The sequence below is a fragment of the Chenopodium album genome, chromosome 10 (genome assembly GCF_948465745.1).
Source record: "Chenopodium album chromosome 10, dcCheAlbu1.1, whole genome shotgun sequence".
NCBI classification, from domain to species: Eukaryota; Viridiplantae; Streptophyta; class Magnoliopsida; order Caryophyllales; family Amaranthaceae; genus Chenopodium; species Chenopodium album.
Genome location: NC_137843.1, coordinates 14,803,690 through 14,946,818, shown reverse-complemented (window position 1 = coordinate 14,946,818; position 143,129 = coordinate 14,803,690). Strand labels below are relative to the sequence as shown.

Genomic DNA, 143,129 nt, shown 5'->3' with positions numbered 1-143,129 from the left:
GTTTATCGTTTTTGTAAGTCTTGTGGTTGTGTTGGACATAGTACTGGAAGATGTACTTTGAGAGCTGAAGTGGAGGCTAGGCGTCTTACTAAGCGTCTAGAGGCAGTCGAAAGGGATGGGCTAAGGGTGTTGCATGGCCCCTTATATTATCCCTATTATACTAATTTCATTCGAGGTTTGCCAGACATTTTTAGGTATCGGAACTTGGCGGTGAATGTCACTAGACCAGAAGAGCCAAAGGATATTCCATTGGGGGAGAGAGCCCTTTTTAATGCTAACTCGGACTCGGATTTCAACTCCGATGACAGCAATGAAACTGTGTACTTTTTGGGTTCGGGAAGTTCAAGTGATTCAGAGGTTGACCATGATAATGTCATGGAGGAGAGGATCAACCTAGGGGCAGTGCGTCTATCTCCAGCGAGAAGATTGGGTCTAGGATGGGAACCGTATGCGGAGTTCACTCCTCCAAATCTGAATAATAGCCCCTCTCCGATGCATCAAGGAGTGCCAACACTCTCAAATCAGGCACTTTTCCATTAGGTTTCTTCTGTTTAAGCAACTCGTTTTTCGGAGGGATTCTCAAATTTTCTCTCCCCGAATCAGTTTAGGGCAAACGGGATCAATCCTTCACCTCCTGTATCATCATCTTTCCCACAACCCCCTTTGCCGAATTTTTGGGGAAATTCAACCTTTGAGGTGGGTAAGTCTTCAAATGCAGCGCAGCAAAGGGGGAGGGAAGAGCAGAGGAATAATCCTGAGACTATGTTTCAAGCCCTGGGGATCACTGATTGGGCGTTTCCCCCGCCGACACCAGTGCGATTCCATGATGATTCGAGTGACAATGTTGTTCTTCCAGATAGGTTTGATCCGTCTCTACATCGACAACATGTGGATCAATTATTTTCAAGCCCTGCTTTGCTTGAGGGATCGAATGAACAGTAGCTCTAGGACCCTGTTTCTCAAATTAATACTGAGAATACTGAGATTGGGGTAATTTTAAATTCCTATGACAATTTTTTAGAATCTAACCATTTAAATCTTGTGGAGGCAGGAAGACAGTTTCTACGATCCATGACTCTTTACAGGGCAACAACAAGGAGGGTGTATCCAAGCTCTGCGAGAGCACCTTTCCTTCCTTATTCCCCCAACACCTTTGGGGGTGATTTACCAAACTTGCCAATGAAAGAATTCGACCCACCAAACTCACCAGCTTCCCCTATTGAATCTATTGATGTTACTGCTTTGTTTCAGGATGAAGAGGATGTAGGGCGTACCAAAAGGCCACGAACCATTGACAGAGTTCCTTTGAAGTCGTGTGATGATGATTCGGTCAGGGAAAGCTCTTATGATCTAGGCTGGGTGGAAAGGAAGCGCCTAAAAATGCTTGATTGATGGGCGGATAAATGCGGCTTTAGCATTTTGAAGAGGGACAAATCTGGCCATTTATAGTTCAAATCGAAGGCAATTACCGACGTGGATATGGCTAGGCAATGGGGGGTTCGTATCAAAGACCCTTTATTCGGGAATTTGGGAAAGAAAAGGCAGAAATCGGGTTCCTCTTCGTTCTCGGGCTCACTAAAGAAACAACGAAGTGAGGAAGTCACTTCAAAATTTTATGCTTTTGATAGTGATATGGAGCTGGATGTGGAACAATCTGAGAAAGAGGTTTTGAAAACTCAAGTTGGTGAGGAGGCTACGCCGAAACAGCCCCCCCATGGACCCATGAAAATTATTACTTGGAATTGTAGGGGGCTAAATGACACACTATCCCCTACACATCCATACTTAGTGTGGTTGCTAACTTCTAAGATGCCTACTTTTATGTTTATTTCGGAAACAAAAATGTTTTTTTAATGATGTTAGTAGTTTAGTTGCAAAGTTTACTCCTAACTTTTCTTATGGAGTAGACTCGATCGGTTTCAAAGGTGGTCTAGCTTTGTTCAGTTGGTATTTGGGGAATGTTTCTTGTGTTGCTTCTTCCCCAAATTTTATCTTTTGTAAAATAGTTGATGTTAATGGAAGTAGTAAGCATATTATGTTTTTGTACGGTGCGTCGAAAGTGGAAGATAGGCCTAAGTTGTGGGATGATATTTCCTTGCTTATTTTGAATACCCCAAATGTATTGATTATGGGTGACATAAATCAACTCTAATTTTATAGTGACAAATTAGGGGGTTCACCGGTGATTCGAGGATTGGATGTGTTCTTAGATTGGAGGTTTCAAACCAATTTACTAGAAGTTCCTTTTACCGGTCCGCGTTATACTTGAACTAATAAGAGGATGGGGTCGGAGTTGATTATGGAAAGACTTGACAGGAATTATACTTCTTCACAATGGTTTAATGATTTTCCGAATGGAAGAATTACTCATGAACCGATCACAATATCAGATCATGAGGCTATTATTTATGACACAAACTCTCAAGTTTTGAAGTCTAACGGCCGTACCAAATTGAGGCTCGGTGTTTGGCTTTTTCGGAAATTAAGACCTTCATCAAGAAAGCTTGGGAGGTGGAGTGTAATGGGTCTTCTATGTACAATAAGCTTTTAACGGTCGAAATGGCTTAGAATTAGGATCAAGAAATAGTGCTTGGATAATAAAAAAGTTTGGGGCATTAACTGGAGGGAGCATTCGAATGTTTTGCAGGAACAGGGTAAAATTATTTCTACCGTGCAAGAAGGAAGTAGTTATATGCAGGCTATTAATGACACTTATTCTCAGAGTTCTCTTGAGTTTAAGTATTGGCAGCAACGAATGAAGGATAGATGGATTAAGGAGGGAGATATTCCTTCAACTTTGATGTATAGTAGGGTTAAACAACGTTAGAAAAGACGAGAGATTGTTACCCTTAGAATGGATGAAGATACTTGGATTACGAGACAAAAAGATCTGGAGGCTTTAATTCGTGAGTCGCTTATGGAAGTGTATAATCCGCCTTTGGTGGATTCGATTGCTGATTTTGAAAGAATTGATTTAGTCCTAAGGGAGTTAGACTTGCATGTTCTACCAATCTTGGATGCACAGTCTCTGATTCGGCCTTTCTCTTATCAAAAAATTAGGAAGACAATGTTTTCTATTCACAATTTGAAAGCTCCTGGACCAGACGGGTTCATTGCGGGAAAAGGTGGGATCTTCAATGGTTGATTCGGTACAATCCTTTTTCTCTACTGGTTATTTATTGAAGGAGCTAAATGCGTCTCTTTTAGTTATGATTCCGAAAGTGGATATTCCTGAATTTGCAATGCAGTTTAGACTTATTAGTTTATGCAATACAATCTATAAATGCATAGCTAAATGTTTGGTGAATAGGATGAAGTCCTTTATACCAGATCTTATTTCGGAGTATCAACATGCTTTCGTGCCGGGAAGGTATGTTGAGGAAAATGTGTTGCTAAGCCATGAACTGCTGCATTTAATTAATACGAGTAATGGTTCAAATACGAAAGTTGTGATAAAATTGGATATGTCAAAGGCTTATGATCGTGTGAACTGGAATTTCCTTTTACGTATCCTTAGTGCGTATGGTTTCTCGACAATCTGGATACAGTGGGTTTCTCAGTGTATCACTACCGTCTCCTACAAAACTCTAATTAATGGACAGGTTTCGGAGGCTTTTAAGCCAGTTTGCGGGCTTCGCCAAGGGGATCCTTTATCTCCTTACCTCTTCTTGTTTTGTATGGACATCTTGTCTAGGATGTTTTCAATGGAGGAAAATATTAATCAGATTAAGGGTCTTCGAGTGACGAGGAGATCACCTTCGATCTCACACTTATTTTTTGCGGATGATGCAATGGTTTTCTTCCAAGCAAACCAAAGCTCTTGTCAAAATGTTGTGGATATTTTAAAGCGTTTCGGTTATATTTTAGGGCAACAGCTGAATTTGAATAAATCCCATGTCAAGTTTAGTAAGTTGACTAATCCAGAGGAAATAAAGGAGCTGAAAGGGATCCTTAATATTGGGGAGGTTCCCATCCTGGATAAGCATTTGGGGGCGCCAATTGACTTTGTTACAAGGATTCAGTTTTTAGTGGATAAGGTCTCGCGACGGATCTTGTCGTGGGGATCGTTAAATCTGTTATAGGCGGCAAAATTAGTTTTGATTAATACAGTCTTAATTAGTATTTCTTCTCATGTGATGAAATGTTTTAATTTTCCTGTTTTAGTTACAAACAAGATTGACCCGCTGATTACCTGTTTTTGGTAGGGCAATAAAGGAGAAAAGGGTATGCATTGGGTAAAGCGGGAGGTTATCCAAATGCCAAAAGGTATGGGTGGGTTGGGTATTAGGTTAATGGATGTTATGAATGATGCTCTACTTTTTAAACTGGTTACGAGGATGCATTGTAACCCACAGTTGTTGGTGGCTCGTACTTTGGAGCCAAATCATTCCTGTGCTTTATGTGTAGGGGATGTTGTGACAGGGAGTCGAGGCAATCCCTCTTGGGGAAGGCGTGGTTTGTCTAATGTGGCAAATAAGATGATTCGAGTTACAACTGGAAGATAGGTTCTAGAGATAGGGTTAAGATTGCTAATACGAGGTGGGTGCAGGGTGAGGTTCCAGAGTTTAAATCCAACCAGATCCTTAGTGGAGTTAGCTTGGGTAGAGTTTCGGATCTGATCTTACATGGATCCGGGATTTGGAATGCGGCTATAATTAAGGAACGTTTCGAATGGGATACAACACAGAAAATTTTGGCCATGGAATTACCGTTTAATGGGGAGCAAGATGTTCTTTATTGGGGAGGCCACTCCTCGGGTTTTTACACAATCAAGATAGGGTATGCTTTTCTAATGAGTGATTTTTGTTTGCAACAGGGTACCAGAGGTGACTTAGCTTTTCATAAACTCATTTGGAAGCTAGATATTCCGCCAAAGTGGAGCCTTTTTCTCTGGAAGCTAATAATGAACGGTTTGGCTGTAAAGTCAAACTTAGCTCGTAGAGGTTTGGAGGTTGACGTCCTATGCGATTCTTGTGGTATGGAGCCGAAAGATGCTCAACATTTATTTAGGGGGTGCTCTTTTGCAAGGTATGCTTGGGAGAATTGCTCTTTGCATATTTTCTCTGAACTTGATGAATCTACTCTACTGCGACACTGGATTCAAAACTATATCCTGCTGTTTCATAGCGAGGATGGCCGACATAATGAATGAATTAGTATTTTTGTGGGTGTTCTTTGGAGCCTTTGGCTGACAAGGAACGGAAGGGTGTTTAATAACAACGGTGGTTATTTGGCGGACTTATTCAGAAATTATACAATTACTAGGGAATATTTAGCTGTTTGGAAAAGGGTGGACTCAAGGAGCTCGATTAGTACTCGAGATGTCAGTGTCTTTGATGCACCCCCGGGATTTGCAAGGATGGATATTGGTAATGAAGGGGATATCATTTTACATGATCCACAAGAATTTCGTTTGGATATGATTGTAATGGTGGATGGCTCTTAGACAGAAGAGTACGGGAAATGCGGGAATGGGATGGGCATACTCTGTGGATCATTCTACTTTTTTAGATGGTGGAGGCACCTTTGGAAAAGCACTTTCACCATTACATGCGGAACTTTTAGCATGTTTAAAAGCAGTTCAGTGGGTGAGGATTTAAAAGGTTATGACCGAGTTTTGATCTACACAGACTCTCTAGCTATCGTCCAATTGCTCCAAAACCACAAATGAAGAGAGCATAAACTTCTTTGGACGATAGGGGCCCTGATTAACGTAGGACAACTCTTAAAGAACTGCATTTTCTGGAAAGTTGGAAGGGAACAAGTTGCAAAGGCTCATGATATTGCCAATATGTGTAGGATTTGTTTGCATAAATTTTCTACCTAGTTCTGTTTGTTTAGTTGCTGTTGTCAAAAAATAAATAAATAAATAAATAAATAAATAAAATAAAAAATAGAAATTGCCAACACAAGTTTACCTAAATTTTACTCATAAAACTAGTGTCGATCAATACCTTCCTTTTTTTTTTTGACGGGAATATAACACACAACCATTCACCAGAATTTGATCACCACATGCTGAAGATCAACGTCAACAAATTTTATTATTATTATTATTATTATTATTATTATTTATTTATTTTTTTTAAACAAAAGCCAGCAAAAAATGGATCATAAAAAAGTATTTGACATTTTCGAAACCAGATCAACGTACAAATCATCATTAATTCCAAATTCAACACGTAAATTAATTTCAAATTATACTCTAAAGTTTGACAATCCACTTATTATATCATATAATACTCCATATTATAATAATTACTTGTATAACCATATTGTAATACCTTAGATTCTAAGGCATGATTTTATTGGGAAAAGATGCTTATTTACACCGCCCTTCCTCTTCTTTCTCCCCTTGTTCCAATGTCCCACAAATTAAGCCTCAAATTTAAGCAATTATACATACACTCCCAATTATATAAATTAAATTCATTCTTATTATATATTTATATTTCTTGCATATTTCAACCATTATTCAAGCTGTCAAAAGTACTACACATAACTTCAACATTTCTCAATCTTACAAACACTAACATTATTTTTGTTCAAACCATATAATAATTTTTTTGTTGTATTATTATTGCCTCATGCCTCTTCTCAAACTACCCCTCATCATCCTCACTAATAATTTCCACCATGGTGATCTCCAAGACGTATTTCTCATGCATATTCGCGGTCGTACTTACGCTCTTAGCCCTCATCGTTTTTTCTCATAATCATCTTCATTATAACCATCATTTACATTTGGTAAATAGGAAAGTCGGTCCATCCAAGGAATTATTTGATTTTACACCATTTTATAAGCATGATTATAATCGATTTCAGCATCATCATCATCATCATCAAGGTTCAAATCCAAGTGGTGAAGAAGGGATCGATCATAGATTTGGTGTTCAAAAGAGATTAGTTCCTACTGGTCCAAACCCTTTGCATCATTGAAGATTATTCAAGAAATATGCATGCAAAACAAATTGATATACAGTCAATTCAGTCATATTAATTGCTTTGTGTAAGTTTATTTTTATTTTTCTCCCTTATTATTATTTTGTTGGGTGTAGTGAAAACAAGTTTTTTTTTTTTTTCTTTTGTCTCTACTTTTAATTTTATTTTCCCCTCAGATTCATAGGAATAGAGTGTATGATATGTGTATATGTATACTTTTGATTGATCGTGTGTAAATTTTTTGTGCATCAATACCCTTTTTTTTTTAATAGAATTGTTTTTATAATTTTTTATTTAAGAAAATTATTAATAATTGAATGTTATCGACAAATATTATTAGTATAGGATATATGCGTTGATGATAAATGGATATGGTATAATAATACAACCGTTGTATACAATGATGATAAATAATCAAAGTTGATTGTATGTTTATTTTCCGTTGTATACAAGATATACAAGCGTTGAATGATAAATAATTGATCCTTTGCTATCATTTGATTTACTTTTACTTTATTTTGTGGGGGTGAATGTCATTGATTAGAGAATTTCATATCAAGGGAGACATGAGTAATGGTGACGGCACGGCAAATGAATGAAAATCGAGCAAGATTTTAGGGTAGCATAAATTATAGAGTACCAAGTATTAATCATGCTTTACTCTATGTATGTATGTATGTTAATATGGAAGTTGGCTTCAACTTTTTTTACACTTTACGTGATAGTAACCCACCTGGCAGTCTACTTCAAAACGATGACCCCTAAGAACCTAACAAGACTATATTCTGGTATAAGAGTATTTTATTTTGTAGTAATAGTAATCATGTTTTTTATTTTTATTTTTTTTGGGACAGAGTAGTAATCTTAATCTATACTAATTACTATGCATGGCCATTGAATGTAATATTGTGAAATGCGACGCACATGTAAATATGTAATATATATCCTTAAATTTAGACGTAATTTCATGATCAAGTGTAGATTGTGTTCAATTTATATACTTCATATTTGCCAATGTTTTGCTCCTTTGGGGATCTTGGTGGGGATCCCATAGAGGATCTCACTTGTTTTGGGTGAGAATGGAATATGTCATAAAGGTGGATGGAGGACATCCAACCACCAACCCAACCTTTATTCTCGCCATTACCCTCATAACTATATGATAGATCATATAAATTGATCATGGGCTTTAACTATCAACTTAAATTTTTTGTTAATTTGGTTCTTTAACATGATATGGTATCAAGAACCAACGTAACACAAATGTCACAGATTTAGATCTCATCCATTCCCCACTTTTCGATGGAATATTTCGCGCCAGGTATGAGAAGGCACAAGCGGCTCTCACATGAGGGGCGTGATAGATCAGAGTATATAAATTGATCATGAACTTCAACCATCAACTTAATTTTTTAGTTGAGTTGGTCCTTTAACACTACATAATTATTATTAATTTTTTTTTTTTTTGAAAGGTAAGATACTGGGAAAGAGATTAGGAACGTCTTCTCACAAGACCGTGCCCTAATCTATCTTGTAGTAAAAAATAAGAAAACTTGTTATCCATGAACGGATCGATATCTTGGTGGGTCGGAGTAGCAGAGTAACCCAAAGAGGCCACATAATCTGCTGCCCTATTTCCTTCACGAAAGATATGCTGGGATTTGAAGGCCGAAAAGGAATTCAAGATAGTCTTGATGTCTTCCATTAGGAGTTGAAGCTTTCATGGGCAGTTATAATGACCCTGCAAAATATTAATAATAGTCAAATTATCTCCTTCAATAAAAATATGGGAAATATTGTGATCATTTGCTAGGAGAAGACCGTATGAAGGGCGAATGCCTCAGCAAGAAAAGCTGTGCATGAACCCAAGTTATAAGTACAATTGGCAATATGATTACCGAGGGAGTCCCTAATAACAACACCTGCTGTAGAAGTGTTATGAGTCGCAGACCCATCAAAATTTAACTTACAGTAATTTGTTGGGGGAGGGGACCACTACTAGAATTCGGTCAAATTGCGACCGTTTTTCAACAACCGTCAGTAAAATGGTCGCAAAACTAGAAATCTCCGACTGGTATTTTTGCAGTCGCAATTTTGCGACCGTTTTTTACCATTTACACCGTCGCAAGTATATTTAAATAATTCTTTTTTAATAAATACAAGTGAAAAAAAATTAAAAAAAAAAAAAATAAAGTAGTTGATTGCGATCGCCTAAAACGGTCGCAGATTACGACCGTTACACACAATCGCTAGTTGCGACCGTTTTCAGCATTCGTAAGTAGTAGTTTTTTTTTTCTTTTTTTTCTTTCTTTCCTTTTTTAATATGGGGTATAAAATGGGTTCCCCACTAACCCTAGCCTCAATTCCTTTTCACTCAGCCGCCCTTTCTCTCTCCTCCTTCTCTTCACCACTCAACCGTTCCTTCATCTTCCGTTCTTTCCTTCTCTCCATTCCTCCTCTCCTCCCTTCATTATCTGTTTATCGCCGGAAATCTGACACCGTTCAAAGAAATAGATCGAAAATCGCCCAAACATTCTACCGACACCAACCGTCACCACCATGACCTCCACCGTCACAAGCATGAGCCCACCACCACGATCTCCACCGTCACAATCTTATGTCTAAACAAATTGATGGTTTTTAAGGTCAAATTCGACCATGAAAAGTCTAGATCTAGACTTTTCGTAGTCGAATTTGGCCTTATTAAACCAAATTTGAGGTGAAATTCGAAGTCAAATTGAGGTTTGAGGTATGTTATCGTGTTTATACTTGTTTATTTATTTTTTGATTCGAATTTGTTTTGAGTTTTTGTTCGAATTTCATTATTCGTACGTTGATTTTTTTTATTTGATTTTTGTTCATTTTGGGATTGATTTTGGTTTTATTTTTTTGTTAATTTTTGGGTTTGATTATTGTTATTCTTGAGTTTGATTTTCGTTTTGAATTTGGGTTTGATTTTTGTGGTTTGTTTTTGGTGGGTAATTTAGGTTATATTTTTATGGGTTTTTTTTATTTATTTTGCTGGTTTTTTTGTTAATTTTGATTTTCGTTTTAAATTTTGCTTTAATTTATGGGTTTAATTTTTTGGTTATTTAGGGTGGAGTTGGCGGTGGTGGGGGTAGTAGTGATATAGGGTGGGAGGTTGGCGGTGGTGGGGATAGAGGTGGTTTAGGGACTGCAGTTGGTGGTGGGGTGCAGGGTGTGAACTGTCAATGGGTGGTACAGGTGGAGGGTGTTGCTGGCCTGGGTTTTGTTTATTTCTAGTTTTTTTTATTTTTTTAAAAATATTCAGCGACCGCCTATAGCCGTCGCAAATGGTTAATTTTGCGACCGCTATTACACCGGTCGTAATTAATTATATTTGCGACCATTATTAAAACGGTCGTTGAAATTAAAGGAAACAGTCGTAAATTATTGCGACCGTCAACCGGTCGCAATTTTGACTTTTTGAGACAAAGTGAATAACGACCACCACATTACGACCGTTGACGGTCATAATTATATTTAGCGACCGTTTTTGTTATTTTCAGCGACCGTTTGCGACGGTCGCAAAAACATTAATTTTTAGTAGTGAACCATGAGACAGTCGTTGTAGTTGCCTCCTTTTGGTTGGTAGGAGGGAGATTAGTATTGGATTTTTGAAAAGGAATCCAAAAAATTCCTAGCCTGCCATTCCTAGGAGAGCGAAAAAGCACGGAAGAAAACAGTAGTAATAGAGGGGGTCGAGTGTTTGAAAATGGTAGCATTTCTACATTTCCAAATACTCCAAAATGATATAGCAAAATTAGGGAGAAGACGAGGAGACATAACTTTCATAGAAGATAAGAGATCAGGGAGGGACGAGGAAGGAGGGAGAATTCCTAACCACTTTCTAACGGAGGACGAGGACCAAAAATCAAAAGAAAAAGAACAATGGAGGAACAGGTGATCTTGAGTTTCATGAAAGTTATTACAAATGGCACAGTGAGGAGGAATATTTATATTCCGTAATGCTAAAGTTTGGCGGGTAGGGAGACTATTATGAAGAACTTGCCATAAGAAAAGTTGTATTTTAGGGGGGATATCTAATTTCCATATCCAATGAAATTCCCATTTGGGAGAACTAGCAGAGTAGTTGTGAGCTAACCATGTAGCAGATTTCACCGTAAATTGACCATCTTTTGATAAACCCCAACAAGGTTCATCCGGCATTGCAGAGGAGGGTAGGGGGATACCTCGAATCTTTTGAACCAAATCAACTGGGAGGATGGACAGAAGTAAGGGAACATCCCAAGAGTTTTCATCTGCAATAAAGATATCAACAATAAGATCAAGATTGGAAATAAGATTTGGGTCCAAATCTAATATGCCTATGATATTAGTATCAGCACACCAAATATCAACCCAAAACAGGATAGAGGAACCATTTCCTACTTTCCAACGAAGGCCTTGAATAAGAAGAGGACAAATATGAAGCAATTTCTTCCATATCCAAGAATCCTTAGATTGGGGGTGGTAACTAAGAAAGTGGGAATGACGGAGATATTTTGCTGAAACTGATTGTACCCACAGATTATTCGGATTAGTGAGAAGTTTCCAACCTAACTTAGCTAAGAAAGCAAAATTTACAGCCTCAGATTTACGTAAACCCAGACCACCTTGACTCTTTGGCTGACAAATAGTATCCCAGGTAACCATGGGCAATCCTTTCTTTTGAGGAGACTGTTTCCATAAAAAAATCTCTATTTATTCTATCAAGGGATGAAGTAATAGATACAGGCAATCTAGCTGTGGACATAGCATAGGAAGGAATAGCCTCAAGGTGGCTCTGGATTAAAACAACCTTACCAGCTTTTGAAACTAGATTAGAAGACCAAGTATTCATCTTTTGATTACTTTTGTAATCAAATGGTGAAAATTGTCTTTATTATAAGTATTGGAATTAAAAAAAAAAAAACTCCTAAATAACGACCAAGACATGACTTAGGGGTCATTTTAAAGTAACTAGCTAAAATAGATTTATTTTGATGGGAAACATATTTAGAGAAAACAACTAACGATTTATGAAAATTAACAAGTTGGCCAGAAAGGGTGGAAAACTCGGCCAAAGTATTTCGAAGGGTACCACAAGCTGTAGAAGTTGCTTTACAAAACAACAAGCTATCATCTGCAAAGAGTAAGCAAGGAATAATCGAAGCAGAGGGGGCAATATTTAGGCCAATCCCAAGCTTCTTTGATTGGCTAAGATGGAGAAGTTTTTTAGATAAAACTTTCATACAAATAACAAATAAAGCTGGGGATAAGGGGTCACCCTAACGCAGACCTCGAGAAGGGCATATAAGCTGAGTAGTAGAGTAGTTAACAGTAGGAGAGTAAGAGACCGTAGTAATACAAGCTTTAATCCACTATATCCAAATTTGGTTAAAACCAAAAGAAGATAGGGTAGTCCATAAAAAAATCCCATTCAATTCGATCATAGGCTTTTTCCATATCTAATTTTAAAGCCAACCATCCTTTTTTACTTTTAGATTTGTTAAAAAGGTTGAGAATTTCATGTACTAAGAGAATATTATCCTGAATAGCATGATCAAGAGCAAAAGCATTTTGATAAGGACCAATAATTTTATTCAAGAAGGGTTTTAACCGATTAACTAAGATTTTAGAAATAGCTTTATAAATAGTAGTACAAAGATTAATAGGTCTGTAAAGACTAGCTTTTGAAAGAGTAGCTAATTTAGGGATCAAAGTTATAATCATATGATTAAGTTCTTTTAAAAGAATACTAGTAAAAAAGAAGCTTTTAATAGCTTTGCATATTTCTGAACCAATTATGTTCCAATAATGTTGAAAGAATTTGGGGCCATAACCATCCAAACGCGGGGCTTTATAAGGAGATATTTCAAAGAAAGAAGCCCTAATTCCCAAATCAGTAAAAGGTTGAGTTAATATATTGTTATCTTCTAAAGAGATAACAGGATGAATCCAAGGTAGGGAGAAAGTCCTCAGTTCAGTATGATCAGATTTAAAGCGTTTAGAAAACTCAGTAAAAAATAAATTAGTAATATCAGTAGGATTATCAACCCACTGGTTATCATCATTCTAAAGGCGAAATTTTTTTTTTTTACTATACCGAAATTTCATATATTCATGAAAAAAATGAGAGTTTCGATCCCCTTTGGTAAGCCACAATTTACGAGCATATTTGCCCCAAAGTTTTTGACCAAATAAGAGAAGTTTTTCGCGTTGCCTAATTAAACGTAGAAGATGTTACCGTATATGAACATTATCTGGAAATAATAGGAGTTGATCTTCAACAGAGATCAACTTAGTTTGGTTTAATTTTAACTTAATTTTGGATATTCCCATATTTGGCATGATGCCAATGTTTAAGATCTGTTTTAGCATGTTTCAATTTTTGTAAAATGCAAAAAAATCTGAACCTGTTATAACGAAGGTTCCAGTTACACTATATAATTAATGTATAAAACTAAAATTTGTCAAAATGGTGTACGACATATGTACGTACGTAAGTAGAAGTCGTAAGAAGTCAAAATTAGGTATTTATATTGAAATAAAGGAAGTGGTCATTTGCCCATTCTTTTGCTTTCAATGCCCATGAAATAAGTCATTTTAATAACTAATAAGCATCTTAAAGTTATTTGACACTCTGTAGTACTTTCAATTTGGTTGATAAGATGTTTAAACTAGGGCTGGCAATCCCTGACCTGACCCAATAAACCAACCCGATCCGAAGTTACTGAGAGAAACCCGACCCGACTCGAACCCGAACAACTCGAATTCGACCCGACATGAACCAAATTTCATATTTTGTAAAAATATTAAGTTTTACACTATTTTTGATAATTTTTAAGCATAACCCAAAATCGACCATAAATCTGACCCGAACCCGACCTGCTGACCCGAATTGCCACCCCTAGTTTAAACTATTATCCCTAATTTTTAAAAAGTCTAAAATGGCTATTATGAATATTGTTTGGATAATTATACCATTTAAAATGTTTAATTCCTTATTTACCTTTGTCTCGTTTTTTTTAAATATCTCTTAAGAAAAGTATTTTTTTTTTGAGGGAATATCTCTTAAGAATAGTATGTGACATTTATACCTCAAAAAATTTGTTTACATATTTTCTTAAGATCACTTGTCCGTCTAGGACTTAGCGCACCTGTATCTATGTTTTGGACTACAGGACTTTGCTTATGTTTTTCTTAGGGTTGACCTAAGGTTTGTTGTGCTTGACTTTATGATTGCTTTGACTTGAGGTTGACTCAAGGTTTAGTGTTTGACTCTTGTGTGACTTAATGTGTTTTGACATATGTATGTAGACTCAACTCGATGTGATATGACACGACATGACTCAATGTGCATGACTCGTGTGTCCATTGTATTGTGATCTGCTTAACTCAAAATGCAGAAAAAGCAAAAAATTTCCATCATTTTTGTGGAGGGTATTGACTTTCTCCGGAAAAAGAAAGACGTGAAAAAGAAGAAATGAAGTGTTTGAATGTTTGATGGTGCATGTTGAATGAGATTAGTCAATGTATGCGTCGATGTTGTATCTCATGGTGCAAGGATTGTAGCATCCTAGACTATCTCAATTGTTGACTCGATGATGAAAGTATTTAGGTAACTTAGGCACGGAAGCTAAGCACTTCATACTTTGTGATGCAATGATGATGAGCAATTTTGATATGACAAGGCGTGCTTCATCGTTGTGTTAAGATTTCATGACAAAGGGTTCTTAAAGGAAGGATTATTTGGTCATGTATCTGTGATGTGTGTGAAAGTGACACTAAGTTAGGTCGCAAAGGCTAAGTGTGTGGAAATATATTTTGTGAAGAGCCAAATAATGGTGACTCTTAGGCTGGGTAGGCTAATGATGTAGGGATCAAGCCCCCAAGTCTAGCTCTAAGTGGATAGGGATGAGCATTAGAGATCCCTTAATATGATCATGCATGAATGCGAATGTAAATGCATTTTTATTACGGCCACACCCCAATGTGAGGTTGCCTACGTATCCATTAGGAATCAGGCCGAATGTAGCTCTAGCCGAACCTCGCACAAGTGTGTGTATACCTTAAAGATGTCTTTTAAGGGTTGTAACGTGGTTAGGCTAAAGGTTGAAGAAAAAGGGGATAAAGGCTTAAGACCCTAGATAAGCCCCCAAGGTGTGCAACCTTGCTTTTGAATCTTTGTATTTGTATGCTTGAGATTTCTCACTTTTGAATTCTCTTTTATTTATATTTTTGCTCTTTTTTTTTTTTTTTTGCTTCATCATCATTTTTTTTTTATTTTGATAAGTGTGGGCAATCCGATCATGCGGTCTATCACTCACTTGGTATTCATGTTTCTCAGGCACGGTACCGAGCACTCGATAAGAGACGTAATCTGAGACGTGTTCTTATCAATGATATATTCATATCAAAGACATTGGAACACTTGCCCTTTTGCACACTTTTGTATTGTTATTTTTTTTTTTGCTATTTTAATCTTTTGAAATCCCTTAAGCTTTTGAAATTTTATAACTTGCACACCATCCCATCCTAAGATTAGGTAGATGTGGGTTGAAGAAAGGAAGTTTTATCGTTAGATAAAGCTTAAAGTGTTTTATCAAGAAAGGATTGTATATTTGAAAAGGTGAAGGTGATATGATGTGGCTACAAGAGGTGCCTCAAATCATTAGTATACCTTGTGCTTAGTCCGATAATGATTTTTTTTTTTTTTTGATGCAATGCAATGATCATATGCAAGAAAAAAAAATGTTCATTTTATTAAAATGGAAAAGGATAAACAACAAACTCTTAATAAATCTAATGAGGGAGATGAGGAATGCCTATTCTAGACTTATTAGGGAAATGAGGAATATAATAAAAAAATAGAAAAAGAGGTCACGAAATCTTGTCATTGAAGCTCGCCTCGTGTCTTGTGCTCTATCATCATTCGACCTTCTTGCCAACTGGAGGTATGGGAAGCTTGTTATTATCGATCAAATATTGGATGGCCTCCTTTAGCTTCCAACAACTCTCGGTAGTATTCCCTCTACCTTGATGGTACTTGCAATGAGCATTAGAATCCCAGTTGGGTGACCTGTTCTCGGGTGCTAGATCTTAAAGAGGTCCAAGAGGAGTGATGAGTCCTTTGGCATAGAGTCGATCGAAAGCGGTATCATAGTTCATCCCAATAGGGGTGAACTCTTTCCTTAGTTGCTTCTTAGGTCTTTGGTTATCCATGGCTAAGACTTCGTTAAGGTCAAAGGTACTGACATTGTTACTAGAGTAGGTGTTTTCGGAAGTAGAAGGATTATCGTTCTTCTTTCCTTTCCAGCCACTGTTGTAACTATGGTTAGTAGCTTTCTGTTTTGTAAGATCATCTTCAATATCAATACCTATGTCATAGACAGCTTTGAAAGTGTTTAAATTGCATTGATATTTCAGGTGCCTTTGGTACTTGTCCTGGAGGTTCTTGATGAACATCCTCATGGATTCCTTTTCAGTGTGAACTTCTACCATCCTAGCAGAAGTTTCCCTCCACTTGTTGAAGAAGGAAGTGAAGCCTTCGTTCTCTTTTTGTTTCAACATCTCAAGTTCCCTATGGTCTGTCTCAACTTGAATGTTAAATTTGTATCTATCAATGAAAGCGTTTGTTAAAGAATCCCAAGAGGAGATTTTCTCCTTATTAAGGGTGAAAAACCATTGTTGACAAACGGTTTCTAAAGATAATGAGAACAACAAATGGAAAGCTTTTTTTTATCAATCTCCCTTAATATTCATTATAGTTTCGAAAGCTCTCAAATGGAAGTAAGGGTTATCTGTTGGCTTGAATTTAGGGATGTCATTGGCATTGAACTTCTACGGAAAAAGTTCCTTGTCCACCGAGACCCGTTATGAGATAATCCCCTGGAACTTATAGTCATTGGAGAGCTTGCTCAAGCTTTCTTCCATTCGCTCCATCTGTTGTTGTTTCGCAAGGTCATTGACTTGAAGAGCAATAGTCTTCATCATCTCTGTTAAACTAGCAAGGTTTTACCTAAGTTCATTGACTTCTTCCTGAGTTGCCATTTTCTTCTTAGCTTTTCTCTTTTGTCGAATAGGTTTATCAAATAGTAATATTTGAATGAAAGTGTTGTCCTTGATTAAACGCCCTTCTCTCCTTGACCAAGTGTTGTGGAAAGGGAAGTCATGGATGTTTATTATTAATTATTTGACTCAAACTCAATTCAACATGTAATAGATGGGAAGAGATAATGGAAGAATGTGGGAGTGGTATGCATGGAGAAAGCATGTAGAGAGTGGAAAGATGATGTAGATAAAGAGATATGGAAAAATTAGGAATAGAGTGGACCCCCAACTCAAATGACGGAAATAGTGACTCATGTATGAACCTAAGACATGGTCATAGTGTGAAAAGAGTATGTACAAAGTGTGTGAATACTTGTGAGTGTAAGTGATAAATTCAAGACTCGTGTCATGACCATGTGACTAGACTATGTGACTAGACTCAAACAAAGACTAATTTAGGACTTCACGTATGTGACTAAACTGGAGAGGCTGTAGTATTTTAGTCATAAATTTTTATCTGTGACTCCGAATTGGACGAAACCAACGCCAAATGAAAGATAAAACTTGGGGCTACATATTCATAGGTTTTAAGACTCGTAATTCTTCCTAGAACTCTGGTTATGGCCAAAACAAGTTGATGCTTGTGCAGTATACGGGAATAAAAAATCCGGGTTGACTCAAAGGAACTATGACTCGATTTTAGACATATTTATTAGTTCACATTAATTAATCAATTAATTAAGCAAAGTCCTTTATTCATTGGTTAGTTTATCTAAGCATATTTATAATCACAAGTAAAACCAAACGGTTAGTTTAATCACATATAAGTATGCACAAGCAAGTAATGCAGAAGTAGTCAAATAGTCACAATATGATGCAATGAGTTTGCAACCTAACCATGGCTCTAGTTCTCTAAATTTCAAGGATAAGGGTTAGTCAAAGAGGGTCCATGGTTATGATTCCGGATGTATCGCGCGGAAGCCTTACCTTTGGAAGGGTTGGCGCGTATGGATGGGACCCCGCAAGTTATACTTGCTTCCATGGTTTGGTGAATTCACAAACTTGGATGTACCCTTCGTTGCAATGAGCGTTCAATTAGGTAGATGGAGTGTGAATTACCAGAGGGTTATAGCCATATGTAGAACACATATAGGTTCAGAAAAGTGAGAAAAACTCAATCAGGAAGTAAAACCGAGCAAATAGTACTAAAACCGGTCAAAACAAGAATGCAGATTTCTGGCTCGGTATTGGAAGAACGTAGCGCGAGACAACAGGGACCATCGCGAGACGATAGCCCCGTCGCGCCGCGATATTGCCATCGTGTCGCGACAGAGCCATCACATTGCGATGGGCATTGTTTTCTCAGCCCCAGTTCCTACATGCCTCAGCAGCTCTCTTTTGTTCTTAAAATTTTTCAGTTATCGCAGCGTTTTTTTTATTCTAGTTGTGAAAGATATTTCCCAAATTTCCTACATGTAAAAATCCTATGTTTTTGACGCATTATGGATGGTCTATCCAATGCGGACCTTTTTTATGCTTATGCCAATAATGTCAATCAAAATTACGCACATGAATACTTAGAACTTTTCGAGTCTCATCCACTCATTCTAATTATTGACAAAATAAATTTTAGGAATTAAAATAAAAATCCTCCCCAGTGGAGTCGCCAAAAACTGTAGGGAATATTTCAAGCATCCTACACTTGAGCCCCATTGTGATCATACACTTAAGCATGGTGGCGTCTAAAGGGAAGGAAGCTAGAGCAAAAGAGTCGCCAACAAGTTTTAGGAACTTCTAAACCGTTCACATGGTGAAGGTTACACCCCTTCACGATCCATGAGATTGCTAACTCCATAGTGGTTTGGAACCATGACTGGATATTTGGGGATGAAGGTACAAATCCAACCTCAAAGAGATTGAACATGCCCTATAAATAGGCCTCTACTTTATTCTTCTCATATTAATGTGCGCTTTCTGACTAACATACAATTAATATATTAACCCTAAACCTGTTTAATCTATGTTGGTTGAATATTAATGCACAAACAAATCTATTATTGGCGATCACTTGAATTAAAATCACATTAGCCTAAGGGCTTGTTCTCATTGACTGAACTCAGCTGAACTGAACTGAACTGGACTGGATTCATTAATTAGTGATTTTTAACTACGGATTAGTGATCTTTGATTATTTATTATTATACATATGTGTATATACAAATATACATATTAAAATATTAAATAAAAATATACTATATAATTAAAATATTTATGGAAACTATATTAAAAACATGAAACCCCAAAACATTTTAAAAACATATACTATTTAATTAAAAAATAAAATATTATTATGACAAAAGAACACAAAACACTTTGTAAAAAATTATCACAATTAAAAAAAAAAAAAAAAAAAAGCTTTAACGAAATTAAACAGAGCCTACCCCCCCAACTGTATACCACTCTCTTTATTATTCTAATTAATACAATGTTATTATTAATTATTATTATTAATTTTTATTATTATTATTATTATTGTCGTTGTTGTAATAAGAGCTTAAAAGAATGTAATGTGGTTGTATATCATTAGCAATATCATTAAACATAAACTGAACTGAAAAGAACTGATTAGAGCTTAACTGTACTGAACTGAACTAAAAATAAATGTATGAGAACAAGCCCTAAATCAAATTATTAATTATCTTATTAAGCGTGATTTCAAGTACAAATTCCCTTTAAACCTGCAAGAGAGGGCGTGATCAAGCAATAACGGTAATATATCAAGCAACATAATAATAAATCATCATAACATCTTCATAAAAGCATAATAATATTATTAGCAAGATCCTAGGCATGATACTAAAAAGATTAATAACAAACCCTAGCATGTCACTAAACAATAAAGATCAAAGCTTTATCCCTAACATGATATTAACATAATAGAAAAAATAGGAAGCAACATAAACATGATACTAGAAAGCAATAAAAGCATCCTAACATGATACTAGGAATTAAATAACATCCTAACATGATACTAGGAATTAAAATAATATAAGCATGCTTAAAGGAATATAGCAATAAAACTACTTACTTTGTTGCCTTGTATCTCTTTCTATCAAAACAATACACACGTTAGTAACTTCAAGGAAAATATTAAAACAGTAAATCTAATCAAAGAATTGAAATAAGATTTGGGACCAAACCCTCAGAAATTATCAACCTTTCACGTCTAGGGCGAAGGCAACTTCGAACTTGGCTAGTGTGTCTAGAACTCGTGAATGCGGTATTGTGTTTGTAAAAAAGGCTAGGCTAGAAAGAGAGAGAAAGAACAAGCTTCTAGCTTAAGAGAGAGAAGAGAAAGATGATTATTGATGATTATCCTATCCACAAAAACGGGGAAATACGACCCTATTTATAAGGAAAAAAGGTCTCAAAACGATCAGAAAAAGATCGAATTCGATTCGGAGTAAAACTGCTCCCATCGCGGCACGATAGCTCCATCGCGACGCGATGGCTCTGTCGTTTCGCGATGGTTCACGCGCTAACTCAAAGCCGTATAGAGTCCTTAATCTAATTAAATTAGACTAATTAACTTCCGTACTTATCTTTTAAAATCATATTTAATTCTTTTAAAAAACACTTGTTTTATTCCAAATAAAATTCTTATATTTTCTAAAAGATATAATTACTAATCCTAATCCCACTAGAATTTAAAATAACCTTCTAGATTATTCTTGAAAATTAAAAGTCAATCCTAATGACTTTAGGAATATTAATTAATGGGCCCTCCATTTGATCATTGGGCCGTATAAAAATCATTTTGGACCCAATTTAGTATTTTGGTCATAACTTCCTCATTATTCATCGGAATTGGGCTTATAATATATCGTCGGAAAGCTCTTTACGAGCCCAATCCAACTACACTATTATTGGACCCTCATCATGGACCAGACTAAATTGGAATGGACAATTTCCATAAAAATAGAATAAGAAAAGAAATATTTTCGAAAATAGAAAGAAGTATTTCTATTAAAACAACCGCATCACAAGACTTTTCACATTTCACCTTATTCGATAATCAAATGACGTGAAAGATATTCGTCATTGGGTTTGGTTTTTGGGGAGACACAATCAGGTGTCTACACTTAATTCTACCAACAACTAAATTTGCTTGTGTCTAGAGGTGGGCATGGGCCGTGCCGGCTCAAGCCCATCACGAAACCAGCTCGAACCCGCCAGAGGCATGGCCCGGCATGGTGGCCCACTTGTGGGCTATGGGACATGTCGTGAACAAATTTTTGAAAAACAGGCACGGCATGAACCTGGCGGGCGACACAATCACTCGGCCCGTGGCACGGCCCATAGCACGGCATGCTGCCCGCCAGGCACGGCCCGTGCAAAGTTATTGTACAATTTTTGTATTATCGAACCCCGTATTTCGTATAATAAAATAAGCTATAAAATTAAGTTATTCACCAATTATTGTATGATTTTTAATTATCATTATAAATTATTGTATTATCGATTTATCGTACCGGCATATAATAAAATAAGTTATTAATTAATTTTTGAGTTATCGGCTTATCGCACTTGTAAATTTTTTAATTATATACATTGCTGCTTTTTGCTAAATAACACGGAGTAATATAATAATACATAAACATAAACATAAATTAATAAAATTATTTAAATATACTCATTTTAAAAGTTGTTCAAAAAAAATATATTGATTTTTCTAAAATTTAAACAAACAAAAAAAATGAAAAAATTATGGCGGCCCGCTTCCCCGCACGGCACGGCCCGCCAGGCACGTGGGTCGTGCCGTCCCATAGGCTGAGGTGTTCCAAAAGGTGGCACGGCACGGCCCTCCATAAAGTAGGCACGGCCCGGCCCGGCATGAGCCACCCCCAGGCACGGCCCGTGGTGGCCCGGCCCGACACAATGCCCCCCTTTACTTGTGTCATAAGGCCAAATCAAAAGAGCTTTTCGAACATGACTAGCTATATAGTGCGCATTAGCTGCCCAAGTATTATGAAAATTGTAAAATAGTCATAGTTGTTGGTCATGACCGATTATTTAAATTTCGGCTACGATTGACTACATATGTTAACATGCACATTAGAGCATCTATTGGCCAGCCAATAGCAAGCTACAATACGTTGTACTCCCTTAGTCCCATAATTAATAATTTCGTGACATTTCTCAAAAAAACAAAGCCTATAACAATACATTAGAGTTGAAGAATTGCTTGTAAACTCGATCGGAATTCAAACTCGCTCTTTCTTAAACAATTAAGAAAGTTTTCTTTAAGTACTTCTATTTAGGTACAATTATAACAATCCAGCAACACATTTTCAATAATGATATTAACTCTGATAAAATAGAAAGAACAATCAGCTTTATAGCTAAAAGTGAGCTTAATCACAGTCTCAAAAGCTGCATTCCATTCAAAAGTCAAAACCCTAAAATTGCTAAATTAACCTGATTATTCTTCATTTGACAACCATTTCCGGCAAATAAAACTATTTGTAATTAATCATATGATTAAAAAAAATATCATCTAAACAAAGATTAAGAGCCTGTTCTGATTCACTGAACTGAACTGATTGGAGATGAACTGAACTGGAACTGAAATGAATTGTTTATAAGAGAAGGAAATTAGGAATTGAACTGAACTGAAATTAAGCTGAAGAAAATAGGTCCTAAGAGCATTATACTTGAGCAACCTAAACAATCGAAATACAAGAAATTTTGAATGTGGATCAGTAGGGGCAATTAGCTAGGTATGTATCTAATGACTTAATTGGGAATGCCTGTCGTATAATGCTTGGGCTCTATTTTCGACATAAGTAGCACCCAATGCAAGGAGTACGGAATACGGAGTATAATATAAATTGTTACAGTTTTCTAAGTAATACTTCATCCATTTCAAAATAATTACAACAATTTCTTTTATATTTGTTTCATACTCTGTAATAATTGCAACACTTTCTAATTTAATAAAGACCCATTTCTCTTTCCCACTAACCCTACTTGCATAAATTTTTTACTCAATCCATCCTTTTATTATATGCCTGTATTCTTTTTTTGGGTCATCGAAATTAAGTGTCTATTTCTATCTATAGATTATATGTTATTCTCTTTTTGATTATTTGTCACCCTTTTTCTTATTCTTTTTTTGTACTTTGACATAAATTGCCAATACTTTCTCTCTCCTAATTCTCAACCACTTTTTTCTTTCTCTTTATCTCTCTCTAACCCCACATGCATATTTATACTCCCAATAATTTATTTATTTTTTTTTTGTTTTGAGGAAAAACGCATCAAGTAAATTCATTAATCAATGGACAAAGTGTCCGAGAGTACATAGGGTGTAATTTCCGGAGGACAATGATTAACCCATCGTTGTTCAACCCCAAAAGGTTTTATTTTGGCTAGATGATGAGCTACCCAATTACCCCCTCCCTTTTTACATGAGACCAAGAGAAATAAGTGAAATTACAGCTCAAAGACAGAATGTCTTTAATCAATCCATCCAAGTCCGAAAAATATATTGCTGCCTTCGAGAGACATCTAATGAGTACCTAGCAATCTGACTCCAAAACAACCTCCCCAAAGCCATGACTTTGAGCGAGCTTCACTGTTATCAGGAGAGCTTTGGCCTCGGCAATCTGTGCTGGCCACCATGCTCATACTCTCCTGACCGCAGATAGCAGAACCTTCCCCTCCTGATTACGTGCCACAGCACCCAAACCCACCCATCCATCCTCGCTCAAATTCGCATCAGCATTAATCTTTATCAGACCACTAGTTGGGGGAACCCATCTAGACGGACTTCTCTTCAAAGTAGGCTTAGAGGATCCATAAATCTTGGTAGAGTAAGCACCAAATTCAGCCACCAATCTCTTCAAGCGTTCGGTCAGGATAGTATTTGGAGTGGTCGTGCCTTCAAATACATGCTTATTACGCTCAGACCAGATAATCCAAGCTAGGAAGGTTGCGGTTTGTAACTTTTTCACACGTTTGCTCCTCCACCTTTCAAGCATATCACACATGTTCCCTGACCTGTCTTCCAAGAGATCAATGCAGCCACTATCTTCCCACAATTCCTGCACTCTTACACAATCAAAAATAGCATGGCTACTTGTTTCTACTTCATCTTTACACCATGGACAAGCAGCACACTGCACAAGATGTCTATGCATTAACAAAGACTTTGTAGGTAGCGTACTCGTATATAACCTCTAGAAAAAATGTCTCACTTTTGGGGTGACTTCCATTCCCCAAACCAACACCCAAGCTTGGTGAAAATCATCAAAATTACACCCTTTACCAAGCATGTACGATGTCTTTGTGGAATAAAGACCATCATTTGAAAAAGCCCATGTAAGAGTATCATGGGGGATCTCATACTCAAAGATATAGCCAAGATGCACCTTTGATCTCGTTCATTAAAATTAGCCGCTACAACATCATAATTCCAGGTCATAGTCTCAAAGTTTATCAAATCACTTACTTGAGAAAGGTTTTCTGTCACGGGACTGATCACAAATCTGCCCTCCGAGTCCGCCAACCATGGGTCCTTCCAGATATTCACGAACGCACCATTTCCAATGTGCCATATAACACCTTCTTTCACTAGAGATTTGCTGCTCCAAATGCTCCTCCATGAGTAGCTTCCTCCTACACCCAAATAAGCCTTTAAAAAAGAAGATTTCGGGTAATATTTCGCCTTCATAACCCGGCTCAAGAGGGAATATTCTAAATGAACAAGCCTCCATGCCTGTTTCCCGAGTAGCGCATCATTAAAGACCTCTAGGTATTTAAATCCCATTTCCCCAAAGCATTTAGGAGTGCACATCGCATCCCACGATTTCCAGTGAATCTTCCGGTGAATATTTTTCTGACCCTAATAGAACCGAGCTATAACTGATCTTATACTTTGAAAAACTACACCAGGAAACTTGTACACACCCATGAAATAAGTCGGAATAGCTTGAATTACGGATTTGAGCAGTACTTCTTTCCCTGCTCTGGACAACAATTTCTCCTTCCACCCTTAAAGCTTCTTCCATATTCTGTCAGTGAGAGCCTCAAAAATGAATTTCTTCGATCTTCCAACTACTGTCGGAATCCTCAAGTACTTCTCGTGTCTATCCACTTGTCTCATTTGTAAAACGCCCATCAATTCACTCCTTTGCTCAACGCTTACACCTTTGCTAAAAGACACCTCCGATTTCTCATAATTAATTTTTTGCCCTGATGCTACTTCATATCTGTTGAGAATATCAACTATAACTTTGCATTATCGTCGATTCGCTCTAGCAAATAACAGACTATCATCAGCAAAAAAAAAAGATGTGAAATAATAAGACCATTCCTGCTAGCCTTGGCACCATGAATTTCTTTTTCCCGTACTTTATTCTGCAACATGTGAGAAAAAGCATCTGCTACCAAAATAAACAGGTAAGGGGAAAGAGGATCCCTTTAATGGAGCCCCCGAGACGGGGACACCAAACCACAAACTCTCCCATTATATTGATGATGAAAGAGTACGAAACAGTCGTAACACAGTCCATGATCAAATTCACCCATCTACTATCGAACCCCATCGTGAGGAAAAGCTTTCTCAGGAAACCCCATTCGACCCTATCATAGGCTTTGCTTGTAGGAGATTATAGGTACTAAATGCGGAAATTACATGAATCATATTCACATAGCACCAAACCAAGGATCTCATGCATAACACATAAAGAAGTAAGAATTATACCTTTGAAGCGTGATTCCACTAGTGATCGAGCAAGAACAAGGGAGACAAAGAACCCCACGTGTGATTCCTCTACTTAGTCCACGAGCACGGATTAAATCTCCACTAATGCTAGTTAGTTGTGATCGAACGCTTCAATCAACCTTCAACGGAGATTAGAGTCACGAGCACACCACAACACCACCCACGCACCACCACACGCACCACCAATGGAGGGGAGACGCACGGATCTAGGGAGGAGAAGAGGAGGGCCGAAAGTGAGAGAGAGAATTAGGGTTTGGGATCTCTTGGTTGCTTGTCTGACAATTTCACAGTGTGTAAATTGTTGTGTCATGCAACCCTAGGTATGGTTTATATTTATAGATCATATCTAGAAATAAAACCATGTCCAAATCCTAATTGAACTCTACTTACAATCCAAGCCCAAACATAAGATGTGTCATATACTCATGAGGCCCAATAATGGGCCTCTAACTTGTTTAACCCAATACTCTAGTGTGTGACCTTGTAGGATCCATCCTATAAGGCTTTGGACCATTTGATAAGCCCAAAGTCCAATTGTCATATCTAGCAATAGACATTGGCAACCATATAGTATGAACTTATTATCTCCATAACTGTGATCCTATGATATATCTAGTAATTGCACTTATCGAAGACATAATTCCTTCAATCTCCCACTTGTCTGAGACAAGTGCGCAATATTCAAATTCCTTAAGTCAATGTGTGTCGATTTGATAATATGATCGCATCTCATGTCATGATCATATTAATCTACAAATCTTTTCTTGAAAACTGAGTTAGAATTACAAAACAAATGGTCACTATGTAACACATTTGAGCACGGCCATGCATTTTCTGAATTCTCCCTCTTCAAGGGGCCAAGACACATTCCTAATCAATAGGTAGACTCAATCCAATCTTGTGGCAACTAAAGCTCCCACTCAATTCATGAAGTGACCGGGAAACATCCTTTATAATCCCCATTTACGGCAAGACGTTTGAATGTACCACAGTCAAAACAATCATTGAATAGAATCAGTGTTCCACTCATGTCAAAGGAATCCACTAATATATCCGGAAGCTCTATACTTGAACTTCAAAGTAGGTCTATAGTTCGATCCTGCATCATTCATGCATATCCATGTGATTGACCGAGCATTATCACTATGCTCCCATAGCCCATGAAACTGCACTATCCAATCAATCTTACATGCTAGTTCTAATTTGTGAAATCATTTATGTCCAGTTTAATGATTTCGAACTAGGAACTTAAATAATGTATGAATTTTGTTCACCTGTGGGGTTTCATTCAAAAGGTCATCAACCTAGTGAGCCCATCAATTCATAATTATTTTGGACATTTTATTTAATATTAAAACCACAATTAAATAAGAGAAATAATAGAATTTCTGATTAAACATAATTCTGCAAATGAATGTATTACATATGTAATTTATTTTCTCAAAACAAATACAACTTCTAATTACATCATTCGCCTCAATCCAGCTTCATTAGCATGTTTCTCATGCTTTGGAGTTGGAAGGGGTTTAGTAAGTGGATCAGCGATATTCTCATCCGTGTGAATTTTGCACATCTTGACATCTCCTCTGTCAACGATCTCTCGAATGAGGTAATACTTCCTCTCTACATGCTTGGATTTGAAATGTGACCTAGCTTCTTTTGATTGAGCAATAGCACCATTATTGTCACAAAACAACTCGATTCCCTTTTGAGCACTTGGTACAATGTCCAGCTCAATCAGGAACTTCTTTATCCAAACTGCTTCTTTAGCTGCTTCAACAGCAGCCATATACTCTGATTCTGTCGTAGAGTCTGCGACAGTGCTTTGCTTCGAACTCTTCCAGCTCACTGCTCCTCCATTCAGACAGAAAATGTATCCAGATTGAGATCTAAAGTCATCTCTGTCTGTTTGGAAACTCGCATCCGTATAACCTGTGACAACCAATTCCTTTTCGCCACCATATACTAGAAACATCTCTTTAGTCCTTCTCAAGTACTTAAGGATGTTCTTGGCAGCTGTCCAGTGTGCTTCTCCTAGATTTTCCTGAAACCTGCTACACATGCTTAGAGCATATGCAACATCCGGCCTTGTACATATCATGGCATACATGATTGATCCTATTGCCGAAGCATAAGGTTTATCACTTACTCGTCTCATCTCCTCTGCCGTTTTAGGGCACTGAGATTTACTGAGAGTGATGTCATGAGACATGGGGAGAAATCCTCTCTTAGAGTCTTTCATGGAAAACCTATCAAGAACCTTATCAATATAAGTCTCCTGACTTAATCCAATCATCCTTCGAGACCTGTCTCGATGGATTTTGATCCCCAATATGTATTCGGCTTCTCCTAAGTCTTTCATGGAAAAACAACTTTTCAACCATTCCTTGACTGACTCAAGCATTGGTATGTCATTTCCCATGAGAAGTATGTCATCCACATACAGGACTAAGAAAACTATGCTGCTCCCACTAAACTTCTTGTATACACAAGGTTCCTCTTCACTTTTGACAAAATCAAACCTTTTGATTGCTTCATCAAAACGAAGATTCCAACTCCTGGATGCCTGCTTTAATCCATAAATGGATTTCTCAAGCTTGCATACCTTTCTAGGATTTTCTGGATCTTCAAAACCCTCAGGTTGTGTCATGTACACTTCCTCCGTCAAGAACCCATTCAAGAAGGCGGTTTTGACATCCATCTGCCAAATTTCGTAATCGTAAAATGCGGCAATCGCTAGAAGAATCCGAATGGACTTAAGCATTGCTACTGGGGAAAAAGTTTCATCATAGTCAATACCATGAATCTGTCTGTACCCTTTTGCAAATAGTCTTGCTTTATGGATGTAGGCATTTCCATCCTTGTCTGTTTTAATCTTGTAGACCCATTTGTAACCAATGGGTTTTACCCCATTAGGCAAGTCAACTAGGGTCCACACTTTATTTTCAGACATTGACTCCATTTCGGATTTCATGGCCTCAAGCCATTTATCTGAGTTGGGGCTCACCAAAGCTTGCTTGTAGGTTGTGGGTTCCTCATTCTCCAATAAGAAGATTTCAGAATCCTCAGTTAACAGAACCTCAACAAACTGTTTGTTTCTGATTCTGACAGACCTACGTGGGGTAGGAGCAACAGTAGAAATTTTCTCTCCAACTTCTTGAAGATTTTCGCATGAATTAGATTCAAGTGGGACGATAGGAGTCTCGCTGGTGGAATTAGCTTGCTCCGACGCATGATTAATCGTTTCATGCGCCCTCGCCTCTGATGTGGTGTTATCCACATCCATTTGTTGCTCGTCTCGAATTTCTTCGAGAACCACTTTACTCCCACTTGGCTTTCTAGATAGAAATTCCTTTTCTAGAAAGACACCATCGCGAGCAACAAACACTTTGTTATCTTCGCGATTGTAGAAGTAATACCCTTTTGTTTCTTTGAGGTAGCCCACAAAGAAACACTTGTCTGATTTAGGGTGTAGTTTATCGCCTTGTAAACGTTTTACATAGGCTTCACATCCCCAAATCTTGAGAAAAGACAACTTTGGAGCTCTTCCATTCCACATCTCATATGGAGTCTTTTCTACAGCTTTGGATGGGCTTCTGTTTAGTATCCTTACAGCTGCTTCTAATGCGTATCCCCAAAAGGATATGTGAAGATCAGTAAAGCTCATCATGGACCTAACCATATCTAGTAGAGTCCTATTTCTCCTTTCTGACACTCCATTTAATTGAGGTGTCCCTGGAGGGGTTAATTGTGAAAGTATTCCACAATTAATCAGATGTTCATCAAATTCTTGGGTCAAATATTCGCCACCACGATCAGATCGCAATGCCTTAATTGTTTTCCCAAGTTGGTTTTGTACTTCATTCTGGAATTCTTTGAACTTTTCAAAGGCTTCCGACTTGTTCTTCATTAAGTAAATGTAACCATATCTACTTAAATCATCAGTAAAAGTAATGAAGTAGCTAAACCCACCCCTAGCTTTTGAACTCATTGGTCCACACACATCTGTATGTATGAGTCCCAAAAGGTCGCTAGCTCTTTCACCTATACCCGTAAAGGGTGACTTAGTCATTTTCCCAAGCAAGCATGACTCACAGTTTTCAAATGATTCATAATCAAAAGAAGATAGGAGTCCATCCTTATGTAATTTCTGGACGCGCTTTTGGTTAATATGTCCAAGCCTACAATGCCATAGGTAAGTTGGGTTTGAACCATCTGTTTTCTGCTTTTTATGATCTATGTTGTAGACATGAGTTGTATATTCTAAGACATACAAGCCATTGATTAACTTAGCATTAGCATATAACATACTTTCTTTCGAAATAAAACAACGTTTGTCTCTTATTTCAAATGAAAAACCTTCAGTATCTAAAATTGGAACTGAAATAATGTTTTTAGTAATGCTGGGAACGAAATAACAGTTATTAAGTACTAAAATGAGTCCAGAAGGAAGTCTCAAGTGATAACTCCCAATAACAAGTGCAGCAACTTTTGCTCCATTTCCTACTCGAAGTGTTACTTCCCCTGGATCTAGCTTCCTACTTCCTTTCAAGCCCTGCACGTCATTGACGATATGAGCACCACAACTGGTATCGAATACCCAAGTGGAAGATGAAGTAAGATTAATCTCTACAACAAAAACATCAAGTAACTCCTTACCTTCTGTTTTCACTGGTGCGTAATGGGGACACCCTGGTGTATGGGCTTGCCATCCACCACAATAGAAGCACTGGCAATCTCTCCTTATCAGGTACTCCTCAGCATGGTTAAGTAAGATGTTGATCAAATTTGCAGATGATCCCTCATCATTATGAGAAAGTCTTACAATGTCAAAACCAGCATGGAGTGAGAACAAAATAATGTCACGTGCAGAATCATCATCGATCGGTTTCCCGAGGACATCCATTTGATTGATCATATCAACCAATTCATTGACATGGTGCCTTACTGACTGACCAGGTAAGAGTTTCTTTGCCATTATCTTACCATGAATCCTGTAAGTCTCATACCTTAAACTGTCAGCCCAGGAATAGTAAATCTGAGGGATCGAGTTAACGATCTCTCTTACATGTGGATCGTTGGCACTTCCGCTACCCAATGCCCCCATGCCACCTCTACAGATAGCACGAAGACATTGATATAAGTTGGTCACCTCATACCGTCTGAATCTATTATACCAACAGTTTGGAATAGATTCCAATATTAGGTTCTTGACCTTTATTGCATCCAAAACTAATTTTGCATGCATTTCAGGGTCCTGACCTGGAGCACACTTGTTCTCAACGGGTACATATAGGCGAGCATCAAGCTTGAAGCTTGTGAGAACATTTCTCAATTAGCCCTCCCATTGCCTGTAGTTTCTGAGATTAAGCCTTAAATTGAGTTTCATTGGTAAATCTGTGTTGTCATATAAGTTATTCATCTACAAACAAAAACAAAACGAGGCAAAATTCAATAATTATGTTTAATAAATTTAAAGTACCATAAGTTTATCTTAGAATTTATTGGTAACTTTAAAGCATTTATTCAATATTAATTGATCCCTATTGAATAAAATGATTTCAAGATCCTTTATTTGTGCAATAATTAACCGGACTGAGGCCCTGCCATCAACCATTACATTTTCAAGGTGAGTAAACTCTTTACTGATTACAACTCTTGTAATTCTTGGTTGAATAATTAACCATCACATGTTTAATTATTACTCTTAGCTTCAAGGTTCTAAACTGATCTTTAGGTAACCTTGTTGAATATAACCAATTAAAAGTGTAGAACGTGATCTACCCCCACTTCCCCAAGATATATTATGACGCTCTGCTGAGGCCGACCCATCACAAACGATCAAGGTTTTCGTCGGGTTTTTAATTGGAAAAGCTGCATCAATATTACTGGGATTTAGATTTATTATGTTGTGATTGTATAGTGAACTCTAGCGCATCATCAAGCAACATAAATAAACCTAAACATGCATAATCTACTAATGCAATAAAACATGACATAGTATGGCCCCTTAATCCTAAGAAAACTAATAAAGTAAAATGCTCCCACTTGAACCTTCATGGATCTCATCCATCTTGCTCCATTGGGCCTTCACTTCATTGGTTTTTGGATCAACTGCAACCTGTAATTCTATTCTATTCTATCTACTATAAAATAAAATAAATTACAAAATCTTAACGGTACGCAGACCGTATTTAGATTACAAAAATACATCACGATGCGCAGATCGTATTTTAGAATCTATGGGCCATACTAGTCTATATATAGCAAGAAACAATATCATATATTATAAAGTGCCATATAATAAATCACTCATCATGCTTTCCTAAACTACAACATCGAATGTTCACAATAAAGGAAACATGGCTATAAATATCTCATATTTTAATTAATTAATTACTGTAATTAGATAATATCATATATTATTCATGACCAATTATAAAATATCATATATTTTAATTTAGGTATGAGATAGAATCAAATCTTATTTGAATTATGGAAGATAAATCATATTTATTTTCCATGATTATCCTAAATAATTTAGGAAATTCTATCCTAATTACTAACCAATCACATATTTTAAATCAATTATTATCCATAAATAATTATGAGATAATCACATTATTTAATCAATTATTATCCAAATAGAATCTTTTGCTCCATAATTATCCAAACTTAACAAAAAAAACAACTTTAAATTTGTTAATTATCTTTTCAAAATTTAAACTTATCCTTATCCTTTTTTTTTTTTTTTTTTGAAATATGATTTTATCCAAAAAAAAAAATAAAAATAAAATTTTTTTTTTTTTTGAAAAAGCCGCGTCAGCCACCGTGGTGTGGCCAGCCGAAGCCAGCCACGATGGCCGCACACCTTACGGTGTGCGCTGCCCCTGCAGTGACGCAGGAACAGCAGCAGCAGCACACGCAAAGGGGTGGTGCACTGCTGCGCTGCCCCTTGCTGCCTGACCCAGCCCCGCCCCTCCCTCCAGACCACCAGCAGCGGCACCACCGTGGCAGCGCCACCCAGCCGCGGTGCTGCTGCTGTTCTTTCCCCTTTTTTTTTTTTTTGGATTTTAATTAATTAAAACAAAACATATTTTTGTAAAAATAAATTAAACTTTATGTGGTCCAATTAATTCCAAAACTAAATCATATTTAATTTTGAAATTAGGGTTTTTGATGAAATTAATCCCCAATTTAATTTAACACTTAAATTAAATAATTTGATCATGAAAAATTCATAATTTTAACATGTAATCAAATAGATTAAATTCCTTAAACATATTACCATCGAAATAAATCAAAATTAAACACAAATTTCACAAATTAGGGTTTAAAAATTTCGAAATTTTCGAAATTAGGGTTTAGGGGTTCGAATTTTTCGAGTAATTTGGGGCAAAATTCGGATCAAATTATGGCTAATTATGGAGCAAATTAAACACCTTTAATGATTCTATATTGTTAAATCACATTTAAAATAACAATTGACTCATAATTAAATATTCTCCCTCCTAATTGAATTAAAATTGTGGATTATCAAAGAATTATTACTCAATATATGTAAATGCAAGAGGCTAACTGATACCACTGTAGGAGATTATAGGTACTAAATGCGAAAATTACATGAATCATATTCACATAGCACCAAACCAAGGATCTCATGCATAACACATAAAGAAGTAAGAATTATACCTTTGAAGCGTGATTCCACTAGTGATCGAGCAAGAACAAGGGAGACAAAGAACCCCACGTGTGATTCCTCTACTTAGTCCACGAGCACGGATTAAATCTCCACTAATGCTAGTTAGTTGTGATCGAACGCTTCAATCAACCTTCAACGGAGATTAGAGTCACGAGCACACCACAACACCACCCACGCACCACCACACGCACCACTAATGGAGGGGAGACGCACGGATCTAGGGAGGAGAAGAGGAGGGCCGAAAGTGAGAGAGAGAATTAGGGTTTGGGATCTCTTGGTTGCTTGTCTGACAATTTCACAGTGTGTAAATTGTTGTGTCATGCAACCCTAGGTATGGTTTATATTTATAGATCATATCTAGAAATAAAACCATGTCCAAATCCTAATTGAACTCTACTTACAATCCAAGCCCAAACATAAGATGTGTCATATACTCATGAGGCCCAATAATGGGCCTCTAACTTGTTTAACCCAATACTCTAGTGTGTGACCTTGTAGGATCCATCCTATAAGGCTTTGGACCATTTGATAAGCCCAAAGTCCAATTGTCATATCTAGCAATAGACATTGGCAACCATATAGTATGAACTTATTATCTCCATAACTGTGATCCTATGATATATCTAGTAATTGCACTTATCGAAGACATAATTCCTTCATTGCTCATATCCACTTTTAGCGCAATTGTCCTCCTTCTACCCTTACTCCTCTTTTTCATAGTATGAAAAATCTCTAGTGCAATCAGGGCATTATAAGTAATCAATCGACCAGGCTAGGAACAAAAGCACTCTGGCTCTCTATAACAACTTTCAGAAGGATCATTTTCAATCTAAGAACCACAACCTTTGACACCAATTTATAAAGCACGTTACACAAACTAATAGGCCATAATTCAGACATCAAAGTAGGAGACTTCACTTTCGGGATCAGAGCAATATTGGTATTATTCACAGAGCACGGAGAAGAAACACCATGTAAAATACTACTCACAAAATTAAAAACATCATCACCTACTATATGCCAAAAATTTTGGTAAAAAATAGTATGCATACCATCCGGTCCCGGGGCTTTACAAGGGTGCATATGTTGCAAAGCCAAGTAAATTTCCTCCTTCATATACGGTCTTGTCAAGGCAGCATTATTCTCCTCCGAAATAACGTTTTGGACATGTTTTAGGACCTCTTGCATTTCCAGATCATTCGGGTCAGTTGAAGTGAAAAGATCAGAGTAAAAATTGCACACAATATCCTCAAGCTTGCGATCATCATTCTGCCAGGTACCATCCGCATCAAACAAACCTTTGATTCTATTGCTCTTTTTTCTTTGTGACTCTTTGTGGTGATAGTAAGAAGTGTTCCTGTCACCATCATGAACCTCAAGAACCCTCGATCTCAAATACCAATATGATTCATGCTTCGAGTGCAGATCATCTAACAATTTTTCTAACGCCACACTTTTATCACAAGACACACGAGTAACCCTCTGTCGCTGCACATCTTTGAGTTGTTGTTCTGCTTTCTTAATTTATTGACCAAGGTCATCAAATTTGGTTTTACTCCAACTCATCAATTTACCTCCTAACATGCTCAGCTTTCCAATTATATTATACGGGGCAGAATCTTTCCATGCTTGCCGAATTACTTCTTCACACGAGCTGTCCAAAAGCCAAGCAGCTTCAAAACGGAATCGCTTCTTCTGTTTTTTCTTCTTCTTTGTCCCTTCCTTCATAGTTTGGACCACAATAGGGGCATGGTCTGATTTGTATCTAAGAAGGTGTTCCACATACACTTTGGGATAAAGTTGAAGCCATGTAGGAGAAGTGAGGAAACGGTCCAAACACTCTCTAACTCGAGTTTGTAAGGTGTTTCCTACTCTCCCACGTCCACCATTGACCTTCGAAACCCAAGTCTCTAAGTTCACAAGTGTCAACTGTCTCCCTGAATTTTGCTATTTCCCTTCGTTCTCTATCATACCTACCCTCCTTTTCTTCATAGGACAAAAGTTTATTAAAATCTCCACCAAAGATAATTGGACCAATAGCCTCCTCACAAAGATGCTCAATAAGTCTCCATGTACAGTGTTTATTCCCCTCATCATGCAACCCATATATGCCAACAAATCTCCACTCCTCCTCCCCCTTCTTCACATCCCCACAAATATGGTGCTGAGAAAAAGAAACAAGGGTGAAAGAAGTAACCTCTTCATTCCAAAAAACACACAAAGTCCCAGACTTACCTTGACTAGCCACCCCAAAAGCATTAGAGAAACCAACTCTATTCTTTATATTTTCCACCGCTTCCTTACCAATCTTAGTTTCCGAGATAAAAACTAGATCGGAGACAATCAAATTACTCCATTTGCGGAGTCGACGAACTGACTTAGGGTTGCCCATTCCGCGGCAGTTCCGGCAAAGAAGACTCAAAATGATTGACGGGGTTGGTCAATGCCAACCTCCATCGAAAAAGAAATATCATCTAGAGTTTGAGAAGTGAACTTTAGTCTTTTTTCAGCACCCATGATCATGCCACCAGGTTCCACTTCACACTTCTCTATTAGTCTCTTCTTTCCTTCAAGCACCTCTTGCCTCTCTTCATCAATTTTCATCCCCACCTCCTTGTCTTTTCTCACAATTCTCTTCCAAGACTTAGCAGTAGTCTTGTTAGTTTCTGCCCCAAAAACAAAAGGAATGGGACTGCCTGCTATCTCTCTATGTAATCCACCCATTCCTTCTCTACTAAAGGAGCTCCTTGTTTCTCCGAAGACCCCGAGTTCACAGCTACAATAATGCCCCTTCCCCGCACACCCTCTCCTTCCCCTGTTCCAGCATCTTTCACCAGACTCATCTATTCATTCTCCTCCTCCAGAACTCTTAGATTCGGGTCAGCGTCCTCAAGCAAAGGTTCGTTCTCTTTAGTCACAAAAAGCTGCTTCCTGATAGCAGTAATTAACGCAACCTCCTCAGCCTCTTTCGCAAAACCTCTTCTAGGGCAAGCTCGCAAGAAGATCCCACACCCCAACTTCCTCTGTTTTTCTTCTTCCGAAACTACATCACAGTCCTTCTTGGAATGCCCCATCACTCCACAAGCAAAGAAAAAATAGGGTAAACGCTCGTATTTGAATTCGACCTTAACCTTATTTTCACTTTTGTCTTTCATCCATTGATATCTTCGAATAGGCTTTCGAATGTCAATCATAATTCTCACATGCCTGTATTGGTCAAGCCCTAATTGGTCATCCTCTCGCTCCATAAATTCACCCAAATTCGAGGTAATAGCAATTATGTCCTCGTTTGATCTGCAATTGAATGGGAGTTTGCAAACCCTAACCCAAAACGGCGAATGATTGAGGAGAACTTGTTCAGGTTGTTCATCTCCAAGCACTTCTTTGAGAACTAGCAGGTGGTTCTCCCAACACCATGGTCTGCCCTTCAAAACCTTATCCTTATCCTTCCAATGGAAAAATTGGAACGCATAAAGGTTCGATCCAATAACTCTGATCAGCATATTATTCGCCGGCGCCCACACCTTAGTCATGGTTCTCTTGAAGGCCTCAACATTATATGGTCTTTTTGTCAAAACTTTTCCCACCAATATTAAAGCCAGTTTCTCCTTGGTTTCGGAATCCTCCGTACCACCTAAGTCCACTAGGTCATTCTCGTCATCTCTTAATTGAAGCGCCAAGCACTTCGCTGCCAGATTATCGACCATAGCCGAAGATACAATCGTTCGCGACGGAGGACGTTCTTTTCTTTCTAAGGAGGAAGCCTTATCTTTCGAGCGAGTTATACTCCCAATTATTAATTGTAAGGAATCTTTAACTTTCTTAATTCATGTGCAAAATGAGAAATAGCCATATAATAAAAGGACGGACAGAGTATTATTTATTTCTCTTTATAATAGCATTATAAAATTTACCTTATAATCCCATTTCTATAAATTTCCTTGAACTCTGGTCTCGTTTAGTTGACAGGAAAATTAAATTCCCGTAGAAAATTACATTTCATGAGAATTGGGAAGTTATTTTCCAAATGTAATTCCTAGGTATTTTCATATGCTTATTTTCCAAATCCTCGTGAATTTTGATTGACCAAAGACATTTGTATGAGACTAGTATCTGACGAAAGTTGTTACCCAGCTTACGGAATTACCTAACTGCCCCTGAGATACTTCTTAGTTAAACATTAGGCTACTCCGAAATTCCTTTTCATACCATAATTACATCTCTCTCTCTCCTCTTTCTAGATCCCACCACCACCAACACCACCGAGATGCCGAAAGAATTCACAATCCCGCCGGTAAACTTCCCGTCGTCCGGCCCATCTCCGGCGACCACCACCCCAAACCCCAACATGCTGCATCAACGCCAAGTCCCCACCGCACCATTCCAACCCCAACGCCCCTCTTCCTCCATCCCTTTCATGTCCTTCGACATCGGATCCGCCACCGCCTCCTCCTCCTCCACCGCCTTTCCACCACCGCACCTCCGCCACGACATCCCCTCCTCCTCCTCCTCCGGCGGCCTCTTCTCCGACGAACCCCCTCTCCTCGAAGAACTCGAGATCAACCCCTCCTTAATCTGGCGCAAAACTCGCTCTTTACTCAACCCTTTTCGTGTCAACTCATCTCTACACTCAGACCCAGATCTTTCTGGACCTTTTTTGTACTACATCGCTTTTGGGTTGTTTCAATTACTCGCTGGGAAAGTTCAATTTGGTGTGATTCTGGGTTGGATTGCGATTTCTTCGATTTTTCTTTACATGATCTTGAATTTTCTTGCTGGGAGAAATGGGAATTTGGATCTTTATCGTTGTGTTAGTGTTGTTGGGTATTGTTTGATGCCTATTGTTATCTACTCTGCGGCTTCGTTGTTTCTTCCTCCTACTGGAACTACAGCTGGGTTTGTTGTTGCGGCGGTTTTCGTGATCTGGGCTACTAGGGTTTGCTCTCGGCTTTTATCCGTCGATGAATTGGGCGCTTCGGAACATCGTGGGTTGATTGCTTATCCTTGTTTCTTGATTTATTGTCTCTTTTCTATGCTTGTTATGTTTTGATTGACTTTACCTTTGAATATTACTATGGAAATTACTATTAGATACTGATGATATATCGAATTTTGTTATCGAATACAACAATGTATGACTTTGTAGTATCTCTTTGTTATGTAGTAAATGGATATCATCATTATAGTGTTAAATTATTATCGATTCTTTGGTTGATTATGTTTCGGATTGGTTGAGAAATGTAAAAACTTTCGTTGTACATTGATCGTTTTACGCTTTTGCTTGGGTTGCATTGTTGTTTATTTGATAAAGATGTCTGTTCAATCTGCCTTTTGTATGTGTGCGGACTGCGGAGCAGACTACTCTATCCGCAAAGTATCATGGTTTTCTCATCCGAAGAGGGAGTATTAGTTGTACATTATGCTTGTGGTAACATGAAACATATACTTGAATTATTATATGAAGGGTGTAATGTGTTCATCTCCATCCAAAGACTCGTTTCTGATCCTGAACTTTCATTTGAAAAGAGAAATTGGCTGATGAAATGAAAGTGCACTTTATCCTGTATGTGCAGAAGTGGAATTTTTGAAGTGAGTTTTGATGGGGTATGATGTTAATGACAAATCTGCTTTTTGAAGCGGTTTTTTGAGTAAATTTTTGACGGGGTGTAATGTAGTCTTAGAGTTGTAAATTGTGGTGCAGAATGGATTTTGATTCCCATTATTATCAAAGATTTTTTGTTTGCTGCCCATTGATATCCTCTTTTTGGCTTCTATATCTTTGATTGGAACTACAGTTGGGTTTGTTGCTGCTGCGTTTCTGTGTGATCTGGGCGACTAGGTTTGCTCTTAGGTTTTGGTGGTTGGGCATCTGACTGTCTTTTGGTTGATTTACCCTTGTTTCTTACTGATTGTCTCTTTTGGTTGTTGATGGTATATCGAATTTTGGTATTGGAATACAACAATATATGATTTTGCAGTATCTCTTTTGTTATCTAGTAAATGGATATCATCATACTAGTGCCAAACTATTACCGATTCTTGTGGTTGATTATGTTTCGGATTGGTTGAGAATGGAAAAACTTTCATTGTAGATTGATTGTTTTACTTTTTTGCTTGGGTTGCATTGCTGTTTATTTGGTGTGTGAATATTATCATATATTCGTACGAGTGAGCATTGTGTATAATCAAGAGTCAATCCCTCAGTTTATTTCTTCAATCTATGATCATTGGAAAGTGTTGCTGATCATCAATTTTCTGTGTATAATCAAGAAGGTTTTTGACAAATCTGCATTAAGTGTAATTTTTGAGTGAGTTATTTTTAAGGTGTATAATGTAGTCTTCAGACTTCAGAGTTATCATTTGGGGTTATGGATCTGGGTGACTAGGTTTGTTATTAGGTTTTGGTGGTAGATAGATGAGATGGGCATCTGAATTTCTTTGGTTGATTGATTACCCTTATTTCTTACTGATTGTCTCTTTTCTATTTTTAAAATTCCTACTCTACTACTTGATATTTTGTGGGAGGTGATATTGGAGAATTATGTAGAATGCTTATTTTGGTTGATTTTTTTTGGAATTTCGATATTGTGTAATAAAATGTCCGACTTAGTAGTATGGCAAGTTGTGTCTCTTTCATTAATGCTGATTTCAATCGTTTGAATGGAAATCTTTCCCGGTTTATTGTATGGCTCTATTTTGGATTTTTGATATCAATATGGCTGAGAAGCTAAGAAACTATGGGTTTTTCTTCAAAAAAGTAACTACAGGTTTGATGTTGTTAATGGTATGCAACGTAGCATTCAGTCACATATTCCTGTTTTGTTGATAAAATTTCGGAGTATGGTGCAAGTTCTGAATTCTTTGTGATACACATTCGGTCCATTGACCTATACCAATTCTTTTTCTTGTGAAGCTATGAAAAGAATATTGTTACTGTAGAGTAGGACTTCTATTTATGCTGTTTTATAAAACAGTAGAAGGTGGCTCTCTAAATACCCAAAAAAAAAAAAAAGAGAGAGAGAGAGAAAAATTTATTGCTAAATGTAACATCATGAGATGGAAAATAATCTAAAGTAGGCTAATGATTTGATGAAAAACCCTAGCCAGGCTTAGTTCTTTTGACTCGTTTTTCCTTATCCGAGTTTATTTAAGTTTATTACTTGTACGAAGTATTAATTATAGATGCGAGTAGATATTAGCCCTTGTGTAAATTTTATACAGAGTATTAGTTTACGTAATACTCCCTTCGTCCCATAAAAGTGGATAAAATACATTAATTAATAAAAGTGAAAAGTACAATTATAGACAAAAGTCAGAGAGAGAGAGAGAGAGAGAGTGGAAAAAAGTACAGGCATATGCAATATTCAAGGGTAAATTAGAATGTACAATAAATAAAATGAGGGTATAATGGTCTTTATATAGTATCCAAAAATAAAAATAGGAATAATATTCTGGTTCATCAAAATAGAAAAACAGGAACTATATTATGGAACGGAGGGATTACGTATTTTTAATACAGAGTAATGTTTAGGATAAAATTACGAATTACTTGTATTATCTTAGGAAATAGTCTGTATTTTTTTGAAGAATAGGAAATAGTCTATATTAGATTCCTTGTAGAATTAGAACTTTAGATGAGTGCCTTGCTTACCAAGTTGTTGTACCTTATAAATTCAGCCTTAGTGACCATCATTCAATTCAACTCAATTTTCTGAAGGCTTTCAAGTAAAATTAAAAAAATTTAAAGATGGTTATTTGCGAAGAAAATAACACCAGAGCTATGGACGACAACAGTCTTGCTGATAGTATAGAACCATTGAATATCAGTAAGAAGAAAAAGAAGAAGAGAGTCGCCAAATCGGAGAACGCAATGGATGGCAATGACAAGGAAGAAGTCATCAGAAGTGATGAGCAGTCGCTGCAACCTTCCCAGGAGGGGACGGACAACGGCGGAGATTATCAGTATGAAGAGCTTTTACAAAGAATTTACTCAGGCGGGTTTAGTGACAGGAAGAAGAGAGTTATGAAGCTGCCAGTCCCACTGGTGGCGCGTCAAGGTTCCAAAAAGACAGTTCATGTCAATTTCATGGATTTCTGCAAGATTATGCATAGGGATCCGAAACATCTTGCAAGTTATATGGAGATGGAACTGGCTACAACTCTGTCTTTGGATGATAAACAGCGGTTGGTGGTTAATGGAAGGTTTGCTCCGAAACACTTTGAAGTGTTACTGAGAAAATATGCCGTGGATTATGTTATCTGTCATGGTTGCAAGAGTTCTGACACAAATTTTTCCAAAGAAAATCGTATCATGTTTCTCAGATGCGAGCAGTGTGGTTCTGCGCGATCAGTTCTTCCTGTCAAATTACCGATATTTCATGCTTGCACAGGTCGTAAAAAGGTTGGGGCATGAGTTAAATTAGCCACAATAATTTCAGTTCAAATCTCATATCTATAGGAAATTTTATACAGGAGTGTTATCTTTTGAAAATAATATAAAATTTTTCTTGCATCTTTTATAAATATTTGATGGTTTTATTATTTTTTTAAAATCTCTGATATGATGTAGATTCAAACGTTTTACATATGAATTTTTGAGGATAGGTGCAAGAATCAAAAGCTATACGCCTGTTATCTAACAAAGTAGAACATTGTTACGAATTGTCAATCTAGATTAAGGGCGTGTTCTATTTACTAGGTTTTACTTGTCTAAACTAATTAGTCCTTATGAAAACTTATAGGCCTAATATGTAAGCAAAATGCTAATTCCAATCTAATTGTGATTATAGCAATCTAGTTCCAACTTGCACAAAAGAGAGAAATCAGTTAATTAGGATTGTCGCGCCATGGTTACCTTCTCTATCAATCATAAATCAAACATATATCCTATGTAATTGGCCTGCTCCACTATGCCATATGTATGCATACTTATCTAGAGTTGTTGCTACAACTTTGATGAACCTTATAATAAAGAATGTTCGCCTTTTTTCTTATCAGCACCTCCAGCCATCTTCATTCTCTCTATTTTCTTCTATTACAGAACCTTTTTGAACACTGTTTGAGGAGGTTGGGATGACAGATTGACAGGTCCTAGTTTCATGAGGCAGGTTCATGACAGGCTAATCAAACCATAAAGTGGACCCGGGTTTGCCCTTGAAATCTCAGTCACTCTAGTGAAACTAATAAGGGCTTATTGTGAATCTCACTGTGAATGGGAGGAAAATAACCGATGCCCTCTGTGACCATACTAGCATAGTTGACAACAGGCTTCATCAGAGTTGGTTCTAGCCAAGCTACATTTCACATAATCTCCCTTCTTGATACCTGTGAAATTTATCTATAATTTCTCTATAGCTTAGCCGCACATCCACCTTTTTCTTTGTATTTTTCAGTCACCATCTTTGTGTCATTTCTCAACACTTTTGAGGGGTGGAGGGAGTGAATGCTATAATTCATGCCCCAAAAGACCTCCCAGAGTTCCATGGACCTGAGTCACCTGACAAAACCAACGCTAATTTGATAACCAATATCTGGCCTTCTTGAGCTTGTTCAATGATGTCTAGTAGCATAAATAACACCTAATCCAACGACTTCTGTCTAAACATAAGGTATAAGTTAATAAGTCGTGTCTAGGACAATGTTGGAGCGTTTGTTTGTAATAAGTCATGTCTCTCAAGCAAAATTTCCAAGGCTGTGAATGGATGTAATGTTAGGCCTGATATGACAGTGAACTCTGGTATTGACTTGGGGAATGCTCATGCACTGAACAACCTATTGTTGCAAATATTCACATCCACTATGCCAAGAGCACAATAAAAAATTTGAATCAATCAAAGCCTTAAAGTAGTGATACTTCGTATTATTGAACATGTCACAACAGAAAACCTATATAATGACAAACAAAGTTGAATCATCTTCTCATTAATTTCTGTTGATCACGTTTAGGTGCAGTGTACAAACGTATACCAACCATTTGGATTTTATCATCTACAGCTAGGGGTGTTAACGAGTGCTCGCAAACTACTCGATGCTAGGCTCGGTTAAGGCTCAACTCGACACAAACTACTGTCATGATCTTATGAGCTGACATAGCTAGAACTCTAGAAGTAGAAACAGTTCGAAAGCATAGAAACATAGTATTTCTGAAATCACCAATTTTAATGTCGTTAATACCAAGCTGACTTATAATTTCTGTTTGGGGTCCAAACATAGTCCTTCTTGGACCAGCCATTAAAGGCCCAAAGATCCAAATGCCAAAGAGGTCATTAAAAACAAGTCAAGCCCAAGCATATGTGCCAGCCCAAAATTCGCCAAGTAAAGGTATCTACAAACATTTCCACATAATTACACTTGCATGTCGCAAGTATTGAATTCTCTCCTTTAACTTCAATCACATGTATTGACATAGGCATGAGAGGGATTTCCGCGGACACACCCCAGTTAACGTGTTCTTTTGTGCAGGTGATTTCAGCCCAACTAATCTTTGTTAAAACCAGTTTTTAATCCATAAATAAAGGTCAGAGTCTTAACCACATTGTGTTATCCAAAATAATTTCTATTCTCTAAGTAACATGCAAATCCAATGTTCTAAAACAACTAACTCACTACTATTATATTGTCCTAATTAGTATGACACACCTAGTTAACAGCTTACTTCATCCTTCTTCTTATCCTCCTTTCTCTTTGTGTTTCTTTAAATGTGCTACATTTTCGTCCTTTTTTATTGCCCACCGCCATACTCGATAAATTAATAATGCACAAGTTTAGGTAGGAACTTAAGAAAGTGGCAACGAAATTATATTCACGTCTTACAAATAATATTATTGATAACTAATAATAATAATAATAATAATTATAATTATTATTATTATTATTATTATTATTATTATTGCTAATGATGGGAAGTGGTCAACTATGTCATACAAAATGAGAAAAATGGGGAGGCAAAGAGTTGAAAGTGATAGGGGACTTATCATTATTTATTTTTATTCATACGAGTATTAAAATATGTTAGCACTCTTAGCATCATCTTTAACATGTCTTATAGCACACCTATTGGTTGACTCAACCAACTACAAACTGTACTCTTCCTTGAGGATGAAATTAGACAAAACGACGTGTTGACAATTTCATATGTTTTGACTGCCTTTTTTTTGTTCAAAACCTACTAAATAAATTAACTAACGTATGGATTAGTATGTAGAATTTTTCTTACTTAAGTTGTAATATGACTAAGCTCAAGATATGATGATTTATGGACTAGATCTAGTTGTTTTAGTTAAGCATGTTAGTGATGGAATAATAGACTATCAATAGAAATTTTTTAAAATAAGTCATTTTTGTAGTGGAAAAAACGAAATGTAATTGATATTGAGCTAGAAATTAAGGATTTTAATGCATAATGTTTTAAGTGCCATTGTCAAAAACATTTTGTATCTTCTTTTCTAATCCGTACTGAGTTAATATATAATTCATTGTCGTCTTACTTTTCCTTCACTCTATTTTTTACTTTTAATTTTTTTTATTTGCTATTTTATACAATATATATATTTTTTGTTTTAGAGTGGAGGACCATGTAATGATGCTTATTTGCGTATAAACTAATTAAGGAATCTCAAACCTCATTGAGTATGTTTATTCACAAATCACAATTAAACTATTGTAATAGATACTTCTTTTAGTAAATATTAGAAGAATATAGTGGTCATTTTAAAATATTACATTGAAGTTTGCATGTTTTTGTAATGTACTATGCTATATTAATTATGAAATAAAAAGTAATAAATCACATTCACACTTCTTGAACTCTTATACTCCGTATTATTTTATTTTATTTTGGTGAAATTATACTCCGTATTATAAAACTATAAAGAAACAAATTTAATTTATGTTTTTGAAATCTTTACATTAATTAAACCTCAAAGGACCTACATATATTCGAGTACATTTTACGTAGAAATTTCTTATAAATTTAACTTTGCTTAATGATTATAATTAAGCTAAGCAACCATGTTTCCTTCCACCGAACTTTGAATATTTCTTATTGTTGTTTTTGTATAGATAACTACTAATTAAACCACTAATTTGACCAAGTTTTATGCATACTTAACTGTATGTTACCAACCCAATAATTAGTAGGCCTTTGTGCATTAAATCAACGTACCAAAATCATAGTTTAAGTCATCCCTTATATTGTTATATATATATACAACTATACTACACTCTTTTCTATACATTCTTCTAATTTAGACGTTGATCATATCAACTCTTTCATAAAATGGTTCGTCCATTTCCTTATCCTATAACAGACCATTTCCAATCCCTTCCATTAAGCATAGGTATTTTCGTGTCCGTGTTTGCTCTCGTTGCTCTATGTGCAAGACACGGCACCACTAGATCTCCGAGGTCATCGAGTAGGTACGACAACAACAATCTATACGAGGAGAAGGCCGCAAAGAAAACATCCAATGCTTTGAAGACACCACCAAGGTCTCCCTTGGCCACCCCTAAGAAACTCTTGTCAAACATAAGCAACATCAAGACGTACAATAAAAACAAAGACGAACGTAACGAAATTGACCAAAAGGAAGGGTTCGGCGAAGGAGGGTTATGGCAAAAGGAAATTCTAATGGGAGAAAAATGTCAACCTCTTGAATTTTCAGGGGTGATATATTATGATAATACTGGGAATAAAATTTCGCAACCTCCGCCGAGGTCTCCTAGAGCTAGCGTTGCTAGTAGTTGGCAAGGGAGCATGTCATCATTTCCGGCTTCAAGTCGATCTAGCTCGGACACTAATAATTAACTAGACTAAGCGGAAAAAGGAAAAAAAATTAGAGCTATTTTTGTTGTATGTACAAATTAAATTCTCTATTCAAAGATTGATATAGATGATCAAAGTGAAAAATATGTCAATTTTTTTCTAAGACATGTTGATTGAATGATGATTATATTATAATTGGTGTATGAAGTAGGATTATAATTATCTTTTAATGAACTTTGTTTTCGATCGATTTTTTCTCCTTTGTTGGCTTACAAACCATCAATTTTTTATTTATATGGAAAGTTGATAACAATGGGCTTTTTGGTACGAAGTATGTAATACATCTAGATTAAGTTAATAGTGAAAAAAATTTGCGGGTCTTAACATCCTCGTGTTTGGGTGAGACTACTTTTTGATATTGGTGGTTGATTGGTTGGCTTTTAAGTGAGAACTTTGATTTGGAATGCCTCTATGTTGGTTCTTCACTTCTTTTAGGTGTGCTTGTAATATGATATTGATGAATTAGACTTGTGAATTGGCTTGATCTGGTGAGGCTTAAACGAGATTATTTTCGACTTTATTTGGTATCATGGGTCGATATGTATCACGAGTCAAATAGTACTCGTATAACCGTAATATAGCCGGTCATTCTTTTGTCAACCTAATGAATTCAAGTAAATTTCTTTTACATTTGAAGTTTTTAAATAAATAACTAGTTTTTGGCTCGGACAATGCCCCGGGTCATTATAACCTTATAGGTATATATGAGGTTTTATAATAAAAATAATGTGATATAATACAAATTTTGATTAAATTAGTTACATATGTTGTAAATAAAGAAGTAGTCTAGTACACATAGTATAAAAATATTTAAGTAATATCAAAAAGATAATCTAACAAACTATGGAACAATATCGGTGCGTCGTGATGCAAATCACTGACTTGGAAACGAATTCAGGCGCAACCAAGGTGCTCAATTGTATTATCCGGCACGAATTCTAAGGTTAACACACCACTTTCACACAAAGATACTCTTGGGTGGAAGGTTTGAGTCAAGAAAACTTATGCATAATAAAGAATGTGTTTAGACTATTATATTTGATGTATTTTTCAAATGTAAAAATCAAAAAAAAAAAAAAAAAAAAAAAGAAAAAGAAAAAGCCTCTTCTATTTATAGAGAAACATAAAAGAACACAAAAGAAGAATCCCAAACATCAAGGGAGGTGAATAATCACCTTAAACATCCTCTTAAATGAGGGGTTATGAGAGGTTACTTATCAAGAGAATAATGGTGGTGATCTATCACCTTAAGCATTCTTTTAAATTGGAGTTAAAAGAATTACTCAATAAATGACATGGCGCCACATCATCTGCCAAGTCATAATGACACGTGGCGGACTCATGTCTTCCCATTGAGTTTTATTATATATATAGATTTTCAAGCTAAGCATTCTTTGCAATTTATAAAACTTTAGGGCATGTTCTCTTTAGTTTAATTTTAGTTCAGTTCCTAATTTCTTTTTCTCATAAACAATTCACTTCAGCTCAGTTCAATTATGTTATGTTCTGTTCTGTTCAGTTCAGTTCAGTTTCAATCAGTTCAGTTCAGTAAATCACAACAGGTCCTTAATTGGCAAAATCCAACCCATTGGTTAGACAAACACAATGCAAACTGTGATTTGTGAAGAAAGGTAGTTCCATACTTCCGTGCCAAGAGAAACGCTCCAGCCGTAGAATTATAAAAATTGGCCTATTTTGGCCTTACACATTGTAGTAAATCGTAGTTAAGCCAAAAAAAAAAAAGAAAAAAAAAAAAAAAAAAAAACAATCTTGTTTTATATTTTTAAATTGACCAAGTTTGAGGTAATTATTTTTAAGAGTGTCAGTTTGGTGAATTGTTGCCAATGAGCATCTTTTCTACGCCTGTCAAGATTATAGGTAGTAATTTATATTACATTCATTGTAATAGCTCATGCATTATTGTAATTTTTCTTACCAATTGATAAAAATTAAACAGGGGGATATTATTTGTTGTACTTGTACTACCTCCAGTTTATATTATTTGCAACTTTTGTCAAAAATGGATTGTTAAGATAGAGGTTAGAAGTATTAAGCTATACATTATTTGAAATAAATGTTTTCTTTCCTTTCTAGGTTATCATTTTTTTTATCTCTCTCCCCATCATATGCATCTAAAATTTTCTCTTTTTTATCTTACACTTACAAACAGATTTTGCATTTTGATTAGGAGTGTTTGTGTGTGCCCCCTTTAAAATTACTCGTACAAATAATATGAAACGAAGGTAGTATTTATTTTGGCAAAGAACATTATCTTTATTTCCATTGAAAACAAAGTTATGCACTATGACCCAATTTGATCCATTGCATATAAATTATACATCCTGGAAACAGGTGGACCGTTATTGGGCCATGCCAAATATTGGATTATATGGCCACTTAAAGAGAACCCAAGTCCTTGTTCAGTTATTGGACTAAAATAGCATTACATGGCATTGGCTAGGCTGACATGAAGTCCAACCAGGCATGGCATAGATATGTCCCAACCTAGCACGAGCCCTCCATAAGCGTATCACAACTTCACAAGCCACAACACGAGTGGCATGCCATTGAGCCATAGGTTGTGTATAGACATCTTTTATTTTGGCACAAGCCCAACACAAAAGCAACATGTAGGCCTGGTTTTTAAACCAATTCACAAATAATATAAGATATTTTAGGGGTTTATTAGTACGTGTTCGTCAAAAGTCATTTTATTTTTAAATAGTTGAAAGGTCGTTTCTCTTTAGAAGATTGGCCAAAAATCGTATTATTATTGATTATTTTTCCTATGTTTTTTAGCTTATATTACAAATATTAAGAATAGTTGATGTAAGGAGTGAGGTAAGAGTATTAAGATCATCTTGATTGTCCATGTAACCATCCAATCTCTTAAATTAACTGGCACAAATACTACTCTGTATTGTGGTACATTGGAGCATATATATCTAACTATTTAAGATGAAATTAAATTAAAATTAAGTTTATATTCATTCCAGTGTTTATCAATTAATTCTACAACCACTTCAATAATTCTCTTGATCACATATCTTGATGATCCAAATCAAGAACGGTATAATGTACGCCAATCTGTCAACAATCTTGTTTTTAGAAATAAATAAAATATTTTATTAACTGAAGAACAACTAATAAGAGCAAAAAAGTCAAAGAAGGGATAATTTGTAAGGAGTGAGCTACCTTGGCATAATATGTGATATATGTAACCTTCTCCATATCATACTCGAATTTGGATTCGTTTCATACCTTAAAACTAAAAGGCAAACACAAAATTAAGTCATTACATGTTTAACGGCATAGTAACTTTTTTAAACTTTGATAAGGATTACCTAAGTGTGTTTGAAAACTTTGTATTACGAGTTTAAGAAATTGTTGTCCAAACTGTTTTTGTTGTCGAGCCAATTAAGCTCTAAGCTCTTAATAATTGTTCTTTTGAATACACTTTCATGTTCTATATATTTTCCTTTGAAGAAATACCTTCGACTTACTTACTATTTATGGGGTCAAAACTAAATAATTTTGACTATATTTTATGACTAATATAATAGAAATAAATTTGTTTGTGGGATTTTATTTGATTCCCCTCATTATAAATTTTCCAAATATAAAATTTCAATAATTTTCATTTATACACAGCCGAAAATATTCATGATTAAATATATTATCGGATACCGCACAAATATAAAGTGAGTCAAATTTTAAAAAACGGATCGAGTATATAATAGAGTATCACACAAAACCATTGTGTACTATTGAAAACAAGTTTTGTATCTAGACTCTAGAGCATACTAGCATAGTGATCTTGGTACGGTGCACATGTGTCCACCGTGACTCCACCCATGACAATTGAATCCCCTTTACTATGAAAAGCCCCATAATTAAAAATTAGAACAAAATACTCGTAATAAGATTGGCATCTAGCCCAATAAACTAGGCCAGTACAAAACTATTTAACAATCCGAAAATTCGATAATCCGATTCGCAACTGATTCGAATTTTTGGATATTTGATTCGAATTTTCAATTCGAAATGGATATTCGATCCGATAAAGCAGATATCGGATGCGGATTTGGATATTGATTTTCAAAATTTCGAATATCCGAAATCCAAAATATAAAGCCTAAGATTATGAAATATATAAAAAAAATTTAAAATTGTTCATATAAAACTGACCTTGTATTATTAACTTATTATAATATTCTTAATATGTTTGATGATAATATTTATTGTAAAAGGACTACTTTTTAATTTGTTAAAATATATTGTACAACTTTGCGATAAAAAAGCGTTAAAATTAGTGAAATTTAGAAAATAATATTATCAATTTTAATTAATATTGGATAATGGATATCCGAAGTGTCTGAAAACTTCGAATATCCGAAATTTTCAAATCAATTTTTGATATACGATAACAAACCAATCAACACGAGTCCATTCAGGCTTTGAACCAGTCATAACGGAAATTTGATGAAGAATTGAAGTTTAAACTACTAATGAAATATATCCCCATCATCTTCATTTTTTTGAAATATATAGTCCCATCATTTTGTACTTGGTTGAATTTAGTTTTTGTAACACAACAACAAATTATCACAATTAAAATACTGAGTACGTAACAATGAAGAGGACAAATTAAACCAGATATCTTACGGATGGCCATATGTATGTATTGTATATGGTTACCGATTAAGGAAGAAACAAAAATGTTATCTGAAAGTCTACAATTTTTCCTTGAATTCATACAAAGTTACAAGATCTGTTCATTTGGTTTGCTAATTTATAATTTAATACAAACACCGAAATTGTACAATATTAATATATCCATCAAATTGGTTATTTTAAACAGTACAATATTATGGCATTGTATACAGCTGTTGATTAAATTTATAATATAACAAACAATATCGATGCGTTATTTACGGCCATATGTATGATTGGGTTTTTTTTTGACATTCTTCTGCTAGATAATGATTTTGTCTATATAATTATATTTTGGAAATTAAAAAATGCTGAACACCTAAATTGGAATATATGGCAATTTGCAGTTCAGATTTTGAGAAAAATCGTGCATGTGTTAGCTTGATTCTAACAACTAAGTTAAGGAGATGTGGTGCTCTGAATGGAATATTGTCAACTAGTTATTTTTTATATTTATCTCTCTTTGTCTCATGCATATATAAAGATAACTCTTGAGGGTTCAAACAAATCACCAACTTTTCTTCAAAATACTACTAGCCAAGCTAAAACCACCTAAAGCTAGATATATACGTCTCTCACTCAGAGGAGATTTGGAAAAGAGGGGAGACGTTATTAATTAACAATATCAAGATCTGTCAAAGTTATAATATTGTCGAGTAAAGTTTAAATACACACGTAAACCTAAGTTGAGGGGGGTAAACTAAAAATGAGGTATTTAGTAGCTATGGCCTTATTCCTTGGGCTTATATCAATGTTAAATGAAGTGTGTGAGTCTACTCATCGTTTAAATCTACAAATAGGGCCTATTGTGATTGGTCGAGGTCGAGGCCAAGGCCGAGGTAAGCCCCCCAAGGGTAGTCCTCCTCCACCTCCTTCTAACCCTCCTAGTCCTAATACACCTTCTGGGTTGAAGGTAGGTTTTTACAAAGGGCTATGTCCTAATAATGTGGATGTTGAGGCAAGTATTACAACCGAAGTTCAAGTGCAATTTGGCAAGGATTCAACTATTCTTCCGGCCCTTCTTCGCATGCAATTTCATGATTGTTTTGTTCATGTAAGTACCAACTAACTTCTATATTCAACTCCTGTCAAAAAAAAAAAAAAAAAAAAAAAAAAAAAAAAAAAAACTTCTATATTCAACTAACCATTGCTTTTTTATTTTGTTACATAATTTCTCCTTCTATTTTAATGGTTTCACACTTTTCTAAAGGTTATTTAAAAATTTTGTTTAAAAGTAATTCTTCACTCTTTGCATGTCGTCGTTATTTTTCTGAACATCATTATGCATGTATATTTTTTTCTCTTACTTTTTTTTTTCCCTGATTTTTCTAATTTTGACATCTAAAACAACCATTGCTTGCTTATTTATGTACCCAATCTCTAAAATCCCAATATTTTCCCTTAAATTATACTTTTAAAAGTCAAACTATGCATATTTTAATTTGTGAAACAAGGCCATTTTGTCCTTTTGCATGTAAGTAAAAGTTATATATATATAAAAAAAAAAATAAAAAAAAAAAAAAAAAAAACAACAACCCTTAATGTAAGAGTACTTTCATTAACTAGGGGTCTGTTCTCATTGACTGAATTAAGCTGAATTGAACTTAACTAAATTTACTAGAGTTGAACTGAACTGAATATTTATTAGAGAAAGAAATTAAGAACTCAACTGAACCTATTAGAACTGAAATGAACTGAAAATAATCTGATGAGAACAAGGCCTAAATATATATACATTCCATGTCTTTGACATTAAAATCTTTTTTTTTTTTTGGGTTTATGTATTACCTTAAAAGAACATAATGCTTTTTCTAGTAATACCAATTTTCTTAAGAATTTAATATTTAATTATCTCAACTATATATGAACGTGTAACACTAAAATGGATACCCTAGAAGACATACCTTCTTTTGCATACTTATACACGTTATATAGTAAAGAACAACATACCCTATCTACACCTATCTTCTTATTATGGGCGCACGATTTAAATTTTTATATTGTCAATATCCTAAACAAATATTGAATTAAATTAATATACATATATTGCTTATCCTGATTATTCATATTTGATTATAGGGATGTGATGCATCAATTCTAATAGCCGGGTCTTCAAGTGAGAGAACAGCAGGTCCTAATCTTAGTGTAAGAGGATATGATTTGATAGATACTTTAAAAGATGTTGCAGAAGCCGCATGTCCCGATGTTGTCTCTTGTTCAGATATTATTGCAATCGCTACTAAAGAAGTACTTAAATTGGTAATATATAATCGAAATACGAAATAATTTTGAAATTTGTTTTATTTTTATTACTTAGGGTAAGAACTCAATATCTAACTATTTTTGGGTCATTATTTACAGGGGGGAGGACTAGAATATCTTGTAGAAACAGGACGAAGAGATGGACTCGTATCAAATGCCGATGATGTTGATCTTCCAAGTCCTTTTGCATCTGTTTCCGATAGCATTTCAGCCTTTGGTGCCAAAAACTTCAATCCTGAAGAAATGGTCGTTCTCTTAGGTATACCTCGTACCACTATTTTATCTCCCAATGCATAGATATTTCCTCCAATTTTAGTTTGAAAATATCATAATAACTACTCCAACCAAACACCATATAATAGAGGTTGTTGCATCTATTGCTTTTGGCCTTTGGCCTTCAATATTTATTTTTTGGTCTTGAGCTCTATTTATGTACTATATCTTGTAGTAATGACATCTTATCGTGTCAACATGGGAATTAGGAAACATGGAAAGTTCTAACTCCCAAGGTTTTCTATATTTGTGTTGATTTCCTGATCTGAAACATTTTCTTTTTAAAAATATTTTAGTTGATCGATATGACATGCACCTTTTGACAAGCTTTTCTAATTCTATATTTGTGGAACAGGTTGTCATACGGTAGGAATTTCACATTGTGACTTCTTTGAAGACCGTTTGTACCAAGATACTAACCAATTCGACCCAAATATGGACTCAACCCTTCGAACACAATTGAAGCCGGTATGCCCTAAAGGAATGGGATCGAACAACGTTACCTTTCTTGATCAAAATCCGTCGAGCTCAAACATAGTTGACAACTCTTTCTTTGATCAAATTGTCAAGCAAAGAGGAATTTTGCCAATTGATCAAGCACTAGCTCGTGATCGTCAAACAAAGGACTTTGTTCAACAACTCGCCCAAAATCCTAACGCTTTCGCTACAAAATTGGCTAGTGCCATGGTGAAGTTGCAAGCACTTGATGTGCTCACTGGTAATCAAGGGCAAATTAGAAAAGTGTGTAGTAAGTTCAATTAGAGTGTTTCATTTCATTTATTCATGGGTGAGAACAAAGTTGGAGTTTTAAACAATTTGATGAATTGATGCACAAGATTTTGAACGTTTCGACGAGGCATGATAGTGAAGAGTCAAAGACAACTTGGCATTCAAAAGAGAAGTCCAGTTATAATATTTCTAACATGTATGTTTTACAATATAATGTAACCGTTGTAATATTGTTGTGATTTGTGTCAATAATACATTTTCAATTTTGCTTACTAAAAGAAAGCAATATGCAAGTTTACATGATTTGATTGGAATTTGATTTGAGCTCATACAATCTAAAACTTGAAAAGAACAATGTGACTTATATAGCTAGGTCAATTCACCATATTTCATGACCAATTAATCAATTATATTAGCTATTGAAATTTGATAAAGAACCTCATACCAATAACGGAATGGCCCCATGGGCCAATTATGAAAATTGGCCATTTGAATAATTAAAATAGTTCCAAACAAAATGTTTACTGTCGTTAATTATTACTAGAACTAATAATTACTTAGCAACAATTCTCAAATTAAATTCAATTTTAAAAAAAAAAAATATACGTAGTATATATAGGTAAGGAGAATGAGAAAAAGTAGGAGATTGTCGTTGCGAGAAGAGCTCCTAATGCGTAGGATACAAGTGTAGGAAACAAAATAGAATTGTTACAAGGTACAATGTTCATACTATCACTAGCTCAAATGACCCACATTAGTTTATTTAGTTATAAGTCAACTGCTCAATTACATCATAATATGTGTTGAATAGTTCAATTGTCAAATTTGTTGGGAAAAAGATGAATATCTGCAATAATGTAATCATTCTGCCACGAGGCGTCCGCAAACTCTTAACTAAGGTTATAGCCTTCAACTGAAATATTTTTACGCCTTGTTCAACTACAAGAAGAATGTCGTTGTGGATTAGTCGTTAAACTTTTAAACTAAAAAATTCTCGAGATTGAACTCAAACAAGCTACGATATACCATATACATACATAACAAGAAAAATCCTCTCTTTGTAAAAAAAAAATCCTCAATCTAAATTTAATTTGTGAATTATAGTAGTAGTATTTGTTAACTCCGCCAGTGGGTTTCCCGCTGCCAGTCCCAAGCCTGGATAAAGGAGGAGGGTTACGGTAGGCCAGTGACAGCCAGTATAAAACTTCGTCACATCCCATGACATGAGCCAAACAGATATTTTCGTGGGGGCGTTCCCTACTCAGCGACGCGCTGCACTTCCTAGACCCGGGTGTAGTGATAAGTATGCAAGGGTTGCTAGGTCGTCGCCCAGAAGCGACGCGCCACATTGCCCGAGTGTGGTGTCAAATGAGCAAGGGCGTGCCATTGGGGCGTTCCCTACTGAGCGACGCGCTGCACTTCCCAGACCCGGGTGCAGTGATAAGTATGTAAGGGTTGCTAGGTCGTCGCCCAGAAGCGACGCGCCATATTGCCCAATTGTGGTGTCAAATAATCAAGGACTTGGAGTTGGGATCAGGAGGGAGCGTGGGAGAAAAGAATTTAGTTTGCGGATTGGTTCTTGGAATGTGGGGTCTCTTACGGGAAAATCAGCAGAATTGGTAGAAGTAATGAAAAGACGACGCGTGAACATCATGTGCCTCCAAGAGACAAGATGGACAGGAGAAGGAGCTCGAGGCTTGGTTTTGGGGTATAAGGTATGGTATGTTGGGCAAGAAACGAGCCACAGAACAAGGAATGGTGGAGCTAGGAACGGAGTTGGTGTGGTTCTCGATGAGAGGTTGGCAAAAGAGGTGATCGAGGTCTATCGGAAGAACGATAGGTTGATAAGGCTGAAGTTGCTATGTGGCAAGGAGATTGTGAATGTTATCAGTGCTTATGCTCCCCAAGTGGGTTTAGATGCAGAAGAGAAACGACAATTTTGGGAGGACCTAGACGAGGTGGTGCAGGGTGTCCACCACTCAGAGAAGTTATATATTGGAGGGGATCTAAATGGGCACGTTGGGGCGAGCCGAGATGGCTATGAGAGTGTCCATGGAGGCTTTGGGTATGGGCAGAGGGACGCCGGTGGTGAAGCTATTATGGATTTTGCCCAATCATATGATTTAATTTTGGCTAATACTTGGTTTAAGAAGAGGGATTCACACTTGATAACTTTTCGGAATGGAGCAAATGCAACTCAAATAGACTTCCTGCTCACAAGGAGCATAGATAGACAAAGTTGCATAAACTGTAAGGTTATCCCAGGGGAGAGTGTGGTCACCCAACACCGGCTATTGGTAATGACTATTCGTCTGAAAGAGAAGGCGAAGAAAAAAGTTAGACAAGAAGAACCAAGGATAAGATGGTGGACCCTAAGGGATGCAAAAGCTAAGGTTTTTACAGAAAAGGTAATTGAAGAAGCGGATTGGGATGGAGAGGTGGATCCGGACATGACCTGGTTACGAATGAAGAACTGTTTCCTAAGAGTGGCCAAAGAGGTCTTAGGGGAAGTAAGGGGAAGAACTTCGGTACAGAGAGATACTTCGTGGTGGAATGAAGAGGTGAAAGCAGTAATTAAGCAAAAAAGGGAATGCTATCAAGCCTTAGGAAAATGTAGGAGTGATGAAACCTTTGCAGCGTATAAGGAGGCTAAGAGTAAGGCAAAGGCAGCTGTTCGCCAAGCAAAAGAAAAGGCATATCAGGAGGTTTATGAAAAGCTTGATTCCAAGGAGGGAGAAAGGATCATTTATAAGATGGCAAAGAGAAGACAAGAGGCAAGGAAGGATATTGGCATGGTGAAGTGTGTCAAAGATAAGAACCAAATGGTCCTAGTGCAAGAGGAGGGCATCAAGGACAGGTGGAAGGGGTACTTCGATGAATTATTTAATGGAAGTAATGGAGTTGTGATAGGAGATACCTCTATGAGTGATGAAGAAATCAACATGGAGTATGTGCGAAGGATTAGGAGAGTAGAGGTGGAGATTGCACTGAGGAAGATGAAACCTAAGAAGGCGGTTGGCCCTGATGGGGTACCGATAGAGGTGTGGAGGTGTTTGGGTAAGATTGGTATTGATTGGTTAACAAACCTTTTCAACAAGATATGGACGGCTACAAGGATCCCACAAGATTGGAGGAAGAGCACCTTGGTCCCGGTTTATAAAAACAAAGGAGACGCTCAAGATTGTTCTAACTATCGAGGAATTAAGCTTATGAGCCATACTATGAAGTTGTGGGAAAGGGTGATTGAACAAAGGTTGAGGGCATGCACAAGCATTTCAGATAACCAATTTGGTTTTATGCCTGGGAGATCTACTATGGAGGCAATCCATTTGATAAGACAAATGATGGAGTTTTATAGGGTAAAGAAGAAAGATCTTCATATGGTCTTTATTGATTTAGAGAAGGCATATGACAAGGTGCCAAGAGAGATACTTTGGTGGGCAATGTTGAAGAAAGGTATCCCACGAAGGTATGTAGACCTAGTTAAGGATATGTATCGGGATGTGTCAACAAATGTGAGGACATGCGGAGGGTTGACAAAAGATTTCCCTATTACAATCGGATTGCATCAAGGGTCTGCATTAAGCCCTTTTCTTTTTGCAACGGTTCTAGACGAATTAACTAGACCAATTCAAGATGAGGTTCCATGGTGTATGCTGTTCGCAGATGATATCGTTTTGGTGGATGAGACTAAGGATGGGGTTAATGTCAAGTTGGAGCAATGGAGGCAAAGGTTGGAATCTAGAGGGTTTAAGCTAAGTCGGAGTAAGACTGAATATTTGGTATGTCGTTTTGGCACTCAGAGGGGGACAAGCAATGAAGTGGTGAGTTTGGATGGAAAGGATTTGACCATGAGTGAATGTTTTAAGTACCTAGGGTCGATCATCCAGAAGAATGGTGACATTGATCAAGACGTGACCCACAGGGTTAAGTCAGGGTGGCTTAAATGGAGAGCGGCCACGGGAGTGCTATGCGACCGCAGCATTCCCTTAAAGTTGAAGGGAAAATTCTACAGGACTGCCATAAGACCAGTGTTGCTCTATGGTACAGAATGTTGGGCTTCTAAGAAAGAGCATATTAAAAAGATGGAGGTTACGGAAATGCGCATGTTAAGGTGGATGTGTGGAAACACTTTAAGAGATAGAATCAGAAATGAGGTTATTCGCAAGAAAGTAGGTGTGGCGGGCATTGTAGATAAATTAAGGGAAAATCGTCTGCGTTGGTTTGGACATGTAAGACGGAGACCCGAGGGTGCACCGGTGCGAAGAGTGGAAGAGTGGGACCATGGAGGGATTAAACGAGGAAGAGGGAGACCAAAGATGACTTGGTTGGAAGGAGTGAGGAAGGATATGAAGTGCATGGATTTACGTGAGGATGAAGTTTTGGATCGTAAGGGATGGAGGAGAAAGATTTATGTTGATGACTACACGGAATAATCAAATTTGGTTCATGTTAGCCGACCCCACTTTTGGGATTAAGGCTTTGATTGATTGATTGATTGATTGATAGTAGTAGTATTTGTTACCCTCACTGGTACTCCGTATTAAGACCATTGACAACAGTGAAGAAATTCTTACTCACAGGGAAAAATAATGAGAGAAAATTTCCTCAACTACTTCACGTTAGTGAAGAAGTGGAATTTTCCTCATGGCATGAGAAACTTTATTGGATGAATAGTAGCAAGTGGGCCTCACCACCACTTGCTACTCATTTATTTTTTTTTGGCTTTTACTGCTCAAAACTCGTCGTTTTGATGGTGGAATCAGCAAAAAAATTACTCCCTTCGTGTTTTTTTAAGTGTTACAGTTTGAATGACACATAGTTTTAGGCAATTTAACTGACTTATATAAAATAAGAGGTAAGTGGACTAGTTGGAGTATTAAAAAATTGTAAAAAAAGATAGTGTGGTTAATAGTTTATTGAAAAGTAATGAATGTGAGAGGAAAAATATAATAAAAAAAAAAGTAGTAGTGGGTTTGGGTGTAGACCATGAGCGGAGAGAGATATAATATTTTATTGTAGCTTTTTGCCAAAAAAAAAGTATAACACTTATTACAACACGGAGGGAGTATAAATGAAGCGCTGACATGGCGCGTCAGCATGCCTAATGAGGCGCTGACACGTGTCCCTGTCAGGGCCAATTAAAACTCAGCACTGTTTTGCAACGGTTATCTCTTTTAAAACTTATTTTTATGCTTAATTTTTTTTAAAAAAAAAAAAGAAAAAATTACTAACGGTTATAAAAAAATTTCCTCTATAAATTGACATCCATTTTTATATATTTTAGTATACTTACAAAAATCATAAAAATCCTCTATATTTAATTATTTCCCAATTCTACTACAAAATTAATTTTTTTTTTATCATCCAAATTATTATTAAAGATATTTAAATCTATTTTATATTAAAGTTATTTTATTTTTGCTTAAGTTTATTTTTTTTAATTACTCTTTTACTATTTGTTAATTATACATTTTGTTGTTGTTACGTTCTATTATTTTTAGTACTTATTATTATTGTTATTTTTTAATTTAGTATAATCTAATGGATCCCAACAATCCTAATTTTTCACAAATTTCTCAACACTTTGCTGATTTAGGTGACGACTTTCTTACCACTCCCCAATTTCTCAACAATTAAGATGTCGTTAATTATTCTAGTTTGTAAAATAATTAATCGAAGTCGTACCTCTTTAATTTAATGTAGTCGCATTAATTTAAAGTAGTCATAATATATTTATCTTTGTAATGTTATCGAACCTCTAAAAATAAATGAGTTTTTAATCAAATGACTGATTGTACATGTAAATTCTTAATTAAACCGGCTTCAAAAAAAAATTCTTAATTAAACTTATAATTAAGGTCAAATACTTAATTAAAAATTAATTAATAAATAAATAAATTATAATTAGATGTAGTTGTTTCATAATTGTTATTTTATAAAAGTTTAAATTGTAATTAAAAACATAACTTAATTAAATATAATGATTTATAGGAGAGAGAAAATATAAGTGGGGTATTGAAAAAAGTAAGAGAGAGAGTGGTGAAGAATTTGTTTTTTGATCATTGGTGGGACCAAATTTCCTCGTGAGGAGAATGGGGATTTTAGAGAGAGAGAATGAGGAAAACATTTTTTCCTCATTGTTGTCAATGCTCTAAGTGTTTAGTTGATATCATCAAACTACCAACAAAGAATTAAATTGATATTAATAAAACTAAAATTCAATTTTTGCGTTTCTTATACAAACGCAAGCGTATTTGTGATACTTCCTCCGTTCCACAATGGTGTTCTTGTTTGGAATCTTTGACTTTTTAAAAAAGAGAGAAACTTCTAAATTTCTCTTAATCTATAAGAACAAATATAGTCATGTGGGATCTAGTTTGATTCGTCTTGGTGAGTAGATTATTAATATTTAATTTTATAATTTTTACTAGTGTGAGATTAAAGATATTTGTGGTAAAAAATGAGTAAAAATTTACATCAATTTACAAAACAGGAATATCGTTCTGAAACAGAGGGAGTATCATTTAAACACTGTCAGAAATTATTACGATCATTAATGATTAAAGCTATTATAGGTTGAGAAATGCCCGCGTAACTATGCGGGCGTTCGCGTGAACCAATCCTAACAACCCCAAGCTCGAGCTCGGCACATCAGCTTCGTGAGTAATCACTCATCGCAGTATCACAAAACCCTCCACACCAACATGTTTACCAAAGAAAAAGGAAACTCGTTAAAATTACAGTATTATCTTTGAAAACCAGAACTGTACTACTGAAAGGACATACCAAGAACATGGCTAATTCTCTCTCTTCCTCTCTCCAATCACTGCCATTTCTTCCATTTTCAACTTCCTCAAACCCTAATTTCATCGATTATACTCGCCCTCAATTTACTGGAAAAAGAAGAAGAGGAAGAAAAGCTTTACATTTAGTTATGCAAGCTAATTCCAGCAACCAAAATTCCGATGATAGTTCGACGAAATTGATTACTTTTCTGGGTAAAGGAGGTTCTGGAAAGACCACTGCTGCTGTATTTGCTGCTAAAGTTTGTATACATTTCTTTCCGTTTGATTATAACTTTTTATTACAGAATATTATTATTGATGAAATTATTGCTTATTTTGCATTTTTGTCTGTTTCAATTATTTTATGCCGTATTTTTAATTGCCAATTATGTATTTGGTTTTTGAATGTTGAAATAATCTAACTACATTGAGATTAGTTGTTTACAAAATAAAATAAAAATGTTTATGAAGTTTTGATGAATATGATTTTGGTTTTCTGAAAAAAAATAAAGCTGAAGATTGAAAATAGATGTATTGGAATCAGGGAGTTTAGTTAGCTTGTAAAAGAAAGCTATAGACTGACAATAGATGTAGTGGAATTAATATAAGATTGTAAATTGTGATGGTTTTTCTTAAGTAGGATACATACATACATTATGATACTTAGGTGCTTCATATCAGAAACTGAAAATGCAAATTTCAATCATACTCATGGACTCATGATACCCACTTTCTCGGTATGCTGGTGGCCGGTGAAGGAATTCTGATTCGGTTTTTCTCAACTAGAATTGACAATGATCTAAAATGGAAATTGGGATTGAAAATAGTTAGTCAATTATATGCTGGGGAACTTAATCCTCCCTTCTCACTATTCAGTTAGCAATCAAAAGGTTTTTTGGTAATTCATAGTCGTAATCAAAGCTATAGTCAGCTTATACTCTATAGCTTACAGGCTTAACTATATGGGGTTGATTGATGCACAATTTTCTTTGACAATGAAATAGTAATATGTTAGTTATACCTTGAATTTTCTTCGCTTGAGCTTAATCTTTGTCCTTATCTTTAACCAATAGTTCATTTTTTTGAACCAGCACTATGCTAAAGCAGGATATAGCACATGCTTGGTGACACATTCTATGAACCTCACTGCTGAATACCTTCTAAATTGCAGTATTGGAACAACGCCGGCCATATGTAGCGACAACCTTTCAGCTGTTAGGTTGGAAACAACTAAAGTGTGTATTTTCTTGCCTTGCCTCTGCCTTTGCTCTAACTGGAGAACATTTTGAACATGTCTGCTCTCGAGCTAATAAATTTATGATACATGTAGATGCTCCTTGAACCTCTTAAGCGGCTAAAGAAAGCAGATGCTAGTGTTAACATGACACAAGGGGCCCTTGAAGGGGTGGGTATGTAACAACTACTAGTGTTATTGAACTATAATATGAAAGTCTCTTCTGAGATTCGTATATTAAGTTACTCATTCCTATATGTTGTGAACATAGATTGTTGGGGAAGAGCTGGGAGTAGGGATGTCAGTGGGGCGGGTCAAGTAGGAGACCCGCCCCATCTCCGCCCCATTGGGGCGGGGATGGGTCTCGGTTTGGCGGGTGGTGGGGCGGGGATGGGGATTAAAACCATACCCGCCATGGGTGATGGGGCGGGGGTGGATTTTAAGTTGTACCCGCCCCATCCCCGCCCCGCCCCACCCGCCCCCACTTCGTACCCGCCCCATCCCCACCTCATACCCACATCTATATATCTTTTAAAGCAAAATTACATACTTTTATTCTATTTATTAAATAATTACATGAAATACAATATTAATTATAATACTTTGTACGACACTTATATTATAACACAAAAATGTGTATAGAATGTATTATTTTATAATTCGTATTAATTATATAAGATTGTGTATTTGAGATACGGATATTAGGTGGATCTTGGGTGGGGATTAGGCGGGTCTTTGGTGGGGATTAGGTGGGGATGGATATCCAAGTGAGGGTGGGGGCGGGGATGGTTTTGGAGTTGTACCCGGTGGGGCAAGGATGGGGTTGAAAGTTGGACCCGCCGCGGGGATGGGGATGGGGATGGGGATGAAAATATTAGGTGGGGATGGGGATGGGAAGGCCAACATCCGCCCCGCCCCGCCCCATTGACATCCCTAGCTGGGAGTGCTTCCTGGAATGGATTCTATATTTTCTAATTTTGCCCTTGAAAAGTTTGTTGGAACTTTGGGAATCAAAGCTTTGAGAACTGATATCAAGGACAAATTTGATGTTGTCATATACGATGGTGTAAGTACTGAGGAGACTTTACGATTGATAAGTGCTGCAAGCAGTGCAAGGTGATGAATTTTTCTATGCTCTAAGCCCTCTGATTTTTTCTAGAACAATTATGATGGTTTGTCAGTTTGTTTCTTTCTTTCTTGGTTTTCTTTAATGGAATTATGCTTCTGTTTTGCAGACTTTATGTTAAGTATCTACGTAGCTTAGCCGAAAAAACTGATTTTGGAAGATTGGCTAGTCCATCAATGTTAAGATTAGTAGATGAGGCCATGAATTCTAGTAGAGGTAGCTCCACTTTCAATGGGAAATTGAGTTCAGAAATATGGGATTCTCTTGAGAGGATTCTTGAGGTATTGGAGATTCTTTTCCACACAATAACAGTTCTCTGTGAAACATTGTGATTGATTGCATTGGTTTTCTATCTCCAGAGAGGAGCTTCAACATTTGCAGATCCACAGAAGTTTGGCTGCTACATTGTAACAGATCCATGCAATCCCATGTCTGTAAATACTGCATTGCGTTACTGGGGATGTACAATACAAGCTGGTGCAAATATTTCTGGAGTACTAGGCAAAGCTTCTCAACAGTCTTCTGTGGAATCTGTGGAAAGTGTCAAAGATACTTTCTTGCCTTTACCATTTGCTTACATTCCAGATCTTGGTAAACATTCTTCCTTGGATTGGGATATGATAACTTCGCATGCTGAGAGTAAAAATGCCAGAGAACTTCTGCACCTTCCGAATGAGAAACCTAAAAACGTAATGTCCCCAATCAAGTTTGATCCATCAAATAGATGTATCACTCTTTTCATGCCTGGTTTTGCCAAGTCGGAGATCAAGCTCTATATCCTTGGCTACTTCCTCTTGGTGCTGTCATAGGCCTTTAATGCTCTGTAGTTGCATTTCCTGAGACTGTTCCAAGGTCAACTATAAATCATGATATTTTCACTAGTCCATTCTTTTCTTGCAAAATACGTAGTAATGAAAACAACTTTTGGGTTTATAAACATTTATGAGTACAAAACTTCCTTTCTTTTTTTGTGGTGGAGGGGGAAGGGGGTGAGGTGTGAGGGGTGACAAGATAATATTGTGTAGTGAGTGGAATTACCAGTGCTGCCACTAGCCATCATTACTAATACAATTGGTCACTGAGCCAGTCACTGGCTTCGTGCTTTCCTTGTAACCTTTGAAGTGTATGTCCTGGAGCCCTAGACTACTTGTTAAAGTACATTCTAAGTGTTTCTGTGATGTAAAAGGAGAAAATTATGAATGTAGCTCTAATAAAACATAATTATAGTGTATAGTGAAATGGGAATTACCAGTGCCGCCGCTAGTCCTCACCACTTACCCTAGAGCCACTGATCAAGCATCCATTGGGCCAGCCCTGGGCTTCATTTTTTCCTGGTAACCTTTTAGTTGTATGTGTATGTCCTTGCTTAAGAGGAACTAGACTAGTTAAAGCACATCCTGAGTGTTACTGTAATTTTAAAGCGAACATGCTGAAAAGTAGATGTAAGCCTGTAACAAGACAGTTATGATTTATTCCTCTATTGTTTATCTGATTTTACTGATTCTTAGTATTTTTAAAAACATGCAGTATCGAGGTGGATCAGAGTTGCTGGTGGAAGCCGGAGACCAAAGAAGAGTCATCATGCTACCTCGTGGTATTCAAGGAAAGGTAGGAGGTGCTAAATTTACAGACAGAAGTCTTGTAATTACAATGAAACAGTGATTCTCTCGAAGTGATTGATATTTCAGAAGCATGGGCTGATGATCAAAGTAATAATGTTGTAACATATCTTTTGGCCCTTCAAAAGTGCTAACAAATCAGTAATTTAACCATTTATAGAGCTTCATTTTAAAGCCTGGGATAACTTGATACGGTGTTTTTTTTATCAAGTTATTGCAATCGACTTTTGAGTTCCTGAAGAATCAAAGCTATTGTTCATTCATTCAATTCACAACTAGTCTTCTGTAACCTTATCAATAATCCCTGGTGTATGGTTGTTCTAATATGTAACCTATACATTCAGTTTCTCAACATTTTCGCATTTAAATATCATAAATCTAATCAGTTCAGAGTCTCAGAAATTTCCTCTATATAAGCATCATTCGTGTGGTCGTTGGCATTATCCATGTGGTTACAAGATTGACCCGACTTAAATTGTCCACAACAGCTGATAATTTCTGTGATTCTACTTTTGCAGCCAGTATTTTCAATTTCTCTCTTAAGACTCATGGCTTGTCAAAAACTGGGTATTTTCTCACCACATAAAATCCGTTAGCCGCAAATATCTTATACTTTATTGGACTTGAACTCATGTGCAATGGCAGCATTGCCATCAACATATATATACAGAGTTTACTGTGCCAAAATCATGTCAGATAGATTGGGTATGAAGAAGATTGCCATGAAAATCAGATGAACAAAGGCCCTAATCTAATTACAAATGTACAAAGTCCCTGAGACAGGTTATTACACAAAAGTGATCAGACAACCAAAAAAATCTTTAAGTTTTCCCAGAGCAATAAATCAATCTTCCTATTCCTGAAGCATATCTTATTATTATTGACTATCCCATTTCCATCGTCGGCTCACCTCCTCAAGAACCTTTGATCGAGCTTTGCTTTTCCTTGCTTCATCTTCTATCCAAGATCTGCATCAGGAGACAGAATGATTAATGACAAATCAGGGCCGTCTTAAACATTTTCGAGGCCCTATTCTAATCTTAAAATTAAGGCCCTTAAAAAAAATAATAATAATAATGATAATAATAATAATAAAAAAAAAACAATTATAATAATGAAAAAATAAACTTAATTTTTTTTTTCAGCTTTTTAATTTTTAATTACTCTGTCAAGGAACCTATTAATCTGGCAATCCAACCATTCAATTACAAATTGTTGAAAATAAAAACATTTTACATTTGTGCTCGAGAATCAAGATAAAAAAAATAATAATAAAAAAAAAAATTTAAAAAAAAAAAAAAACACAAATCTTCATAACAATTACACATTTAACTTAAAATCAACTACTAAGAGTCTAAAATCAACTCTTAGCCGGCACTGCTTGAAATAATGGTCATATACATTTGAGGATGGGAAATAAAAAGCTGTCACCTAATAAGATTTGTGGCTTTACTAAGATTTAGTGGGGGGAGTATAGTCCAATTTGAAAGGAATTTTAGTAAACTACTGTCATAATAATAATTATTTAAAAAAAAAAAAAACAGAAAACAAAAAACAAAATGCTTCGTAATTTTCTTGTTGGTAGCTCGGAAATTATATATGAACACCATGAATACTGGGAAGGCTTAAGCTAAAATGAAATCTTAAATAACTAGATTCTGAAAACTTAACTCTCCATTATTTAAATGGCTACTATTCTGTTACTACACGAACCAGAAGATGCTAAGGAGGGCCGGCTAAGGGCTTGTGCAAACAGACCCTTAGCACAAGGCCCCGTAATATTGACAGCCCAACATTTTCAGAGCCCCATTGTTTAAAAAAAAAAAATTCATTTCCTCGGACTTCTTGTATTCACACGGATCAGAGCTAAATAAACACAATTATACCAGATTCCTAGAACTTAATTACCCCCATCAATGCATTGCAATTCTCATAAAGTTGTCAAAACTTCAAAATTTCATTCATTGCTAATTTTCCGTTGATTATCATCTTATACCCAGAAACTCCATAAAACCTTTTAAGACTTACCCTTCTCTGCTATTTAATCAGACTATCAAACGATTTGAGAAATGTTAAATAATTAATTTTCTCCCCAAATTAATCACTGGTAAAATTATTGGCACCTAACATTTTCCCATCAAATCACTATATTTCTGCAAAACCAATAATATCAGTCAACAATTTGATCTAGATTGGTAAAAGATTAAGATTAATTAACCTCTTGCATTGCTTGTGGATTGCTCATGAGGTATGCTAAATCAGTAATTCTATGTGTAATTATTATTTTTTTGTTCTGATTTTTCATTTTTACAGAATTTTAGACTTTTAGTAGTTGATTTTAGATTTTTTAAAAGTTAATTTAAATGTTTAATTGTTATGGATTTGTGTTTTTTTTTTTTTTTTAATTTAATTTTCAAGCACATATGTAAAATGTTTTCATTTTCAACAACTTGTAATTGAATGATTGGATTGCCAGATTAATATGTTCCTTGACAGAGTAATTAAAAAAAAAAAAGCTGAAAAAAAAATTTGAGTTTATTTTTTCATTATTATAATTGTATTTTTTTTTTTTTTATAAGGGTCTTATTTTTAAGATTAGAACAGGGCCCGAAAATGTTTAAGATGGCCCTGATGCTAAGTTTATTCAGAATCATTTTAGTGAGATCAATTTTTTTAAAAAATTTTAAGGTCATCATAAACCAGCAGCTTTACATTATTCTTAGTTATTAGTTATAGAAAAAATAGAAATTGGAATATTCAGACTCAAAATCAGGAAATTCTACCTCAAGATTCGAAGAGCTTCAATCTCAGCCTCTAGCACAGACTTGGCATCAAGCATTCCTTCCTTCTTTATTTGTAAATCAGAACGAAGAGTTTGCACTATTTCCTCATCAGAAGATTGTTCAGTTCTCTCTGATGCAAGCCTCTCGGAAATTTCATTGATTTCCTCCCTCAGAGCCTCTAAAAGTTGCTTCTGACAGTCCACTGCAGCTTTCTCCTTCAAAAACCCATTTACAGCTCCCTCTTGCAAAATCTTCTCTTGTTCCAAAAGGTTGACAGCATCTACAGAAAACTGCTGCACTTTTAGGCCCCGTTTCTTCTCCTCTTCCATCTTTTCAGCCCACCACCTCTCTATTTCCCCTCGATCTAATAACTCCTGTCTGATCGCTTCTTTTGCAGCTACTCTAGAAGATTCCTCTTCCTTCAATCTTAACAATTCACTCTGAATGGCTTCTATCATGCGGCCACTTGTGAGTGCAACAGCTGCTTGTGCTATTGTTGAAGGTTTGTCTGGCTGAAGGCGCCTGATTTGTCCTGCAATGAGATTGAAATTAGATACCAGCTTATGGTGCATTAACAGCAGAGAACAAGGATGCCTCAGAGAATCAGATGACTTAGAGGAGTCCATCAACATAAAAATTTGTGGGCAAAATGTGTTAATAACCAAGAAGACCTCTTAGGATCCCAGGTCCCCCAGTCTTATCTGACAACTTTTCTGTAGGGTATAACCAGATTACACATGTATTGAGGCCCTAAATTCTTTCTACGTAGTACATACTACATAAGAGGCTGTAAGAAAGAAAATGCTAGCAACCTACCAAACACTCTTCTAAGTAGGCTTCTGTCCCCAGCAAGCATATCCATATAAAGTCCTGGCCATTCATCTGAGTTTGTCCTCCTCGCGTCCATTAGGTCCAATTTTGTTTTCAGTAACTGGACTGTTAAAGAGTCAGTCTCTAGAAGTTGAAAAATCATCTTAGTAAGCTAAGAATAGCCAAGCATTAACAGCAATATTCTGAATAACTTCTACCTCTGGATTTCGTGAGGTGGAAAAATCATATTCCAGCTGGGATCTCCATTCTATTAGATCCCGTCGAGATAAAATTCTACAAAATTAAAATAAAGAGTCAAAATCACTTCAATATTCCGTTTCAATCATGCCAACATATTCAGGCATATAATAGGACTTAGCTAAGCTACACAGTACCTTTCAGGAGAAAAATTCAAACCTCCATCAAATTTATGCTTCAATGATAGTTTACTTGGCACAACACCAGCTTCTGCTAGGGCTGAAATGCAATGGCAACTCACTTTTTTTAGTTAACGTACACAAATTCCATAGAAAGAGATTGAATAATAGATCATTACCCTGTATGGATTCAAAATCTGGGTCTACATTAGTCACATCCTCGTAAGCAAAAATTACTGATCCAGAGAGAGCAACTTCTGGTATAATCTTGTACTTTGGGTTCCTACAAGGCAAGCATAACATACAAAAAAGAGATGCAAAAAGTTATATTATGAGTTTCTGGCAAGTGAAGACTAGAAAATTGCAACAATCAAAAAAAGATACTTGACCATTAAAAAGTAACATACTAAAACTCTGGTACCTTTCCAATAATGAACTAGCTCGAACTAACCACCTTGCATATTCTCTCCGAGTGCAGAGTTCATTAGCCTTGACATCTTCATCTAAAATCTGCGTACCTTAACCACATTTCAGAATACTATGCTCAGAACTCAACTGGTTTTAAACTTTTTGTTATAAAAGATAAGTTAGTTTATGACAACCCAATAAACATCAGGACTTCTGCAGCAACACTTAAGGATATATGAACAACCACATGATCTTTCAAGAAAGTATTACTTAAACCAAAAAAGGAGACCATAGCGTACCATATCTTCTTATATTCATTTTCTTGTTGCTACATATCTTTCATAAGACCCCACTTAATACCTATTTCTGATATATAAATGTATTAATACAATTAAAGTTCAGGGAACAAACCAACCATTAGAAAAGTTAGATCTTTAGACTTTATTTTAGGTGAAGGGAATAGGGTCTAAGAGAATAAGGATATAATATAAAAAAACATGAGCACAATACTAATCATAGTTTATAGCATACAATCAAATAGTAAGTCATCTAGTAAAAGAGTGAACATAATCATCTCTGTTAGCATGAAAAATGAGCACGTGCCAATAGTGTGCAATACACTAATCTCGTGACTTGAGAAAAATATTCAAAGCAATTAAATTAATGGCCCTCTACATTAGTGACTCCATATAATTTATAGCAGACTCCCAAAATGATATACTATAATCATCCCAAAAGAGGTTATAGGTCAGGCGACAAAAGTGTAAGCTTGCCTGAGCTGACAAAGCTACTCATTAGCTTTTTCTTTCAATCGTCAAATAGTCCAATATATTAAACAGACAGTTACCAAATAATGTTTATGTTTGCAACCTTAATTTTAATAGCAATGGTAATTAAGAAGCCTTTATCAACCCCTTTATATCACAGCACCATATAATTCATTTATAACGGAAACTACTGCAGCAACCATCATACATTATCAGATTACAGAAGCTACTCCAACAGAAGTGACAAGTAATAAGCACATCAAACAGTATTTCAAGGAATAAACCTTCAGTTTTCTCAATGCATGCATAGCTTCTAGCTGATTAGAATCCACAGCAACATCAACAACACGAGTTTGGCGGTTTTCTACAAATCAAATCCCAGCTATTGTTAGCAGGACGTACTAAATTTATCTACCTCAGTGAGTAATAGAAAAAAATTATCCAAAAGAATTTAAAAAAAGAAACATCAGCAGGGGCCACAAACTCCAAATGGAAACCTTATATCCCTAGGGGGGGAGGAAGAGAGTCATTTGCATCAACCCATAAGAAAGTTCCAACCAGGGTTTACACTCAATTTTAAAGCCTAGAATAATCCTCCATTGAAAAGCTAACATATAGACAGAAATAGGAAATGAAGAAAAAGGCTCAATGGGGGAAGACAGAAGCAATAGGTGTAGCTAAATTCTAAAGTAACAAAGTGAGAAAATACCAAATAAGTCAAATTAAAGAAACTAATATCAATCAATTAAAGCCTTAATCCCATAAGTGGGGTAGGCAAATTAAAGAAACTTAGAAAGCACATATTCTGTCCAAGCAAAAAAGTAGTATAAAAAACTTTAAATGTATAGACAACTAGACAAGTAGACCACAAATAGAAATTTGGAAATAATGGGAGCAGTAGAAAGATAAATAAATGACAAAGTAATATTGTAATCATGTCATACTAATTATTTCATAAGGCTCTGTATCAGGCTGTCTTTATATGATACTCAGTAAGGTACATCCTCCTCCCCAAAAGGTTTGTCACTTTTGAGTTTTTGGGACAGCCACACAGTGGTGTTTCTCTATGCATTCAAATCACTTATATTAGTTCTTCAACCAGAGATTTTATACATGGACTTTTCATTCTTTGTTTCTATCTTTCTTTCATCATTAGTTGCATAAATCTTATGGAAACAATCACCAGTCGTGTTGTTTCTGGATTACTGTTAATTGTCTCAGGAAGCTGCCAAAGACATTGACTGCCTTAAAAAAGAACTTAGTCCGATGATAGAAGCTACATACAAGCCAAGTAGCCAGCTTTCATACAAACAACAAAGTCTAAAAAGAAACAAATGCCAGGTACATTCGTCATTATAATATGGATAATTTGTTTTTTCACTGATGTCACAAAAATTCTAGTTGCAAAATATAACAACTTGAATTATAATCAGAAACATACCTGATTTCACAGACTTTGACACCACATCAGAAGAATCTGCCTGAGACGTCTCAGAAACTTCAATTCCAACATCAGGTTCAGACTCAGTTTCAGGTTCATCAAAATCAATAGGTTTAGTTTCAACAACTTCAACAGCAACTTCTATTAAAGAACCAGGAGATGAACTTCTAAACGGCAATCGGAATCCTGGACATATAACACTATACACTAAGAGCTCAAACCCGCAAAATCTTTCCAACCACAATGGGAGCAATAATCAAACAAAAATCACTTCATTTAGGCATAAAGCTTATCAACCACGCTAGCTATACAAGCTGATCGGCTACATATAGATACATTTCCTTAGTTCGGTACATAATTCATGACAAAATCACGCATTGATCAGTGTTATCAATGTTTAATGCTTCCTTTGTTAAATAGAATCCTATCCTTAGAAACTACATTATCATTTAGCTTAAAAATAAATGCCAAAACATAGAAAATTATACAATTGAAAAGGCTAACCATTTTTCGAAAGCGAGAAATGAGCTAAAGCAGCGACAAGAACAGCAATTGAAGTCCCAACACCAACAACCAAAAATGTGGGAAACCCTACACAAATTCCAACAACCAAATATATCAGTAAAAAAACAAAAACCCCATTTCAATATCAAAATTAATCAACAATTAATCATCAAATTCAGATTAAAAAAAAACCTTTCTTTTTGTGGGGAATCAGAGGTTCAGAAACAGCCCAACCACCAAAATCATCGGTTGCATCATCATCGGGAAGAACCCACGAGACATTAGGGGATTCGTCAGCAATGGCGGAAGAAAGACGGAGGGTGGGTTTACTGAGACTGTGATGAGAGAGAAAAGTGATCGGAGAAGTGAAGGGAAGGTGGAGATGGCGGCGAGGAGAGAGAGAGTGGGCGTGAGTGAGGAGGAGAGAGAATGAAGTTGGAGAAGTTGTTGTTGAACTGCACATTTTTTTTGGTTTGGAAAATTGGAAGGGTTTAGGGAGAGAGATTCAAGAGTTTGTAGTGTGATGAATGATGATGACTTAGGGTTGAGGAGTTTTGGTTCATGGCTGATTTTGATGAGAGATGATAGTCAATGCATATGTACTTTGAACTTGTGAGTGAAATTCTGTTTTGGCAAACTTAATGTTGTGGCATAACAAAAATACAGTCAAATTGATTCCAAAAAAATACATTAATTTTAATTTTAAAAATCTATCCGAATTCCTCTTATTGAAAACACTTTTTATATGTACGGAATACTCTGTAATATTATTGGGGTGTCAATGAGCCAATACGCTCATGAACAGTTTGTGAGCAAGTTCGGTCAAAGTTTAAAGCTCATTCTCAAATCTCAAGTAAACAAATAAGCTTGAACAAACAAATTTTGGCTCGATTAGAAAACAAAGCTAAGCTCGAACAATTACGTGTTCAACTCATTTAAGCTTTTTAACAACTCGTTTGTGATAATTCATGATCATGTTTGTTTATAAGCTCATCTAAAAAAAAAAAAACACTTCTTACCATCTTAACTAGTACGAGTAATAATTTGTGTTCTCTATATATACATGGATAAATACTATATTAAGTAAGCACACATGAAAATGAATAAAAAAAAATATTAAATAAATAAGAATTCAAACTCCACAAGTTCACTATTTTTTTTTTTTTTTTTTTTTTTTGAGGGAAACTCCACAAGTTCACTAGAATTCTCTTTAAATCCTCTTTTTCTATTAACATTATACTTTATAGTAACAACTCAAGTAATGCTCGGACCACGCACTAGTTTTGTTATTAAAGGGAGAATCTTGTATACTTTTATTAGTTCACCCTTCACTTAGAAAAACAAAAGGAAACCAAAATATATACTCCGTATTTAAGACATTATTATTGACTTAGCTTGATGAGAACTAGATTTCAATATACTAAGAATTCAGACTCCACAAATTACACTAGAAATCTATAACCTACCTTTTGATTGTACCTATTTCTTTGTACACTCTAGTGTTAGAAATTCTAATTCCATACCCCCTAGTCGACTAAAATCTGTAGTTGGAATAGATACTAGATAGCCTTTGTTGGACGAGTTGTGTAATGGCCTTGTTTAGGTGAAACAGCGGCGAAAATGACAATGCCACCAAGAAGTGCAAGTCCTAATCCAAGGCCATTTACAACAATGGATTCTGAACTCCGCTTTGGTAGGTTTCTCTTAGTCTGCATGAATGTTAGCTTCTCTAGCAGACCTGTTTCTGCCGTTGCAATTGCCATACCGTACGTGTATAGGCCGAGGAAGATGTGCCATGGCAGCACTTTCACCCTGACTCTCCGGACTTCTCCTCTATGCCAAAAGCTTAGGAAACCCATCACCCACTGCATTCATTCATTCCTCCAAGATTAACAACACATGATTGATAAAAACGAGTTAGATTAAATGACTAACGTGTTAATTTATTTGACCACGGTGTAATTATCAAATGTGAAGCTCTTTAATGTTTAGGATAAAAGAGGTAATAGAGAAATTAATTTTATTTGTGTTTTGCCAAAATAATATGAGTTAACAATAGGCACACAATCAAACCAAATTCTAAAATATGCCTGTAGTAAACCAACATTTAACATTTTGCATTGGACCTATTGGGCCCTATTCAATTTAAACTTTGAATGGGTGGGAACGAGGATAAATGACCACATTTTTCATTAATTATTTCAATATTTCAAGAGGGAATGGGGAGGGATCATTGCCATTGCCCATTGCCATCAATCATGCCTCTAAAGTGACTTTTTTTAAATCCCAATGTAATGTACGATATATATGTAGAAAAAAATTCATTAGTGTAAAAAAATATCTAAACATTTTTCATGCTGATTAACTTGTTACATATTAGTAGCCCTAATTGGACAAGACATACAAATTTAGACATATAGTTTTTTTTTTTTTTTTTTTTTTTGAGGAATGGACATATAGTTATTTACTTCGTAATAAACAAAAGTATTAAGAGTAGATAATGAAGTAAAATAACATATACGAGGTACAAAGTATAACAGATAATTATCATACTATAGTCCTTACTCTATAGGTGTTAGGAGGATGAGAGTTTTTTTTTTTTTTTTTTTTTTTTTTTGAAAGAAAGGAGGATAAGAGCTAAGCCCTCAATTACCAAGATAAGTAAGTGCATTAGTATACTAAAATAGAGATTCATTCAATGTCAACCCCTTTTCTTTAATATTTTTATTGTACAATTAGAGTTTAATAATGCACAAATCAAATAAATATATGAGAAAGAGACAAGAAAATAAACCTCAATGCCAAAAAGGGAGACACAAAATACACCCATCCAAGAATGTAAGCTGTAGAAATTAGCAAAAACTCCATTTTCTCCATGAAATTTCGTCCAAATTCCAAATATTCCAAAAGCCAAGGCCACTCCTTGCATCCCCAAATGCACTAATTTCTTCATATTCCTTGACCCTGGCATTGACCTATGTACCAATATGGCTGACAACAAACCAAATTAAATCACACAAAAAAAAAAAAAATCAAAACCCAAAATGCATTAAATGCGGAATCAATAATCACGTTGAAAATGTAACAAGTAATGTAGTCGTAACAACTAAATCTAGACAGAGGGAGCATAAATTTAATTTTGACTTACCTTCTCCACTTAAAATTATGAACCCAATCACCATTAGGAGAGGATGAAGCACCTATTAATCAAGCAAAAGCATAATTAGCATAAGATGAACATGATTAACTCTTCATTAGAGAGAGAGAGAGAGATTACAGAATAGATGAAGTTGTTAGGAGAGTGGTGAATGAAACTCGACTTGAAGTAAAGAGCCCAAATTAAGACAAGTGCTGCAACTAAAACAGCTGATAATCTGGCAAATATTAGAAGATGTGAAAATGTAGAAGATGACATTTTTATGTAGTTTAAATTTGTAGAGCTTCAAAAACTGATGTACTAGATGTTGTGACCGACGGTTGGATTGAGCAAAGCACTAGATCTGTGGCGCATTACTTGTAAAGTTGTAAAGAAGGTATCACTCTCGAAGTGGAGTGAGTATAATTACTAAACTTACTGTAGTAGTGTACTTAGTTTAATAATGTAGCCTACTATAGTCTTCTGTGATTATTTTAAACATATTGGAAATGACGCCTTCATAAGGCTTTAGGCCGTTATTAGCCTTGTTACAACAAAAGGTAAAAAACAATCAAGTAAAATTAGATATTCAATGATACTCCCTCCATCCCAAGTTATTTATGTCGTAAGTTATATTTTACTTGTTTTAATTTAGTGGAAAAGATGAGATGAGAAAAATGGTGGGTTCTAAAATAGTTTTAAGGAGAGTAAAGTTACGGTCCCTCATGCGCATCTATATTACTCCGGCTGATTAGATAATTTAAACAACCAAATCATTCAAAATAATTCATATGAAGTATATCTTAGTTTAGTACCAAACCCTTCCAGCCTTACCAATTCTTAGTGTCAATGTTATATTGATAGTCGTTTGTTTACCTTTTATAATAATCACTTTCTTAAGAAGAAAAACAAGAGAAAATATAAACAAGTATATTATGCTTATAAGAGAACTTCACAAATAATATCCCTTTGTTGTAATTAATAGTTAACGGAGGAAGTAAATAGAAAATATCCCATATTGTAAAGCTTATTACCTACTTCCACAAGTTGTACCATTCAGGACCACACTTGTTTTTTTTCATCAATGTATTCGATATGGTCCACATTATCATTTCCATGCTCAACAATTGTCATCAAAACCACCACCAAAAGTAGCTAATGGAAAGGCTAATTCAGTTCAGCTGATCAAACAATTATCACAGCAAAACCAAACACCACAATTCTTTCACAGTACAAGTGTAAAACCCGAATACCTGAACACAAGTTTCATCTATTGCGCGCACATAGGGAGTCATGCACTCACTAATCAACAAATCCAACACTCTAACACAACTTGAGGGCATGGTATTAAAAGAAAAATGAAAACTAGTAACTTCTTCACTTAACCAAATAATCACACCATCAACTAGTTCCAATTTACATCACTGAACAGTTTCATGTCAACCAATGATAAGCTACAAATTTGCTCTTAAATTTTCTTTCTACTGCATAGTTGCTTGCTTAACACCGGAGAATATGAATCAAAGTAAAAATAACCGCAAACAAGCAAAAGATGCATAATAGAAACCTTGCCCATACTAACTGAATCAACAAATGTTAACAAGAGCAGTTATCTTCTACCACTTCAATCAAAGTGATGCACGCATAATCACAGGCAATACAGATCAGGAACCCCGGCTAAAGGTACCACGCCCTCGCCCCCTTCCAGGGTAGCCATACCCCCTTCCATAATAAGAACCGCGACCACGGCCGCCACGATTTGGTCCCCGACCACCACGCCCACCTCGATATCTCACAAAATCACCAAATGTCTGCAGCCAAAGTAAATGAAGTTCATATATCAATCGAATCCGATAGAACAAAAGCAACTATCTTTTCTACAACACATACCTCAGCATCTATCTTCAATTGCTCAGAGAATCTTGTCCTCCCATTTTGGGAATCATGCTCAAGAGTGTTGCAGGAGAGGGTATCGAAGAAATCATCCTTATTATAAACAGGCTGCCAATCAAACATTAGAAAGAATATTAACCCTTAGTGTTGAGGAGAAAATGCAGAGCTCCAATCTAATATTATGATGAAGGGAAGAAAAAGTCCCAAAAACAGAATTATTTCAAGATTCATCATGTCAGAGAAGTTTTCTGGATGTACCGTTGCATCATTTTGAGGCGCTTTCTCCTCACCCTCCTCTTCAGAATCATCCCCACCATTACCATTTTTGTCTTTGGTATGACCCTTGTTGCTCTTACCAAGATGACCCCATACTTCATCCTTTTTGAACTTTTCATTCATAGCTGTAAAATCGAAGTCCTCAGTAAACTGTGTCACTGGACGTGAGCTCTGCAAGGACAATCTGCATTTAGTTCCATCTCAGGGTGACAGAAAAAGCCAGACAAATCTCTAAAGCATGTCCAGAAAATAATTGTACAAATAACTTAATCAAATTCTAAACACAACAATCCTAAATTTTCACAGCAAAGAGAGTGCTCTATGCAATTTCCAGTCAAGATACGTGGAAACTTCAAAAAAAATAACGACATGCCACTTTGATGAAAATGCGGGAATGAGGATTCTGGGAGATGAAAAAAATTTGGCTGAGAAACGCATTTTTTTATCGAGACCTCAAACGAAGCACAAAGGTGCAACTGCAATTGGTATGAAAGGGGTTTAACAGAGTTTGGAGCAGCTACTATTTAAAATTCATAATCTAAAGGTGGCAGGCTCTAAATCACATTAAGCATTTAAAATTTCGTTCTTTGTTAGTTGACACTGAGAGTAAGTTGCAAATCTTGCAACTGTCTTCTTAGGTAGAAATATGAATAATTTGAAATCAAAGAATAGAATAGAAATAGCAGACTTCTCAAGCTAAATCATTAAAAGATAACGGTGTCAATTACCCCACTTCCTCTTCCTCTTCCTCTTCCTCTTTCATGTCCCCGATAGTTGTAGTTTTGACGTGGATGATACTGGTTTCCATTAGGCTGCATAGGAGAAAATTAGTCGTAAAAAGAATGTTGCTTATTACAAGCTACAAAAGTACTAACAAATCAACATACCATAGACAGTCTGCTACTTCGTACTTAATAAAAATAAAAAAGGACCACTAAACATCTAAAAGTGAACAAAAGTAGGACCTATTAAGGAAGGGGGGAAGAATAGATAGCAAACATTGATGAGTGTTAAAAACAAGAAAAAATATACTGTACAGATTCAACTGTTAAAGAACCCCCCTTTTCCCTAAAAAAATCACATCAACAAGATCATAACTACCACAGTCCACTGGTCTAGAACTAAACAACTGCCAAATGTTACTTTGGCACTGCATGCAACAAGATTTTGTCAATGAACCATAATATTCATAGTTGATACTCCCTCCCAGTCCCACAATAATTTACCTGATTCTTTTGGACATGCTTTCCAACACACAGCTTTGACCATCAATATCTTTAATTATCCATTAGCAAATATTATTTAAAGCTGGAATTTTGTTATGCATTGAGATTAATCCAACTACGTTTTATTAATATCTCATTAAGTAAATTAACTAGGCAAAGATATAAACATGAAAATTCACTACAGAAGCTTACATCCAAAAGAACTCTTCATTAGTAGCCAGGGAGAAATTAGGTTGTGCAGTGACTAACAAAACTTTCCATAGTTCACTACAGAAGCTTCCATCCATTTAAGAACTCTTCAATAGTATCCATAGAGAAGGCTTTGTAGTGACTAACAGAACTTTGCATAGTTCACTACAGAAGTATCCATGCATACGTGATTCATAATTTTAGGCAAATCTTCAGTGTGTAGAACACAATAAGATTAGTTCCATACTCCTATGACATGTACAGTGAGCATCAGTCCTTTCTTTCAAATATTTTAGCACGGAAAGGTAAGTTGACCATGTTTGCTCTCCTTGTTTTAGGTCTCCAAATGAACTCACACTTCCTTCTAAATCAATTTCAGAATGTGTCATGGTCCGAATTTTCAACGACACTTGATTACTTAGGGCTATGGGCACATTTCTGATGTATGCTTACTATGTATGTCCTAAACCTCAAACATAGTTGCTGGATATCTTAGGAATCTTATGACATGCTCCTATGGTTCAAGCACTCTAGTAGCTAAACATGACACTTGCACCAAAAACAGGAAATTTCTCAAGTGAAATCTAATAATGGGTGATAGGAATCATAATAGTCTTAGTCATGATTATTATTGCAAGCAGGAGACCCAAAAGGTAAATAAATAAACAATAAACAGATAATCACCTTTGGGAAAGCCCTTGACGCAGGGGGCAGGGGCAATATTGGTGGTTGTGCCTCCTTCACCACTTCTGCTTTTGCATCTGATGGTGCTGGTGATGCTGATGAGACTTGAACAACTTCCACATCTTTGTGAGCAATTTGTGAAGATGGAGATGATGAAATCGGTGGTTGTCCAGACTGCAGGAGTTGATCAGGTGTGACCAGAGATGGTTTGGAAGTCTCAGCCTGGCTTGAAATGGAAGAACTGATGACAGATGACGGTGCTTGAGAAAGACCCATGTTTGGCAAGCCTGAACTAGACATAGCATTGACCTTGTTAGAGACAGGAGGTGCAATGGTACTAGCATCTGGAGCAGAGATTGCCAATGCAGGTATTGATGGGAAGCTAGGTGTTGAAAGAAGTCCAGAGTTGGGAGCCTTAGATACTGCAGAACTGAAAGATGTTTCAGACGATAGGGTGGTGGATGGCACAGGAGGCAAATTAAACTGTGGTAAAGATGTTGATGTTAAAGTAGTTGAAGTGCTGCTTGAGCTAACCAAACTAGGGGGTATCTCAGGCAATTTTGGGCCAGTCATGTTTGAAGCTCCTGTTGGTAAAGTTGGGTTGAACCCAGAATATTGCATTGGTTGTTGCAGGGAAGGTGGCACAGCAAGTCCGTGAGGTGGTCGGAGCAAAGGTTGCTGAGGCATATGAGGAAGCCCATTGGGAGGGCCATAAAAACCAGGCCAGTACATAGGCATAGCAAGTCCAGTACCATTTGCACCTGGAGGAGGTGATGGCCCCCAAGAACCTAAATTTCCACCTGGCTGGTACAAAGGCAGAGCACCAGGAAAGCTTGAGCCAGGGTGTCCAAGCTGGGGTCCATGAGAACTACCATCAGCTGATGGTGCACTAACAGCTGGTGGCACATTCGACGATGTTGAAGCCGGGTGAGGATAATGAGACTGCAGAAATGAGCTCGGATTCAGATGCCCAGCTAATTTCATAAATCATGCAAATGAATTGTGCATTTCTTTACCTGAATGATAGCAGGATCGTTGTCAACTGAAGATGTTGATGCAATTGGCTGAACAGGAGGTGACGATTTCACCTGCAAATCCTGCAAGTAGAGATTGATGGAGACAGAAAACTGATCACTATAATTCTATAAAGCCTGGTTTAAGAAAATTAAGATAAGAATAAATAATTTTTGAGAAATATGTACAACCAGATACAACTCATACAAGTCACATCTCTGTCCAGATAGTTTTACAGACATTTCTACACAATAAAATATAGTGAACGACCTAACAGGTAATCCTTATAAGGTTATTAACCTAAGATGTACTACAAGTCAAGTTCATGAAGATTAAATATTTGAGTCTCTTCCACCAAAAATTAAACATATTCCTTAGTGTTAGAAAGCAATGTTCTTTACTCATCATACTGCAAGCAGGATAACCAACTATGGTATCTTGCTTTACTCATCATACCGCAAGCAGGGTAACCAACTATGGTATCTTGCTTTACTCATCAACCTGCAAGCAAGAAAACCAGCTATGGTATTTTGCCACTGGTATTAAATGCATGAAGAAAACTTGCTAATTTTAGGGCTAGAAAATGCAAATAAGAGATGATGAATTTTACTACAAAGCTGATGCCAACTACACCAATAAAAAAAAATAAAAATAAATAAAAAATAAACATCGTGCCGTCAAAATTGAACACAGAGGTCTGTTAATTAATCCTACACTGTATCTTACTCCCAAAGCCTCTAGCTAGAAGTACAGTAACAGTTTCTGCAGAATTCTCATTAGTATGCATTAATCAAACAATTCTATTGTTAGAGAGAGGAAATTACTTCAGTCCCAAGGACAAAAGGCATCTAAATGTCCATCACCTAGCGAAGCAATGCAAACAAAAAATTAACAAAAGCAGCAGCTATCATCAGTTATTTACACAACCCAGTCATGGCAATATGGGTGCATGGCACTCTCAACAGTCAGATATAACTATAAGAAGCTCACAACTACTATCAACCCCTTATAGCATAAATATCATTTATATACTTCATCAAAGAGCTTCAACACCTAAAGGATGCTAAATTTGCAACCACACAGAACCAGTAATATGCTGTACATAACTACATATACCTTAATGTCACTGCCACGGAAGAGTATATACTCATAAACCTTGTCACTAGGAGCTACTTGTGGACCATCTTTCTTTCGTCCTTCAGTTCCAAATGATCTAACTGCAATGTGAAAAAGAAAAGTATATAGTTTTTTTTTTTATTAGTTACAATCTCTACCAATTCATCAGGTTTCAAATAGGCCCAAATGCCAAAACAACTAACAAGGAAAATAAAAAACACATACAGGTAACATATTCAAACTTCTTTCATAGAATTGAAAGTCATAGGCCAACCAAGGACCCAAGACAATGAAGACTTAAATATCACTTAAGAAATCAAAATAGCTATGCCATTGTGGGCATCCTTATCAGACGCATGAACAACACCCACCAACAAGTAACCAAGCCACACTCAGACATCAAAAATCAGAAATTTAGTTCACACAAAGATATTATTGTAAACGAAAATCATATTGGTATCATGTGTGTCCAATAAAAGACTCCACCATAAATGGCTCATCAATTAGACATGCCAAGTGAGATCAATTTGAAATCAAGTAGAATATAAGTAGTAATGAGGTTCTCTCCACAAGCAACAAGAAAGGGGTTACAAATCCTGCTTGCCACATCATAATGCCCGATGAAATCATGGGCCTTAAACATATTTCTAAATTATTCACAGCTGTTGTAGGTCCATATATCTTCATCCAAATATATACAAACAATTTTCTCTCATTCATTAACCTTAACCCTTTTATTTAAATGCTCTCAGTCCACAACTCTCTATCCGGATAGATGCAAATGGATTTCAACATTTTTGCTCACTAGTTCTACTCTGACACTTTCTCTCCGGTTATCATCAAGAAAATTCATCCCTAGCAAGCAAGCCCCTCCTCTATGGTCTTTCTCCACCTTTCCAAAAATCCTTTCATCTCTCTCCTCAATTCTTGCCTCCCCCGGCACCTTGTGAATCTTACCCTCTGAACTGAATCCGGATGCAGAAACCATATTATTGCACAGAAATCAGTATGGACATCCACTTCTGGCAACAGCAAAACAGATTTACATATCCTTAAACATACAATTTGAGCCACGGAAACATTAAGATTTGGCAAATTTTTTCACATTCATGCCCAAAATCATCACTTTCCTTCAATCAAAATTTTCACATTCATGCCTTAAATTATCACTGGAATAAACTACTTCGATCAAGTTATTCACATCCATGCCCTAAATCATCATCACTGGAATTAACTCCTTCAATCAAATTATTCACATTCAAGCCCTAAATCACCACTACAACAACCTCCTTCAATCAAAATTTTCACATCCATGCCCTAAATCATCACTAGAATAACATCCTTCAACCAGAATCAACACAGAAATACAATTGAAGCGCGAAATCGACGATCAAACAAATTTCTGAACAATTGAAAGCGAAATTAGGGAATCGAATACCGTTTCGAAGGCCAATACTGGATTCTTCAGTGTTGATGCTATAGAGAATGCCTTCATATCTGATCTCACTCTTGGATGTCAAACTGATCAAACTGCCGATGTACGAATCCGCCGATGAAGTCGTCTTCGAAGCTTCGGCCGCCATTGATTCTGGTTCTTATCAGTTACGAACTCACCATAGGAGAGAGAAAGACGAGAGTTATTGTTGACTGTTTTTAGACTGATCTTGTTAGGGTTTTGTTTTACAAGTTCAATTAGGCGCATGAGATTTAATTGGTAAATTGGTCTGTTTACTTACCTTAAAAAAATAATATTAAGTAAAAATAATTTCAGTTCAGCAAAAATAAGTTCAGTTCAGTAAAATTAATTTCAGCTCAGTAAAAATAAGTTCAGTTTAGTAAAATTCAATTTTCTTAAAGAAGAATTATAATAGAAAATCAGTAAAAATAATTTCAGTTCAGCAAAAATAATTTCAATTCAGTAAAATTAATTTTAATTTAGTTTTGCTACCACTTGGGTGTTCCTCTGTTCTCCGTTTCGACACCTTGCTCAAAGGTTTTTGATGGAGACATTTATGGGGATCATGCAGTATCTTGTGCTGGGATAGTGGGTATTAAATATCGGCATAACGTTGTTTGTGACACCTTTGTTGATATTTGCTTCCGGTCAGGGATTTTCGCAAGAAATGAGGTAAACGTTGGGTTGATTGGAGGGAACGATGGGGCTTTTCGACCTGTTGATGTGTTGCTTTATTCTTGGGACAGAGGCCTTGATGTATGTGTTGACTTGACGGGGTCTTCTCCTTTAACAGGTCTAGGTTGTCTAACTTTGTTCCTGGTCGTGTTATGTCGGCTGCGGCTCAGCGGAAGCGGGACAAGTATGGGGCGCGTTGCAGGGCAATTGCTTATGGTTTTCTTCCTTTCTCCTTTTTTCTTTGGGGGAATTAGATAAGGATGCAGTTGCGTTGCTGAAGCGGGTTCAGACGTTCGCAAGGACTTAGGATATTGTGCTCGTGCAGCTACTCACATCTTCAGCAAGATCGGATTCGCTGTAGTTAGAGGGTTGAGGACCAACATTCACCTCAACAAGATAGGGTAGTGTTTGACTTGTTGGTAAAGAACAACATTCACCTCAACTGTGTGGATTAAAAGTTTATAAAAAATAAAACTCTAAAATAATAATTTTTTATCAATCCTAAAAAATTTATCTATTTGATATCACATACGTACAAGACATGTTTATGCAACTTGTCGCCTATATTTTTTATTTGGAATGTCGAGTGTCATTGTTTAATGGTATGGTTGCAAGATTCGTTTTACTAGTGATATAATATGATTCGAAGTATGATATATTAGATACGAAGTACACTGCTTTTTTATTATTTTTTTTCTCGTTTACTATTACTTCCTCTGTTTTTATTTAGGATTTGTTTAGTTTACGTTATTTTTGCTTATCTAAACTTATCTAATCTGCTCTGGTCTAATCTGATCTGAACTTGTCTTATCTAGTCTAATCTGAACTTAACTTATCTGATTTGATTTGATCTGATTGTTTGATTTGACCAAACTTTGACCTTAAGTGAACGATAATTTAAAAGAAAAAATATATCAAGTGGGGTATTGTTAGATTTGTAATAATGTGTATCATATTAATATGTAATTTTCATAACATTTTTCATTACGAAATTAAAGATATTTTGCGATAAAAAATTACACGTAAAACGATAATCTAATCTGAACTTACGTTTTCTGAAATAAGTAAAATTAAATTGATCTAAACAAGATCTTACTTGCAACAAAACCTTTAGGCACTAAGCTTTAGCGGTGATTAGTGAAAGTAAACGAACAGTTGTGTTAGAATAGTTTTAAAACTGGAAATACGGAAGGGTTGAGTACCCTATGTAAAAATTATTTTGACTAATTTGTTTGTTTTCATGGTATAATCCCAACTATAAAGTACGTGATACAAGTGTGTTGTATTGCAAGTAAATAAATACGGATGAAGTACTTGGTATATTTTATTATTTTACACTTTGCATTATCTAACATGTTCTACATCTCTCCTGTTTAATTATTTAGCAGTTCTATAAAATAAATAAATTAATTAAAAGACATGGAGACTTTGTATTTTGATTACGTCAACATCCGCTATCGTAGTTTTTAGTTTTAGGACTGGTGGAAATTTGGAATTTTTTATTTGTTTCCTAATTAAAAAATAAAATAAAATAAAATGTTTTGTTGGTTTAAATATACAAGTATGTGATTAGTGATTAGTGATTAGTGATTTATTTAGGAGGCCCAGGAGCCAGGACTTGGAAGTTGGAAGAGTTAGAGAACCATAATAAAACGAATAAAACTGTAAAAGGACAGATTAATTCGTTTAATACTTTGATAACACTGCTGGGTCAGCAAATAATGGTGTGCCTTTCCATCCTATACTAAAAACTATAAATACGGAGTACAACTACATTGGCAAGGAAAGGAAGGAACAACACAAGTACCATTTTCCTTTGTTTTTATGCGCTACAAAAGCTTCGTCAAGAAAATAAAGTGAGTGGAATAAAAAATAAATTGAGAGATTAAAATGTCTGAAATAATTCCCATTGTAAATCCCATCGACAACAATGGAGATTTTCATTGTCAAAGGTTAGTTCTCAGTTTAGCAGTCATTTCTTTTTATTTTATTTTATTTTTTTGATTGTTCAATTTACAGGGAGTATTAATTAGCTTCATCTAGAATTAACTAGGCAAGGAGGACTCCCTTCGTCTTTTTTTTTTTTTTTTTTTTTTTGTTTTTTTTTAACGACACTTTTTATTTGCTCTAAAGGGATGAAGTTATTTTTTAAATTTTTGGTTAAGGTAAGTTGATGAGTTATTTTTGTATGATAAACTTAAAGGGACAAATGAATTGTACTGAAAAAACTTAGGAACAAAGGGTTTATGAATTACTCGTATGACATATTGACATCATGTAACATTTATTTGCCTATGCCTGTACGGCTGTACTTGTACAGTTGTACTTGTACTTTTTACGTAAGAGTTATACCAAAAAAAAAAAAAAAAAAAAAAAAAAAAAAGTCTTTGTACATAGGAAAATTTGGTTTTTAGTTTTCACCAACTTATAATCCAAACTAACAAATACACGCACTTGGCAATTAGCCTATTTTCACTTTGCCTAAATTTTGCTTAATTTGAAATATTTGGGTTTTTCTACGTTATAAATCTTTAATCTTTTGTTTTTTACGATGTGTCCCTTTTTGAGAACCACACTATAACCTCAAAATACATTTAGTTTTTATATGGTAATCTTGTCAATATCCCGCTGTTAATAAATTTCGTTAGTGGGACCCACTCTCCACTTAATAATATTTTTTTTTATCGATTTACGTGTTGGAAATTGTTCCGTTAAAGGTTTTAGGGGCTAATTTGGATGTTAAGGAACCAAATTGAGCTCAAATTTGGCAAAAAAATAACGTGAATGCCTCGTTTTGCATTATTTAATATGTAAACACGTAAATTGATATATTTCTTAATACACAAAAAAGGTGTTTTTGTGTTTTTTTTTTTCAAAATTTGAGCTTAATTTGGACCCTTAAGAACCTAAATAGCCCCCAAAACCTTTAACGGAACATTTTTCGACATGCTAATCGATAAAAAAAGTATTATTAAGTGGAGAGTGGCCTCCACTAACAAAATTTATTAACAGCGGAATAACGACAAGGTTACCGTATAGAAACTAAATGTTTTTGGGGTTATAGAGTGGATTTTTCAAGGGAGGGGGGTCATCGTAGAAAACGGAAAGTTAGAGGGTTACTATATAGAAAAATCCAAAATATTTTTACAAACAACATATTTTGTGTGCGGCTGGTCACGCTATATGGCCACTTGCAAAAGAACAAAGTAGTTCTTACTCTTATAACACTAACCGAGTAATTTTCATAACACTAACCAATATAATAGTGACGAATTAACCTTGTAATACCGATCAAGTAATCCCTATAGCACTAACGAATTAGCCTCTATGGTGGTTGGCCACAGGACATATAAGAATTTGTGCTTTACAAAATAGTACTTTTTCCATTTCTTTTTGCTTGTGTCGTGAAATTTTCAATAATAAAAAAACAAATTCATTTGTAATTTTGTTAAATTGTTCTAGTTTTGGGCATCTCAATATTTCATATTCCGTACGTAATTTGGCTCAATTAATAAGTTTGGGGTCTTGGGCACACATTTTTTTTTTTTTTGTTTTTTTTTTGTGTCAAGATCACTTTGTTTCACAATTGAATAGAGTGAAACAAGGAGAGTATTTCTTTGTCAAAATATACTCTAGGAGATATCAGTGTAGGTAAAATAAGGGAAAATCCAAGTTGATCTCTTAGATAAATCTGTAAATATATGTTCTCTTACAATAATAAAAGTGAAATAGTAAATAGAAACAGAAATAAATGCATAAAGTTGTAAGATAACATAAATTGAAATGTTAATCTCAGAGATTAACCTAGGCTCCCTCAATTTAATAAAGGACCCATCCAATGGAGTGGGATGGCTCCAATTTTGTTAGGCACTGGGGAGGGAAGAAATGATAATTCATAATTGTGTGGAATTGTATCATAGGTTGTACGATTGAACACTTTGAAACACTTATTGAAATATAGAGAAAGTACTCTGTATGAGATATGTACCCGACTTACCTCACATGGAGTACTTTTTCTGTGTTTAATAAGTGTTACACTTTGATTATTTTTACTATTTACATAATAATTTTCACTTTACTTATTTACTAATATATTAAAAAAAAAACAAATGTTATTGTAATATACAATGTTAGATACGTTATAATGTATACTTCCATTATATCAAATTTCCTATAATTTTACTAACATATGACTAGATTAATTAATGGTCAAAATCGTATCTTAGCATACATATTTGGTCAAAGTGTAACATTTATTATTTAAATATGGTGGAGTACCTGCTTAAAATTTTTGAATAATACTATCTCTATTTTTGTAAGTGTCTTATTTTGATTGAACATAAATGTTAATGTGAAATTTTGACCAATAATACCTTTATTAAATACAAATTATAAAAAAAATGATACGGAGTACGCCCTCTTTTTCTTTTGTTTGTCCTATTTTCTATTACATGGTTTCCAATGCAATTTTTTGCAAAGAAATTCTTAATGCAATTTAGTAAATTATTAAAAATCGGGGTGGGGAATAGAGGGACGGGATGGGGTCGCTGATGGGGGAGAAAGCTGGGTGCTTGCGCAGAGGGGGCCTGCGTTGGCTGGGGGAGAGAGGTGGTGATTTTTATTTTTTTAATTGTTAAAAATATATTTAATATATCACCAACTTTTGTATCCATCATGGTCATGGGAATTACTTCGTTAGTGTTACAGTGATTACTCTGTTAATTATAGAATTACTTCGTCAGTGTCATATGGGTTACTCGGTTAGTGTTATAGTGTTACTTCGTCAATGTTATAGGGGTTACTTGGTCAGTGTAACAAGGGTTACTCAATTAATGTTATAGACTAATAGGGGTTATAATGTTATTTTTTTACAAGTGGCCTGGCCACATAGCCGCACACAAAATGCACGCGATGACTTATTAAAAATATTTTATACTTTACATTGAGAAATTTAAGTAAATACGAAATATGTACAGATAATAAATTTGGATACTTCCTCCATTTTTGTAAACCCAATATATTATCTGGACAAATTAATTATAGTAATTTAATCTTTGACAGCTTAAACTATAACCTTTCCGATAAATATTTTTCTGTATTTGTCAAGCTATGCCCGGTTAATATGGCATATTAACAAAGTTTGTTAATATAATGGCACATTCGCAATTATGAGCACTTATTAAAATATTTTATTGTTATTTCCGCATTTCGGTGAAGTGGCAACCAACTGTCTAACTGGACGTTTCCTAACGTTTTTAAAACTCCGTTTGTTCTTCATTCTGGAAAACACCAAATTTCATACAATCCCATTTCTCTCTCCTCTCAGACTCTCCCTGTACTCTTCTCCAAGCGCTCATATCTTCGCCGTATCGGAAGCCGTCATTTAATTAATTGCTGGTAATTGAGTTAATTTAAACATCCGATACCAATTGGCTCGTAAACTAATTTGTCTATGCAAAATGAAGAAGCTATTTTTCAGTCATTAACAACTTGGTCACAATATTAGTTGAACAACAGTTCATAGCAAATCGATTGCCGGTGAACAGCACAGTTATACCAAATTACAAAAACCAATCAAGCTTCAATTAAATCTAATGATGCATAATCAAATCACCCATTACATCAAATTCAATGTAGCCGGATGATTTGCGTCGGGCTCTTTGAAGCTCAAATGCTTTGAGGTTTTGAACGGCGAATGGTACTCTGTCGGCGATTTTGAATTTTAAGGCATATGGATCGGACAATGGTGTTAGAACGACATGATGATTTGAATGGAGTACATTGACGTTTGTTAACGGGTGCTAATTTGGTAAATAAAGTTACTGACTAAATTACGAGTCTACCCTTATTAAAGTATGCGAATTGACCTCCACATCCCCATATTAACATGCTTTGTTAATATGCCATATTAACAACCATAACACGTATTTTCTCGTATTTGTCCCCTTACATGGATCATTTGCCAATTGTATGTTCCGGGCTTCCAGCCCACCCTATCCAAAATTCTAGGTTCACCCTTGTTAACAAACCCAATTCAACTATTATAGTGTAGAAAAATAGCTCTTTTTTTTAAAAAAAAAGAAAAAGCTGGATATCATAGCGATAAACACAAGATTTGATCTCGCACCGTGTGTTATGACTCCACTCTAATTTGGATATTTTGTTTGGCTTTTTATTTTTGTAGTGAGGAAAACAATTGTCCAACCCGACTCACATGGACTGCTGGAGCATTTGCATTTCTCATACAAGTGCTAGGCATGCTTCTACAAGTGAAATATCAAGGAGAAGTCACCAATATCTTTGAGGAACACCCAATAATAGTGGATTCTTTCATAATTGTTCTGATTTTTTATGTTTTAGCAATGTTAGTTAGTCATGAACCTAGATACTATAAGTACCTTTCAATATCAAACTATATTACTTGTCTATTGGGAGCTCTAGCAAATAGCATACTCTTATATATGCTAGATATCTCTCTAGGATGGCTGGCACTAATCATCTGGTTCCTTAGCTTCTTGGTGGTCGTTTTTCGGGCTCTCCGCAATTACATACAGAACTTTATGCATTGCACGATAGTAGAAACATTTGCTTTATTGAACATGTTACAATATCATCGCCGTGTACCAGAAGTCTACCAAGTACCCATTTAGGTTGTAAAATTTCAATTACCTCATCGTTCATGAAAGATCACCTCAGTCTTAGTGTAAGGTCGTTTCAGAAAGTTTAATTCTCTATTCTATACCTTACCCTCCTTACCCTACAATATTTTCACTCACATTACCCTAAACTTATCATAGTTATCACACACTGTTTTAATCCATACATCTATTTCTTATATCTACAAAGTCTTACTTTATCCAATCCCTATTTTTCTTACACCCGCTCATTATTTCCGGACTTTCTTAGAAACAAGAATTTACTGTAACTAAATAGAACTTTCAATAACAGAGAACTACAACACTAGCTGTTAAGCTCGTCAGTTTCCCGAATTACTCATATCATATGTTGTTTTCTTGGCTCTAATAAGAAATTTAAAACTAAGTTAGGGGGTTCTCCCTACATAAATTTTCTATCCAAGAGTCTTATATATTACGAGTATATTTAATTACTATGTATAAGTGTTCTTGTTTTATTACTCCCCCATTTTCTTTTGTTTATCCATTTTGAAAATTTGAAAGATAATTATGCAAACAGACTTTTATACTTTAATGTCTTTTTTTTGTACTTAATGTCTTTTCTATTCTTCAACACATATGTAATGCAACTTGAAGTATAATATTGCATTGAAAATTGTACAAAAAGCAAATAGGAAAAACTTTTTTTTAAAAAGGGAGTATTTAATTTAATATGAATAGAACTTATTTAAATTCACAAATTTTGTTTTATTTATAATAGGATCTTGTTGATGAGCGTCCAAGGTAATAGTAATGTACTCCTTTCTTCAAAAAAAAAAAAAAAAAACAAAAATGTACTTCTTCCGTTTAATGGCGCAAGTTAGCCTTTTCCTTTTTAATATCCCATCTAAAAGTTCATAAATTAGAAATAAAATAGTTTAATTCCAATGCCTGGAAAAAGTTTTGTTGTACATATGTAAATTTAATGAAATTCTTATTCTTGAGTATTGATAATTGATACTCCTTCTGTGTTTAATAAATAAAACATTTTGACTTTCACGGAGTTTTAGCAAAGTTAGTTGAATTTATTAATAATAATAGGTAGCGAGGTATAAGTTTGAGGAGAGAGAGAAGAAACTAAGGAGTTTTGTGAGGACTATTATTTAGTAGTAGAATATTATTTAAAAAATAGAGAGAAGTTAGTAAAAAAAAAAAGGTTACATTTATTTAAATACGACCGTAAAAGAAAAACGTTTTATTTATTTAAACACAATGGGAGTAGTTGATAATTTGATATGGACATGACTCACATGAGTTGGATCAAGAATTCAAGACATAAATTAATGTTTTGAGAAATGATCCCACCCGGCCCACTCCTAAACATTCAAGGAGGTAACCCTAAGCTACCTCACCCGTTTTCATTGAGCAAATAGGACAAACTCAAGACAATACCATTGCCATTAAAGATGGCACTGGGCCGGGCCGATCCAAGGTCCAACACGACTAGCATGAACAAAGCGCGACATGACACGTTATTGTGCGCGTCGGGCTATTGGCTGCCTTGATTTGAGAGAAGCATGATAAGGTACAACACGGCCCGACCCGACGAGGCACGACAAAATACGCTAAAATCAATAAAATTTTACTTAAACACGCAAGTCCGGCATGGTGGCACATGGGCTTGAGCTGTGCATGAGCCAACCTTTTGAAAATTTTGGCCCTGCTTGACTCAACCTGTAATTCATGGGATGGGCCAAGGGATGGATTTAACTAATTCCAAAACACATAGACCTAATACGAGACACGGTCCAGAGCCATCTTTAAATACCATGAAAATATTCCTAAACTCCTACCGAAACCAAAAAGGTCTAAGGCAATAAAAGTCCCAACAAAGGTAAATTTGGTAAGACGTGTGACAAAGCATTTTTGCATTATGCCTATTGGAAAGATCAAAGATGAAAGATCCAATAAAATTGTAAATTAATAAAACCGACTTGCACTAAAGTATTATGGAGAAAACAAGTGACCGATTATAAGAGAATAAAAAATTGATCAACTGGTAACAAACTAACAACTAACGAGGATTAAGTGATTAACTTCACACTTAAATTCACTTGCACAGGTACAACAAAAGGATACGGCAAAGAGTGACTAGAACTGGTAGCAATTCCCACGGTTGGAAAACAAGCTTACTAAAAAGTCAATTTTATGAAGCTGGCATACTTTAAAATTTTCTATGACGTGACTTTGAAGATGAATCATTAGTCTAAATGAACATCCATATACATAAATCAATCCCAGTTATTATTATAGGACATTACCAGCACACAAATTGAAAGAGTAAATGCTAAGGCCAGTGTAAAAGTCAATATGTCACAACGATACTCCTCAATGTCATAGATATTTCCAATGTTTGCAAAGGAGTTTGCTACTCCTATGTGATGAACGGCAATGATCTACTTAAAATATACGAAGCAAGTATTTCATCATACCCTTCAAGTACATAGGTTTGTTGCATAATCCAATGATATAGTTAATGATTATCAAGTCCTCACTTCATTGCATTTCTATTTCCGTTATTATTTGTCATTTAAACTTCTGCTATAAATATCCACAAGAACAATGCAAAGTTGCAAACTAATGTTAGCAAAGCTGGTAAGTGGTAACCACCATTACACTGTTATAAATAAAAAGACGTTGAAGATATTGATGGTTATTAAAGTTCGTTATACTAAGTACATTGTCAAACATGATAAATGAAACATGTCAAAAAAAAGAAAGTTTTTTTATACGTACCGGTTCAATATATTGGTGCATTAATTTTGCTAAGATCAATAGGTTTGAGTATTGTTTCTCCTAACAGCTTGAATTCTTCCATCATTTTAGCATTCATAGTAAGCATGTCTGAACCATCAAATTTGTCTTTGTGTTGCAGATGTGATATGCAGTTAGAAGGTTGGCTAAGAAGCGGAATAGCACATTTTCTCAAAACAGGAACAGGAAGACCAAATTTATTCCACCATGTAACTGTTTAAGCTTAGCAAAAATTAATAAAGTTTGAAAGAAAAAAATAAAATTGAATTGATAACATACCATGATCATTTTACAAGAAATATAGATTAGCATACCAGGGTGACATGTTTCCAACTCTGATATCGCTGTGTCGGTGAACAAAGATGGGTCCTTCGGGGTGTATATCTCCAGTTGTATCTTGAATGCCTCTTTTTCTGATTCAACTAAGTGATCATTCATGTAATCCATAGCCATTTCAATTTTGTCAGCCTCAATAGTCTCGTAAAACATGTAAGCCGGATTTAGATAAGCAGCTGCGATATGCATAGGCATGACTATAAAGCCTTTAATATTTCTGAACGATTCCCTCAAGTACTCGTACTTAGATGGCTCAATCGCGTAGTAATAATCTATATTTTCTTCAGCCTCTTCGATAGCTCCATAGAAGTAGCCAATGTTTGGGACAAAGCTATCAAAGACATTGAGAAGTTGCACAAGTGGTCCGATTGCATCCAAAACCTCTTCCACCTGTTGCCAAAAATTCTCTCGATTTACAATGTTTGATATTACAGTACTTTCAGATGGATTAATGAAAGTGCTCTGTAATTTAGTCTTACATTGCATAAGTTTTTGGAGCTTCAAAAACGGATGTTCATTTATCGATGCCTCACCAGGCTTTTCTTTCATACCCATCATTAAGCAGTCTGATTCAGCTGTACTGAGATATTCATAAGCATACTCTGCATCCGTTAACAGATCAAGGAGCCATTTACTTTTACTACACATCAAGCGCAAGAGCTTCAAAATCTCAGTAGGAGCACAAATATGGGCACAAGATTTGTAGAACTTTTTTTCAGAATGTAATATAGTACCAGCATATAGGAGCAGATTATCATGTGAGTCCTTTTCTTGCTCTACATCATATAAAATTTGTAATGCTTCTTTTTTCATAGCCTTTTCGGTTACATATAGCAATTGCGGAAGACTTGACTGACTGGTAGAGCTATATGATGGATCATACGCATTAAAAAAAATCACTCCTTTTGGAGAGTATACTGTATAGCCCATAATGTCAGGTTGTTCAAAAAAATTGCTAATCTTCTTTTCCTTTAGATGAATCTTGACTGTACAGCCAGTGATGCTCCATGACTCGCGGACATTTTGTATATAATGCTCAACTTCCTTTTCAAGAATTGGAAGAGAATATGCAACCAGACTTGGGTAAGTTGGAGGTACATAGTTAGGTCCAGAACTCGCAATTGCACATAGAAAGTTCCTGAAGTATGGTTTATCAACAGTCTCTAAGGAAATGTTGTTCAAAATCAAAAATTTAGCAAGCAAGCTATCCTTTTCAACATCACTTCCAACACACAATGACGTTAGAACAGGAGGAAGAGCTGAAATACCATGAATGCGCTGCTGCCCTACTGGACGTTCTCTGGTGTTAGATGTAACATTAAAACAATTTTCAGCGACGACTTGTTCAGCTACTGAAGAGTGCACATTTGGACAAGGACTAATACCACTTCCAGATTTTCCAGATAAATGTGCTTTAATCCTTGAAGCTCCTCCAGAATAAAATATTTGGCAGTAGCTACAAATGAATCCACCATCTGTTTCTACCACATGCTGCCATATTTGGTCCTTCCTTCTACCCGTTTTTCTCTGCATACATACATTTTAGATGACGTAAATAAATGACAATTCTCATAAACCTTACGATGAATCATATCTCAACCTTAGATGATATAAAATAATTGAATCATATGAGATTCACATCAACCCATTTTCTCTGCATATGTGTATACAATGCATCTTTACACTGTATTATTTCTCCCACTATCTGCCACAAGTTAGACCATACGCTTCATATGCATAGAAAGTTAAGAGCATGTTAAAACAAAAATCATATCTCAGTTCCTTTCACAAATATCACAGTAGAAATTAAAACTTTCTCAAAGATACCTGTTGCCGAATTTTGAGAGTTTGACTATTTGCCGGCGTTGACTTTTTATCTATTGCCCTTTTTAGATTTCTTTTTCCCCTCCATTTTCACCCAAAATTTTCATCTTTCTCAAAGCCTTCATGTATCTTCTACTCATTCCTCCATAAACTACCCACCAACCCCAAGTGTCCTTTCCCATGTTCTTCAAGAAGGCCAAACAATAAAAAAAAAAAAAGGAATTTGCAACTTAGCCTATCTTTAGTTCACCTTCTTTCAAGATCTTAGAAAAAATAAGTTTAGATAGAAATTAGAAAACACAAGTTATGAACGTCCTTTATTGTTTTATGTACGACTATTTATTGCTAAGTATCTTTATTTCCTTTTTGAAAAAAAACTTATGAAAATTACATCTTAATAAATAACAAATCAATTTAAATCAAACAAGACCCAATTGATATTAATTTTTATTTTATTATAGATTAACATCATATAAGGTTAAAGTTTAATCAAATCAAACCACTCACTCACAGTAGATCGAATAAATTAACTTAATTTTTTTTGCTTATCTAATCTAAACATAATCATTTTTTCTAATTTAAACTTATTTTTATGATGTGATCTGATTGTTTGATTTGACTCTACTTAGACCTCATATATACAATAATCTATTAAAAAATCGATTTGACTAGATTTATAATAATTTATATATATATATATATATATATATATATATATATATATATATATATATATATATATATATATATATATATATATATATATATATATATATATATATATATATATATATATATATATATATATATATATATATATATATATATATATATATTTTGACATGTAATTTCATTAATGTTTTCATTATGTAGTTTTTTTAGGATTTTTCATCATGTAAATTGAATATATTTAGCATTAAAAAATCGCACCTAAGGTGAATCATTGCCTAACATCATGCTTCATGCCCCTATAGCCCTATATATATATATATATGTACTTCGTTTTTGTTTGGTTACACTAGTTTCCCATGGACACTCAAAATTCCTAAGAAATGCAAAGTGGTGAATTGTTGGGTTAACCAATAAAGTGCAAAATGAAGAAAGTTAGAATTTCATGGGAATTTGAAGTGGAATTGAATTACTTAGGTCGTCATTCAAAATTCCCATAAATTCTAACTTACCTATATCTACCAAACAAGTTAGATTAATTTCCTAGAAATTGCATGAGTGAAATAAATTCCCACGAATTGTAAATTACCATGGAAAGTTATTTGTAACAGCTTGCCTTCGTATACAAACCTGATTTACATCTAACACAAATACGCAATCATAATTAAATGTTCAGAAGAAACAGCTCAATATTTGTAACAGCTTGCCTACTAACCTTCATCAGGATTACGCGTAAATTAGCGCGTTGCAGTCTTCTTCTCTAATTTCATCAACGAACAGTGCACATCTAATGATCCAATAAACAAAGAAAACTTGAAACTAAATGAAATTAAGCTATAGTTAATAGAATTCTGATAGAAAGAACAATGATATTAGCTGATTATATACGGAATATATAATTCAACTTTTGCTTCTTCAGAGTAATTATCTAAGCCTTGTATTTGTATTTCTTATGTAAGTTGCATTTGTTTAGTAATTTCCCTCTGCAAAAGAAAGATACATTACATGTTTACATGCCTTTAATGGTTGACTCAAAGTCGCCGATATTTTTGTGGAAAAAAAATAGTCACCAACTTGGCTACTACTATACTACCTCTGTTTTTTTAATTGACACGTTTTGACTTTAACACTATACACACACTCCTCTTTAATCGTGTTTTGTGTTTTATATATAATTAAAAATATAGTCCTGTGAAATCTTGTTAGATTCGTCACGATACATATTTTCAAAATATCAACTCTTCATAATTTTTGCTTATCGGTAAATCGGTAATTAAACATATTAATGGTTGAATTGCATTGACAAACGTGATTAAAGAAACGTGTCAACTAAAAAGAAATGAAATAAGTATTATTTTTTGAAAAATTTGACTTTTCCTACCCCTAAAAAGATCATTTTGCATTTTGTTTATCTAATATTATTTTATTTTACTATCAGCAATTGTTACTATTTCCGTTTTTAGGGCCCACTTAATTAACTTACTTCGATTTTTCTCAACGAATTTCCTTAGCATCAGCCCCACCCTCCGGCAACTCCCACCTCTTCTTATCAGCCCTACCCTCCAGCAACCCCCACCCCTAAAAAGAAGCCCCATCCGAAACCCCCATCCCTTGACGACACTGAATTCCTCTTAGGCATTTTATCAAACATCTAGCATGCACCATCCATAAAACCCAATTTACGATAAATGTTAAAGATAGCTTCCAAAAACCACATCTACGCACCTGTTTTAAAGCCGAATATCACCTAAATTTGACACTATACTAAAAATTCCAACAAAAGAATAACCATTGGGGAATATTCTCAGCCCACATTCGCCGAAACAAATCAAAAACATAAAAAGATGATTTATTGCCACCAATTTGAGCATGTGTATTAATAATTGATCTCCAAGAAACATCATCTTTGGTAGGGATTTCCTCAGGAGCAAGATTAGCATTGGCTAATTGGCAACATTTTGCATATAATTTACAATGCTATTAGCTAAGTATACATTGTGAAAAGATTTGATTTGATGCTTTTTGCATGAATCGATTTACCCTTTTGAAGATCCTGTTCTTGGGTAAGCTTTACAATCCTTGGAAAGAGCTCGATGAGTTGCACTCATCGATCTGTTATTGTGGGTTGAGGTTTCGAGATAGGGGATGGGGGCGTGGGGTTCCGGGGAAGGGGTGGGGGTGGGGGTGAGACTGCCGTGAAGGGGTGGGGGACTTAGATAAGGGGTTGCCGGATAATGGGTTCACTGTTGGAAAGAGGTGGGGGTTGCCGGATAATGGGTTCACTGTCGGGAAGAGGTGGGGGTTGCCGGAGGGTGAGGCTGCTGTTCAGGTTTGGGGGTTTAGGACTGAAATTCGTGGATAGAAGAAGAAAAAATAGAATAAAAGTTAATAAAGTAGGCCCCACAAATGGAAATACCAATGACTGTTGTTAAGTGGTAGTAAAATCTATAATCTTTACTTTTTACTGGAAGTAATATATAGGAATTTTTTTAAAATACTACCCCCAAATACACTTACTTTTGTAAAAAAAATCACCCATTTTTCATGAATTTACAAAAAAAAAAAAAAAAAAAAAAAAAAAAAAACCACCTACAAAACCCAAAACTAGTAGTTATCAGTTTATCACCACCCTAACTCTATTTCGACTTGTTCTTAGATTTAGGCCCCGTTCTCTTCACCTTGTTTTTACTGAAACAAAATTATATTTGCTGAACTTAAATTATTTTTACTGAACTTAAATTAAATTTACTGAACTAAAATTATTTTTGCTGAATTGAAATTATTTTTACTTAATATTATTTTTTTAAGGTGAAGAGAACATGGCTTTAATGGTCCACGTGTCACCACCCTATTGGCCAAAATTAACAAAAAAAATTTTAAAAAATTAAAATAAAATCCCCTCACCAACCCACAGCAACCACCCCTTCCTGTTGCTTCTTCAATCCCGCTTCACCACTGCATCCACACCTTACCGACCCCTCCGACCACCTAACCAAGCCACACGCAACCTTGTGTTGCCAGACGACCACCCCACAACCTCCTCTTCTCTGCCCCCTTCTTTCTCCTTCTCGTGTTTCTTTGTTTCTTCTTTACGCCACCCAAACCACCTCTAGTGCCACCCAATTCAGCCCTTGTAGCAACGCTACGACATCAATCAATTCCAACAACCTCAATTCGACCTTCAAACAAACCAAATCAGCCACCAATTCCCAGAAGTTGGGATGAGTTTTGCGACAGCGATGTGGGGCTAACTGGGATTTTGCGAACAGGGGTGGGGGCTTGGTGGGGTTCGCCGACAATGGTAATGGCTAGTTAGGGTGGAAGTGGTCCTGAAAGTGGTCGGTTTGGGTGCGGCGGGCTGTTTCCAGTGGGATGGTAGGATCGCCGCAAGAGAAGGGGAAGGAGGTTGGGATTTTTTTTAAAAAAAAATATTTTATTATAACTTTTTTTTTTACCAATATGGTGGTGACACGTGGGTCTTAAGTCAGAAAACAAGCTGGAATAAGGGAAGGGGTGGTGATTACTACTAGTTTGGTGTTTTGCAGGTGGATTTTTTAAATAATGTAAAAAAGGGTGGTTATTTAGAAAAGTGGTGTATTTGAGGGTGGTTATTTAAAAAAAATTCCTAAAATAAAATTGAATTTTAGATAGGTAGTTAAGTTCAAAGTGGTGTTTTTGGGTGGTAATAAAAGTCAATTTTTTCTTATTTTTTTAGTAAAAGAAAGTGATTTCCGGAAAAATGCTATGTAGTAAAACAAATCAAAATTTTATAATTATGCTCCATGTTTACAAAAATTCCCTACAAACCGTCCACGTTAATCTATCTATCTATATATATATATATATATATATATATATATATATATATATATATATATATATATATATATATATATTTGTAGGGAATTTTTGTATATCTATATAATTTTTTTCTACTAAACCACTAATTCAAATAGCGGTGATTTGTCTATTCATTTTTTTTTTTTGAGGAAGAGAAGATTGTCTGTATTTAGTGGGCATACGATAGATGGAAATATGCTAATTTAGGATTTTAGGGTCCGTTTGGTATTGCTATGGTTTACTATTTTTTGGTTTTTGTTTTGTAAAACCATATAATATAGTCATATAATGAATCAAAAATTGGTTAAACTTATTTAAATCATGATAATTTTGAAAATTGACAATAGAAAAATGGAAACATCTTTTTCTTGTTGTTTTGGTTTTTTGTTTAAAAAAAATTAGAAAACTAAAAGCAAAAAATGATGCCAAACAAGCCCTTAAATAGCGGTTTCGTACTGTTTAGTTAAAAAAACAAATAGGATGTATATTTAAATGATGTGGACAGTATGTAGGAAATTTTGATAAAATGTAGCGAAATCATGGAATTTTAGTTTCTTTTTAACAATTTTTATGAAAATCACTCAGTAAAGATGTCCATCAAAACCTCTCATAAATTAATGCGAACTACAATAGTGGGCATAGCCTTTTGGACATGGAGAGAGGAAAGCTCGTAAGATAACCCCCATGTTTTGTTCACCTTATTTTAGATAAAATAGATATCGATAAGTTCGAATCCAATCGATCAGACCATATAACTAAGTCCAAAATAAATCAAATCAAAAAAATTAAAAATAAAAGTTCTCAAGTATTATAGGTGTCTACTCGATCAGCTCTCGAGTAGTTTATCCTAATATTTGAACGTTGAAGTTCTCATCTTTTGCTCCAGTTCAATGGATGTGTATATTTGAAGTCTTTCATATAATTTATTTCCATTGATGTTGACCGTTGGACTAACCCCTCTTCTTTCCTCTCTTCTTGGATTTTATAATTTTTTGGTCATTTAGATTGGATTTAGTCTAATTTGTTCAGAAATTAGAGTATTTCTGACCTTTTCTCTAGTTTTTATATATCTTTACAACTTAGGCCCTGTGTCTTTTGAGCTGTTTCAGCTCTGCTTTGCCCTGCCTACTCTGCTTTGCAATGCTGGAAGCCCTGCCTGCTCTGCTCTGCTGTGTTGGAAGCTCTACCCTCCCTGCCATGCTCTGCAATGTTGGAATGTCTGCTTTGCTCTACTCTGCTCTATTGAAATATGCTCTGCTCTGCTAACCTTTGCTCTATTATGCCCAAAAGCTTACAAGAATAGAGCCGTAGTGTAGATGTTCGCCCGTCTAACCGTCTCTCTACGACGGAGTGTATGGTGGAGTTGTTAGTTTTTTTTTTAGTTTTAGGGTTCGTTTGACATTGTTGTGGTTTTCTGTTTTTTGGTTTTTTTGTTGTATAAAAGTATATGATATATGTCACATAATGAATCAAAAATTATTTAAACTTATTAAAATCATAATAATTTTGAAAACTGACAACAAAAAAGTGAAAACACCTTTTTCTTGTTTCCTGTTTTTGGTTTTTAGTTTTAAAAAAAAACGAAAAACTGAAAAACCAAAAATGATGCCAAACAAGCCCCTAGCTATTTGTTTTTCGTTAGGGTTTATATGTGTATTAGGGCTTATCAATAAAGTAATCATCTTTTGCTCCAGTTCGTTGGTAAAAATTGTTCGGGATTGCAACGATTGTCGAATTCTCAAATAAGTTCAAGTGAATTATATAATAATTATCCTTACGCTACAACAAATCATTAGATTGTCTCTTCGAAAAGGCTGTATATTTCAATGATGTGTGTGAGGGATGTCTCACAGTGCAAGATATGATCAATGATTGTAGCTTTAATGAAAGAAGCCTTTATTTGATTATATTTTTATGTATTTGTTGATTTTAAATTCTTGAATGCATATGACTTTTTATTAATGAATTTATTTTGTTCGAAAAAATAAAAATAATTAACATCAATTAAGTTTAAATACAATGAGATAAGAATACCAACGAACTATTCCCTAAAAAAAAAAGATAAGATAATACACCGCATAAGCTGTAAGTGAAAATAGTTGAACTGAGCTGAGCTAAACTGAACTGAACTGAACTGTTTATGAGAGAAGGAAATTAAAAATTGAACTGAATTGATTGAAGCTAAACTGAAATGAAATTAAGCTGAAGAGAATAGACCTTTAGTGTACTCCTTAGTCCTTACTCCGCAAACCAAAACTGTTGCATGTGTTTAGCAAAAGTCTTTAGTAATTAACTCATTTATTTTGAACAAAAGGGGCTTGCCCCTCTCCTTCACCCAAAAAAAAAAAAAAACAAAAAAATAAAAATAAAAAAATTGAACAAAGAGTGAGAAAAAAAGATGTTTTTTCAAAGGACATACTAAAAAGAAAAGTGCGCTTAACAATAGTAGAGTACCAATTCTTCCTTCAAAGTTCAAACCACCACCGGCGATCCTCTTCCGCCGGAACCACCACTCTATCAACGACCTCCGGCATTACTCGCTCTTTGCGGAGGAAATAGTAGCAGGTGAACCCACTTCTCCATTTTCAAGAATTTCTCACTTATTTAGCTTCTTACAATTCCGCACACTTTTTTTTTTTCCCACAATTTATACAATTGTAAATACTATAATTGTGTATAAAATAGTAAAATTATTACTCCTAAGTCATACGCGATTAAATTTGTTGGTCTATAGTTTCATGCAATATCTGATTGTAAACCTAACTTAATTCTTGTACAATTGAAGAACAGTTCACTTGAAAAAGCGTTAAAAAATGGACCTTGTCGCAAATGCTTTCTCAGTATTAGCGCTTGATGATGGCGAGGATCCTTCTAAATTGCTTTCGGCTAGCGTTTCCGAAGCAGGTAGCTTTTCTTGTTCTTGAAAGCACTTTTTTTTTTAAAAATAATTTCATAGGGTTTAACTGTAAGACAAAGGGTTTAATATTTATTTGTTTGTGATTTGTTTTATGATATACTTGGTTTAAGTATAGAATGGTGAACCATGATAAGCAAAGATTATGGCTTGTGTGATACGATTTGCTAAAATCGGTCTAAACCCAGACCAATTTAGGTCTGGATCGGTTTATGCACACCCCCATTTGTTTCCATGTAATTGATTTTACTGAATTTGTGCTTCAAGGTTGTGATTCTTGTCAATTATCATTAGAGTTAGTTGGTAGTGGGATTTGTTGTTTTTACTAGAACATTTACGGTATCAACTTCCATTTCTGTTTGAGACTTCTGAGATCATGATACTTGGTGAAAGAGCTTAAAGGGTCTATATACAATAATGTATTAGATAATGTCTCCTAGGTTGATTAACTTTGTCTTGGCTAACCAATTATCCTGCATCTTGAACACAAGGTTATATGAGGGTTATAACTAGCGTTCGATTCCTGTAAAGGATTGGTGGTGGTGATAATGGCCTTTCATTGATGTAGAGTGTAAAGCTTCCCAATTTATGAAGTTTTATCGTAGGTGGTGAAAGAAAATTATTCCTCCCTTCCCCCTTAGATTTTCTTGAAGTTATATGCATGGCTCTAATAAAGTGAACCAGTATAGCTCCTGAAGTACTAAGCTGGTGCTTCATGGACTCCCAGATACTATATATATAAATGAGCTATGGCTTATTCGAGGGATCATTCTGTCTACTCATCTTGTGTTTGATTGGCTGTATGGCTGAAACTTGAGATCTACTGAAATCTCCCTAGACATGAAGCCATCTCTGTAGCCTGACTTTCTATGGCCTTTTCATTCTAGCTGATTCATTCTAAATTTTTTGTTTCCCTCCTTTTCCGTGTATGTGTTGTCTCTTCCTCGTTGTCTCCTGTGTGATATCTTGATCTTTTACTCTCCTTTTGCTTGATCTTTCTCAATTTCTACACTTATCTTTCCTCCCTGCCTGTCTTGTATAATTTCTAAATAGTAGAGCTAATGAATGAATATTGTTCTTCTTGTCTATATAGGCTGAATATCTATTAGGGTGATTTATCTTGTTAAATAAGATCGCTTAGATCAATGCCAATTGCTGTCTCGCTTCTAGTACGTCATTAATATTGTTGCAAAATAAGCAAAAAAGGGTAAACTGTTTTTGATTAAACGTATATTTTTTTTATGGATTTATATTATCTTAACTCATCTAAGATTCTTATAATTTTCCCTGAACTTATTTTTTTTCTTACTTGCCAGGGAAAAAGTTATTTTGTTTGAAATTGTCTTATATGCGACTTAGTGTTTCTGTTGTAAGAACCACAAAAGTGATATGCTATACGTATTGAATAATATGCATTTTGTTGCTGATGAAATGTATTATGATGCAGGGGAGAGTGGTAAAAAAAGTAAAAGTAAAAGCAAAAGCTCAGATGACAAGCTGGTGGTGGACAATGGAAATAACAAAGAACATGACTTAGGTGCAGTATCAGATTACAGATTACCCCTTGTCTGGATTGATTTAGAAATGACTGGTAAGCTTCCATGACGCTTCTAATTGTAATAGTGAGGACAGTACAACTCCTTTTCTTATAAGTTTTCTTTGCAGTTTTCTTGGTTTCTCTCTGCCTTTGTATATCCAAGTTGCTTTCCATATGGATGCTGCACAAAGAACGCATTGATTTAGGACTCATAATATATCTCAACTTTAATTCCTGTCCCCTATTCATTTCTTTCAGACTGCATGCAGCCATATTCTTTCAAAAAAAAAAAAAAAAAAAAAAAAAAATCGTAGGTGTTTGCTAAAAGCTTAAATCGACTAACAGCCTTTGCATAGATATAGTTAAAAAAAGGACTTAGAGCTGAAAGAATAATGCTGGGTTGCAAAATCATTATTTAAAAATATATATATAGGCTCAAGTTTAATGCCACAGTAAATTGTAGCCTGTTTCCTGGACAGGAAGCGTTTGCCAATTCCAAAACTTCTAACCTTTTAGGTGCTGTTTCTTTGTTTCTACTTTCTGTCTCCTTTATCATGATCCATTCGATCTATGCAAAATGAGATGATAATGTTGATTTTAACATTCCTCTCTTAAAAAAAAGGAAATAAAAAGCTTATTTTATTGTAAAGCAATACTGAAAAAGCTGTTATCCAGTATTATCTAGACAATGTAGTCAAGTACAAGACTATTCAATCCCTAGTCCAAACACGGAAGAAGTTTTCTATTAGCACATACCTTTAGTTTTTACAGTGGTATTTTGGAAGGTGAGAAATTGTTGTGTCCTTGTAGACATTGTGAAAATCTTTTGTAGAAAATGAGTTTTCTCTCTTTGTAGATAACTTTCAGTATCTCATATAGGCTTCTCATATTTATTAGCAAACTCAGTACTAGAATGATGACCAATGGGATATTACCAATTGATATTTTAAATAGAATTAAGAATCAGCGCATGATATGGATGTCATGATATCCCAGACTTGGGTAAATAGATTTATGCAGGCTTATCCTTGACAGATAGGAAGACTATTTTTTAAGGGATTATGAAAATTACTTTTTAAAGAAAGGAAGTATTGACCCGTGAAAAGAAAAGTGCTTTTACAAAATACTGAACTATCAATTGTTTCTTAACACCTGGATATATTATTGTTTGAGGGAGTAGAGACTAGAAACATTATTGAAACTATCATAATTTATGGGGAAGAGACTAGAAACATTATTTAAACTCTTGCAATAAGAGGAGAATGGGATGGAGAGAAAGTGCCTTTCATCTATTGCCTTAAGCTCTAAAGTGAAGAACAAATATGGCTCTTTGGAGTGCATCTAGGCGCATAGGGCCTATGTGTTTCACAAGCACATAGGAGGGCATTTTGGCCTTTTTATTATTTTTTTCTCTCCCTTAATGGTACATTTAATGTACCATTATGCATGTAGTGGTACTTTTTGCCATCAAATTTTGCACCACTGCTTTTTCTCATGTTCCCATTATTTACAAAAATGCCATCCTATTTGTTTCATTGGCACATAGGCCCTTCGTCAATACTTCTCAGGCTCTCTGCATCAGTATCTCCTTTTACATTTACTATTTGCAATAGCAACTCCAAGGTCCTAAAGAAAGCAAAGGTCTTTCTCTAAGCTAGTATTTGAAAAACCGTGCTGCGTTAGGGGTCATGCACCTTTTGTGGTGCAGGCGAAGTGATATTGATGAAGCGCACAAAGGAGTGCCTAGGCACATTGAGGTGCTCCCCCTTGAGGCACACATCAATTTTTTCACAATTTTTTTTTATTGTATATTATATGTGTGGATGTGCCTCACTTCAACAAGGCACATGGAACTCTGAAACGCCTTGGTGCACTTTTATCTTTTTTATACATTGCTTTGGACAATGTACTCTACAGGGATCTGTACTAATGACAATTTATAGACTTCAATTTAATAAGTCTCCATATCCTCAATGTCTATGTTTATTTTTTTTTGGAGTTGTAAGGCGGAGAATCATCTACCTTTGCATTGTCAAGTGTAAGCGAAGTTTGTCATCTTAGAGTGGCCTGGGGGCCTCCTCATAATGTTGGAGAAATATGGTAATCAGGATAAGGTGGAGCATGTGGAAAGCTTGAAAGACATGACTCAATTTTATAGACACCACTCACCTAAAAATTAAGCATCAGTTGAATTTCAATTAAGTAACACTCCCCAATAACAAGAGGTCACGACTTTATTGTCTTTGCTTCTATGCAGGTTTAAATGTTGAAGTGGATCGAATATTAGAGATAGCTTGTATCATAACAGATGGCAACTTGTCTAAATCTGTGGAGGTAAGACTTTTTTAGGGTTGTCTTTTCTCTCATATTTTTTGTGTTAAATAGCATCTTTTGCATAATCAGAACTGCTTTTCTCCACTTTCTGGGTATCTCTCTCTCTTTCTCTCTCCCCCTCGCTTTTTTTTGGGAGGGGGTGGGAGGTGGGGGTGGTGGTTTGGTATATTTGTGTACTTGGTTCCTGCTTAACTGTGCGGTTTTTATTATTTTTATTAAAGTATTTTTTTTTTTTTTTTTTTTTGAGTTGAGGTATTGTTGTATGCATTATGGTTGTCCCTCTTCTTCTTTCCTTCTCTGCTTCTGAATTGGGATAAATTTGTGACTGGGTGTTTAAAACAACTCAGCCTCTGTTGTAGTTCGATCCCTTGTATGGTGAAAGGTATTATATTGAATCAACAACTCTGTTGCTGTTGTCTGTCTGTGGTTTGTAGGGCTGTTTCTTTGTTGCGTCAGAATATGGCTGTGTTGATGATACATACTCTACTTTTTCTATAGTATTTTATTGTGAAGTGCACCTTTTATGGGTTCTAGGCTTCTAGTTCTAGCTGTACCATGGAGCCTTTATGTGGTGAAACTGTAACATTATTGTATACTCCCTCTTGTCTTTTTTCTTAAAGCTTCCTACTTTCCGTTTAGATATGTTCTTTTTTGATCTTCCTACTTTTGCTTTATTCCTTTTATGGAGAAGAAAATTTTCATTTTTATCCCTCCTTATTCCACCACATGGTCCACATTATACATGTATAACCATTGTCTCTACTTAAATTTCTCTTTCCTACATAAATAGTCAAAAAAGAGACCCACTTTCCACTTTCTCGTTTTCATCGTATATTAAGTAGGAAGATAATAAAAAATAAAATTAAAAAGATCGGAGGTAGTACCATAGGTTGCAAAATATTTGAATTTTTTGCGTGGAATATTTTTTCTGTATGCATCTTGGACCCTTGGTTCTTATAGTTTTGTACTTTTGTGCTTGGCTACAATGAACAGGAGATTGACTATGATTTTTGACTGATTTAGTATTGCCTTTAAAAATCTAACATTTTATACATTGTACTCTTATTATCTTATATACCATGCTGTATGCATTGATCGTTGTGGTTTTTTTTTTCCTTATTCTTTTTCTTCATTAAGTCTTTCTTTTGGCTTCAGTTTGTCGATGCTTTAGCTTGTCAGGGGCTTTTGCTTTGATCCTTGGTGGAAAGTTAGAGCTCTCCTGGGCTTATATATTGCTAATGTCTAGTTTGCCTTTTTTAATATTTTTTATATTTAGTAGGAGTGGAGGAAATATTAGAAGAGCCTGTGTTTATCATACTGGCCTCAATTAGCTGTTTTGACCAAATTTCTAGAATTTGTGATTTACTTAAAAGTTCAACTGATGTTGCCACATGCCACCTGCCTTTATTATTCTTTGAATGTTGCTAATAATATCTTATCCTGTATTTTGGACCGCGATTATGTGCTTAATGGATTTTTTGATATGTGCTTACTAAATTAGATTCCACCCGCCCCTAAATGAAAGACTACATATCTATTACGAAGTATTCAAGATAATAGGCTGCTGTCATAACTTATTTATTTGAACTTTAATCTGCTCATATTACTGGATTGCCCTTAATAATATCTGTAAGCTTTTAATCAGAACTTCCTAGGAATTGCTACTTTTTGGTATAGACAGATGTAAAGTTTCACATGTAGAAGAATATGTATGATTCTTTGGTATTTAAATGGGCGTAATGTTTAATGGAAATGTTTAGTATGCAGCACAATATGTTAAATATAGATGTACTCTTCTCAATGTTCTTGATTCTATATGCACTTATGCAGGGACCGGAATTTGTTATCCATCAATCACAGGAATGTTTGGACAAGATGAATGAATGGTGTCAAGATCACCATGCAGCTAGTGGTACGATAGGCTTCATCCTTTTGCTGTATCCTATTTGTCATCTTGTAATGCATGAAATGTTATTGCAATTCGTTATGTGTCAATTATATCTCAAATTGTTTGTCCATTTTTGGTATTGTATTTTCCATGCGCTTGGATTTGCTGGGCTTATTGACTGACACAAAATTGAATTCAGGGTTGACAAAGAAGGTTCTTGAGAGTACAGTCACTGAAAATGAAGCCGAGCAACAGGTTTGATTAAAAGTGGATTGTCTAAAGCATGTTTCATTCTGTCTTCTTTCCTGCAATTTCTTCGGATATTTTAGACTGTGTCAAGTACATTATGATTACAGTCACTTTCGGAACTGGGAAGCATTGTGACTTGACTGACGGTTTATTTGATATAATTTTTTTTCTTTTGGAAATGTAAACTGTCCCTTTACATAGAGCTTTTTGGATAAACTCTCCCAACTCCGTTGCCTCCCTTCTCCTGAAATTCCCCCACCCATATGTAGGGTTGGAACAATGCATAGCCATCAAAATGTGGTTTGGTCTTTTTATAAAAGGGAGAGAGAGGGGGGGGGGGGGGGAGGAGTGGATTTCACGTGAGTATGTGGTTTTTTTTATTTTTTATTTTGGACTATGCATAACAAAGTTCTTCAATTTTGTTGTGGAATTTGTATATCAAAGTCTTGTGACTATTTGAGGTATGTACTCAGGAGTAGCAGAGTTTATCTGAGAAGAGAATACATAAAATTTCACAATATTTAAAATGAAAAAACTGGTCTTCTTTTTCGGGTGTTAGAAATTAATACGAGAATTTTATTTTGCAAGGACTTTGTCTATGACTTTAAACCAAGATACGAAGTAATCGTTGAAAGTTTGGGTGTATAGAATAGGAATGGCTATTTCATAATACTTCTACCTAGGAAAGTAGTATTGAAATATGGGCTTTTTTTCGACAAGTATATTTCATGTGAGTAGCTTTTTCATGCTCTTGGTATCAGTCTTGTAAAACTTAACTGACATTGCACGTTAGATCGCATGAAGGCTTACAGATTCATGAGATCATCCCATGACCAGAAATATACCTAAGAATAAAAAAATTGAATGTGTTAAAAACACTTTTGTGAGTTTTACGAAGTAAACAGTGCAAGTTTGAACTACATCTGATTGTTCACAATATGTATTATGTATTTCCTTATTGAAGCTTATAGTTGGATTTTTTTACAAATTGTGCAGGTTATAGAATTTGTCAAGAAACATGTTGGTTCATATACACCCCTTCTTGCAGGAAACTCAGTTTACACAGATTTTATATTTCTCAAGGTATTCTGATATGGTTTTACTGTAAACACTTGTACAGTTGTACCTTGCTCTGTTTATATTAGGAATTGTTATAAATTATGTTATTTTCACCATCCCTTTTTTCATCAACTATATATTAGCAATGATGTAAGCATGCTTCTTTTATTTTCCTTAATTGTCTTTCCCATTATTGTTGTCAATATGCAATGGTAATTTTTACATTTAGTTGGGAATTATAGAGTATGTCCTTGTGTATCCACTGATTGTCTGATCAAAATTTAGTTAGTTACACAACACAAGGTTAATTTTTTTTATGGATTTGACACAAATTTCCCATCCGACAAGGAATGAAATTACATTAAGGGGAGAATAATTTGAGCCTAGTATTGAGTTGAATCTATCAATATGACTGAGGTCACTACCAACCTTGATGTTGAGAGCGAATGTAGCAAATTTAGTGGCTCTTGAACCAGGATAATAATGATATAAAAGTCAACAGGATACCAGGTCAACCCTTGCGTAATATCTTTTAAAAAAAGCTAGGAAATTTTTACGTAGTATAAGAATTTTGATAGTGAGTAGTGCCTAGATATTAGACCTAGCATACTGCATTCATTTTAGATGATTGTTATCTGTTTCCCATATTTATATCATTGTGTTTCTGGTACTCTGAGGAGAATCATCAGAAATCATACTTCTTTTTATGCTCAAAGTTTTCAGTTCATGTAGGTTTGGAGATGTATGTGTCTGTGTGTGTGTATTTTTTTTTTTAATTCCTGTATCTTGGGTTGATGGGGGTAAACTTTGGTTACTGGTCTGCAGGATTTTAGACGAGCATTTTACTGTTTTTGCATCCATTAGAGTCTATATATTACTTCTAAATAACATTTGTAGCACACATTTTTCTTTCAAATTCCTTGACTTTTTTTATTACGAACATCTTCCATACTAACCTGATTCTCTTTGCAGAAATATATGCCAGACTTGGCAAGTATGTTCTCTCATGTCCTTGTAGACGTTAGCAGCGTGAAGGCCTTATGCGTTCGGTGGTATCCTAAAGGTAAATATTCCTTTGCATTTTCAATTAAATTGCTCATCTTTTGCAGTAAACTAATCTTTGTACATGGTGGTTTGGGATCCCCTAATAACAATCTAACATGTTCTTGTAATTTCGTTTTATCTGGGTGCTGGTATCAAATTGCCTGGCAGTCATTTTCCTTTATAGGGAAAAGATAAATTTATAAACCCAAAATTGTAACCATTTTAAAAAGAGAAGTAGCCTCAGTTTCCTATTATACCATTTGTATGGGTTGTATATGTAGTTTGAGTACACAATACATATACCTTCTGGGATTATGATAGGCTTGAGTATTAAATTGTCTCTAAAATTTCTTTTTCTACCTTCACAAAACCAATTCTGATCTTTTTACGAGAAAGAAGCTTTTACTTTGGATAGCAAGATAGAAGGGAAATGAAGGGGAGGAAAGAAGAGGAAGGGAGGGTGTAGGTGAAGCTTCAATTTTCCTCTAAAGCTCTCCAATTTTGACAGGATAGTGTTTATGAAAGAGGGAGGTAATTTTGTAATTACCTTGATCCACTTAACAAATCCTTCTAAACATCATTGTATGTAGCTCTAGATTCTAGGCCACTTTACTAAATAACTCTGTATTGCAGAATACAATAAGGATAATCATTTAGGCATTCAAAGCTCGATGACTTAACTTGCGATTTGCTGGAGAGGGAGAGATGTAGCTTAATCTACCCAAATCAAATCAGTTTTTTTTTTTTTTTTTTTGAAAGGAAATCAAATCAGTTGACACAATAAAAACAGAGGAGGGAAATAGGCGTGGGAGCTAACTGTAGTTTCACATCCCCTTTATTGATGAGCAGTGCCTCTACCCGAACCATACAGACATAACAAAAACAGAAGAGGTAAAGAGGTGCGGGGGCTAGTTGTAGTGTCACAGCCCCATCATTGATAAGCGGTGCCACTGGCAGTAGATTCACTGTTGGCCTTAATTACTGAGCAGTCTTATGTTTTTATTGTGTCAAATCATGATTTGACCCTCAATATACAGGATCCAGGGTATTTAAAATTATGTTGTGGACAACAACTCAGGTTAATCTTTACAATTTGGTCAAAAATTTTGTAATACAATTTGTTCTTACGGTATCTTTGCTTGTCCAGCTCACAGAAAGGCGCCTTCAAAGGAGCAGAAACACAGGGCTTTGGATGATATCAGAGAGAGCATACTTGAACTCAAATACTACAAAGATGCCATATTTAAATCTAGGAAATGAGCTGCTGTTATCTGAACCATGTTTATGTAAGTATAAGCATATAGACAATTTGGTGGAGTGCTGTTTCTCTTCGAAACCAGCTTTTTGACAGACATGAGTAGACACATATTTGAAGATGACTATGATCCCATCAGTTGAATCGTACGGTTATCTGTGAGATGATTGCTGCATAATGCTTGAAGATGGCTATGAGGACTGAAGAGTTGAGCCTTCTCATTTTTTTTTTCTCTCATCTGTTCAGGAGGACCAGACAGTATTGAACCGTTGTGATGGATATGATTGTATGCTGTGTAATTTAAAGACAGATTTTTAAATCAATAACAGAAAAACTTGTTCCTGCAAGATATGAGTTTTTATGCTTCGTTTATTTTCCTTTGTTTCTCTTTGAAAGATTTTGATTTTGACACTATGCATATGCTCTATAAGAAGTATTTTTTATTATAGATTATACATTTATACTTGAGAAAAAAAAAAAAAACCGTAGCCATTTAGGATTTAGTTAGATTGGTCTTAATACTTGTATTATTTATTTATTTGCATTATTTTTGCTTATGTGTGATTTTAAAGTATCAATTTTTATTTTTTTATTTATTTTTGGAAACAATAAAGTATCAATTATTAAATTATGCACCAACGAGCACAAATAAAGAATTCTGTCAACTAAAATGAAAATGAGAAAGCAAATTCATGATCATGTTTTTATTTCTCCAAGTTTTTCATAACAAGGTATTTAATTAAACAATTCACCAATGCTTATTTAGAAAATTAATTGCACTCATTCTCTCTAAAAAGGTTTTTATTCCATTGAGTTTTACCTTGCAATGTTTTATTGTGGCAAGTTGGCAACTAATATGTTCTTTTTACGTAGTACTTTTTTTTTTTAGAAAATTTTACATAGTACTTTAATTTTTGGGGAATTGAAATTAAATTTTGTTTGACTTAAATTACGTTTTTGATGACTTAAATTTTTGATTCTCTAGTATATTTGATCTTTAGAGATACTAATTTATTGATTAAAAATTATTTTCACAGAACACGGTATTATTTAAATAAAGTGAAGAGAATATAGCCTAATACAAGTATTACACACAATGAGATGAAATTATGGCACAATTATTTAATGCATGCAAGTTTTTCTACATCTAGTACGAGGAAGCCCCGGTTACTCAAAATGATAAACGAAATTCGTTTATCAAATGGCAATCTCGTAAATACATTGCCTTGAAATCCGTAAAAAATTGAAAAATAATGCCCATGTGCTCAGATGTCAGCTGTAGCTAATGTTTTGCCTTGGACGTGGAGTTAACGGCTTGTGGAACGGAGAATTGAGTAACTTTGTCAGAAGAGAGAAGAGAGAGAATAATGGAAAAAGAGCTCGAAATTGAACAATGAAGGAGAAAGCAAACAAAATTTAGCTTCAACAATGGAGGAAGGTCGGAAGACAGTGGTGAATTCAATTGCCCACAAAGATCAGTGAGAATGGACAACCAATTTTATCACCATATTTTCCTCCATATATATATATACCCTCCATTAAAATTACTTAGGAGCTACCATTTCTACAACCATATTTACGGCGGCTTCGCCGCGAATTAAAAGAAAACCCTAAGATAAAAGGGAGAAAGAAAGGGAATGGTGAACTCTTAAGGGTAGAATTTTCTGTCCTCTTTCATCTTCCATTGAAGCTGCTCATGAGGGCTTGAAATTTTTTTAGTTTTGGGGAAGAAGATGAAGATGCAGAACATGGAGGGTTTCAAGTTTTTATTTTTGGTGAAGGAGATGAAGATGCAGATGCTAGTGAAGAAGATGAATTATGCTCAGCAAATGTAAAATATGACTAACGATAAGGTTAACGTCGTCAGCTAAATTTGTCTAACCAAAAGTATAAAATGGCAAAATTGTCCCTACTAATCATGAGTAAATAGTAAATATACCCTTTGATAAACATCACATATTTCTCATATTGATAAACTTGAATTAGCTCATCTAGTACACATCTAGAAGTTATATACAAGTATAAAAGTAACATCTTCATATATTCTTAGATATCGATCTCTCTTTGCTCACAAAAAAATATAGAGTAACATAAACTAATTAATTTAATTCAATAAATATAATTACTCCATAAATACATAGTTTAGTTAATTAAAGTATTGAACGTTACATCGAGTTAAGAATCTCACAGGGGACTAAACTTTCATGAAATGTAAAAAGAGGGGACTGCAGTTTGGGAAGTTAAAAGCAGGGGACTATGCCTATAACTCCGGCCAAGGTGACCTTCCACCACCGGTTACCATATATCACTAACAAGCTTTTAATTGCATTGGGAAACAGAAAAAGATTTCTAAACAAAAGTAGCCGTTATCCAAGTATTTAAAGGAAGATTTTCTAGCAACAGAAACATAATATTGAGAACAATAAACACTGAGTACTATTTTTTTTTTTTTTTTACATACTACTTAAATCCAAAATCCAGCTTTGTCAAACCAGTAAAGGATCCTTAGTTTGTCTCTGAATTTGATCCTGCAGAAAAGGTTGAGTAGCAGTAAGTGAATTCTTTTTTCCATACATGTACTGAGTTATGTGACTATTAATTATGTGAATTTTGGTGTTAATTGATTCCAGAATAATGTCAAGTAGAAGTGCAAGTCCAAGGAGGTGTAATTGTGGGCTACTAGTGTCACGCACAAGGGCATGGACTAAAGACAATCCTGGAAGAAGGTTTCTTGCCTGTCCAGACTATGATGCAGACACTGATAGAAGGGGATGCAAATTTTTTAAGTGGGTTGATACAGAACCTCCCACAACTTGGCAGACTGATGTAATTTTAAGAATGATGAAACTACTACTTTTATAGGAGAAAAGGGGTGCCTTCCACTTCCAACAGAAGCTTCAAGAATCCCTTCGTTTCCCGTCTTTCTCCTATGGCTGTAATTCATCACGCAACTCGAAGTCTGCAATTATCAGTAGTTGTTAATTCTTTTTTTTTTTAATAATATTGTGAAAACTCCCTATTACAAGTTAACAAACCGGTAATAACTTGCACAAACCGGTTTGAGTTCCCTAAAGTGAACTTTCCAAACTGCAGTCCCCTACTTTTACATTTCATGAAAGTTTAGTCCCCTCTGGAAGTCTTAACTCACCTAAGATCAAATTCGATTAATCCTCCACTTGCCATTAAAAAAAAAAAAAAAAAAAAAAAAAAAAAGCTTCTTTTTACGAGCAAAAGATTAAACAAAAAAAACCCTCCTTTCTCTGATTCAAAATCTTTCTGAACACTCTGTCACTCGTCTCTTTCCACACTTCATCACTGCACAACTTCAATCGGCTAGCCGTTAAAACTCACTCTTCTTCGCCGGCAAACTTTCTCTCTCTTATTCAAATTCAAATTTCTGCAATTTTCCAGAAATTAAATTTGGGTTTTATTTGAATCCCAAAATAAAATAAAACCCTAAAACAATTTCCCCAAATGTTCACTCCTCAACGTAAGGCGCCATGGACGCCGTCAACATCGACACCAAGAACAGAGCCAAGACACCTTCAAACCCCTTCTTTTACTGGGAAAACGACGTCGTTCTTGGATGCGCCTCCGCCTACGAATTCGCTTGCGGCGCCGGAAAGTGTCGAGTTTGATGGGTGTCATATGGAGGATTGGAGGAGGTTTAAGGAAGTGGGTTTGTTGGATGAGTCTGCTTTGGAGAGGAAGGATCATCAAGCTATGCTTGACAAGATTTCTCGCCTTGAAAAAGAGGTTTATTTATGTCTTTAATTTTATTTATTGGTGTAAATTTGCTGATTTTGTTGATTTTTTAAATTGATGAATGTTGATTTTTGTTGGTGTTTTGGAGTTTGTTTATTGGTTTTGAATTTCTGGGGTTTTGTTGAAACTTTTTGATTTTTTGTGCTTTAACTCCATTATGAGCTGCTAATTAACATTGTTAGTGCTGGGTATTTGGTTATTTATGCTTGTAGTTTTGAACTTGTGCTTGTTGATGAAGCATTCACTGTGTTTAAATGAATGGAAAACTATAATAAACTACTCGTACGAATATACGATATGAAACGTAAACCTTGTTGCCAATCCAAAGGCAGGATGTGTAAGTGTTAAGATTAACACATTGTTTGGATTGAAGGAAATGGAGGGAAAAGAAGGAAAGGGAAATGGAGAGATGAATTGTCTTTCATTTGAATAACAAATGAGGAAAGGAAGAAAATTGGAGGGGAAAGAAATAAAGGGATTAATTTTAAGAAATTGATCTCTCTAATAATGGAGAGATTTGGAAGGAAAACTCGTCATTATTTCCTCCCCTCCCCTTCCCTTCTCATCCTTTCCCCCTCCCTCCTCTTCTTTGCCTTCCGCTTTTACTATTCAAACACACCGTAAGTGAATATCTATCAAAATGAAGAAAGTGATAACATTTTTGCATTGTAACTCAGTGCATAATCATGACAGACAAATGTGGTGTACTTCGTATCATTTTGAAAGTGATTTAGTAATGCTTTTGGTTTTCTTGATGTGTATTGTGTATTCTCGATCCAACAAATTAGTCGAGCTTGGAATTCATCTTAGAAAGGGACAAAAGTGGCTATGTTTGAAACTACGAGTACTTTTGTCAAGAATTGTTTCACTTTCACCAAATTTCCCTTAAATCTTTTTAACTATATATTAGTGAAAAATGAGACGTTGATATAGGAAACCTACATTGAGGTAAATCCAATGACAATTTACAATATGACATTTTTTGTTATACGAAGTTTAAGGTAGTGTTTGGATACAAGGATTTGATATCAAATTCTTCACGGTAATTACTCCGTACCTGATTTCTAATTGTTACATTCAATACCGTATAACTTGTTTGGAAATAATAAGAATCCTAAGTCCATAATTTTAAATCCTCTATGTTTGAGAAGAAATTATAATTTTGATTTGAAATTTAGTAATTATATACTAACGGAATAATTAGGAAAACTAACTTTAAAATCATAAATAATCAACACTAAAAAGTAAATTTAAGCAGAAAAATGTTCATTTTTGACCTTCTGATATTTTATTATTTAGTTGATGAAGAAAACAAATTGCAAAAAATCATTAACACCTCAAAAAAAAAAAAAAAGAAGCCCAATCACCTTATTTTTCAGAAAGAACCTAGGACAGCAATGCATTATAATTTTGATTCAACGTTTGGCACATAATGGTCAAATATTATGTCATTGTTTTGGTGTTTGTTAGTGAAAGCGTGTTATTCTTGGTGTGAATGTCTCTTCTAATTTGTTTTACTTTTTGTGAATAGCTTTTTGACTACCAATACAACATGGGGCTTTTGCTCTTGGAGAAAAAAGATTTAATTTCCAAAACCGAAGAATTAGGGCATGGAGTTTCTGAAGCTGTGGAGATTCTTAAGCGCGAGCGGGGTGCTCATCTGATTGCTGTTTCTGAAGCTGAGAAGCGAGAGGAAAATTTAAAGAAGGCTTTACAAGTTGAAAGACGATCTTTGGTTGATGTACGTTCTACCTTTATTTATTTCTACCTCTTTCTTTTTTTGTAAGTTAGTATTAGACGTTTTAATCTTCTTGGTTGAAGTTGTACATTGCCCAAATATATGTATACTAGTTTATGGTTCTTTCTGATGGATTATGTTTGTAGCTAGACAGCTATTAGTTCAAATGGAGAACCAATGTGACCAAGTGAAATCTGTAATTTTAATTTTCATAGTGTGCATTGTAAGCTTATATCTAATTTTACCCTCTTTCACATCATTATAATTTTCTTGCATCATACATCTAACATTGGTGGCCTGCAATTGTCTAATTTCTAATCCAGCTTCAGAGAGCTTTACGTGACATGAATGAAGAACTTGCTAAAGGCAAAGCTACATCTGAGACTACTGTGGCTGATTTAAATGCTCGTATGGAGGAACTTCAAATACTGAATTTGGATGTTGAGAAGAGATCTCGCTCAGTGGATGCTAAGCTGGCTGAGTCAGATAGAAAGAATTCTGAGCTAAACAGAAAGCTTCAAGACTTGGAAGTTCGTGAAGACATTCTTCAGAGAGAGCAATTATCTTTAACTCAAGAGTATGCAGTTTAATAAATGGATGGTTTATGCTTTGAATTGATTTTTTTAGGTCACCAAGATGGGTTTGTGTCTTCCAGTCCATGTTGATACTTCTTATTTTTGTTATAAAACTTTTCAGGCGAGAATCCCATGAGTTACACTTTCGGAAGCAGAATGAAGATATGCTTGAGTGGGAGAAGAAACTACAAGAAGGGGAACAAAGGCTGTGTGAGAGTCGGAGAATCCTTAATGAGAGGGAAGAAAAATTGCATGAAATTGATATCTCTAGCAAAGTTAAGGAGTCAAACTTTGAGGAGTTGCAAAAAAAGATTGACTTGGCCAATGAAACTTTGAAAAAAGTAGAAAATGATGTAAAGAATCAATCAGCAGAGTTGGATATGAAGGAGAAGGTGGATTTCATTATCATTATTCATATTTGTATTCACCTGACATCCTCAAATTTTCATTTTCATCTTCTGCATTATTGTAGAAAGCTGAAGCTTTAAAATGCAAATTGGAAGCAAAGGAAAAACAGCTGCAAGAAGAGGAACAGAGGCTAAATGCAAGAGAAAATGTAAGTTGTAACTTCCAATGGTGGATTTTGTATCATCATCTTGGTTGCTTTATAATATCCATTTCCAATGAAGTCCCCAAGAGAAATACTCGTTCATTAAATTTCTTTATATATTTGAAGTAGGTAACTTTGCATGTCTGATAAATTGTCATTTTTTTTAATGGCCTCTCTTGTATTGTTTGGGGTAAGACTGCTTACTTTTGAAGTTTTGAGGGCAGGAGCTTCTTTTGAAGCATTCCCATTCTTTCTTACATCTAAACAGTTATCCTTGTATATTCTTCTCTGCTACAGATTTCATATCTGATATCTATGAAAATAACACCTTTTATTTCTTTCAGATTCTTCTAACTGCAGAAATCACACTTAAATTGCTTAATTCTATTTTCTGCTTCACTAACAAATTCAGAAGTTATTCTTTTCCATAGAAATTGCAATCTTGCCCATTTTGCCATCACTACCTCTTTGGAGTATAATTGTGTCCTTGCGATGGTTGGGGCATTTTTCTGGAGTGTCACCGTGTTATGAGATTGCAAATTTGTGCCTTTCACAGAGTTTGCTTAGCTATGTACTATTTAAAGACTTGTAATTTAGTTTTGCACAGAAACTTACGTGTATTGTTCAGAAGTGTGCTCTCCAGATTTTTGGGTTTATCCGTACATAAAATGGAATACTTTTCCACACATATAATATGCAAATTATTGGAACATATGTATTGGGGAATATGGGGATGTTGTGATAAGAGACTCTGTCCAATTCATTTGTGATGCTTTCTTCTGTTGATAGAATGGATACATCTGAAACTTATAATTTTAATTTTGAGGCATGTTCAATAATTATGCTAGTTTATGGGCCAGATCCTTGAAATTTTGTCATTGTCTTTTTTGTGTTACAGGTTGAATTAGAGGAGCTTATTAATGAGCATAAGGTTATGCTAAATAACAAAATGCATGAATTTGAGCTAGAGATAAAACAAAAAGAATCAGCTCTTGAAGAGGAAATAAAGAACAGAAAGGAGACATTGAATCAAAAGGAAAGTGAAATCAATCACCTTGAGCTGAAGCTTGGTAAGCGAGAACAAGCTTTGGAGAAGAAGGCTGAGAGGCTGAAAGATAAAGAAAAAGACATTGAAGTAAAGAATAAAGATTTGAAGGGACAAGAAAAATGTCTAAAAGCTGAAGCCAAAAGTCTGGAGGCAGAGAAGAAACAAGTTATTGCTGAGAAAGAGAATTTGGAAATTTTAGGAAAGGACATTGAAATGTTGAGAATCAACACAAGGGAACAGAAACTGCATATTGAGGAAGAACGAAAAATTTTGGAAGATGTGGAGAGAGAAAGGTTAGAGTATCTTCGCTTGCAGTCAAGTTTAAAGCAGGAGATAGACAATGTGAGGCGTCAGAGTGAGCTCATAGAGAAGGAAGCTGCAGATTTGAAGCTTGAAAGGGAGAAGTTCGAGAAAGATTGGGAGGCTTTGGATGAGAAACGATCTATTGTAGATAATGAGCTTGAAACGCTAGCTGAAAAGAAAGCAAATTTTGAAAAGTTTCGAAACTCAGAAGAAGAGAGATTGAAAAGGGAAAGAGCTGAGAATGAGGAACGTCTGTGTTTGGAGTCAGAGAGCATTAAATTACAGATCGAATCATTTGAAGCTACGATGAAACAAGAGAAGTCAATGTTAGTTGAAGATGCTAAAAATCAGGAGGCTCTCATGTATCAAGATTTTGAGCAGCAGAAACAGGATCTTTATAATGACATGCAGAAAAGAAGGGAAGAGTGGGAGAAGGTAATGGAAGAAAAGGAGAGAGCTTTGGAAGAAACGAGGGTGAGAGATATGAGTAATCTGAAGCTTTTAAAGGAAGATGCTGAGAAAAATAAGAGAGAAATGGAAATTGAGTGGCGTCGCATGGAGAAGGAAAAGGAGGAACTGGAATTGAACAAAAAACAGTTTGAAGAAACTCGTGTTGAGATATCTAAGGATATTAAGGCTCTTGATGATCTTAGTAGAAAGCTGAAGAAACAGAGAGAACAGTTGGTTAGTGAGAGGGTGCTCTTTGGTTCTATAATTGAGAAGATCAAATGTTGCAAAAGCTGTGGAGATTCTGCTCAAGCATTTCTTAGTGGTAATATGCAGCTGCCAACTGGGGAGGGGTCTTCTCATTTCCCAAGGCCTTCTCATGATGATCAGAAAGATGCTAAGGATGAACATGCTTCTATTAGAGATTTAAATAAAGCAGACTCTCCTCCCCTTTTAGGTGGGCAGATGAGTGTGCTCCGGAAGTGTGCTTCAATATTTTATAATTTATCTCCTAAAAAGGGAATTCAACATTCTGATCATCATGTTATGGAAGAAACCTCACAATCTGCTACACACATGCAAGCAAATGAGCATGTGATGAGGGAACAAATTTCTACTGATGAAGTAAATGTGAGGGCTGGAAATTCTCCTGTTGAAGAATTGGATCAAGCAGTTGCAAAAGTATACGATGCCATGAATATGTCCCAATCTGATGTTAGAGATGATAACGTTGAAAATTCTCAGACAGTTGACGAGTTTGATAATGGCAGTGAAGTGCAAGACATTTCGAAACCTGAGAAATCTGGTTTAAAGAATGGAAAGCGCAAAAAACCTGGGAGGAAGCGTGGTCCTGGAGTACGAAGGACACATTCTGTTAAAGAAGTGGTTGAAGATGCAAAGGCTATATTAAAGGATAGCTTAGTAGGAAAGATGGAGGTGAAGCAAAATGATTCCGTGGCTGCAAATGTGAACAACGAGGGAAAGATTCTTCATGCTGACATGATACATTCTACCAGTGCTCGTAAGCGCAGTCGCTCTCAGGCTTCTAAAGTGACTGAAAGTGAGCAGGATGTTGAACATAGTGAGGGAAATGCTGATAGTGTGACAACTGGTGGTCAACGGAAGAGGCGACAAACGGTTGACTCTGCTTTACCCACTCCTGGTCAAAGGAGATACAATCTTAGGCGTCATGCAGTGTAAGCCTTTTATCACTTTTTGTTTCCTTTGCAAGCAACTGACAACTGGATTCTTGTTTAACCCTGTGATGATATAAAATAGTGCAACCTTCTTGTTCCAATATCTTTCTTAGCTGTTTAATATTCTTTCTATCCAGGGATTAATGTCAATCTTTCATATGAGTGTAATTTCAAGAAAGCCCTTAAAAAAGGATGACATAGGTTCTAGCATAAAAATATCTCTATTGCAGCAAAGCTCACCTTTTTCCTATCTTTTCTTATTTTTTTCCCCCCAAATAGATGAACAAGTGACTGGTTTAAGAATTTTTGGGTATTTATCATTGCTATCTTTCCTATTTGATTTGTGTTGAAGAATCATGTCATTTAAAAGTAAATTCCCAAGAGCTGTGTAGACATATGGGAAGAGTTTTATATTTATTATTGAGAAACATATGTATACTTTAGGTGAGCTGAGTGTATTGATGACCTTTCAATTGGCAATGAATCAACGAGCACTGGCGGATCTAGGGGGGTACATAGAGTTACAGTTGTACCCCCATTCTGCCAAAAAAAAAAAAAAGTCTGGTAAGAAAAGAGACCGCATTTATCAAAGAGGTGGTCTCTTAGGTTCTGTTATGTAGCTAGTTATTCAGCCCGCCTTTTTGTGTAACATCAAAGAGATCGCCTACTTAAAAAACAGGTCTCTTAGCCTCTTTGGTGATAATTTTAAGTTTTCCAGTGGGAGATTAGTATTTCAATTAAAGAGAGCTGTTGTTCCAGATAACAGGTCTCTTAAATAATCTCTATTTTTTCTCTCCCAAACATATTTAGTTACTCAATAATAAGACTTATCGTCGGAGGATGGGATGTATTATACACGCCATTAGTAATACAAAGTAAAATGATTTATGACTTATTAATTCAAAATTTAGCTAGGAAAAAATTATTGCAATTTACATTATTTTGTAATTTTTTTTTTTGTCGAAATTCATTTCGTACCCCCATTTCACAAATCCTGGATCCGCCACTGTCAACGAGGGGGTGGCTCAAGTATGCTTTTTTGGTTTCGTGTTATCTATTTTATGAATAAATAAAGCAGAAAATTGGATATTTCTTTCAACAGTTATATAGAGTATATACCCCTATTTTAGCAGAGTACCAAACAAACTGTTGCCTTTTAAAATGCTTGTTTATAGACGCATTTTTTTTGGTAAAATAACAAATCTCATGAAAGTTTGATAGATAGATTCATTGAATTAATCTCATGAAACTAAACAATTTACCAGCCTTTATCTGGATTCTGCAACCTCAAATGTGCTACTTTGATATAGTATGCAGTTATAAATTGCAACCTTTGTTTAATAATGTTCTCGACATTTTTTTGTTACCTTGTGCCAATGTGAAACTTTGAGCATGTATATCTCTAATTCTGAATTTGTAAAAATTAATAAAAATACATGTTGAGACGAATCCAACAAGACCTTACATGGCTATATTTTTCTTTACATATGTACATTATTACTTGTGATGGTCAAAGTGGAGTTTGTGAATATTGCTAAAACAAAAAGAAAATGTAAAGAACTTGTGAAAAGATGGTAGTTTTTTTTAATTCAAATTCGAGCAATTGCACGGTGCAATAGTTGCTGTCAATATGCACATCTATGAAAATTTGCCGTTACTTTTATTGATAGGCGAGTTAATTCTAGGTATAGAAACATTTGAAAGCCTGTCATCGGCTGTAGTTTTACATGTTCCTGTAGGCTTCATGATAAAATTATACATATGCAAACTGGAAGTAGCCAGTGGTACTGTAGCACTGTTCTTGTAGTGATTAGTAGCTTCAGTTTTTAGATTGCATTTTGATTCTGACATTTGTGTAACATCAAACAGTCCAACCTTAAGTGATAAACCTGATAATGATGATGTGGTTAGCCATAAAGACGCCGAACAAGCAGAGCAAAACCTTGATGAAACACCTGCTCAATCATTGGATGTTGCTGCTGAGAGTGACAGAAGAATGCATTTTGTGCAAGTTTCAACCACTAGAAGTGTTGAGTTTTCATCTTATACGGTGAGGATATTATTCTTGTTGCTCAATTTGACCGACATGTGTAGCCAGTCTTGTATGCTCATATATATATTTTTCAATGCAGTCTAATGCAGCAATCAATGTTGCTGAAAATCAAGGCAATGCTGCAAAACCGGCTGAGAATGTAGAAGAAAAGATAGCTGAAGATACATTGTTGAATGAGGTCAATGGAACATCAGAAAATGTAGAAGAAGATAGCAGAAGCATGGTCAATGAGAACGAAGATGATGAAGATGAGTATGGCAGTGATGGTGACGTGGATGATGATGATGATGACGGCGATGACGATGAAGATGATCATCCAGGTCAAGCCTCAGTGGGAAAGAAGCTATGGAGATTTCTTACATCATGATTCACAAGTCGTCTGTAGCTGTTAGTTGTAATTACAAAACCCATGCAGCTTAGTTTAGTTGGATTGTACCATAGTTATCAGTAGGTATTGTCTTGACAATCTTTTTGTCCCATAAATCTGTGATAAAACATGGATATTTGGTTTTCCCTCCACTTGTGGTTTATACTTCATATTATGAAATAGGCCATTCAATTCTTGCTTACAAATTGTCTTTCACCTGGTAAAAAGTATAACTAGGTTCTCTCAATCTTCTAGCCGTAATGGAAGCAGGCAAAACAAGGTAAAGAATGATGAGTCTTGGGCCGTTCGGTGCCTGTGTTGGCAGGATTCAAAAGGGATTCATCATTTTTGCTGGTTTCAAGTCATTTGCTAATGTCATGATGCATCTTAAGGCTAGAATACTATTAAAATAGAAACTTTGAAAACATTGATGGATCAATGAATCACAGCAGTAAAGGAAATTTGTATTAATGTAGCTAATGTGCTAAATCTATGAACTTGTTTATCACCCACAAACTTATCGCTAAATTTTGTTTATGTCGACTAAAGATTCAGGAACAATGATTTATGGCGAGCAGCAATGACCTGTAAAATTGAATGATGTACCAAAAAAAAAAACATTAGCTAAAAAGGGAAACCAATTGCATGTTACAGACTAGACAAATTGCAGTTTTTTTTTTTTTGAAGGGTTGGGATTGGGGAGCAAAGATGAAGGACTCTACCAAACCAACGGGACAAGTTAACCCACCTAGCTACATAACTACACAAGTCATCTTTAAGAGTAGAGGGGAGATTATATGTTGCAATTGCAAACAATAAAGATATTGATATGAGTCTTAACCACATAAATATGGAATGACACCTTATAGTTGAATCTAAGTAATGATTTGTTCACAACCGACCTAGCTAGATGTCATTAATGTTTCTTAGATACATAGATCAACTAGTAGGATCATAATATTCAAAATAGTATAGAACATATGATAACACTCAATAAACGACAAATAATTAACATTCAGCTGCATATGACAAAAGATTTTGAAAAATACGCATAACTACCTCAATTCGCTTAAGCTAATTACCTGCTCCTACAGAATGATTGCTGAGTGAAAAGTTGTTTATCTCTCTCAGAATTGATTGTTCAATGAGTAGAGAAATTAAAGACTATTCAATGAAATTCAGTATCATTATAATTATAAACGAATAAAGTCAATCACTACACAGCAGAAAAGAGAAACTTTTCACCAGTCACTTTTATGACTAATTAATGATTGTTCAAAGATCTATATTGCATGATTGACAAACTAGACAAACATATATTTGATGCAACCATGTTAACAACAAGAGAGTATGCAAATCAAAATTCTTAACCATAAGTTAAGAAATGACTAATCTTCAAGTTCACCTATCAAAACTAAGCTTAAGCTAACTATAAAAAATAAGCTTTTGCTGAATTGCTAATTAGCCAATTAATGTGGTGATACAAAATCCAACCCTAAAAGGTAAAGGAGGAGGTAATATACTAAAATCTAGTGCAACACAAAACAATCAAAAAAGGGCAAGTAAAAAAGAAGTAAGCAAAAGAAGGTACTTAAATGAGTAGTTGTTAATATAAACTTAGGAAAGTAAATGACAAGAAAAAGACATGTCAACGAGCATAGGCCTGCTAAGCAAGCAGTAGACAATAGTGTGGGCTGTGCCTGTGACAGTAGCCGTCCGCCATACGCCGATGCCAACACCGTACGTGGTCCTAGTTAGTACCTCGACCTGTTGCGCCTATCTTTCTTTTGTAGCCTTCGATATTCTACATTTACTACACCAACTTTTATTTACTTTTTCTTTGGTTTTCTTTACTTTACTTTTTGTTTCTCAACTATGATGGAGTTAATGTATTAAGGGGTAGTTAATTTTTATTGGTGCAAACAAAGTAAGACTAACCTACAATAGGAGTAATTAGATGAGTCAAAACAAAATACTCATAATACATTAATACATACAGACTTCACTTGAAACAAGATGATCTGGTCTAAATATTTTAGGATCTGGTCTAGTTTGATATGAGTTTATCTAACCTTGTCTGGCCTGTCTAATAGCACTTGTCTTTGTTTAGCAAGTTTATCTTATCTGATTTGAATTTTTCTGGCCTGATCTGAATATTTCTGATCTGGTCTATTACTTCTGACTTGAACAAAAATATGAATATGTATCTAAAATAAGTTGAAGAGAACAAGTCCGTAATATTTCTTTTTACTTGACATGTTTCATACTCACACTCGTCAGAAGTTCACAACCAATAGTATGTAACAATTCATATTCCCCTTGTTCAAACTAAAAATGTGTTTATATTTACCGTTGCCCACTTGCCCTAAAGAAAAATGCAACGATTACTCCTCACATAATTACCATCATAGCTGTATATTGTCTTTGTTTTATGATTGTAGTGTTGCAACTTCACCAATGCTTACTTGCTTAGGCAACAACTTTACAGTGTTACCACCCATCCCATCCATCACCAAACCTATCACATTGATTTTTCATTTTTTTTTTCTTTTTTGCGTGAAGATGCAACGTAGAAGGAATTTAATCCCAATTTTTGAATAGCACCCCAAGGGTTTTAACAACTAAATTAATATATATATATATATATATATATATATATATATATATATATATATATATATATATATATATATATATATATATATATATATATATATTTAAATCGAAAAGTAACAAAATAAATATATTAAAATTAGAATTAGTAATTTTAATTTATATCTTAAATTTAGAATTATACTTGTCAATCTTCCTTAAAAAAACATACCTTTGGTCCACATTCCACACCGTATCTTTGGTCCAAAAATAAATTTCATGGTTACATAAAAATATCAAAAGATTGAAGTTGGAAATATAGTTGGCACTCTATAAAACTCTTACTAAAACCTAACATGAAAAAACTAGTTTGGTTGGACCATATACATACAATATATGCTCAGATTCTGGTTTCCAAAAGTTTTCACTGCTGCCTTGATATTGTTAAAGAGCTCAAACGGCCCAAAATGAAAGAAAATACCCATCTTTATCAATGTTTAAATCCCTCCTTTGTCCTGTGTTAGATCTAATAACTACATTTGCATCTATCTCCTTGTTTTTGCATGGCAAACAAACCAAGTGGTCCGATTGGTCCCCCCCACAGGCCACAACCTCCCTACTCCCCTAATACAATTAAATTTGCTTTAATGTAAATCTTAATAGTAATTACTCCTTAGTGTACAATTTTATACAACTGTATAATACTTATTGCTAAATTAGTAGGAACTTAACTTTTATTTACTTTTAATGTTGTAAAAGGAGAAAGATTTTATCAAATTGACAATCTAAGTTACTCGGACCGACTCCTAAAAGAGTCAATAGTGGAATTTGATTATATGAAAAGTATATATTTTTAAGTCATGATATCAAACTCTTATCACTAAGTTGAACATTACTGGGTAAAAACTAGAAAGTATACATTGTCTTGTAAATTCCATTCTACAAATTGAAACAAAGTATAAACCTCATTCTACTAAAACAATCAACTAACATCAAGCTTAGAAATTCAATGAAACATCATCAGGAATACTTCTACTACATCATAGAAGATAAGGTAGAAATTGGTTATATTTTATACCGGTATAAAAATACTTGTAGAAGCTTAATTCCTCTCTTTCTCTTAAATAACAAAATCACGTGTCGATCAGTGTTACTCTTTATTTAATACGAGTAAGAGTTATAGTTTTAAAATACACTTACTTTTAGGTGTATACCTTAAGTAATTTACTTTTTAGTCATAACTTTGCAAGATAACAACCATTAAACCCTAGTCAACAGAATAATTACTCATACTAACTATTCTCGTACATATTAGACAATTAGTTCACCTTCTCTCTCTTCCCACCAATTAATTTCCTTGGGAGAATAGTAACAAAACATAAATGAAGAGATAAATAGGCATTCTGAAACAAGATCACAAGTCTGCCCTAAAGAAAACAACAACATTGTAGTACACTTTTAAAGTTTATTTTCCATTTCTCAAAAACCACATTTCTTTCATTTTCATAGCCTCAACCCCCTCTTTTACCCTATTAATTATCCCCTTTTTATTACAAAGTAATTATCATTTATTTGCTATAATTTCATTTTCATCCTTTGAAAACTGTGCATTATTTCTTCTCTTTGCTTTTTAGCCTTCTTCTTCCTTACACTTCAGTGCCTTTTCTATTTGAGTACATTTTTTGTGAAACATCCTCTGTTTTTTCCTTCCTCTGTTTTCTGAATTTCTGTTTTTTTTTCCCTCCCTCATTTTATTCAATAATAACCATATTATATGCATTTTTCTTTCTCCAGTGAGTTATTCTCCCATTTCATTTCATAAAAATGTTATCTTTATTCAATTCCCATGTGGGTTTTTCTAATTTTGCACCAAAATAGGTCTCAAATTATTAAAAAACAGAGGAAATTTGTTTCTTTTTTGATTTTCAATCCATAATTTTGTTGGGTTTTTAGAAAAAAAAAAAAAAAAATCATGAATTTTTTGTTGAGAAAATTATGGTTTGTGATTTTCTCCCTCCTCATATTTTCTATGGAAAGTGAGTGGTGCAATGGAGAAGAAACAGGGGATGAAGTAGCAATAATGGAGAAAACAGAGAAAGAAGCACTTTACAATGCAATTCAAGGTTTTGTGGGTAATTCATGGAATGGTTCAGATCTTTATCCTGATCCTTGTGGTTGGACTCCTATTCAGGTATTATTTTCTTATATTTTTATGTATTTTATGGCATTATCATCATATTTATTAATTTTTTTTTTTGGAAGAGTATAATGTACTTTTTACCTACTAAATATATGTATGTACTTCAATGTTGTCATATCTTGCTATTATTTCTTGATTTTATGTGTATTGTGATACATTTTTCTTGGTTTTTGTATATTAATGGAGTTAGAATAGTAAAACACTGTTGTTTGTTCACTAATTTGAGTAATTTTTTGGGCTTTACCAATATACAAGTATATTGTGTGGAAGTTTTATGAAAGCTTGTTCTTTAATCTTGACTAGTATCATGTACAATTTTTGGTGAAACTTCTATGCTCACATGATTTTTCTCATTTTGGAATGTTATTAAAATTTATTGAACACTAAAGAGAAAATCTTTGTTCCACCTGTAAATGGTTAAAAATATTGTAATATAGAGTATCAAACTTTTAATATTATCTCATAGCCCCAAAGTGTCTAGGAGTTTGCAAATATTATTACGGGTACCACTCTATCCGAAATTAATTATCAAGTTGACAGTGTTTGTTCACCAACAACGTCACGAGTTCAATACTGATGGAGGATTGGAGGGGTAGCCCCTAATTAGCATTAATTTTACCGAGTTTTGTCTAATAACCTCTTCCTAATCAAACAAGTTCGGATAAGTACCTTCTACCTACGCAATAAATCCAACTTAAACCATTTCAAAATTTGATTTTTTCATAGAAATAGGGTTTTAATAAGTGGTTAGGAACTTAGGATATTGAGTAACACAAGAATAGTGACATGCATAAGAATAGTGACATGCACAAGGGGGCAATAAATAACCACCCCAATTATAAGGTTTATGGATGCCGCATGTGCAATGTTTGTAACACTAACATGTATTTGCATCCTTGATTATTCTTTTTTCATTTTCCAATTTTGTTCATATAATTTGAGTCCCTACTTTCTATTTCTTTTGTTAAGTCTCTTATGCCAATTTTGTTTTTAAGGTACAAACTCATCATCATAAAAAAGATGATTTTTTTTCATCATTTGGGTGTTATATTGTGCAATGATGATTTCATATCTTTGAAAAAAAAGTAAAAAATTTGCTATTTTTCAAAAGTTTCCAACTTTACTAAGTTTGAAACTCAAAAAAATCCATTACTTTGTTCATGCAAATTTCCAAAGTTTGGTTCATTATATAGTTAAAGGTGATTTCTAGTTTTTATTCTATTCTTGTGAAACATGTCAATTTCTTGTAGTGGTTACATTTACAATTTTACATTATTGAATTGGTATACAAATATGGTAATGTTGAAATAATTTCAAACATATCCACTTTTTTTGGTAACATTTTTCTGATATTCTATTCTGCAGGGTGTTTCATGTGATCTCATCAATGAATTTTGGTATGTTACTGATCTGAGTGTTGGACCTCTTCATGACAATTCTCTTACATGTACCAAAAACCCTGAATTTAGACCACAAATTTTTGAGCTTAAGTATCTCAAATCTCTATCTTTTTACAATTGCTTCATTTCTCCTCATAATTTGATCACCTTACCTACTAACAACTGGGAGAAGTTGGCTACAAGACTAGAAACCTTGGAATTTCGCTCGAATCCTAGCCTTATTGGATCACTGCCTACTGTTTTTAGTAATCTCCAACAGCTGCAATCCCTGGTGTTGATCGAAAATGGAATTACTGGAACATTGCCAACAGATATAGGCAACTTGGTGCATTTGAAGAGACTAGTCCTTTCTGGGAACAACTTTACGGGCCGAATTCCTGAGACTATTGGCAGTCTGAAGGAGCTCTTGATCCTTGATATCAGCAGGAATTCATTATCTGGGTACCTTCCTACCTCAATTGGGTACCTAAATTCACTCTTAAAGCTCGATTTAAGCAACAATATGTTGATGGGTAATATTCCAAGTAATATTGGTAATATGAAGAATTTAACTCTGTTGGATCTTAGAAGCAACAATATTACTGGTGGATTGACAAAATCAGTTGAAGAATTGGAGTCATTACAAGAATTGGTGTTATCTAATAATCAAATAGGAGGTGAAATTAGTAAGATTGATTGGCAAAAGTTGCAAAATTTAATGATTTTGGACCTCTCAAATCTGGGTTTGTCAGGTGAATTTCCAAAGTCTATGATAAAGTTGAAGAAGCTGAGATATGTGGGCCTTGGTAACAACCATCTTACAGGTTATCTTCCTTCAGAAATTGCAAATATGTCTGGTGTAAGTGCAGTTTATGTTAATGGGAATAATCTGACAGGGGAGCTGAAATTTTCTGAGGTCTTTTATCAAAGACTAGGGAGGAGATTTGGGGCTTGGAATAACCCAAGTCTATGTTACGCGAGTGGGCTAATGTCAACCAGGCATAGTCCGATTGGTGTGAAACCTTGCAAGTCAGAGGACTTCTTGGTAAACACTAATATGAAATACGAGTTGAGTGGTGAGAATGGTAATGTCCTACAACAACATGCAGCTTGGATCCCTTCAACAACTGCATCTAACAGCTTAAATCCGGATATTATATCATCTTTGGGACTGTCAAGCTGTAAAATTGAAGGGTTTTGGTGGGTTTTTCTGGTAGAGTCACTAATGATAGTTATGTTATTGAATTGTTTCTTGTAATTTAGGAAGATTATTAGAAACTAAAGGAAAAAATAGATCCATTTCAAAAACAAAAAGGGAAAATGTAGAAGTATGCTTTTTCTTCTGATATCTATCATGTCATAAATGATGAACTAACATATATTCTCTTGCTACAGAGTATTTTAAGTCAAACAAGACATATCACACGTATGCTCTATTGTTGATGAGTACTTGCTTCTATCTTGCTGTCAATTATTTCAATTTTATTTTACGTTAAGGCTCAAGTCTACGCCCAAAGCATCTATTGTACACCCGATACAATGTGCCCAATGCATGTATGACTTAGTATGACACACAATGACTCGATGAGCACATGTCGCATACATGCCATGATGTCGGCTTGTTACAAATTCTTCATACGTTTTGTTTGAATTTAGTCTAGAATAACTAAGATTGTGATTTAGAATTGTTTATCAAACATACAAAATGTGACAAGTTGAAAACAGACTAGCATTGCATTTGCATGTGTAAAATACCCTTGTAGTGTGAGGCCTCTTGGCGAAGATAAAAAGGATTAGGTGCTCCAAGATAGTAGGGGACCATGATCATCGTGGAGGCTTCTGCTGCACAAAAGGCCTTTATTGCATGAGCAGATACTTGATAAAGCCTGCCGTATATAAGGCCAAACTTTTTAATGATTGGTTTACTAGATTTAATTGCAAGTACAGACAATTTGATAATACCCTTGTTTTATTTTTACAAGTTTGGTTAGGCTACTTAGTCACAATCAAATTTTATCTGTATAAGTAAGTTTCAATCTTTAAATTAATCTGCGGTTATTTTCACAGTTTTCTACCATTGATAATTTATCCATTTATCAAGCAGTGTATTGGGGGTGAAAGAACTGATTTTGTTACACCTATTGTGCGAGCACAGTTTTTTTGTACTCAGTCTCACTGAAAGGTTTCCCAAAATCAATTTTAGGTGAGTAAATCATTTTCGGCAGAAGTCTTAAACTCTTGCAAGGGTTCTAACCCAACTTTTACTGGCTAACAAGAGTGAAAGTTGTAGGCTTCCTATAACTTAAGCACCTTAAATTCACGGTTAGCTATATTACCTAACTCATCAGTTTGAAATTATGAAAGCATTAGTCTTTTTCTTGGTATGCAAATGAAAGCATTAGTCATACTGAAACAAGTCGCATAAATCAAGTCCAACACATGAATACCAACAAATTTAAACACTTCTATAGCTTTTTTTTTTTTTTTTTCAAAAATCAACTTGTTTTTTGCTACATCATACAATCAGCGTTCTTGTCAATGCAAACATAAATCCTATCTACCAACCCCTAAAAACTCACTTTTAACACCAAAATATGAGAACAAAACAGTGCTATGATCACATTCAGAGCCAAGCAAAATGAAAAAAGAGAAGGGAACCAGTCACCAAGAAATGGTGATCAAGTGAGGGAAACGAAGCTGCTTCACATTCGTGTAATCATCTCTGGTCATCTGGTGACATTTACATTACTTTAAGAAATTCAGCGAAGCTCGGGTATTTTGGCTCCCAGCCAATTTCAGCACGAGTTTTAGAGTTGTTCAATCTTTTACCAAGTGAATCGTTTGCACCTGAGACGAGAAATTCCAGATACTAGTTAAACAAGGTTTTCCAGAGTGCATAATCGCTAAGAGGCAACTGAAGCTGCCACCTTAATCGGTAGTTAAGAGGGGGGGGGGGGGGGGAAGTCAATTAACAACCAAATCTGATTTTCAGAAATCAAAAGAAGCAAAGAGGAAATAAACGTTCTGAATATGAGATTTGATACAATCTCTTTCAGTTGGTGAGACGAAAATAACTACTTGTACAGACTTTATTGGGGAACTATTCTTTTTGCAATTTACTGTATTAGTTTTAGACATCAACCATTGAAGCTTGTTGTCCCAAGTCCCATTACCTGTAAAACCCTCAAACCTCCCACTGAATTTTCCACTCTGAATAACCAGGTCCATAATTTCTTGCCTGCACAGAATAGAATGGTAAATTCACAAAAATAGGTTAAGAAAACAACTGAATCATAAATCAGTACAGCAGTATGGTAGGATGATACAAGATAAGGAGAATACCTTGACAAAGGATGATTGTCACAACCTAGGAAGACCCTCGCACGTAAATTCTTTTTCAAGATTGCAATTGCTAGTGATGCAGCATCCTAACAGGAAATTACCAAAAAAAAAAGTGTGAAGTGAACAAGTGGTACCAATATGATAAACTAGACATAAACAAGCAAAACATTCAAAGCAAAATACAGAATAAAGTGGCACTTGCACCTATAAGTGTTTAAAATACGTCTCATGCTGCATACAAAATATCAGAATGCCAAAAAGCATGAACCTTCAATTGATAGCCGATGATTGATAAAGTTAAAAATAAGAATCCTATGATATTCAAAATTTAATGTAACCATGCTTTAAAAAAGTAATCACTAAATTATGATGATTGCATGATTGAAAAAAGCAGAAGTTATCACGAGTTAAAGGTTTTACTTCATAGTGAATAAGGTTGACAAAGTGATCTGGACGAAGATCACTCTTTCCTTGCTTCAACCAATAAGTGTGAGCACCTCTATCAGCTTTGTATTAAGAGTTGAGGTTATAAACAACTTAAATTATTATATACTTAGAATTAGAAATGCAAATCAGCAGATCTATAAAAGGAAATTGATAAAGGATATATAGAGTCCTGCCAATCGAAGTATACAACCACCATTATCTAGAACAACGTTCTCTGCTTTTAGAAGGACATCTGTTCTAGGGCTCTTTCCCATTGGTACAGTAGGGGTTTCCTGTAAAACCATCAAGAAAAAGAGACTCCATTAAAATCAGAAATATGCAAGGTACCTAAATGCAAGAAAATTGAAATGTTCAAATATCCGAGAGCTAAATCTAATGACATATAAAAACTGCAAGAAGTGGACAAATATATTCCAGTCGCTATTGTTAGCTGAGGCCTGGGCCAACATTCTCTAATGAAATGGGACTATATTGAATAATTTGGAGAAACTCTTGTTGCATTTTAGGCAATTAACACAAGTCTAAACGGCTGTGTTCTTCCATCAATCCACGTTGAGGAATTTGCTTCACTCAAGAAATGTACTGGAATGATGTAAACGGGAAAGAATAATCCATGGGGACGTCTGGGAAAGCATTGTTGAAGAAAAATATGATACGAAAAACATGGCTATCTTGATGTATATGAATACATAGTTCTGGATCAATATGCAAATGGTTTGTAGAGGTATTTTCCTTCAAAAAAAGAGATTAGATAAGAGTCATATTTCTCAGCAACAAATGTTGACATAGAAAAATTAGCTCATACGATGATAACAGCAATGTAGTACAAGAGATATAACACCTCATCACAATTCCCATTGTCAGTACAGTCAACTAGTCCAGAGCTTGAAGTGAAAACAAATGATCCTTTACCATTCCAGCTTGATGCTGCTTCCCTGCTTGCAATGCCATGGAAACAATTGGCATGGCAATTATATAAGGTTCAGGTAGTTTAAAAATTCATTTACTTCAGCATATCAACAAGTTAAAAGAAACAAAGAAAAAAAAAAGTTATTTTGTAATTGAAAGAGTTGGCCCATGATGAACATAAAATTTGCTAATCAAAACACAGTACATTAATGCTTAGATCCTACTCATCCTAGGGAATCACTTAATGAGAGCACATTGGGTCGTATGATTACCTGTACAGAGTGTGGGTCAAGACTCAAGATGTTCAGTAGAGTAACATACACAAGCTGGAAACTTTATAGGAATTATGTTATTCTATTAGGTCTGGATTGAAGGTCAAGATGCTCAATAGTGCAACATGTTCAATAACGACATATGGGACTTGATTATTCACAGGCATTCACTTGATGCAACTGATTGTGCATGTATTATGTTTGTGCTGGTAATCTGGCATGACAAAATATTTGGTTTTAGGATGGTTTGTGTTTTAGGGCTGCAAGGCAGCAGACAAGTAGACTATGTTAATTATTTATAATACAGTATATGATCTTAAAAATTAGACATGATCCAATTTTATCTCACCTCAAGTAGATTAAGCCTAGCATGAAAGCCAGATTCAAAAGCTTGAGCTATTGGGAATTTTCGTCCTGTTTATCTTCACTCTTTTTAGTCTTTGACATTATATCCTTTGCTCAATGTCCTTAAATTTAGGTTTGATGTAGATTTCATTATGATACAATCACTTCATCATAGAATAGGATGTTGAAATTCAAGGTGTATACACTTACCTAACATCGCCTGCATAATCTGGACTCTTTGATGGAGGAGCACAAAAAATAACATACGGAAACTGACAGGGTAGCATAACTCCCTTCACTGAAGGAGTTATTCCAATATTTATCAATTCATCATGATGATCTGTAGTTGCAGTCTTACCATAGATTTGACATCCTGGATGACCCTAGACACCAAAATGGCCACTTGTATCAGAATTTTCCTCTTCTATAAATGGATATCGAAAACACAATAACTTTGAATTGTCATTCATCATTCCTATGAACACTTATCTTATAACAATATCTTGTCAAAATAATAAACCAAACAATTAACCACAGTACCAAAAAATAAGAGTCAAATTCTCACAAGCACATGCAAGGATTTGACATAAAGTAACCAAAATATCGTTTATTCAAGGGAAAAACAACCTTGAATAATCCAAAGTTTTCCTTGTTAAACAATAATAAGTCTAAAATGCCGATAATCCAAGTCTAAAACTAGTGTACAAGATTACACCAGTCTCCGATAAACCTTATAAATATTAAATATACTCTTCTCACAGCAGTAGCTTTTTTCTTGAAAAATCCTTGGGTAGCTTAATCTCCAGAAATAGCTATCTAACTCTTATCACGTCCTTTAATTTTGTCTTGGATTGGTGTACAATTGTGATTTGTTTTTGGAACAGAAGCAATGGCTTCTTTGGTAGCAGGTAACAGAAATTGGTTACGGAAATGAATTTAAGAGTATTTGACATGATAAATGACATCCTTATATCCATGGAAATGGAGTATCATCCCCAAACTTGTGTTTTCGTACATAAATGCCCAAAACTACCCAATGTCACCCCAAATGGTAATGGAAATATGTGGAGAAAATTTGAGGCGAAAACTGTTGCCATGGCAATCATTACCAACGTTTACTACCACTTATCAAACGGCCGTTAAGGGTTATGGCCATAAATCCTCAGTAATTTTTGTACCTTTACAATTCACAATCCAGCAAGATGAACATCTATTATCCAGGAACCATATGTGATTAAATAAACATAGTTACTAAAACTGTCCTCTAATATGCCAGTATCCCACTACAAGTTTGGGTACGGTACACAATTCGCTACCAAAGTATTGTTGAATCAAGCCAAAATGTACCACATTGCACATTCACATACAAACTATTAATTTGCCTTAATCAGTTCTCGAGGAATCAGAGTAACTATTTTACATAGGAAAGAAATGGAGGCAAAAATGCAATAAAAATGGCGATTATACCTGACTCCATTGTTGAGCTACCAAGCGACCAAGAACACCAGGTCCAACGATTAACAAATCATTCTCACCAACTACCACAGACGATGATGATGATGTTCCTGATTAACATTAAAGCGTCTATTAATTGAAACTTCTTAATTTCCAGGAAAGTGTATAATTGGAACAATAATTGAAAGGAGAGAGAAAGGAGCTCACCAACGGAGGCAGAGGAAGAGGCTGCTCGAACAATGGAAGCCATTGATGACGACGACAATGACAATGGTGGTGGTAGAAAATTGGAATTAGGGTTTGAAATTGGAAATTGGGGATGAGAATTGAGTGAGGTCCAGTAATTTGAAGAAAGAGAAAATTTGGGGGAATTGGAGTGAGAATGTCGAAATGCTTTGAGAGAAGAAATGGCGCAGAAAGCGTGGGTGGTTGTCATCACCATTGGAGAATGAAGTCTGCAACTGTAATAAGGTAGTTCACTAGTTTGGGTGGAGCTCTTTTTTACAAAGCCAACAAAGGTAAAGGAGGTAAGAAAGGATCCAGTGGTAAAGAAGGAAACGACCGCACGGGCCGTGTTGTGTAGGCTCATGTGATGCACCATTTTGGCTTGTGATTTATGACCTTTTCTCTTCGGCTTAATTTCAATTCATTTTATACCAATTTTTAATTTCCTTCTCTCATAAACAGTTCAGTTCAGCTCAGTTTAATTCAGTTCATTTTATTTCATTTCAGTAAATCAGAACAGACCCTTAGTAGGGATGAGCAAATCGGGTACCCGGTCAAAATTTTAGGATCCGGAATTGGTTGGGACGGGTCTTAAAATTCGGGACTGAAATTAGAACCGGTATAACAGGGTCCTAAAATTTAGGAATTGGAAATTCCGATTCCGAAACCAATTCCAATTCTGTGTACCCACTTATATACATACTTGCTAATGTAAAATACAAATCCTAATATTTTTTTGGTTTATTTTCATTTTTAGCGTTTAATACTTATATTTTTATATCTAAGCATTAAGCTATTTTATTTATGTTAATATTAATATATTTTTTTATTTTATTAATTAGATGCAATCAACATATTTTTGTTTTATTAAATATATTTAGTTAAATATATGTTGGGTAACCTAGTTCAATATATATTGGATAACCGGGTATCCAATCGGTTTCGGTTCCTAAACATTAAGAATTGGAATTCGAACCGGTTGCAGCCGAGTCCTTTATTTATTACCCAAAATTGGAACCATCGAGTCCAATTCCAATTCCGGACCCGTCGGTTCCTAACCGATTCCAGTTCAAATTTCAGGTACTCGGAATTTTTGCTCACCCTTAATTAAGCAGGGCGTGTATAAAATCGGGTTGTTCATGTCGAGCTCGTGCTGCTTTTTTGTTCTCTTCTTCTTACCCATATATTAAAAAATATAAAAAAAAAAAAAAAACTATTAGGTGATTTTCTGACGCAACACGCAAGTCAGACTCGTGCTGACTGTTCATTACAGGAGACCATTTCACAACCTAGCATGCGTGTCTTGTGATTGAAATACGACACATAGTTTTCTCTCTATGACTCTAGAGCCCACCTCTAGGAAACTACAGCCACCTCTCGCACCGCTTTCCCTCTCACGCGCCACCTTGCGCCGGTGTTTGCCCATTTTTCTTACTGTGTTTCTTCTCCTCTTCCTCTCTCCTCCAACCTCTAGCTCCCATCTCCGATATTTAGATTATTATCTCCTTTCTCATCTCCGTTCATACTTAATTCATTTATACTATTTCAATAAATAATACGAAGTACTCATTATCTCATTTCACATTTACTTTTCTAATAAATAGCAGATGATAACCACATATAAAGCTATCATGTAAAACTATGTGTATAGAGGCAAAATGATAATATAATGTGGGATTCAGGAATTTTTTTTTTTTTTTTTTTTTTTGTTTTTTTTTGTATGGTATAATTATCTTCTAAGTAGTCAACTTTCTCGATGCACAATAAGCTTAGTGTGCGTCGGGTTTATTTTAGAATTTTTATTTAAAACATGGTCGAATAGTACCTAGTATTGATTCTCTGATTAAAATGAAATATTTGGAGTTAGTTTTTATAAAAACTAATTGGATTATGGATTTAGAATTTTATATATATATATATATATATATATATATATAATAAAAAATCAATAGATAGGTTAAGACGTTAAGTCTATCCCCCCCGGGTTCTCAAATCCTACCTACGCCCCTAGGTTTACTATATATAACACTAGAAAGTTTTATTATATATTAACTTTTATTATACTAACATACTACATTCTAATTTTTGTTTAAACTTGTTAGATCTTCAATGCAACTCGAACGGCAAGAGACACTTTCAATACAACGAATATAAAATATTCGTCTCCGACGATTAAGTTGGTAATCGGTAAATGGAGGGTTTTAGAGAGAAATTAGAGCAAACAACAATAAATAATGCCTTGAATGCAATGTCTCAAACTCAATCTAACCCTTCCATCAAAAATAATTGGGGTATTTATAAGGGTGGAAATTAGCGCCCTTCTAGGATTTAGTATCCTGAAATGGTGGGCACTGATTGGCTACACAATGAGCCTTGGACACGTGTCCTTTAGGGATACTGTTAAGATGCACTTATCAGGAATTGGGCCTTTTGATGTGATGGTGGTCTTTACCCTCTCTCATATAGTCTTAGGTTGCCACATGCCATCTTTCCATTATGTGTCGCTTTTTTAATTGGACCACGTGTCACCTTGAAATTGGACCATATGACGATGTATTTTTACCCTAAACATATATTGCGGTAATGCTTTAGAGTTTGATTTAGTTAATCTTTTTGTTCAAGCCAGGCCAGAGGAATTTGAGGATGTTGTCATTCATATAATTATATTGATTAAGATGTCCCTAGTCAAACATCACAAATTTCCAAAACTTCAATTCATAAAAAAACAATTGAAGGAGATGGCTACTTGAATTTCATTCATCCTTTCTCTATAAACAATTTGACCTCTTTGCATTTTAAAAAATCGTATTATACCCACAAATAATTTCATTTGTCACAAATTTGCCACTTGTTTGACTATTGGCATGTTGGCCAAGCTTACTTAATAGTAACTTCAAACAATATAATATACTTGTATATATAATCTACGTAGGTTTTTAACTTCTTGCTTAGGTCTTGTTCTCTTCACCTTAAAAAAATAATATTAAGGAAAAATAATTTTAGTTCAATAAAAATAAGTTCAGTTCAGTAAAATTAATTTTATTTCAGTAAAAATAATTTCAGTTCAGTAAAATTCAGCTTTCTTAAAGAAGAATTATAATAGAAAATCAGTAAAAATAATTTCAATTTAGCAAAAATAATTTCAATTCAGGAAAATTAATTTTAGTTCAGTAAAAAATAATTTAAGTTCAGCAAATATAATTTTGTTTCAGTAAAACTAATTTCAGTTCAGCAAAAATAAGGTGAATAGAACAGGACCTTAGTCTATACAAAATTTGTCAAAGGCTTAATTAAAAATTAAATATAAATGTCAAAACTCAAAACTCGTGTCATCTACAGGGGCCATACAATTATAGACAAATCTTGCTTTCCCCACTTTTCAATGAAAAATCGTTACACATAATCATATACATAATCTCCATCAAAATATAGTACATTATTTTAATTATATTCAAATCATAATGGTTTTCGATTGGTACTTAGATTAATTATTACCAATTATAGATATCTATCTTTGTCATTAGCTGAATTGTTCCACTAGAATTGCATACCGGCCGATCGATTTTCTTCTTAAATCGAGCTTAGCACGCAAAAGATCGTTACATCATGATCATATCATGCATTTCTATCACTTTCACTGCCTCTTAAGCTGTACATCTCTATCTATTATCAAATATAATTTGGTCAAGAAAGTATATTGACATATTTAAATATGTAAATATATTTTTGATATATTTGCTATTATCTTAGTTAGGCATATTTCTATCCTTTCCATATACTGGTCCTAAATTAGGAAATTGCTTAATGGCCTACATCTTGTATAAATATATGATTGCATAGAATGAATAAAATAAGCTTCTACTGCCTATTTTTGTCTATCTACATGGTATCATAGCGGTTTTTTTTCACCTAAACTACGGCTGGCGACGACACCCCGCCACCACCACCGACAAAAATAGAACCTAACTCCCCTTTCTATCTAGGTGCACAGGACAAACCCGGTGAGTTCATCACCCCTGTGCGTCTAAAGCTTGAAAATTTTGATGATTGGGCTCACGCAATTTATGTGGCTCTTTTGTCTCGCTGAAAATTCGGTTTCCTTGATGATACGATCAATGATGTTGTGCCTCCTGCTACAAAAGACGACTGGGTCACGATATATTCTATGCTTGTTTCGTGGCTCATGAATACGATTGATCCGGAGGAGAAATCCTTGCTTTCGAATTATGATAATGTTAAGCACTTATGGGATGATTTGAATGAGAGATTTTGTGTGGTGAATGGACCACGAATTCAACAATTGAAGGCTGAAATTAATCGATATAAGAAAACGAAGAACATGTCTGTAGCAATTTACTTTAGTAAATTAAAAGTTTTTTGGGATGATCTTGCAAAATATGAACCCCTCATTAGCTATCAGTGTGGGAAGTGTACTTGTGGTGTTGGTCGACAACATGAGATAAGGCGCGAGAATGATCGTTTACAACAATTTTTATTAGGGCTTTACTCAGAATATTATGGCACTTTGCGCTCTAACATTCTCTCGTATGATCCTCTTCCTTCTTTAAACAGGGCTTATCAACAAGTTTCGCAGGATGAACAAGTCTAGGGCATCTCTCAAGTGCGAGATGAGAAGCCGGAAGTTGCGGATTTTGCTGTCCGAATGGAGCCAAAGCCAAAGTCGCGTCTTAGTCGAGTAGAGAGGGCAGCCTTGACCTGCACCTATTGTAATAAAACAGGGCATGATACTACCTCATGCTTCGACCTTCATGGTGTTCCACCTTGGTACTTGGAAAAATATGGCTCCTTTAGCACGGATTCAAAGGGTACAGCAAAGGGAAGGAGTGTACCTTCTACTGCTGGACGGGGTAGAGGTGTTACGGCTAATGCAACATCTACAACGTCTCAACCAACTCCTCCACTTGGCGCAAGTGTTTCCCAATAACCAACGGGGTTCTCCGCCGAGAAATGGCAGTCTCTCGTGGCTGCTCTTGGTACTCCTCCACCTCCTTCAAATCGGTTGAATGGTGAGTGGATTATTGATACAGGTTGCTCGCATCATGTCATAGGATGTATATCGTTTTGACCAATGTTAGGGAAGTAACTCCACTTCCTATTGGTCTTCCGGATGGTCAACAAGTCATGGCAGTCACGGAGGGTGATGTTAAACTTACAAATACCATCACCCTCAATAACGTTCTATTTGTTCCAAAATTGAATTCTAATTTAATTTCGAAGTCATAATTAAGTGATGATTTAAAATGTTGTGTCTTAACTAACTCGTCTACATGTGCTATACAAGACCTACAAACGAGGGAGGTGATTGGAACGGGTGAACGACGGGATGGACTTTACTACTTGCGTGCGGAGACAATGGTTCAAGAGGTTTCGACACATTTGGTGGATACTTTGTCTTCTATGAAGCTTTGGCATAGTAGGTTGGGTCATCCTTCCGAGAAAGTAGTGAAGTGGCTTCCTTTTTTTGTAATACTACTTGTAGTTTGAATAAGGCTTGTGAAATTCGTCATTGTGCTAAGCATCCTAGGAGTAGTTTTCCTTTAAGTGAAAATAAATCGACTCGAATTTTCGAGTTAATTCATTGTGATTTGTGGGGTCCTTATGACCAAACCTCTTCTTGTGGAGCTCGATATTTTTTTGCTATAATAGATGATTTTTCTAGAGCCATTTGGGTTTATTTATTAATTGACAAAAAGGAAGTTTTTCGGATGTTTAT

General features: G+C 35.2%; 14 protein-coding genes and 1 pseudogene across 16 annotated transcripts; 8 read left to right on the top strand and 7 right to left on the bottom strand.

Moving 5' to 3' along the window:
* Positions 1-34,247: 34,247 nt before the first annotated feature.
* Positions 34,248-35,880, bottom strand: LOC145564916 (uncharacterized). Its single transcript, XM_081625073.1, has 3 exons — positions 35,382-35,880; positions 35,063-35,275; positions 34,248-34,999 (listed from the first exon to the last, which is right to left on the bottom strand). Exons 1-3 carry the CDS (start codon positions 35,878-35,880, stop codon positions 34,248-34,250), a joined length of 1,464 nt encoding a protein of 487 aa, XP_081481199.1.
* Positions 35,881-36,331: 451 nt separating this feature from the next.
* LOC145564914 (uncharacterized) lies at positions 36,332-37,195 on the bottom strand. The gene has a single exon (XM_081625072.1). It carries the CDS (start codon positions 37,193-37,195, stop codon positions 36,332-36,334), a length of 864 nt encoding a protein of 287 aa, XP_081481198.1.
* A 495-nt stretch (positions 37,196-37,690) lies between these two features.
* On the top strand, positions 37,691-38,707 carry LOC145563664 (uncharacterized). Its single transcript, XM_081624098.1, has one exon. The coding sequence runs from the start codon at positions 37,756-37,758 to the stop codon at positions 38,536-38,538; it is 783 nt and encodes a 260-aa protein (XP_081480224.1). The 5' UTR covers positions 37,691-37,755; the 3' UTR covers positions 38,539-38,707.
* Positions 38,708-41,211: 2,504 nt separating this feature from the next.
* On the top strand, positions 41,212-42,022 carry LOC145563663 (eukaryotic translation initiation factor 2 subunit beta pseudogene; annotated as a pseudogene).
* Positions 42,023-51,729: 9,707 nt separating this feature from the next.
* Positions 51,730-54,363, top strand: LOC145563661 (peroxidase 57-like). Its single transcript, XM_081624097.1, has 4 exons — positions 51,730-52,078; positions 53,104-53,283; positions 53,386-53,545; positions 53,915-54,363. Exons 1-4 carry the CDS (start codon positions 51,731-51,733, stop codon positions 54,319-54,321), a joined length of 1,095 nt encoding a protein of 364 aa, XP_081480223.1. The 5' UTR covers position 51,730; the 3' UTR covers positions 54,322-54,363.
* Positions 54,364-60,973: 6,610 nt separating this feature from the next.
* LOC145563660 (ATPase GET3D, chloroplastic-like) lies at positions 60,974-65,392 on the top strand. The gene is made up of 8 exons (XM_081624096.1): positions 60,974-61,336; positions 62,168-62,311; positions 62,407-62,481; positions 62,582-62,604; positions 63,256-63,426; positions 63,546-63,717; positions 63,796-64,212; positions 64,961-65,392. The coding sequence occupies exons 1-8, from the start codon at positions 61,085-61,087 to the stop codon at positions 65,096-65,098; spliced, it is 1,392 nt and encodes a 463-aa protein (XP_081480222.1). The 5' UTR covers positions 60,974-61,084; the 3' UTR covers positions 65,099-65,392.
* Positions 65,393-65,761: 369 nt separating this feature from the next.
* LOC145563659 (uncharacterized) lies at positions 65,762-72,749 on the bottom strand. 2 transcript variants are annotated; one of them, XM_081624094.1, is made up of 11 exons: positions 72,338-72,749; positions 72,146-72,232; positions 71,642-71,827; positions 70,485-70,564; positions 69,447-69,535; positions 69,205-69,308; positions 69,044-69,125; positions 68,867-68,942; positions 68,655-68,769; positions 67,839-68,370; positions 65,762-66,023 (listed from the first exon to the last, which is right to left on the bottom strand). In XM_081624094.1, exons 1-11 carry the CDS (start codon positions 72,606-72,608, stop codon positions 65,933-65,935), a joined length of 1,713 nt encoding a protein of 570 aa, XP_081480220.1. In that variant the 5' UTR covers positions 72,609-72,749; the 3' UTR covers positions 65,762-65,932. The 2 variants fall into 2 exon arrangements, with proteins under 2 accessions (XP_081480220.1, XP_081480221.1); XM_081624095.1 differs by lacking the exon at positions 70,485-70,564 and having other exon boundaries at positions 69,447-69,543.
* An 838-nt stretch (positions 72,750-73,587) lies between these two features.
* Positions 73,588-75,610, bottom strand: LOC145563658 (putative transmembrane ascorbate ferrireductase 4). The gene is made up of 4 exons (XM_081624093.1): positions 75,423-75,610; positions 75,294-75,345; positions 74,940-75,136; positions 73,588-74,010 (listed from the first exon to the last, which is right to left on the bottom strand). The coding sequence occupies exons 1-4, from the start codon at positions 75,558-75,560 to the stop codon at positions 73,705-73,707; spliced, it is 693 nt and encodes a 230-aa protein (XP_081480219.1). The 5' UTR covers positions 75,561-75,610; the 3' UTR covers positions 73,588-73,704.
* A 1,018-nt stretch (positions 75,611-76,628) lies between these two features.
* LOC145562282 (protein decapping 5-like) lies at positions 76,629-83,351 on the bottom strand. The gene is made up of 8 exons (XM_081622505.1): positions 83,118-83,351; positions 81,680-81,780; positions 80,566-80,646; positions 79,550-80,491; positions 78,179-78,262; positions 77,433-77,621; positions 77,172-77,282; positions 76,629-77,092 (listed from the first exon to the last, which is right to left on the bottom strand). Exons 1-8 carry the CDS (start codon positions 83,260-83,262, stop codon positions 76,946-76,948), a joined length of 1,800 nt encoding a protein of 599 aa, XP_081478631.1. The 5' UTR covers positions 83,263-83,351; the 3' UTR covers positions 76,629-76,945.
* Positions 83,352-93,108: 9,757 nt separating this feature from the next.
* Positions 93,109-97,217, bottom strand: LOC145563657 (uncharacterized). Its single transcript, XM_081624092.1, has 3 exons — positions 96,783-97,217; positions 93,553-95,101; positions 93,109-93,451 (listed from the first exon to the last, which is right to left on the bottom strand). Exons 1-3 carry the CDS (start codon positions 96,786-96,788, stop codon positions 93,225-93,227), a joined length of 1,782 nt encoding a protein of 593 aa, XP_081480218.1. The 5' UTR covers positions 96,789-97,217; the 3' UTR covers positions 93,109-93,224.
* Positions 97,218-102,312: 5,095 nt separating this feature from the next.
* LOC145563656 (oligoribonuclease-like) lies at positions 102,313-112,529 on the top strand. 2 transcript variants are annotated; one of them, XM_081624091.1, is made up of 9 exons: positions 102,313-102,472; positions 102,693-102,811; positions 104,269-104,412; positions 106,616-106,692; positions 108,523-108,604; positions 108,780-108,835; positions 109,826-109,912; positions 110,861-110,951; positions 112,080-112,529. In XM_081624091.1, exons 2-9 carry the CDS (start codon positions 102,721-102,723, stop codon positions 112,190-112,192), a joined length of 741 nt encoding a protein of 246 aa, XP_081480217.1. In that variant the 5' UTR covers positions 102,313-102,472; positions 102,693-102,720; the 3' UTR covers positions 112,193-112,529. The 2 variants fall into 2 exon arrangements, with proteins under 2 accessions (XP_081480217.1, XP_081480215.1); XM_081624089.1 differs by having other exon boundaries at positions 102,315-102,472; positions 102,698-102,811.
* Positions 112,530-115,409: 2,880 nt separating this feature from the next.
* LOC145562280 (nuclear matrix constituent protein 1-like) lies at positions 115,410-124,425 on the top strand. Its single transcript, XM_081622504.1, has 8 exons — positions 115,410-115,943; positions 117,484-117,693; positions 118,014-118,267; positions 118,387-118,657; positions 118,738-118,821; positions 119,714-121,809; positions 123,679-123,859; positions 123,942-124,425. The coding sequence occupies exons 1-8, from the start codon at positions 115,662-115,664 to the stop codon at positions 124,227-124,229; spliced, it is 3,666 nt and encodes a 1,221-aa protein (XP_081478630.1). The 5' UTR covers positions 115,410-115,661; the 3' UTR covers positions 124,230-124,425.
* Positions 124,426-128,305: 3,880 nt separating this feature from the next.
* On the top strand, positions 128,306-131,813 carry LOC145563655 (piriformospora indica-insensitive protein 2-like). The gene is made up of 2 exons (XM_081624088.1): positions 128,306-129,012; positions 130,387-131,813. Exons 1-2 carry the CDS (start codon positions 128,794-128,796, stop codon positions 131,656-131,658), a joined length of 1,491 nt encoding a protein of 496 aa, XP_081480214.1. The 5' UTR covers positions 128,306-128,793; the 3' UTR covers positions 131,659-131,813.
* Positions 131,814-132,844: 1,031 nt separating this feature from the next.
* LOC145563654 (uncharacterized) lies at positions 132,845-137,700 on the bottom strand. Its single transcript, XM_081624087.1, has 9 exons — positions 137,378-137,700; positions 137,183-137,280; positions 135,926-136,098; positions 135,031-135,124; positions 134,351-134,461; positions 134,163-134,252; positions 133,743-133,828; positions 133,574-133,638; positions 132,845-133,247 (listed from the first exon to the last, which is right to left on the bottom strand). The coding sequence occupies exons 1-9, from the start codon at positions 137,610-137,612 to the stop codon at positions 133,141-133,143; spliced, it is 1,059 nt and encodes a 352-aa protein (XP_081480213.1). The 5' UTR covers positions 137,613-137,700; the 3' UTR covers positions 132,845-133,140.
* Positions 137,701-141,560: 3,860 nt separating this feature from the next.
* Positions 141,561-142,004, top strand: LOC145564913 (uncharacterized). Its single transcript, XM_081625071.1, has one exon. The coding sequence runs from the start codon at positions 141,561-141,563 to the stop codon at positions 142,002-142,004; it is 444 nt and encodes a 147-aa protein (XP_081481197.1).
* Positions 142,005-143,129: the final 1,125 nt, after the last annotated feature.

Excerpts from the sequence above, each read along its gene's own strand:
- LOC145563664 (XM_081624098.1), top strand. The coding sequence starts at position 37,756 with ATGCCGAAAGAATTCACAATCCCGCCGGTAAACTTCCCGTCGTCCGGC.
- LOC145564913 (XM_081625071.1), top strand. The coding sequence starts at position 141,561 with ATGCTTGTTTCGTGGCTCATGAATACGATTGATCCGGAGGAGAAATCC.
- LOC145563655 (XM_081624088.1), top strand. The coding sequence starts at position 128,794 with ATGAATTTTTTGTTGAGAAAATTATGGTTTGTGATTTTCTCCCTCCTC. Across the intron at positions 129,013-130,386 it reads GTGGTTGGACTCCTATTCAG|GGTGTTTCATGTGATCTCAT; the intron begins GTATTATTTTCT and ends TCTATTCTGCAG.
- LOC145563656 (XM_081624091.1), top strand. The coding sequence starts at position 102,721 with ATGGACCTTGTCGCAAATGCTTTCTCAGTATTAGCGCTTGATGATGGC. Across the intron at positions 104,413-106,615 it reads GATTGATTTAGAAATGACTG|GTTTAAATGTTGAAGTGGAT; the intron begins GTAAGCTTCCAT and ends GCTTCTATGCAG. Across the intron at positions 108,605-108,779 it reads AGATCACCATGCAGCTAGTG|GGTTGACAAAGAAGGTTCTT; the intron begins GTACGATAGGCT and ends AATTGAATTCAG.
- LOC145562282 (XM_081622505.1), bottom strand. The coding sequence starts at position 83,262 with ATGGCGGCCGAAGCTTCGAAGACGACTTCATCGGCGGATTCGTACATC. Across the intron at positions 81,781-83,117 it reads CAGTATTGGCCTTCGAAACG|TTAGATCATTTGGAACTGAA; the intron begins GTATTCGATTCC and ends TTCACATTGCAG. Across the intron at positions 80,492-80,565 it reads ACGATCCTGCTATCATTCAG|TCTCATTATCCTCACCCGGC; the intron begins GTAAAGAAATGC and ends TCATTTCTGCAG.
- LOC145563654 (XM_081624087.1), bottom strand. The coding sequence starts at position 137,612 with ATGGTGATGACAACCACCCACGCTTTCTGCGCCATTTCTTCTCTCAAA. Across the intron at positions 134,462-135,030 it reads ACAATGGGAATTGTGATGAG|GAAACCCCTACTGTACCAAT; the intron begins GTGTTATATCTC and ends ATGGTTTTACAG. Across the intron at positions 133,639-133,742 it reads GACAATCATCCTTTGTCAAG|GCAAGAAATTATGGACCTGG; the intron begins GTATTCTCCTTA and ends TATTCTGTGCAG.
- LOC145563657 (XM_081624092.1), bottom strand. Across the intron at positions 93,452-93,552 it reads GTTGGAAACATGTCACCCTG|TTACATGGTGGAATAAATTT; the intron begins GTATGCTAATCT and ends AAGCTTAAACAG.
- LOC145563661 (XM_081624097.1), top strand. The coding sequence starts at position 51,731 with ATGAGGTATTTAGTAGCTATGGCCTTATTCCTTGGGCTTATATCAATG. Across the intron at positions 52,079-53,103 it reads TTCATGATTGTTTTGTTCAT|GGATGTGATGCATCAATTCT; the intron begins GTAAGTACCAAC and ends ATTTGATTATAG. Across the intron at positions 53,284-53,385 it reads CTAAAGAAGTACTTAAATTG|GGGGGAGGACTAGAATATCT; the intron begins GTAATATATAAT and ends CATTATTTACAG.
- LOC145562280 (XM_081622504.1), top strand. The coding sequence starts at position 115,662 with ATGTTCACTCCTCAACGTAAGGCGCCATGGACGCCGTCAACATCGACA. Across the intron at positions 115,944-117,483 it reads TTTCTCGCCTTGAAAAAGAG|CTTTTTGACTACCAATACAA; the intron begins GTTTATTTATGT and ends TTTTGTGAATAG. Across the intron at positions 118,822-119,713 it reads GGCTAAATGCAAGAGAAAAT|GTTGAATTAGAGGAGCTTAT; the intron begins GTAAGTTGTAAC and ends TTTGTGTTACAG.
- LOC145564916 (XM_081625073.1), bottom strand. The coding sequence starts at position 35,880 with ATGGGCAACCCTAAGTCAGTTCGTCGACTCCGCAAATGGAGTAATTTG. Across the intron at positions 35,276-35,381 it reads TAGAGACTTGGGTTTCGAAG|TGTATGTGGAACACCTTCTT; the intron begins GTCAATGGTGGA and ends TTTATCCCAAAG. Across the intron at positions 35,000-35,062 it reads AAAGCTGAGCATGTTAGGAG|AACAACAACTCAAAGATGTG; the intron begins GTAAATTGATGA and ends TTAAGAAAGCAG.
- LOC145563660 (XM_081624096.1), top strand. The coding sequence starts at position 61,085 with ATGGCTAATTCTCTCTCTTCCTCTCTCCAATCACTGCCATTTCTTCCA. Across the intron at positions 61,337-62,167 it reads CTGCTGTATTTGCTGCTAAA|CACTATGCTAAAGCAGGATA; the intron begins GTTTGTATACAT and ends TTTTTGAACCAG. Across the intron at positions 63,718-63,795 it reads CTCTTGAGAGGATTCTTGAG|AGAGGAGCTTCAACATTTGC; the intron begins GTATTGGAGATT and ends TTCTATCTCCAG.
- LOC145563658 (XM_081624093.1), bottom strand. The coding sequence starts at position 75,560 with ATGTCATCTTCTACATTTTCACATCTTCTAATATTTGCCAGATTATCA. Across the intron at positions 75,346-75,422 it reads CTAACAACTTCATCTATTCT|GTGCTTCATCCTCTCCTAAT; the intron begins GTAATCTCTCTC and ends CTTGATTAATAG. Across the intron at positions 74,011-74,939 it reads TCTCCCTTTTTGGCATTGAG|TGGGTGATGGGTTTCCTAAG; the intron begins GTTTATTTTCTT and ends GAATGAATGCAG.
- LOC145563659 (XM_081624094.1), bottom strand. The coding sequence starts at position 72,608 with ATGTGCAGTTCAACAACAACTTCTCCAACTTCATTCTCTCTCCTCCTC. Across the intron at positions 69,126-69,204 it reads AGATTTTGAATCCATACAGG|CCCTAGCAGAAGCTGGTGTT; the intron begins GTAATGATCTAT and ends ATTGCATTTCAG. Across the intron at positions 66,024-67,838 it reads GAAGCTCTTCGAATCTTGAG|ATCTTGGATAGAAGATGAAG; the intron begins GTAGAATTTCCT and ends CTCCTGATGCAG.
- LOC145564914 (XM_081625072.1), bottom strand. The coding sequence starts at position 37,195 with ATGGTCGATAATCTGGCAGCGAAGTGCTTGGCGCTTCAATTAAGAGAT.